General features: G+C 39.7%; 5 protein-coding genes and 3 long non-coding RNA genes across 10 annotated transcripts in view; 4 read left to right on the top strand and 4 right to left on the bottom strand.

Annotated features, from left to right (window-relative positions):
• creb3l2 (cAMP responsive element binding protein 3-like 2) overlaps positions 1-39,281 on the bottom strand; it is a 40,432-nt gene extending 1,151 nt beyond the window's left edge. Inside the window, exons 1-12 of one of the 2 annotated variants that reach the window (XM_067582199.1) lie at positions 38,682-39,281; positions 11,395-11,641; positions 9,718-9,929; positions 9,524-9,602; positions 9,006-9,208; positions 8,435-8,581; positions 7,948-8,006; positions 7,472-7,540; positions 4,750-4,849; positions 4,379-4,508; positions 3,262-3,496; positions 1-1,740 (exon numbers count right to left, since the gene is read on the bottom strand). The exon at positions 1-1,740 is cut by the window's left edge and continues 1,151 nt beyond it. In XM_067582199.1, coding sequence (XP_067438300.1) covers positions 1,665-1,740; positions 3,262-3,496; positions 4,379-4,508; positions 4,750-4,849; positions 7,472-7,540; positions 7,948-8,006; positions 8,435-8,581; positions 9,006-9,208; positions 9,524-9,602; positions 9,718-9,929; positions 11,395-11,641; positions 38,682-38,780 — 1,656 coding nt within the window. In that variant the 5' untranslated portion in view covers positions 38,781-39,281 and the 3' untranslated portion in view covers positions 1-1,664. The remainder of the gene's footprint in view (positions 1,741-3,261; positions 3,497-4,378; positions 4,509-4,749; positions 4,850-7,471; positions 7,541-7,947; positions 8,007-8,434; positions 8,582-9,005; positions 9,209-9,523; positions 9,603-9,717; positions 9,930-11,394; positions 11,642-38,681) is intronic. The other variant, XM_067582200.1, reaches the window with a different exon arrangement.
• A 2,105-nt stretch (positions 39,282-41,386) lies between these two features.
• ssbp1 (single-stranded DNA binding protein 1) lies at positions 41,387-51,893 on the bottom strand. Its single transcript, XM_067582204.1, has 7 exons — positions 51,749-51,893; positions 50,735-50,815; positions 49,326-49,383; positions 49,075-49,215; positions 43,987-44,074; positions 43,315-43,403; positions 41,387-43,214 (listed from the first exon to the last, which is right to left on the bottom strand). The coding sequence occupies exons 2-7, from the start codon at positions 50,756-50,758 to the stop codon at positions 43,171-43,173; spliced, it is 444 nt and encodes a 147-aa protein (XP_067438305.1). The 5' UTR covers positions 50,759-50,815; positions 51,749-51,893; the 3' UTR covers positions 41,387-43,170.
• Positions 51,894-73,429: 21,536 nt separating this feature from the next.
• On the top strand, positions 73,430-105,573 carry LOC137176129 (uncharacterized). 2 transcript variants are annotated; one of them, XM_067582201.1, is made up of 9 exons: positions 73,432-73,520; positions 73,909-74,064; positions 74,285-74,340; positions 74,508-74,867; positions 75,143-75,261; positions 75,638-75,801; positions 76,871-76,926; positions 82,420-82,776; positions 104,115-105,573. In XM_067582201.1, exons 5-9 carry the CDS (start codon positions 75,253-75,255, stop codon positions 104,279-104,281), a joined length of 753 nt encoding a protein of 250 aa, XP_067438302.1. In that variant the 5' UTR covers positions 73,432-73,520; positions 73,909-74,064; positions 74,285-74,340; positions 74,508-74,867; positions 75,143-75,252; the 3' UTR covers positions 104,282-105,573. The 2 variants fall into 2 exon arrangements, with proteins under 2 accessions (XP_067438303.1, XP_067438302.1); XM_067582202.1 differs by lacking the exon at positions 104,115-105,573 and adding an exon at positions 89,675-90,500 and having other exon boundaries at positions 73,430-74,064.
• LOC137176130 (butyrophilin-like protein 2) lies at positions 78,324-86,489 on the bottom strand. Its single transcript, XM_067582203.1, has 3 exons — positions 86,438-86,489; positions 79,463-79,831; positions 78,324-79,176 (listed from the first exon to the last, which is right to left on the bottom strand). Exons 1-3 carry the CDS (start codon positions 86,484-86,486, stop codon positions 79,031-79,033), a joined length of 564 nt encoding a protein of 187 aa, XP_067438304.1. The 5' UTR covers positions 86,487-86,489; the 3' UTR covers positions 78,324-79,030.
• Positions 93,194-95,349, top strand: LOC137175782 (uncharacterized). Its single transcript, XR_010925716.1, has 3 exons — positions 93,194-93,527; positions 94,412-94,472; positions 95,212-95,349. It is a non-coding gene; the product is annotated as an uncharacterized lncRNA (long non-coding RNA).
• LOC137176132 (uncharacterized) lies at positions 95,439-96,953 on the top strand. The gene is made up of 2 exons (XR_010925808.1): positions 95,439-95,792; positions 96,083-96,953. It is a non-coding gene; the product is annotated as an uncharacterized lncRNA (long non-coding RNA).
• Positions 105,574-108,774: 3,201 nt separating the features above from the next.
• lamb1b (laminin, beta 1b) lies at positions 108,775-142,774 on the top strand. The gene is made up of 33 exons (XM_067581542.1): positions 108,775-108,982; positions 109,468-109,640; positions 113,828-113,963; positions 117,299-117,372; positions 118,531-118,719; positions 118,854-118,917; positions 120,167-120,369; positions 121,494-121,614; positions 122,322-122,510; positions 123,709-123,885; positions 124,182-124,294; positions 124,419-124,498; positions 125,496-125,631; positions 125,713-125,871; positions 127,063-127,196; positions 127,290-127,410; positions 127,963-128,149; positions 129,058-129,201; positions 129,287-129,518; positions 130,628-130,791; positions 131,064-131,288; positions 132,463-132,680; positions 133,448-133,544; positions 137,159-137,528; positions 137,608-137,792; positions 138,381-138,622; positions 138,728-138,934; positions 139,028-139,172; positions 139,869-140,076; positions 140,415-140,556; positions 141,087-141,263; positions 141,413-141,572; positions 142,044-142,774. Exons 1-33 carry the CDS (start codon positions 108,817-108,819, stop codon positions 142,178-142,180), a joined length of 5,475 nt encoding a protein of 1,824 aa, XP_067437643.1. The 5' UTR covers positions 108,775-108,816; the 3' UTR covers positions 142,181-142,774.
• Positions 109,424-113,931, bottom strand: LOC137175716 (uncharacterized). Its single transcript, XR_010925699.1, has 2 exons — positions 113,794-113,931; positions 109,424-109,669 (listed from the first exon to the last, which is right to left on the bottom strand). It is a non-coding gene; the product is annotated as an uncharacterized lncRNA (long non-coding RNA).
• Positions 142,775-144,179: the final 1,405 nt, after the last annotated feature.

Genomic DNA, 144,179 nt, shown 5'->3' with positions numbered 1-144,179 from the left:
TCTGTCCAAATGTTGAAAAAACACCTACCAGCACATCTAAAGCTCTCAAATTAACACTTTTTATGTATCATTCATTTAATTCGTACAAAGACGGCACCTTGCGGTAACAACTGGGAAGTCGCCGCTTCAGGCTAAGAAATAGTCTCACACATAACCCCCCGTCAAACTTAGTGGTTTTACACTTTTTGTACAGATGAAACAAACAAGACACAAGGTGTTAATTTGTGAGCTTTAGACATACTGGTAGGTGTTTTTTCATCCTTTGGACAGAGCCAAGCTAGCTGTGTCAGCCTGTTTCCAGTTTTTATGCTAAGCTAAGCTATCAGCCTGCTGCCTGTGACTTCATATTTAGCATACATCTAGGCGAGAAGGCAAATAAGCATATTTCTTTAAATAAAGGCAACATTATGGGATGCATAATAGTCATTTTGTGGTGTAGTTTGCTGCACAACTGCGTGCACCAAACTGATAAGAGCAACCTCATAAATGTAGCCAATTAAGATGCTTTTGGTGAATAAAACTAACTAAAATCGTTTCTGTAGAAGACACCAAGTCTTAAATATTGACTCCTGACTTGCACACAGTGACCATCATGCAGACAGAACTAAGTCAAAAACGTCTGAAGCGTAGCTAACAGGGTCCCCGCATGTCAAATATGAATGTTTCAAATATGAAAATCCACACTTTGCTTTTTGCAGACACTCATTTTTGAGTATTTCAGTCAGTATTTACAGGCTTTTTTAGTGTAGCTGCAGCTGGAGATTGGTCAGAACATCTATAATATATATATATATATATATATATAAATAATATATATATAAAGTGTCCTGTGTGAAATGATATTCGCTCTTCAGCTACATGAAAACAATGGTCCTGCATTATTTGCATCAAGACTGTCGAGACACGTTTTTTTCTCATTCTTTTGCGGCCAATCTATGATTTTTTAAACATCTGCAAATATTCGTTTTTCATGGAAATATTCTTTTTTTCTCAGATTTTCCAAACAAGCGCAGGAACCCCGAGCTAAGCCCTCGATGCATGAAACATCGAGGCAGATGAAGAAAATATTAACAATATATAAAAAGGGTAACAATAAAATAAAATTAAAAAAAAAACGCAAAATACAGTATGAACACAAACAAGTATCAAAATGGGATGTATGCATTACTGGAATGGAATAAAAACATTTAATATTAAAAGAAATACAACTACAAAGAGCAATAATTTTTGAAAAACAAACAAAAAGTTCTATAAATATAGAGTTTCTTGTCAGTGTCCTGTAAAAAGCCTCACATGTCATATTTTAATATACTTTCCACTGGAATAAATGCCACGTTATATTATTCACTAGATCGATTTGATGGTGGGTCAATTAAGACAACAGATAACTAAAATGTTTAATTTGTAGAAAACTATTCAGTGCAACTTTACTTCAGAAATTAAGGCAACCAGTGCCCCGTTATCTTATTATTAATTCTTATTATTACAGTGTATCTGATTAGGCAAAGATGGAAGAAAGAAAATGACCTAAAACAATCAGCAGTGGGAAGTATGAGGTTTGCTCCAGGACACTGAACCATGCTCTAGAGAGGAGGGGGGAGGGAGAGGGGAGGTCAAAGGTCATCACAGGGTTTAGGGAAGGTAGGGTTGGGGTGACATGAACCTCAGGAGGTCTCGTTGACCGTTCGCTCCAGCTCTATCACTTTACTACTGCTCTCATTCGTCCTCTGCTCCAGAGACCTGAGAGACGGAGAGAGGGAAGGGACAAAAAACAGAGGTGGGTGAGACAATCGCCAACAATTATGTCACCTTTCTTTCATCTTTACTTACATAATGTGCTCTGTGAAGCTCATAACTGACACTTCCTGTGGTGTTTTTAAGATTTTGTCTTTTGTCTGCTAACTTTCTCGTTAGTAACCTTTATCCCTCTTTGCTAAAAGTAGTTCATCTGTGTTTGGGTTGTCATGATTTTTTTCCATATTGTTAGTGCCTTTGGTACCAGATGATGGGTTGCAGGATAAATATTACATGATTAACAGATTTTCCAGACTACTCTTTCTCCAGTCCCTCCTTTGTCTTTTTCATGGGTTATATGCAACCTGTGAAGAGCGATCGCAAGAGCATCATTTTCTCCCTGCAAGCTTTAAAGGGGACGTATCCTGCACATTTCCAGATATGTATTTTTATTCTGGGGTGCAACTGGAATATCTTTGCATGATTTGCAGTTTAAAAAACTCTTTATTTATCTTATACTGGTCCTTTATGCAGCCCCTCGGTTCAGCCTCTGTCTGAAACAGACATCCTGATGAGCCTACTCTGATCTGATTGGTTAGCTTCTGGCAGCTTCCTCCGACTCCAGAGGCTACGTAAACAAAAAAGTTTGTTGGATTTCACTTCTTTTTCTCACTATTTACTCAAAAAGGAAACTTCTCAGATGTATCTATACACATTCAAGCCCGAATCTGATCAGAAATATGCAGAAGAGAACAACCTGCAACCTTAGCAATAAAGACTACAGAATGGACGTGCACTAACAATCTGACGTCATCACGAGGAGGAAGAAGAGACAACTTAAAGCGTTCAGAGCAGGTTGAAGCCTTGGCTTTTGACTTGCAGGCAGCATTTTTACATATGCTCACCTCAAGTTTTGGTGCTTTGACCATATTTAACAGACATCCGACATCATAACACTATAAAAATTACAGAAAATCACGAAAATGCATGAAATTTCCAAATGCATGTCTATTTTATAAGGCTGTTCACATTATATTTTGAATGTCATCTCTAAAACTGATTTGCATGCACACAAAAAACCAGCCTTTATACCAAGCACACTCACATGAAAGAAAACAAATCAGATGGAGGTTTGAAATTACAGTCAATTCTACATTAAAATGCAGCAAAGGCTGCAAATTTGCATACAAAAAAATAAAAAATGAGGGCAAGGAGTCAAAAGAATTTTAATTGTGGGTTTTTATGGAAACTTTGGCAGCTGCTTGGCAGGCATTTGAATCCAAGATGACTTCTAGCTGAAGAGACTTTTTCACAGAAACATCCAGCATTTCAGCACATTGAAGGCTAATTTTAACTCCCTGTTTCAAGGTTTAAAGCTACATGAATTCTGTTGAAGTTACTATATTCGATTTAGGAAATATAAATATAAATGCAGCCCTAATCAATACTGAACATGATTTATTTTTTAACTGTCTCCCTCTGTTTATTCCAGATAACTGTAGTGTGTGTTGTTGTGTGTGTGTTTACCTGTGCAGGTCCAGCAGCAGGTTTTCTGATGTCTGCGTATCATTATTTTTACTCCTGAAAGGCGGGTGCGTCTCCGCCCTGCTGGGCTCCGTCCCGAGTTTCTGTTGCTCTGAGCGACGCCACGCCGCCATGACGAGAGCCGGCGTGTCCTCCCATTGCTCGGGATATTCTCCGCCCAGCCCGAGGAGGTGCGGTTGCTCGTCTTCGAAAGTTGATAACAGATTCCTCGATTTAACTGAGAGAAGGAAAAAAAAAAAAGTTAATTTGTATTTTTGTATTTACAGTTACAATAACAGTTTTGGATAAACGCTGTAACTTAAACAGGATAATAAAGTTGTTGTTTTTTTTTAACTATTCAGACTGCACACGCCCAGCGGCACCAGAGCATCCCACACACACACACACACACACTTCATCACATTGTAGCACCACATGTTATCCTCTGCCTGCTGAAAAACAGTTCAGCCTGGCTGTTTGTGTGTATATGTGTGTGTGTGTGTGTGTGTGTGTGTGTGTGTGTGTGTGCGTGTGTGTGTGTGTGTGTGGGCGGGATGAGACTGGAAACTGAATTTGATTGTTAAGAAAATTATATCTGGTCTGTATTACAAAAGTGCGTGGGTGGTAGCAGAGAGGATGAAGTGTAAAGGTCAACTCTTCTAATTAGTCTCTGATGCTGTTATTGCTGAGCTGTAGGTGGAATTTGATTATTGGAAATGTTATAATTGGCCTCCACACTTTTATACCCGGGAACTAATGATTCATTACAATAGAACAGCGGGACAGGTCAGGTTTAGCTGAAAAAGTGACTCATGTATGTGTATAAGTGTTTGCCTACTTCCAATAATTCAGAGTAGAGAACAAAAGTTTTTTTAGTATCATTCAAAATATCAACTGAATTGTGATATCAATGCTATGAGTTACAAAAATGACACCAAACTGATGCTAAAGTTGCCCAAATCCAATTTTTTTTTGCTTCTGAGCCAGCTTTAATCACTGAATGAAGACTGTGATATACAGTTGAAAGCTCCGCTGATAGTAAGTGGCACCTTTTGTGATGCTAATAAGTATTTAAATAAAGTTTTTTTTATGTGTGAATGTGTTTTGTGAGTGTAACTACCTGTGGTTGTGTAGGACTCTTTGACGGCCAGCTGTTTGGAAGTGTGGCCAGTTTCAGTGATGGTGGAGCAAGGAGTCAGACTGCTGGGGTAGAAACTCCCCAAAAACAGAGAGAAACACAATACAACCACCTACAGAGAGACAGAGAGGAAGAGGAAGAGGAAGAGAGGAAGGGTGGAGACAGAAAGAGAGAAAGAGGAATAAGTAAATTATGAATCACACAAAATGCTAAGCTGCTAATGAATGTTGTAAGCAGATGCTACCAATTCAATATTTTTAATCAATGTTTCATCACCACAATCTCCATCACACACACACACACACACACACACACACACACACACACACACACACAGAAACACACAATGGTACCATTAAGCATGATGATGTCTGGGTGCCAGCCACCCTGCAGGATTTGGGGACTTTTCCTGCCACCACCGCCTGCAGGGACTGCAGCTGCTGCAGCAGAGACCTGGGGAGGAGCAACACACACACACACACACACAGGTTAGACACACACGTTTAACATAACACGCATACACAGCTGACACACTCAACAGATGAGCAGAACAAGCATAAATGATTTGACAACAGAATAATAAAAGCATGTAAACATTGATGTATTTGAAATATGCAGTGATACTTTTGTGATGTGAACATTAACTTTTAGAATATTTAGTGTTTAAGCTTTGTAATACTTCATGTACTGTATATCTGTATACTAAGAAAATACACAGTATCAAGTGTAAATCATGTATCTATGATATGTATATTGTCTCTTTTTAATGTGAACATAAACCTGCTCACAATAAAGCGATACTTTTGACGTTTGAGCACAATTAGCTGATAATATTTCTGTGTTTTTATTAAATACTTAATGCAGGACTTGTAATAGTAGTCAGTAAAGGTCCTAAAGACATTTTTCCTCATTAAACGACATCATCTTTCATATCAGAAGTGTATCAGAACGCCGAAGGAAGAAATTAAATGCCTTAAATTCAACGTTATATAATCATAACATAAGAAAAAGTTCAACAAAAAAGTTTAAGGTCTTTCCACAGACTACCAGCAACATATTGATCGCTTCTGATGTAAATTTGTGATCAACTTAAGTCTCATGGTGACTAATTTATTGATATTTGTTGAAGTGTTTATGTCTTATTTTTAACATCCCTCAGTTCTTTGACTCAAGCTGTTTTCTGCTGCTTGCTTCATTAAATAAAAGGCAGCTGAGCTCTCAAAACAACACAAACACATTGTCCAGGTGCACCAGCGTCAACACACACACACACACACACACACACACTGAACCATAACCACTGACCCAAAAATCAATGTTTTACCAATTGGAGACACATCTTTTGTCCCCATTTGGAAAAGCTGCCCCCAAATAACTGGTCTTAAGTCTTGAATTTGACCCTGAAAGTAGCCTATGACTGACAGACACACACACACACACACACAAACACACACACACACACACACACATGCAACTGGTTCATTTAACTTTCAGACAGTGACGATAAAGCCTACTCTTTACCAGAGTGCAAAACAGCTGTGTTCCAGCCAGCTATATTTAACACACTGCACTCACTGGGTGCACCACACACACACACACACAAACACACACACAAACACACCCAGAGTTCATCCATGCATAACGAGAGCAAACAACACAGTCTTTTTGAAGCAGCTCAAGCATTTTACATTAAAATAGCCTCATGATTATGCATGGATGCTAAATTGCAGCTGAGCAGATCGACGGGAAGCTTTTGATTCAGCTTTATTTGCAAGTAACAAAATTCAGTCAGTGTTTCCCGACACATCATCCTCGCACCTCTCCGCTACACTGTACAACAAACACACATGCCTCTGAATGTAAAAAAAAAAAAAAAGGAAGGGAAATAAAGGCAGGAGTTTAAAGGAGGAATCTCAGAGGAGGTTTGGAGGTTGCAAGGCAGAGAAATTTTTAGATCTGAATCCTCCCCCTCCTCCCTTTTTCCTGGTGCTTTGATTGTCACCATTGTTGAGTATTTGTGACTGACATGAGTCAAACTTGTCAGCAATCCTGAAGCTCCCTCGTCAAAGTCAAATCTCTGAACTCTGCTGCTGTCTTTCCCCAAAAACTGTAAAAGCCTTTGATCAGTTCAAGAGTCAGTTGAATCTGTTCCTAAGACTGGGTGTCAGTATGTGGCCGAGAAAGAGAGGAATAGTCAAAAATAATACCAGTACCCAACATTAATCTCAAAGAACTGACACATAGTGGTGATGCCTGAGGACGTCTTCTGCTTAAAAACAAGCTTTATGAGGGTAGATTCAATTTTATGCACTATTTCTTGATAACTGTATTTCTAGTTTGATACAGCTGTGCAGGGAAAACAAGACACGACACGATAAGACGAGATAAAGATAAAATAAGATAAGATGAGATAAGTTGTCTTGGGCTCAAGTGTTGCATATAGAAAAATACGAGGTCCATACAGTATAAGTGTATAATCTCCATATGTACAAGACAAAATACACTATTGTACCCGTAGTACAAAAAATAATATAACACAATGACCTGTGTAAGTGTCAGATCATATTTAAAAGAGTTAAAACAATAAAAAAGGTAAAAAAAAAGTCCATAAATTAGACATCCAACTGAATAAAACCAGTTTTGCTCTTACTACCCATCAGTACTGCATATTGCACTGGGTATAGTACACCCTAGTATACACAAGTAAACATCAATAGATTAAAAGTCACACAGGTTCTTTGTTCAGCAGTCTTATGGAGGTAGAGACAAAGGAGACCTTGAGACGGTCGGTTTTGAATTTATTGGCTCTATAACGTCTACCAGTTCATACCAGTATAAAATATATGATGGGTCCTTCAGTATTCTGTGTGCTTGTCTGATTACAGTTTCCTCACAGATAGAAAAGAGGGATGGGTATCAGTAGGAAGATTTTAACTGGGTGTAGTGAAGGTGCTGTAGAGGAAGAAGTATTGGATCTAAAATAAATCTTTCTGCTAATTAAGGAACTTTACAGTATATCAAATCAATCACATAATAAGTCAGCGTATGTCTGTCTGTCTCTTTGTACATTCTTACTTGTTTGTGCACTCCAGAGTTTCCACTTTCCTGCGTAGTTCGCTGTTTTCGTTGGAGCAGGTCTCCACCCTGTGGTCAGACAGGAGAACTGCAGGTCAGTGACTGAACAGCTGCTCTCACACAACATAAATAACACGACTGGATGATTTATACACTGTCTCTGTTTTTGTTTATTCAGCGTATTCTAGATTTTTTTTTCAGAACATCTTATATTTATTTACTTCTTCCAGCACATTAATATATTTGTTCCTCTGCTGCTTTCATTCAGTTTGATCGTATCTATGTCAGCTCACATAAAGAGACTGTTTAAATCAGAAGATTACTTCATTTGAGCAGAAACAGGTCAAATGAAATAGATAATGATGTAGAAGTAAATTCAAATGAGACAAAACAAACTGTGGTTGTTTGTTCTTCAGAGTGATTCAGTCATTTTTATGTCCCAGTCGCTCTCATACAGTATGAGGAAGAGGACTTACTTCTTCTCCAGAGCGTCCATGTACTCTTTCTTCTTCCTGCGACTCTCTTGAGCTGAGATCTGAGAGAGAAGGAGAGAAAGCAAAAACATTTAAAAAAGACAAATACTAATATCTCAGACTGAAACTGCTGCTGGGCCAAAAGCTGAGAGGTTCATATTCATTTAAGTTTTATTTACTCATTCTGCACACTGTCAATACTTACAATCTTCTAAGTATTTCATACTTTCTCAATAATGGATACTTGCTACTACTAATGAGTATTTGGTGAATTTCATATACGATACATATTTCATTGTGAATATTGACACTTTGTTGACAAAGTTATTCCAGAGGGTATAATGCTCTGAAAAAAGGACATTTACACTGAAAATTTGTGCATCTGATTAATTCTATTCAAGTAAGGAGATTCTAATAAACAACTTGAGTGGTACTGACCTTGATATTTTTAGTAAATAATATTAATCTCAATATATTCATGTGACAGTACCTTATTTTTGATCTTCCTGCGGATCTTTTTCAGCGCCTTCTCCTCGGCTTTGGTGAGCGGCAGTTTGGTGGGAACTGGGTAACCTTCGGCCACCAGTGTGCGACGCTCCTCCTCGGTCAGGATCAGCGGGCCCGACCCCTGCAGTTTCTACGTACACACAAAAAGAGAAATATAAAGTGTTTTTGACACTCAAAAAAGTTATAAAAATGTGAAATCTATCTTTCACAATGCTTTCAATATTGGTTGAGATTGTTTTTGGTGTATTAGGAGGGTGCAGTATTTGTATGAAACTCAAAAAGGTGTAAAATATAGTAGTTTGTATGTTTAATGGTCATAAGTTGTAGAGCAAAAACAGCAGAAAATCACCCCAAATTTTTGTCATATGAACTTTGTAACATGACTTATTATTTTTAATTTGATTAGTAATCGAGGAGTAATTTCAAAGCCTTAGATCGCAGGTGGTCAGAAAGTCGCTCCCCCATTTTTTTGTGGAAAATCCAAGCGTCAGTGTGTGAGATATTGTGTTCAGATGATGAACGCTGTGTCAGTGTTTTTTTTGTTCTGCACTCACATGAGGAGCAGTGAGCAGAGGGGAGTTGGACAGGGAGGAAGGACCGCGAGGAGACACCTTCAGGCTGGCCTGGGATGGAGCGGGGCTGGTGGGGGAGGTGGGGCAGGACAGGCTGGGCGGGGCGTGGACGGGGCTCTGGCTGCCCTCCGAGTCACTACCGTGGGAACTGGGAGGAGTGGGAGGCATCTGCAGAGACTCCAGACCTGAAACGTGATGCTTGATTGGTTAGCTATGTTGTTTTGTCTCAGCAGGGCAGAAGCAAAAGAGAGGCAGAAATTTAAAATCCTTGGAGTAAAACAAAAATATTTTTAAGTAAATAAAGTTATTTTTAGAAGATCCTGATTTAAAGTCCTCCATGCATACTAGCATTAAAAATCAGTTATGGCATCTACTGCTGTTATGCAGTCTGAGATGTTTTCACAGCAGGAACTTTCATGAAGTGACCAGCAGGCGTCATTGTAGCATCAGATAACTGACAAGAAGGAGGAGAGGACAGAGAGGAAAATTTGAATCCTGACCTTTGGGTGACAGATTGAGAAACTGGTCCACTTCATGAGGCTCCAGTTTAATCTGAGGGATGATGTTCTCCTCTTTTATCTGTAAAGAGACAAACAGGACAGACGCATATATAAAAAGAAAGTTTAAAAGCAGCGAAAAAATGATTAAGAATGTAAATTTGGCTAGTTTTCATCTGTATTTACTGAGCTCTCACCTTGACGCCTTTACCCTGGTTGTGACTGCTGACTGTAGTCTGAGCTGGGGCGGCTGCGGGGGTCACCGCAGGGCCCTCGGGTGCTTGGGACCCCTCACTGGAGGCCAGAGAGAGGGAGAGGGTGGGGAGGAGTGAAGGAGTCTCACACAGGAGGCTGTCGATGGCCTCGTCCTGCTCCATGGGCCACTCGGCTGAATCCCCGTCGGACTCTGCTACGGAAAAGGAAACATGGACTCTTGTTGGTGTCTTGTTTTGACAGATTTTAAATAGCCTGTTTTTTTAAACCAACAAATATTTCTTCTCTATAAGCTTTAGACTGAGAATGAACCTGTAATAATTATAATAATAATACACTTTATTTATATATAGCACCTTTAAAAACACAGTTACAAAGTGCTTTACAATAAAAACAGAACACATTTAAAGCACAAAGAGGTTAAGATGACACAGTTGGCAGCCCTGATCTCCTCAGGCAGGTCGTTCCAAAGTCTAGCAGCCCTGACTGCAAAGGCTCTATCACATTTGTGTATCAGTCTGGACCTTGGAACAACAACGATGCATTCGAGGATCTACAGGGAGCAGGAAGGGACATTGGGCAATAAGAGATTTGATAGATAAATTGGGGCGGGGCCTCTCTGGGTTTTGTAAGTCATCAATAATGTCTTGAAATCAATTCTGAAAGCAACAGGTAGCCTGTGAAGGGAAGCCAGGATCAGTGAAATGTGATGATGTTCCTTAGTCTGAGTTAAAATCCTGGCAGCAGATGAGCCGGAGGCGGGAGAGCAGAGATTTACAGTCAACTGGATATGAAGGCGTGAACAGTTTTGGTAGAAAGGAAAGGTTTACTCCTTGAAATGTTTCTGAGATGATGAAAGCAGGATTGAAACATTGATTTAATACGTTTGTCTAAACTGAGGTTTTGATCAAAAATGGCACCAAGATTTCTGCAATTCTGAGTTATTGAATGAGACAATGAACCAAGACTGTAGCTGCACTATTAGTACTGTACAAATACTGAAGTACTTACTGTATTTATTTATGATATTTCCTTATAAAGAACCTCATCTGGTCAGATTTACTTTATCAGCTCTCCTCCCTGTTTATTGAACTTTTGGTCCAACCCACTTATCAGTAAGACTTTGTGGTGAACTTTATTGACTCTTTATCATTTTAAATCTGGAGCTAATGGTTAATAAGTAATTTAACTATACTTTAACGATCAGTAATAATCCACTAACAAAAAAAACTTCGGGGTTGTAAGTCAGTTGTAAATTTTATTAATGTGATCACAAATGTCATTAGGTCATATATGAGAAAGGGCCCTTTCACTACAATAGCCAGTCAGGTCTGTAGGTATAAATGTTAATACGTTGTTGATAACTTGGGAGTTTCAGAAGTTAGAAGTTTCCGCTTCTCAAATGTAAGGATTTCAAGCTTTTCTGTGTCATTCATGTTCATAAACTGAATATCTTTAAATTTTGAACTGTTGATGAGATAAAACAAAACATTTGATGACATCACCATAAGCTCCAAGAAGGGTCATTTTTCATTATTTTCTTGTCTTTTTACTTGTTTTTTATTGCTTATAAAGTCAACTTTTCATGTGTAAAAAGAAGATTGGGTTCATCTTTCAAAAGAATACTTATGCACACTCTCAGGTGATAATCTGCGTCTCACCTGCTTCGCTGCCTTGCTCTCCAGTCAGGTGCGACAGGGGCGACTGTGGTCGGCTGTCGCCGCACAGCGAGTAGCTGTGCTCGGCGGTGATGTGCGGGGGCAGAGGGGAAGACGGGGACAGGTCGCCTCCGTCCTCCCCCTCCATGGCCTCCTCCACGCCGCCTCTCACTCCAGACAGGAAGGGGTCGCTGAGCAGCTGGCCGAGCAAAGCATCCTGGGAGAGGTCGTCCAGAAGCTCGGAGAAGTGCTGCACAAAAGAGAAAGAAAACGCCGTAAATATCATTCAGACAAAAGCACAAAATATCAATTTGAAGCCATCAGACACATTCAAAAGGAGACAGGTAATTATATAAAACCACATTGTGAGGAGTCTCTCTGTAATTACTATCTGTTTTTTTTTTGATTGGCACCTTTCCTTGAATGTGTCCCCTCAGTTCTCCCCCGGGGGCAAAAAGCAAGGAGCCGATCTTGTAAAACTGTCTTTAACTGAAGACAAACTGGGCTGAAAAAATCTCACCCACTAATCAGTGTTTCCCTGTGTGTATGTGTATGTGTGTGTGTGTGATTCTCAGTGCGGTGACACATTTACAAAACACACGAAGAAGAAGTTAACAGACAAGCCTTTCTCCTCCCTGTTACACTTAATCCCTTCTTTCATTCCCCCCCCCTTCATCCCTCGTCCTCCTTCACGACATTCCTGTTGCTGCATTCCTGCCCTCCATCTATCCTGCTCTCTTATCTTTCTCCCCCATCAGTGTATGCATCCTCCTCCTCTGCGCTCAGGTGTTATGACTGACATAAACAAAAGGAAGCCAAAGCAAATTCCGGCTGGAGATGTGTTGATAACATACTGACATAATTTCTCCTGTGTTTTGTCAGCTACTCGCAGCTGGATTTCTGTATTTCTTTGAACATTTTCAAACATGAAATTTGTGGATAAAACCTGTAATTAGTGTCCAAACACTCATTACACCCTCATATTATGCATCAAAAACAAAAATGTGTAGTTTCTATGAATGAATGCTGGTATCAAGGAAATCATGAAAATGCATCTTGGTGTTTGGGAAATAGTAATCAACATTTTCCACCATTTATGACATTTAAACAACTATCTAAATAATCGACAGATTAAATGATAATGAAAATAATGCAGCAAATTATTATATTATATTATAGATTTTTGGTAAGTACAGTTTTTGATTCATTTCTGTGCCTCATTATGGGCTTGGACTGTTAGTTTTTGCACAAAACTCATCTTCATTTATTAGTTCATATGTTATATATCTTAAAATGCCACCAGTTCATTTCCATACAATGAAAAATTGAACATATTCACAGTATAAAGTCATAAGAATATGAGTAAGTACACATGAAAACAGTAAATAATAAACTTAAACCCTAGCCTTCACTTTATAATGTTTTTGTCTTGTTTGGACAACAGCGGCGTATTTTTCCCCACATAGATCGATAAAGATTAATTTAATGTTACAAATGTGCGACATTCACATAAAAAACTGCAAGATGAAGACTTGTGTGTTTCCAGTTCTGTCCTGACTTGAACTCAACTCAGTGCTCCAAAAAAATGTCTGATGTAACTTCTGTTACCGGGCAGAATAAGCAGAACTAGTCCAATGGCAATATTAAACATTTCGGGACAGTTTGGTCTCAGCCAATGAGACTGAAATAAACAATTTAAACCAAACATATAAAGCTGTGGCTTAAGAAAAGAAAAGAAACAATCTACAGCCAAAATTTTTAGTTATGTAACTTCAGACAGAAGATGGATGACAGATGATGTGCGGATGGATGGAAGGATGGATGGAAAAGCGAGAGTGAAATCAAGATGGAGGAAACAGGAGGAGGGTGGAAGGCCGAACGCCAAGCATGTGGCTTCAATTACAGGGTGAGAGAGGAAGAGAGAGAAGGAGAGAAGGAGAGAGAGAGAGAGAGGGAGAGAGGGAGGCTGGGACTTTACTTCTCGCATTTTCTCTCTCTCTCTCTCAGACACACACACATAAAGTGAAATGACCTCTTCACTGCACACTCCTGCCACTGTCTGCTGCCCTATATGGCCCGGATTCAGGCCTGTGTGTGTGTGTGTGTGTGTGTGTGTGTGTAATGCAAACACCGACAGCATACCGTGAATCTATTCAGGAGGGGGGGAAGACAAATATTTACACATTTATCTAACAGTGGGTCCATTTCCAACTCACCATCAGTGTGTGTCACCGTGACATAAACAAGCCACGATATGAGTGTATAGGATGGTGTGTGTGTGTGTGTGTGTGTGTGCGTGACCCATTGCACTGTGGGAAAACATTTACGGTAGTTTATAACCTTTTACTTCCCCTCTCAAATGTCTCCTGGCAACCACATCTCCGTGGTTACTGAGACTAATCTTACTGTTGCTGATGTTGCTGCTTCAGATCTTATAACACACTGACAGTGATGGGTTTCGCTGTGATGATGATGATGATGATGATAGTCATTATAATGTCTGCGTTTGCAAAAATCTTATATTTATATATATTTGCTGCATATCTACAAAAATAACTCCATGAAAAGTTTATTAAAAGTTTGAAGAAAAAAGGTTTGAAAATATCTCATCAGAAGCAAAATTAAGGACATATATCTTTATTTTTATATAAAGATATAGAGTTTATCTTTACTTGCACAGTTGGCAGATTCAAAAATATTCAAGTTTTACAGTCTTGCGCTGCACACAACACAGTTTACAATGATAACAGAGATTCTTAATCATTTCCTCCTAAAGCTTCTGGAAACGTGGCTTGAAATCATAAAAATGCATTTATGATATCAAAGTTGAGTGTCTCATTAAGCTTCCACAAAAATCTGAATGAAAATAAACATTCATAACATTCATTAGAAAACCTGGCTCAAAAACAGCTCATTTGGCAGATCACAAATTACATGATTAATAGCCAATCATGGATTTGCCTTTCCAGGGGATTTAATAATTAAATAGCTAAACTGATTCAGACAGATGAAGACAAAAGCTTCTCATTTCTAGCTGAGAAATGACAACTGTCTCTGTGAGTTTATCAGCTGTAGAAAGTCAGCAAATGAAATAAATGTTATGAATTGATCAAAACGTTGCCTCCTGCTGACTTTCTAATGCTTCCAACTGACTCATTTTACAACAAGAATCCTGTAATAGGGTCTTAAATATGAACTTCACAGTTACATGGTTCTTGCATTGCAACGTAGAGCTCAGACTGTTATATATGTGCCCTGTTTATCTTATATAATGGGATTAGCAAGACAGAGGTTTGACTATTTATGGTATTTTCAAACAAACTGGATAATTTAAGTAGCATTTATCCTATTATACATGTTGAGTCAGTGTTTGACAGTGAAATTCACCTTAAATACTGTAGATTTCCTTCACTTTTTGTAGTCTTATCCTGTATCTAGCTTCTATAAATTTGCTGTGCATGTAGTTTTTTGTATATGTTATTCTTAACTGTTGTGTAGTATTTGCTGGTTCCTGTAAGAAATATTATAAGGATTTTTTTGTTGTTGTTGTTGTTGATCAGAGATTCAGGTTTGGTTTCAGCTCAAAAAGATGTGATGTGAACAGAAAATGCAGGGTGTAGTTTTTAAAGGAGGCGTAATTATAGTGCGAAACCCATCCTTAGAAATCTAAACCACACAAGTGATTCTGTGGGTTTTCAAATCTTCTTCTAGGATTTTCAACCTTTTCTCTTTTTACTTCCTGCTTTACAAAACACCAGGAAAAGCCCTAAAAAAAAAAAAATCCTCCTTTAAAATCCTCTTAAAACGTGAAAACATGAGAAATAAATGATCAACTCCGACCAAATGAAGAAATAAATCCCGGTCTTGTTTAAGTCTACAGGAAATGGGAGCGGTCCAACTACGCCTGCATGAAAACAGAACCGCACCAAAGACACATAGCGAGGCTTTATATGCTCCCTGTCATTTCTGCAGTCACAGTGTGTGGTTGTGGTTGTGTGTGAAAAAAAAAAAAAAAGCGATGTAGGGCAGTGGATCGGGCTGCAGGATCAGTCACTGAGTCGGGTGTAACTCATCACACACACACAACAGTAACCTCTTTGTCTTTGCAGCCCAACAGAGAGGTGTTATTTAGGGCCGACTGTAACTTGACTCCCTCCAGCTGGGAGCCAGAACCTCAAGAGGTTCAAGCCTTAATGGGAAAAGTGGGAGTTAAACTGGAACTAGGACGAGAATCTGTAGGTCAGTAACTATTCTGAGGGAGAAGTGGTGATAACAAAGAGGCTATTCTCATATTTTTATGAATAACATTACCGAGAGGCAGAGAACAACGCTGAAAGTGCAGATCATAATCTTTTAATTGAGGCCACAATGAAGGCTGTAGATGGAAGAGTGATTATCCCTCGACGTTTCTGGTAAAACATCAGTGTTGTGCACAGAAATCGTGAGTCAAGCAAGCAGAAATATCCTTTTTTTTATAAGCTTAGCTATACTTTTTAATATGTATGACCTTAATCATCAGCTAAAAACACCGAAGGGCAAACTCCAAACAAGGTCGGAAAACTGTGTCGAACAATCAGCAGAAGAGTTATGTGTCAAAGAAAATGATTAGCTAAAGTTTGAGACATCATTCTGTACATTATGGGTAAAGAAAAAATGATTCAGGAGCAATTTTAGCACTAAAATGAGCTTTACAACGTTTACGGTTCTTTTATAGTTAAAAAAAGAAAAACAGTCTATTGGGAAATGTTGTCACTGACTAACAGTATAACTACATCCTGTCCAGATGGAAAACAAACTTTTAGTTCATATGGAGGGGTGACATGTTTTTGCTCTTAACTGCAGTCAACAAAATAATTTATCATCATCATCATCATCATCGCACCATGAGTAAGACCTCAGAGTTCACTGTCGGGAGGGAACATGACAGTGGCCTCAAGTTGACAACATATTTACCCCAGACGGAGATCATTTTGAACTGTTTTTCACTTTCTCTTTTACTAGAAATGTATCTCAAGATAAGCTGCAACTTGATCTGTGTCACTGTTTATTGATTCAGATCATTACAATTACAATTTGTTTAAAGTTCAGTGCTGTATCCAAAACATCTCTTAAAGGTCCAGTGTCCTTCGCTTCCAAGCGTGTAGGAGAACCTTAAGGTCCTCTCTAGAGCCAGTGTTTGGTTTGTCCTTTCTGGGCTACTGTAGCTACTGTAAACATGGCGGTGCAACATGGCGGCCTCCATGGAAGAGGACCCGCTCCCTACGTAGATATAAAGGGCTCATTCTAAACTAACAAACACACAACGATTCTTATGTTCAGGTGATTAAACACTAATGAAAACATACTTATGAAGTCCGTTCTGCTAGATGCAACTAAATTCTACATATCTTTTAAATCCAGTGCTGGCATAATTTTAAAATCTTGTTTTTAAATTGATCAATTGAAATATGAAAAGAAGAATATCTGACAGGAACGAGGGCTGAGGACTGAACATCAATCAAATAGTGTCTGTAACACCAAATATCTAAAACTATTTAAGAAAAAAATAATATTAAGTCAGTTCTTTTTCACCTTTAGTTACTCTTTAATCACACATTGCCTAATTTAAATCAAAATAGTTGACGTTATTTTACATTGTACTTTGTTTAGGGAACATTTCTGAACAGTTTAAACACTGATGAAGTTGAAATATTTGACGTAACTTGCTGAATTAAAAAAGTTTTTGAAGATGCTCAGCGAATAAAGATATTTAAAAAGTATTCTTTTGCGCTAGCTCCAAAAATCAGGTTTCATTTAAACGTCAAAACATTTCAAATATTTCGGAACGCAAATACACCCCCCCGTACTAAAAAACCTCCATCATGCTATTTGCTAAAGCGCTTAATTGTTCACATGAAGCAGCAAAAGTCGAGCTGCAATAATGAGTTGATAATTCGATTAGTTGATCAACAGAAAAACTACTTTGATACTATTTTACACTTTTTACTTTTATACAACTATCTTGATAATTGAATAATTGTTTTAGTAATTTTATAAACAGAAATGCTAAATGTTTGACAGTTTCACCTTCTCATATTGGAGGATTTGTTGTAAACTGAATATCTTTCAGACAAGTTAGAACATTTGAAGATGTCGCCTTTGACTCTGGGAAATTATGACCATCACATTTCACTCATTTCAACATTTTATAGACAAAATAATGAATCCTTTAATGAAGAAAATAACTGGCAGATGAATCAATAAAGAAAATAATCATTAATTGCAGCCTTAAGCAGAGCAATTTGTGTCCATGTTCTCATCAGCTGGAAAGTAACAAACCAGTTGTCTTGTCTCCCAGACAAGCTGGTGAAATCCTAAGAGGCTACGAGGCAGAGAGGCGAGTGATAAGTGATAATAAAACCCGGACAGCTGTGTCGGTCACTATTTATCGGCTAAATTAGCGGTCTGAGAGCGAAGGGGAGAGGAAGGAATGTCTTTCCTGGTCTGTAATTGTTCTGCATGTGTGTCTGTTTTTAACCCTTAATGACCAGAGGTTTAAGTTTCAGAGCTAAGACAGGAAGCGGAAAGTTTGATGATGTAACACCTTCCTCCCCCGGAGAGGCAAAAACCAGATGTGTGAGAGTAAACCGTAAAAAATGCCTCAAAATACCTAAGACACACACACACACACACACACACACACACACACACACACACACACAAAGCCACACAGGGTCATCTCCCTCCACTGTGTTTCCATTGAGTGTGTCTAGTAGTGCATGTGTGTATGTGTGTGTGTACCTTTGCCCTTGACTCATCTCTGTGTACTTTTGCTGATGACACAGCTTCACTACACACAGCCTGCAAACACACCAATAAAAAGGGCAAACACACACACACACACATACATACACTAAAACACACACACACTAAAACACACACAAATTAATGTCAAGATAAACTGAATGACTCATTACTTAACTTTGGATCCAGGTTCTAGGTTTAAAACAAACACTGATTACCGACACGTGTGCCATCATAACCTGATAACCAGTATTAAAGGTAAAGAGATATTGAAACCAGTTACACAGACCAGTACTGCAAGAGCTCCGTCTGCTCTCTGCAATCAATTACTGAGAGAAAAGTGAAAAAAATCTTTAATTATTTAAACTTTGAGTACAATTTTCTAATAAGTCACCTTTTATAAAAGGTTTATAAGCTGCAACTAGCTTTGTTAATGGTTAAAATATAATATTATGTATATTTTTTATAATAAAATATAATAAATTAATGGCTAATACATTATTTACTATACTTTACATATTAGTTATAAGCTTTTAAAATAATAACTTTTGTGTAGCTGGGTGAAAATTTTTGGTGACTGTTGAGTCATTAATGGTCAAGTCATTGATTAAAAGGTTTCTCACTTTCTAATAAGCCGACAAGTCTGAAGTTATTAAGTCGTTAATAAAGACTAATAAACATCAATTCTGCAGTTATTTATTTTAATAAGTCATAATAAAAAGTCTCAAGTTGCCCAGTGGCAAAAGTTAGTGAGTCATCTGCTATTATAAAAGCCAATAAGTCATTAATAACTGTTTCTTTCAATAACCTAAATCTGCAGTTGAACATTTTAATAAATTGTTAATAAGCAAACTTTGGTCAAGATGCTCTGCAGCAGTTTTCCAGAAGGTCAAAGGTCAAACTCTCTACTAGAGGAAACCTCGTCATGAATTAACAAGACAAAGCCACTATATATGCAGCCATAACCTGGAAACCCAAACATCTTTGTTATTAATTTATAATAGATCAATAAAGCATCAGTAAAAGATTTATTAACTATTAATAAACCAATTATTTATGCTAGGTAAACTCTCTACAAAGGGTGTCTTATCAGAAAACACTTGTATCAGAATCAGATTTAGTCCAAATATTTGTGCACGGTATAAAATGTCACACAAATGGAGGCGCTGGGACGATGAATCTACATATAATACATCCTCACAGATGTTTACAGACATTAACGTAGTGGAAACAAAAAGCGGAGAAAAAGAAGCAAGTTTCTAAAACACAAATCCAGTTTCAGTTTCAGGCGTCTCACAGGTTTTTGAATATGAGGCTGAAAGTGTGACAGTCCCCAAAGTATCTCTATGAAAAAAACATTCAGCATCTTCTTGAACTTTGTAGATAATATCGGGGAGTTTCATTTTTAATTTTAAACCTTGTTATCCTAGTTGGTGGTTCAGTGCTTTCCTCATTTGCATCTTGAAGGACAGAATAGTTTTCATTCTTCTCAGTTTCCCAGCTGGTCTTAAATTCTCCTGAAATCCTGTTTCTCTACTTTTTTTTTTTTAGATATTTCCCCGCTTTCTGGCCCTCTGGTCAAATTCCTAAAACACTCTGAGATAATAAAAAAAGCACAATATTTGCATATTTGAACCTCAGTTGCTGTAGTGACGCTGTTTTAGCATTGTTAGCATTCATGACTGAAGCCGGCAGATCTCAGTGCTGCAGCTGTAAGCCAAGGTACAGCAAGTACCCGCTGGAATGCTAACAATGTGTGCAAGCTGTTTCAACACTTAGCTGAAGTACATGTGTAGAAACTTGATCTGCACAGCAGCAGTAGCAACAGCAGCGGCAGGGATTCCTTCATTCAGTGGCTCTAAATAATATCTTTGATAACTTGTCAATGAATTCACCCGCACAGAAATAACAGGATTTGAGCGTAGGATTTCAGTGTAGACAGCTAATAACAACAACGTTTTAGCCTTTATTTTGACCTATTATTAAAATCTTTTTAACGCCAAAATGGTTCAAAAAATTACAAGGATTTTGTTTTTTTTCCTACTGTCAATTGTTTGTTGCCATGCTAGCAACTCAAAGACGCTGTGATGCTCATTACAGACCAAAAAAAAAAAACTTGTTTGATGGAAAAATTATGATCAACTTTTTAGATTTTTAACACTCGTAGGACAAAGGTGTCAGTTAAAAGGGTTTATCTTCTGTATGGTGGCCATTTTAGGACATCTCAGACTCAGCCTGTCAGGCTCAGCTCTACATTGTCAGACGTGGCTCAGTTTTTCATACGTGTATTGATGATTGCTAACATTAGCATGTTAGCACAGCATGCTTAAGCTTAGCATATTAGCGTGCTATGTTGGTATTAAATGTAAACTACAGCTGAGGCTTGTTAATTTTCTCTGCATTGCCGGACATGTGGAAACGGTTACCATATGGTGGCGCAAAATAAAAAGATAATAGCCTCTAAATTCTTGTATTTTTCCAGCACGTATAATGTTATATATGGGCAGCATGTGCCCATGGCGCATGCTCACTAGAGACTTCCACCTGCTGAGACAGCTAACTTCCGACTTAGCTCTCTGGCTAGCTTGAATGGGGATAAAACAATTCAATCATGCAGATCTTCTAGACTTTTGAAATGTGATTGGACTGAATGGATCCGATTCTGATAGTGAAACGAGTCATTTAGTGGGGGTTGTGACGCTCAAAAAAATGTATCCGCTGATCTACAGATGTCTCTTTCACAAATTAAGTCTGTGGGAAAAGGCTTTATGGACTAGTGTGCATCACGTGACTTTGTAATTACACGGTTTGGCCAGTGTGTAAAATTTGCTTCAAAGCCCGGCACGCTTCCATTATCCAGTTCTCTTTATACATCCATGACGACGGCGGTATGTGTGTAATATGTTCGGCTTTTCCTGGTGGCCCCTGATTGGTTGACAACACAAGCCAATTGGATCTGGGGTGGAACATTTTATTGTGCGATTATCTGCCCAATTGCTGCTTCCATATTAGATAACATTTACCCCCTGAAGGCAGGCAAAACATTGTGGTACTGTGGTCACAACTGTAAAGTGAAAGCAATTGCTAAGTGGCCATTAGCCTAGCCGCTAGCCACCAGCACCTGGCTCTCTGCTACATTGTGCAGTGCATGCTCACGGCCAAAATAAGCAGAGCTACCTGGACCGTAGCCCCATCTAGTGGAAAAGTCATCCCACGCCACTGATAGCTGCTAGTGTGGATAAAAACTGTTAATGTTCATTCAGTGATAACTACGATAGGAACGATAAACCCAACAAACGTTGTGCTGTGAGACGCCAATAAAAATCTTTTTAAAACAACGAAAGCTGAGACCGTGAGATGTTAGCCAGGCCTTAGCGGAGCCAAAACCGTGCATGAGATAATAATGATAGTTAACAGGACATTATATCACTGTGGAGGCACTTATCACCCACCGTAACAGCATTGAGGCTTGAGGCTGGTACGCTGTCTTAGCTGTGGCACTGATATTGCTTGTGTCAGGAAAACAAGACAAATCACAAGCCTTGGAGGGTTTCTGCTATCTGGGTCTTATCTGGGGGGAAAACCAGCCCAGCGCTAAGGCTACATGTCTGGATTGTGTTGGAGTGCTTACAGAACGCAGCTTTAGTGTGACAACATGTTTTTTTTCTAACAAATATCTTACAGTCGCTGGCAATAAACAAGCAAGAAAGTTCATGGAGCGCCACATGCTTAGGTTTCCCTTCTCTCTCCCAACATACAGACACACAAACACACATCTGTCTTATTGGCATAATTTGTTCCATAATGTGTGATCTCACACATTGACTCTCCCTTGAAGAACTGAGGCTCGGCCTAAATGACCTCGCTTCACAAAAATGTCTTCAGTCTGAGAGAGACTCTGACTGGTTCTCACAAGGATGAGACTACAACACACACACACACACACACACACACACACACACACACACACACACACACTGACCCACAATCTGGATCCGCTGACGAAGGATGTGATGATTCACCAAGGAAAAGCTGGACAATAATGGAAAGAAGAGAAACAGCAAAGGATCTCCTGCATGTTTTCAGCTACCAAAGAAAACCTGAAACGATTAAGGCTGCAACAAATGAGTATTTTCGTAGATTAATTGATTAATTGTCTTTGTAAAGAAGTCAATTTTAATCTGTTTTACTTTTATATTGTTTTTATGTTTATTTTTATGTTGTTTTTATTGATACATTTTGGTAATCAGCCTAGTTTAATTAGGACAGGAGGATTGTAATTTCCAAACTCTGATGGATGAATAAATTGAACCTTTGGCTATAAAATGGTGAAAAGTGCCATTGACAAATTTCTTAAAGCCCAAGACGAGCTCTTCAAATTACAAACAGTCCAAAACGCCAAAACAGTGAATACTGTGCAAAATGCAAAAGACAATCTGAAGCACTGACCTAAGCACCTTTTGGTTTTATTTACTTATTCTTTGATCAGATAGTAGTTTATCTGGATTTGGACTCCATTTTATTTAGACTAAGTTCAGGCACAGCTGTATAAACTCCATGTTTGAGTCTCATGAAAAGAGGATTTCTATTAAATGCTTATACTTTGCAAAGTAAGACATTGAAAAGGGAATTGTTTTGGTATTGGCACGGAAATTTGGTTAAATTAGTCACTCAAGAGATCTTTGCATTTTGGAGAGTTAATTGGCCATAATAAACAATCGACAACATCCCATTGGGTTCTGGGAAATTCTGATAAGCACTTTTCACTATTTTCTGACATTTTATGGAACAATCAATCGACTTATCTAAGAGATAATCCATAGATCAATCAATAATGAGAATGATTGTTAGTTGCAGCACTTAACCAAACCTATTCCTGGTGAGCATTAAGGTGGAGACTTCACCCTCCCAACCCTCAGGGCAGACTTCTTTTCTCTGAGACGGGTCAAAGGACACAAAGACTAATCAGATACTTTGGTTGGAGGTGTAACTCAGGAGGGAATTTCTCCAAAAGAAGCCACATCTGTCTTGGATGCAAGTTGTTTGATTACTGGGCTTCAACAGTACTTCGTTAGCCATGGAGGATATTAAGAATGGTGTTAAAATTGTCACGTTTAAACCTCCTGTATGAACAAAAATATCAGCATCTGCTTTGATATTATAGCATCTTTTAAATCTTTTCTCAAACAAAAACTGTGTCAGGGGTGGAGCGATGGTTAACAGATGTAAACAACAGGATGTGAGAGAGGAAAACAGTAGGCGTGACATCCAGCGGGGCCGCTAGTGTTTACTCTCCACCCACAGGCGAGGACAGGAATCATCATGCATAAACACACAAAGTCTGAGTGTTACCAAAGGAGGATGAAAGAAAATCAAAGCAGATAGATTACAAAACCCTGTTTCCAAACATAAATGTCCACTTCCTGTTTAACACTGCAGCCCTAAATCTCTTTCCGCTCTCTTTAATGTTTCATGTTTGAAGAGAAAAAGGCCTAAATGTGAGAATTTATGCTCAGGCACGACAGGAAAATGTTTTTATAATAGGAGACATATTGAGAACGGAAAACATCCCGAGTCAAAGTTCAAAACTATGAGTCAGTTGTTATCTGAGAGCTGCTATGATATGTGAGTGCACATGTGTATGTGTGTGCACGTGTGTGTGTGTGTGAATTAGTAATATGGAGGCGGGTGAACAGAAAGATATAGAGGAAAAAAGACGACCAGACCCACAAGATGACAAATGGAAAAAACGTCTCTTTGTCTCCCTCGGGGTCCCCCTTTATGTAAAAATCTCCCTCCCCGCTGTCTCCCAAAGCTTCCCAAAAGTTCCAAATTCTACCTCCAACACACACACAGACGGTAACACATACTTTCCAGTCTTGCTCTGTCATATTGACCAATCGTGGAGTACAACCCCCACTCTCTTCCCCCACACACACAAACACACTGACCCTCCAGATGTTACTCAATGACTTCAGCAGAGTTACACTCATAGAGGCGACAACAATATAACAGCTTGCTGGTTGATATTATTAAATAAAGATCATTGTAGGTCCATTATTCAGGGATGTGTTTGCATTTTTTATTATTTCCCCTTATTTCCCTTAAATAGATTCATTTAATAGTAGTTAAGTGTTACATGTACCTTGATAACAATAAATGGTTGTGATTATAACCTTTTTTATACATCAATACATCATAACTCCTTACTTGTGCTGCTAGCTTCTCATGTTTAATAGAGTTGTGAAGTAGATCCAGAAGTCAAACTACGATACATTTTTCTTTCAGACAGTGTTGCGTGACTCACACTTCGGCATGAAACGCTCCCGGTTAAATCATCAGTACAAAAGTGTGTTAAACACAGCTTGTCTTCATGTCTCTAATCATCTGTGTACGCTCGTTAGAAACTGGGTCAAAACACACGCGTGCATAACTTTTTCCATCAATCCACCGTAACACTGACCAGTGATCGAGTACCACTCTACACGCACACACACACACACATAGAGAGCCAGCTGTTTCTCAACTACTGAACTCCCTCACCCATCTCCAGTTTTGCCAACTCTCCTTTTGTATTTCTAAGATTTTCTGCTTCCAACATAAAGTTCTCCTCTTCTTCTTTTCCTCTGAACTCTCTCGTGTTTAAATCACTTCAATTCGAGTGTCTGTAAATCACTTCAGGGCAGTTCCGTCTGAAAGTGAGAAGATTTGGAGATTTATTGGAAGCTAAGCTCGTTTATCAGTCTGCTCATTTGTGTTTTATTGTGTTTGTCTGGCTGTTTGTTGTAGGATTATCCCCAAAATCATTTGTCTGCTAAGACTTAGATCTCAGTTTCAGCTAACGAGTCCTCCCTCCACCTCCTGCTAGATGCTGGTAAAATCTGGGTCAGTGCCTCTCTGGCTGGGCACCTCCAGTGAGCTTTTTAATCTTCGGAAAAGGCAAACACTCCAGGAAACTTGTTTGGGCGCGCCGCTGATCTTAATTCCTCTGTTAAAGCGCAGCTTTCTGAGACTGATGCTTGCCAAGTACAAGCACGCTTGAATGTCAAGACACACACACACACACACGTTGAACTTGGCACGGGTGAATGGGTTTGCTTCATTTCTCTCCAAATGAAAAGGTTCATGCAAGAGGAAGGTGTGATAGATGGTTGGCCTTTTAGAGGAATCCAAAGAGACAAGTGCAGCTGATGTAGTTTTGTAGGTCGACACCATTACTGATATGTCATTTGATATTTATATGACATTTTAAAGCTGCTACTTGAGGCAATGTTTTTGTATCTTCAACACCTGGCTGCTCCTGGAAGCCGTCGTTACTCACTGTTACCGGCTCGCTGATACAGAAAATAGCCCAGACATCAGATTTCCCTCGTCTGTTTTACTAACACAGTATTCCCACATTTCAGTTTGCTTGTGATAGATTCAACATCAACACCATCAATCACCGATACGGTCCTGTCACTACTCGATGATGTCAGAGTTTAGCCTGCAGTAAATAACGCCAACAGTGATGTTTGCGATCCAACCTAAACAACGATACAGTATCCCGAGCAGCCAACGAAGCTCGGCAGCCAGCGGTTGGCCACATCGTGCACGTCTGGTCTGGTAGACACAGGAGTTTCATCCATGTTGGAACGAGCAATACCTCAAGATTTATGTCCAGTGTCACCACAGGAAGTAGAGCCACCCTTATGGATCGAAGTGGAAATAAGGGTATGAAGGCGGAAGACTGCAGTTCACGTTCCATCACAGACTTGCAACTAACGTGATGATCTTTCCCGAACTTTGATCAAGTGTTTTAGTTGCAAGAGTTTTGCAGAATCAAGCAATATTGACGTTCTTGTCTGGCGAAATGATCACAGCCAGACTTGTCATGAATAATATATCACAAACTACACTTTCAACTCCAATTCCAACGGTTGAGACTTGCTCAAAGCTGTGCTGTGTGTTGCTAAGCGTAGCTGATTCTCATCCCGAACTGGCCCATGTTTGCACCCTAAAATCCCTGCAACATCTGGCTGCTACATACGGGCCAGAGACGGCTCAAGTTCTCACATTCAGCCTCAATCAACCCAACTTATCTGGTTACTTGGAGTAACAGCCTGTGTTATCACCAGCTGCTAGAGCTCTAAAATTTATCAACGCTGAATATATCTGTGGTAAAAAGAAAAGGACAGGATATGGGAATTCCTCAATGTCAAGGGAAAAGAAGCAGCTGGAGACTCCGTGTGTATACAAGAAGGAGTTTACATTTTCCGAAGTCTAACAAATGATGAGTCAAGTGGGGCACAGATGGGATTAGAAATGACTAAAGTGGGTGGAAAACAGACGAACACATAAAAAAAGAAAAGATTTTAATATGAGGTGAAGACTTATAATTTGGGCTGCAACTAACAATTATTTTCATTATCAATTAATCTACCAATTATTTTCTCAATTAATCGTTTGGTCGATAAAATGTCAGAAAAATGTGGAAAACGCCCACCACAAGTACCAAGAGTCCAAAGTTACATTTTAAAATATCTTCTTGTGTCCAAATCCCACAAATATTCATTTTACGATCAAAGAAGACTAAAGAAACCAGAAAGTATACACATTTAAGAACATGAAACGCTTTGCTTTTTGCCATATTTACTTGAAAAATGACAATTGATCAATTATCACAATGATTCTTGTTGGCGACACCATTTAATTTACATAATTTAATACAAAAAGGACCAGACGAATATAGACTGTGTTGAACATACAATAATTTAAGGCTTTAGGAGGACACCTACATGTTCTGTTTGTGCTGTCACCATGACAACCTAGACAACCACGTCAACCACATCAACCACGACAACATTCCCCTGAAAGTCACCAGTTAAGGCGATCAGTGGTTAAACTGAAATCGGTGTTTCGGGTTAACCAGTGACTGTGTTAACTGGAAACTTTCAGCTGAAGGCTCCTAAAAGCCTTATCAATTTTACTTTAATCAATCAAATCAATGTGTTTATTGTCTACGCCAAACATTTACGTGAGTTAAACAGTGCTCAGCAAGAAGCATTCACCTCGTAACGTTTCTTATAATGTGTGAAACAACAAAAACTCTGAATAACATAATAACTACTGCAAACTTAAGTTCAGAAGTTTGAACAAACTTCTTAGAAACAGAAAGAAACGACAGGATACTTTAAAAAGAGTGAAACTAAAAGTGTTCAAACACCGCACTGCTGGTTTCCACTGAGGAGCAGCAGAGATACTAAACACTAGTTGATGTCTCACTTCTACATCTGGACACCACAAACTGACAAAAAACGTACAAACGAGGAAGGAGTTTTTATTTCCTCCCTGTGAATTTTATTTCATTTTTTTCCCGAGCCTTGTGGTCCCTTTCACGTCGTTGGGCCCGGGGCTTGAGCATTAAAACAGCGTTGATGCTGATTTCTCCTGGGAGGGACAAATTCCTGGATGGGTGGGCCTGGCCCCCCAGAGTCCCACCATAATGCCGGATCACAAGTGGATGCGTTGTGATCTGATAACTCAAACCACTTGCTGAGGTGGTTTGGGACACATTTGACCACATATCTTTTGCAGTGTAAACACTAATGCGTCCTGATGCGTCCCCGACAAGGACGTAACAGGAAAATACGTCATCAATGCAGGACATGGTGGTTGTTTTGTTGCCAACGCACCAACGCCAAACGCCTTTGTCCTGCCAATCTCAACAGTTGGAATAACCCGTACGTGTATATTAGTTCTTGAAACATTTTTGTTTTCTTAGCTAGCCTGTGCAAAACAAATCTGGCGCTAGACAGTAATGAAATCTGAGCTGGACTCATTGGAGACACATGATAAACAAAGGTGTGAACGGTGAAGTGTCTCGGATCACTGAAACGCATTTTAAAACCAAGTGTAAACAGTCTCTTGACGTGTTGTATTGTTGGAAAAAAGTTAAATTAAGACACCTAGTGGGATTCTATGTAAGAACATCTAAAAAAAAGTAAGGAGGTTAAATAAAAAATAGAGCAGGAAAGTGGAAAATGGAAGAAAAAGGAGTCGGTTTGGAGAGCAAAAGAAAGACGGATTAAGCCACATTTCACACAAATAGAAGAGTACAGTAGAGCGACAGTTTAGCAGGAGGAACAGAGGAGTTTCTGGCATTTTGGACAGGAGCTGACTCGTCCTCTCTCAGCTCACCCTGGCGCAGTGACAGACGACGAGGAGGAGGAGGAAGATGAGGAGGAGGAAGGCTGGAAGGAGGGGTGAAAGGTTAACCAGACAGCGGATGAAGAGGTTCTGTCCTCAGCAGGTCTTGATCGTACTACTCCGAGCAGCAACACAGGATATGAGCTGCAGATCCATAAAGGGAACATCAAAGTTGAGTCTGTCTCGCAGCTTATGCACCTTACTGTTTAATAAGCAGTTTAAAGGCTTTAAACACTTTGATGTTTAATACCCGAAACACTGGAGCTCATGCAGAAAGTCTGACAAAAACTACAAACTAAGTAGAATTCTGCTGATTCTACAACTTTTAAGTCTATAACACGGATTTTATTTAGATTTCCTCTCCAAAAAACAAGCCAAACTTTAAACAGAAGCTCGAAAATTCAACCTTAGTATCTTTTGAAATTGCAAATATATTGAAAGAAAAGCAGTGAGAGGGCAGAAAGTAGTGGTAAAAGGTCATGCAGAAGAAAGAAAGAGCAGTAATTTAGCAGCAATCCTACAACATAAAACTGCTTCTAGGCTCATTTTAGGACTGAGAGGGATATTAAACCCACACCCTGCTAACCACACACACACTAACATTTAAAACCTTTTATGGTGCCTTTAAGCAAAACAGAGGGGGCAGATGAGGGACAGACAAATAAAGAATGAAAGAGGAGAAAAGAGAGAAGGGTAAAGGAAGAGACAGACAGACAGAAATACAGACAGACGGGTAAATTTAGCTTCTCCTCAGAGAACGAAGGCTCCTGTGGATTTTCCATAATGATCCCTCACACACTGATTACTACCTTCGCCTCGCTCTCAAATGGCTGCCTGCAGAAAACTGAGAAGTCTCAGTCCACTTTCAAAGTCAGGGGAGAAGTTGCATCAGATTCGAAATGCAGAAAGAAAAAAGAAAAAACGTGTCCTTCACGTCCATGTGCGCACCAGCTGTAGTCTACTGTCACTTTTTAAAGCCAAAGGATTTAAAGTCCGCAAGGTGGCTCCGATTAAGACGACACTGACACAATGAGGTACATGAGCTGCCAAATATTAAACATTTCTATCAGGATCTTATTTGCATCAGGGTGGAAAACTTTCAGTAGAAGCCTTTGCTTTGAGCCCCATATGTAAAATTTGATCAAAATGCCACATTGGATTAAATTTAGTTTAAAGCGGACATGTTTTTTTAATGATTTTCTGTTATTTTTATACCGTTATGATGTTGGATGTCTATGTTAAACATGGTGAAACTTCCAAAACTTGTAAAAATCCTCCCTTTAAGTCAAAACCCAGGGCTTCAGCTTGCTCTGAATGCTTTGTTTAGTTACCTCTACTTCCTCCTCGTGATGACGTCAGATTGTCTTTGTTGCTAAGGTTGTGTCACAGGTTTTTCACGTTGCATGTTTTGGATCGGATTCAAGCTCGAACATGTATGGATATATTTAAGAAGTTTCCATTTTGAGAAGTAAAATCCAACAAACTATTGTTTGTTTACGTAGCTTCCAGGAAGCTACCGGAAGCTGACCAATCAGAACAGAGTGGGCTCATTTAGAGGGGCGTCTTAAAGAGACAGGAACTAAAACGGCCTGTTTCAGACAGAGGCTTAACTGAGGGGCTGCATAAAGGGCCTGAATAAGATGAATAAGTGGTTTTTTGAACTGTAAATCATGCAAAGATATTCCAGTAGAGCCCAAAAATAAAAATATAGACTTGGAAATGTGCACGATACGTCTTCTTTAAGGTCTCTTTACAGTAGCTGCATATCAGGCAAATTTTAGCCAGTAACCAGAATTCAGAAACACAATTTGGTGTTAGACAGACACAAGTCCATGTGAATTGTGCTGTGCAGCTGCTGCCACATGAAAACTGTACTACTCTTACTCTTACTCTTACATTTTACTGTAGTTTTTGCATATCACGACTCTAAATTTAACTGGGAATTTGCATGGTCCACTAGGAGGCAATTACACGACTCCCATTCATAGCACAGTGCAAGATTTTCCTAGAGAAGCCTTTGCTGTCCAGTTGAAGCAAAGTTTTTCTCTTAATTTCTGACTAAAAATTCTCTTTAACAGTTTTCTACAAGCAGCAACACTATCAAAGAAGCTTTTTATGAACTCTCTGTATGATATGTCTATCTTAAAGAGTAAAACGTGACAGTCAACTCCTCCTGAAGGTAAACACACAACAACCTGAAGATCCGGCACCACACCTGCAGTAATAACACTGATTGTCTTTAGCGAACGCTCCAGCTGAGTTACAGATACGGAGGCTGGTCAGGTTGTAATGAGCAAAACTGGAACTTGTGCCACACTGTAAAATATACACACACGAAGGAGACGTTTGACCTTTGATTGGCAATAAAATGTGACTGGTTGTGAAATCATGTCGTCATTTATTCAATCTTAATCTCCTGATGTCCTGAATGACCCGTCTCTCTCCTTGCAGACTGACACTCATGTTACACAGCAGACACACGGACCATTCAGAGAGAGAGAGAGAGACAGAGACAGAGCGAGGCCTCCAGCGAGCAGGATGCCCTGCCTGGACGGAGAACAGGCGCTGCACTGTGAGCACATGGAGCAAGCTGTTTACTCTTGACTCTGTGTGGTGTGTGTCTGTGTGTGTGTGTGTGTGTGTTTGCTCACGCATCTCTATCCTGAGTGTGTTTTGAGATGTCAAAGCCGTCATTTATATTCATAAAAGTGCAAGATTACAGCTGGTGTTAAGATTTATAGACAGAGGTGACTCTTTTATCTGCAGGTAAGCTGTGTGTTATGTAAGCAGGCACACAGTTGGAAATTCCTGGACCATGTGCAGAGCAAATATACTCCTTTCCTCCACATGTCTGTCTCTTCTTCTCACCGCAAGTGCAGCCAGTACACCATGTGCTGAGCACCACGCCAGTTTTAAAAAGCTATGTGCAAGTATGAACTAGAGTTAAGAATGAACTTAAGTTTAAAGCCCCTCTCTCTGAACTGTCTGACATGATCTCAGTGTCATTTTTTCCCCCTCTCTCTCTGTCAGCAACCGAGCTTTGTCTTTTGTTGACCGCTAACATTTCACCCCCTGTGTGATTCTTATATGCTGCTATAACAGCCTCCGCTCTTCTACTTTCAGGCTTTCCACCAGATTTTGGAACCTGGCTGCAGGGATTTGCTCCCCATTCATGTCACAAGAGCGTTAGTGAGGTCGGTCACTGATGTTGGGCGATAAGGTCTGGCTCACAGTTGCTGTTCCACCTCATCGCAAATGTGTTGAATGGGGTTGAGGTCAGTGCTCTGTGCGGGCCAGTCGAGCTCTTCCACGCCAAACTGGGAAACTCATTTCTTTTATGAACCTCGCTTTGGGGACAGTGAGTCTACACTTATGGTTCCTCTAACTAACCGGGTTACTTAAGTGTAGGTAAACAAACCTAATATCATGTTGAAAGAGGAAACTGTTGCAACAAAATTGGAAGGAAACTACTGTTTAAAATATTACTGTATGCTGTAGCATTAAAGGGGACATAACATGCTTTTTGTGATGTTCTGACATTTTTATACTGTTATGATGTCAGATGTTTATGTTAAACATAGTCAAAGTTTGAAAACTTGAGGGCTTCAGCCTGGTTGCTGGACACTGAGGCGAGCAGGCAGGATCATGGCTGACCCCTCCCACCCCAGACATAAACTTTTTCCAACACTCTCCCCCTCCCGGCAAGAGGCTGAGGTCTATCTTGACCAAAACCTCAGGCCACGAGAGCAGTTTCTTCCCAGCTTGATCAACAAGGCCCGGGACCCCCCGGGGACACGGACTCTATCTCACTCAGAGTCACTACCCACCTCTATAAGCAGATAATCTGCATATGATGGAGGATCTGTAGGCAGCGGGACAAGATTTCGGTTCATGTCAACAAACAGCGTTCTGTAGTCTTGGTTGCTAAGGTTGTTCAATAGTTTGTCCACTCGCATATTTCGGGTCGTATTTTGGGCTCGAACATATACGGATGTATTTGACAAGTTTATATTTCTAGTAAAGTACGAGAAAAAGATATCTGACTGCTATTGTTTGTTTACGTAGCCTTCTGAGCCACTAGAAACTGACCAATCAGAACAGAGTGGGCTCATCAGGAGGGGGGGTCTTAAAGAGACAGGAGCTAAAACGGCCTGTTTGAGACAGAGGCTGAACTGAGGGGCTGCATAAAGGACCAGTAGAAGATAAATAAGGAGTTTTTATCTGTAAATCATGCAAAGATATTCCGGTAGAGCCCCAGAATATAAATATAGAGCTGGCTTTTGATTTGCAGGAAGCATTTTTACATACATTCAACTCAAGTTTTGGAACTTTGACCATGTTAAACACAGACGTCCGACATTATAACAGTATATCAATAACAAAAAATCACATAAAAGCATGTTATGCCTTTAAGATTGATGGATTATCTATCTACAATAGATGCAGATAATAACAACAAGGCAATCCAAGTTTCCTTTCTCAACTGTACATCTATCACACCTATAACCACATCCTGGTGTGAACATCAAGAATTTATAAGAACACAGCTGGGTTAAATCATTATCATATCAGCATGAGAGCAAAACACTTCAACCTTCCCACATAAACTCAACAAACAACTGAGTGTAATAATGAATATTCAAGATTTTAACTCCATAAGAAACACTGCTGTCCATGTTTTGACACAATTTGAATTCCTGCTACTAATATTTACTAAACCGAAATTATGAAAATCATTACCAATCTGTATTTAACTGTTAACCTTTTAACATTCACTGGGTCACCGGCAACCTGCTTAAGCCAGTTGTAAGCAGCTTAGCATCACACGGTAATGAGTAAAAGCAACTGGCACAATTTGGCCACTTGAAGATGTTTTGAAGAGGTTTGGTGACACCAGTGACACCACAGACTAAAAACTCCGTAGATCTGATAAGGTTTGGTCTAGAGGTCTGGAATTTTATACAGGTGTGGTTGACAAGCCGTAACAGATATGTGGTGATTTGCATAGTTCTGGCATAAAGTGTGTCCTAGTTATTGTTATTTAAATATGACTCATTATAGACGAGGACCAAAAAAACTTTTTTGAACTGATGTAGTTTGGGTTGTGTTTTAGCCACATGCTAAACCAGCACATTTCCAGAAAGTAGGAGATGTTACCTTTCAAATGAAGCTTAATATCTGCATTTTGGGCTCACAGTTCTTCTGTTTTCCAAGCTTTTCCATTTGGGTATGCCAAATAGGCAAAAATTCCCCAAAAATAGTGGATGTTAAGAGGCTAATTATTTACATTTGATAAACTTTATTATAGTCTGTTTGGTTCTTAAAGGAAAATTGCAGAAGAGACAAAAATATTTTTGATTTTGACTTGATTGAAGTCCCCACACCCCACCAAATATCACACAGACGAGACCAAAATATGACATCACAGCGACGTCAATACAGATCTTTTTTTGTCATGGGCGAGCAGAGAAGAAAGAAAGAAAGCAGGGCTCCACCTTCATACATGCAATGTTATTATTATAAACCTGAGAAACTTGATTATGATCAAAGCTTTTACACAACAGAGACACAGAAAGAAAGACAGAAAGAAAGAGAGACAGAGAGATGGGAGGAGTGACCTCTCACTGATGAGCGAAGCAGACTCTGCGTTGAGGATCCCACACATGCTTCCAGCTGAGAGGGTTTACATTGTTGTGAGGAATCCCATGTCAACAAACCCACAGGGGGGGGAGAAAGAGACCCGACCCAGAGGGGGCACAGCCGGGGACAAAGACTCCAGTCTGTTTCTGATGCTGCCAGAGATTCAAACACTACGGTCTTGTTGGTTTTTACATTCATGCATACCCCACCCTCACACACACACACACACACACACACACACACACACGCACACACACATACTATTCATGCTTTACTATATATAGAATATTCACTGAACTGACAAAAGCATCTTCTACTAAACACAACCTGGCCTTTATGTGTTGAGTGTGTGTGGGAGGCCAGTGGCTTTACATTTGACACAGATCAACTTTTCTACCATAGCACCCCCCCTTCCTCCTCCTGCAAAAAAAAAGTCTGAAATAAAGTTTCTTTCAGTAGGAACTGAACAGAAAAATGTCCAAGCAATCAAAATACTGCAGTATAAGTCTCCATAATGATACATGCAAAGCTGCAACGATTAGTGCATCATCACAAAACAACTATTTTGATAACAGACTAATCATTTTGGTCATTTTTTAAGCAGAAACATTTGCTGGTTGCAGCTTCTCAGATATGAAGATTTGAGCTTTTCTGCATCACACATGATAGAAGACGTCACCATGACCCCTTAAACATTATAGCATTTAGCATTTCACTATTTTCTTATATTTTATAGACAAAAAAAATCAACAACATTTAAATAATTGTTAGTTGCAGCCCTCCTTCCATTTATTAGTATACTTAAGTTTTAACCAAATGCAACAAAAAAATAAACAACTTTTCAGGACATTTTCCCACCAGACGACTTTACAGTTATTTGGTTTGCTGTTGTTCTAATATATTAGAGCATAAAACCTAACTGGTTAGATTTAGTGGAAAATTAAATAATAAAAAGGTCTGCTGTCTGGTACTAAAGCTGCTGTGTCAGCATTTTATATTAAGGCTGTAACTAACCATTGTCAGTTATCCAAACGTTGAGTCTATGAAAAGTCCACAATTAATGAAAAATGTCTGTCAAATGTTGTGAGAACCAAAGAGTTTTGTTTTTCAGCTTCAAATGAAATGCAGATCTGGATTTACTGAGAATATTTTTACTTGTTTAAACAACTGAAATGAATCAAATATCAAAACTGTAGCTGGTTCATTGGTATCAAACGTTGCCATTTCAATCACTAAAGCAGAATAATCCAGTTCTATACAGTCTTATATGGAGGAGACGGAGCTGACTGGCAACAGATCATGTTTGAAAGTATTTCAGGTGATAAAACACCGGCTTAAAAGTTGAAAACTCAGTTTCTACTTTAAGATTTTAGTTTGGAAAACTTCCACTGAGAATCAAATAAACCCAGGAGCTTGAAGAAGGACCAATCAGCAACAAGGATGCACACAAATCCCCCACAAATCCACAAACCAGTTCACTATAGATGTTTTTGACCTCAGCTGTGACCTCTGTTCAATGTAGAGATGTTGTAGTTATGAAATGAAGCATGATTTATTCACTTGTGTGGGTTTTTTTGTGCATTTTATGGATGTTTTTCTGTCTTTATTCTCCTCACTTAACATACAAAAGTTGACCAACAGGTCTATCTCCGTAAAACTTCCTGTAATTCTTCCAGTAACCCAAAAGTCTCCCGTGCCAGACGACGGCAGAGCAGCAGCTGGAGCTCACTGGTCTGGCCATGTCTGCTGGTATTTGACAGGAATTGTAGCCTCAGGACTTGTTTAAAGGTCCTAGATTCGCAGCTTTAAAGCCCTCTGAAGCTTTAACAACACAAGTCTTTACCTGTCCGCAGGTTTCCCTCAAAGAGCCAAATGCCAAAGTGCGTGTATGTGTGTGTGTGTGTGTGTGTGTGTGTGTGTTTTGTCTCAGGCTCAGAAGGCCTCTACGGTGTCTGATTCCCATCCTGCGAGGCAGCTGGATTTTTCCCTGTAAACCCAGTCGCTCCTCCCATCGTCTAGTCTCACAAACACACACACACACACACACACACAGGAGATATGCACACACAGTCTCTGTCTCACACACTCTCTTCTTGGCCTGCTGTGTTACCCAGAAAACCATATGGCTGGAGTGCACACTTCCAAGTTACATAACTGAAGGCGAGAGGCCATTTGAAAGCAGGGTTCGTCTTACTGAGAGGAGATGCTGCGTGTGTGCAAAAGAGAAACGTTTCCTCATGACTGGAAGCTAATATTTGACACTTGGAATTTAAATTTTCAGACTTCAAAACTTCCCCAGTGTTAAACAATATCTAAGGTCTTATCTGGTAAAACTTTGTCCCATTAACATCAGATTCTGATGTAGAATTTTGCTGCATAATTGTGCTGTAAAATAATAGTGAGACCGAAGGAGTCACATCATCAAAATTTTAAGTTAGGACGCTCCTAATTTAGCCGCAAGATTCCCACTTTCTCAGGAATCAGTAAAAACAAACCTAACTTCTATGCATTGAAATAATTTTATCTGAAAGGTGAGATGCACTTTTTGCCATAAATCTACTTTTCTACATGGAAAAGTAGAAAAGTCTTTCTTCGATTTGAGCTCCAGAGCTCAACCACCGTCCACCAAGTTGAGCTTTTAGTGAGCTAAAAAAAAGGTTTTCTGTTTTGGCCACAGAGATCGGCCTCATGAAGTGTTTTCATACGCCATATCCCAGATTTTGATTGGAATAAAATTAAATATTAAATAACTTTAATTTTGTGTGTAACCCACCAGTTGCTATTGGCTCATTACCCGATGCTGGTTACTCATCAGTTCGGTATCAACAGCATCATTACTAATGTTTTAATTGTTATTCAAAGCTGCCATCTTTCTCTGGGTTTCCTGGTCTTCAACAGAAAAGTTGAATATTTTAATTTGAGCTGTCATACGGGTCAATTTGTCAGATTCAAGATGGAAATCACAGCTGTGCAAAGTGAGATATCCTCCAAAGAAACACTGTCTGTAAGTGCATATTACAACAAGGTTGCTTTTCTCTGTATTTGATGTGCATCTTGTCCTGTGCATGCTTTACAAACGTGCACATTTGACAGAAAGGGTGACATAATCAAATTGATGTTGGGGGGGGTGAGAGTGGGAGAAACCCCTGAGGGACCCTGAACCACTCCCAGGATTACAGATAAATGTGTGTTTTAAGGGCCCAAAATGAGCTTTTGTCAGGTGGAAACTGAATATCGAGCACCATTACTAATCAATAAAAGGATATTTGGAAGAGAAGCTCTGTTACTACTCGTGAAAAAGTTTCCTTCATGCAGAGTCATTGTTCTCAAACTTGGCTTTTGTGATTGAGAAACTGTCAATGAAGAAAGGATCAAATAAGGATAAAATATACTTCCTCATGTACAATGAGATAGCTGAGTTACAACCACAACTATGACCACCACAGGGGAAATAATCAACATGAGAAACATGTGTAAATGTCGTCTAACCTCATGAAAATACTTCCTGTAAAGTTGTTTTCTTTTGGCCTTAAAGATAAACAAACTACTGTTGAAACAATCAGCCAAATAATCAATTAACACACAAGTAATTGACAACCATTTGGGCCATTTATCCAGCAAAAATGCCAAATATTCTCTGTCCCCAGCTCAGCAAATGTACTTTTATGCGCCTTTATAAGACCAAAAAATGTAATTAAGTTGAATGTAAGGTTATTTAAAGCAATCAGCTTGAGCCTTTTCACTTTTTTCTGATATTTTATAGCCTAAATGATGGAAAAATGTATCTTTAATTACTTAGTTACTGTATGTGCTCATATCCTTAAATATTGTTTGTATTATGAGCCATTTTTGCTTTAAATAAATAGCAGAAGAGGACAGAAGAGAAGAGAAATAGTCTCTAACTTGCAGCTCATACCTGCTGCATCCTGGACCCCAAGGTTCAACTAGTGAATGGAGAGCAGGGCACACACACATTTAACAGATTATAGATTCCCCCCCCCCCCCCCCCCTCTTCTGTCTCTTAATGCCTCATCAAACTCAGATAAAATGTGATTATTTCCACCTGAGAAGCTGCAGAGCCAATCACCTGGCGCTTATCGATCAGTCGCACATTCTGGCACTCTTCACCCCTCCATCCCTCCCTCCTGCAACATCACTGTCTTTTCATATATACATATATTTATAAAGCCATCCTAAATAAGCTACCATTGCACTCATCATCACTTTTAAGAAATATGGGTTACTGTACTGTGCTCACAAGAATGCATTACCTCAAATGTCCCATTTATGAATACAGAACTAGGAAAAACTGCATATGCTTCTCATAGGTGGAAGAAGCTACAAAGCTCACAAATATTTCACCCTAAAACATTTAAAGTTGCTGTTAAACAATGTTTTATATAATAAATACTCCTATTTTTCTTATTATGTTTGTTTTATCACTGTGTAATATATGTTTTTATGCATTAGATTGTTGATTTTTACACTTTTTGTTGCCGTATCTTTGGGTTTTCCACTGTTGGTTGGACTAAACAACACATTTGAAGACTCTAAAAGTACCTTAAATTGTACTTAAGTTGAGTAAATGTAGGCGACTTACTTTCCACCAATGGTAATGCTATCTATCTATCTATCTATCTATCTATCTATCTATCTATAATCGCTGATCGATAACTTACATTAGTGTAGAGCACACAGTCGATCTCTCCGGCCTCAGACAGCTCGCTGAGGTTCCTGTCCCAGTGTAAAAACGGTTCACTACTATCCAGGATCTCCATGTTTTCCTCCACACCGGACTCACTGAGGGTTTTTCTTCTTCTCCTCCAGCTGAAGCAGCGAAACACAGCAGGAGTTTTGTTGCAATGCAGACAGACTGGAAACCAAACTCAAGCTCCAACTCCGAGGAGGGGTTGGGGGGTGGGGACGAAGAAAAAGTTCAACTTGTTGTTGTGTGTGAAGGGAAATAAATAAAAGACAGACACACACACACACTGAGGGATGGATGTGTGTTAAATGTGAGAGCTGCAGCAGTCGGATTCAGACTGAGCGCTGCTGCTGCTGCTGCTGCTGCTGTTGTTGTTGATCATCTCCTCTTCGGCTCAGGCTCCGCAAGCACTTTTCACCAGCCTCTCTTTGCTCTTCTTTCCTCCTCCTCCTCCTCCTCCTCCTCCTCCTCTTCCTCGCAGCCCAGACACAGAGGAATGTGTGGGCGGAGTCACAGACCTAGAAATAGAGGAGTAATATTGAAAACTAATTAAAGAAATCGAAGAAATTAATGAAAACACAAGATAACTTTAAGTAAAATGTAGCTTAAGACACTGTAAATGAGATGTCAGTTGTAAACTATGGAGTGATTCATAACTTCCAGCTGTTTTTGACATTAATGTCAATGCACTTTAAGTGACTAGTTTCCGGTCATGACTTTCAAAATAAAGCTCTCCTTTCTCACTGCTTCTCAAAGTTTTTCACATCAAAGACCCCAAACTGACACAGATTAGACCACAGACCCTCTTCTGATAAGATTTCAGCTTTTAGATGTTTTATTACAGAAAGAAAGCCATGACCAAGATACTCATACAGTCTGTCATTGTGTTATTTATTGAAGGAATTATAGTGAAAATAAATTCCCCTTTTTTGACGGAGACCAGCATGAACAAGTCCTTCAAGTGTTGAGAAAAGTTAAAATTTGAACATCTGTAATTCAGTGACAACCAGGTTAAATTCAGGTGATATGATAAAAAGCTCCAGAACAGCCACTCAATGGACCTTGTGGTAGGATTGTTTTGTCAGTCGTAAAATTGATAAATTAAGTAAAAATCTAAAAATTGTAACCATCTTTATAATTAATCATAAAATGTATTTTACATCAGTAAGTAAATATGCAGGGTCAAAAGATGAGTGTTGTTGTGAGTTAATTATTTTTAACTTTCTGTTGTCTTTTAATAATTTGATGTAATTTAATGAATAAAATCTAGTTTCTAGGGTGCATATTTAAATATGAAACTTTCTTTACAACAGAAGAACTTTTAATAATTGTTCAGTCATCATAATTGTGTTATTTTGTGTGTTTGTTCCTTACTACTGTTAAGACCCTCTCTGCCCAGTCTGCCTGTGGTTTGATTTTGTGTGGCTGCTATCTGTGTTGTTTCTGCAGTGTCATCAGCAATACTGGCAACACCTGAGGCTCTGTGTGCCGGTGCTCTCCTCCTTGACACACCTTTTGGCTTTTGGGTCGACATTTGACTTGCTTTTTGTACATCATACAACACTACATCCATATACTGTTCCACTCATCTACACTACTGATTTCACTGACTACACGTGTCATTGTTAGGTTAGGTTTTTCCTCCTTGAATCTGATTTGTTTGGGGCCCTTCTGATGCAAGGTTTGGTTTGGTAGATGCATTTTGGAGAGGAAAACTGGTTTGGTTGTTGTTTCAGTAAGGGGAGTTTGGTCCTGCAGTTACTCATGTGTTGTGAGTGGGCAGGTGTGAGCTATCAGCAGTGATTGCATGGTCCTCTAGTGTGGTAAGTTTGACTTTTGTGGAGTTTCCCCTGTGTAGGTATTGCAACGTGGTCCATTTGGGCTCGTTGGTTTGATTTTTTTTTAGTTTATTTTTGTGTGGTGTGCGGTCAGAGTAGTTGTCTCAGGGACACATCCAGAGCTGTCAGGTGAGTAACCAGCTTGCTGGGGACTTAACCGGGCTACTGGGTTGATTGTTTAAATGGCCCACCGCTAATCTGCATGAAGACTAGGGGCAGTGAGATAAGTTTGGGATAGACAGTCTAGATAGAGGGGGACTTCCACATTGGTTTGGGGACATTGTTGTTGTCCCTTTTTGTGCACTAGATGACCTTGGCAACACTGTCTGTTGGTTCAGTTGTTTGTTTTGGGGTTTTTTTTGTTCTGTGGGCCTTTTTATATTATTTTATCAATTTTCCCATTAATTGACAAACACCAACAATATGAAACTGTGTCATTGTATGATTACATGTATCAAACTACCAAAAGGTGGGTAGTTTTTAAAAACAGGAAATAAAGAAGCGTTATGTATTTTGCAGCTGTAGTTTCCTTCACCATGTGGGTTGATGATTAAATTTAGTGTGTTGATGCCAATTAAATTAAAAATATACAGACTCTGAAGCCCTTTAACAAACATTTGTAATTTCAGGGCGTATATAAATACAACTTACTTGACTAATACACACTTTCTGGTTTTCTTCTGACTTAATATTTAGTAAACATTGGATTTTGAAGTTCCATAAATTGTGTTTAAGAACAAGCCAATTTCAGGTAAAACAGTAAAAAACTGTTAAAATTTCTTACTTTAAAAGCCTTCTTTTAAGGGAAATTAAATTTACTTTCAGCACAATTACATTAAAAAAAAAAAATCTATTTTTTACTCCATTTCACCCATTTCCGGTCTCTGCCTGTTTAATTCTGCGAGCTTGACGCAGCTTCTTCACACTGAATCTACAAGTTTACGCCACAACCTAAAGCCCGCCCACATCCAGCTGACTGACCAATCAGATCGCTCCTCTGTTTAAAGCCAGATGAATTGTGCAGCTCTGCCTTTTCACTGAGAAGTGAAACAGCCAATCAGGAAAAGGCTTCAACACTTCCTGTAACCAATCAATTTAGGCCAAGAATACCTTTGACTAAGGCCCGCCTCCATTACACAGACACAACCAATCAACACCCACTAGTGAAAAGCATAAAAACAGACTTATAAACATTGGAAAAATGAAGTAGTTTGTATGCAAATATGTCTCAATTATTTACTTGAACTTCCATTTGGGATTTATTCTATGATTTTCAACTTTGCTTTAATTGCTTTAGATGCATTTTTCTCCTTTTTCTCCTCTGTAAAATACATTGTAAGTGAAATGAGGAAACACTGGAAAGTTAAATCATAGAAATGAACACAAAGATACTTTGGAAAATGTCTATAATAGCAACTATTACAGAGAAACTGACCAACAGCAGCGAGCTGAAAGCAACCAGAAACCGTTTAGGAAGGAAATGAATTAACAGATAATGTGATAACAACCGACCAGATTGTGACAAAGCAGAAACCGAGAAGAAATGGAACAGATAAAAAGGCGCCAAAGTGTCAACACGCATCAAAATGTTCTGTTATAATTATGCACAATTCAGGGATAGAAGCAAGAAAACAGACAGAAGGAGAAAAACCACATTCAAGTTGCTTTCTCTTAATTTGCATGCTGAACTTTTTTTTTTTTTTTGGTTTACCCTCAAGTGTTTTAAGGATCAGCACTTTTCACTCCAGTTAAACAACCCTTCGTGCGTGAAGGATTTGCATGAAGAAGAAATGCAAGAAGAGTCGAGTCACGCAGGGCAGAACACGAGAAGCTGAAAAAAAAAAACACTGTTCGTCTTTTGAAAATCAAGAACAAACTTGTATCATTTCAAGAACAGGTTTCATGAATTTTAAGGTCAAAAATGCAAAGACTGATGACAAAGAGAGCTTATCTTAGTGATTAATCTACCTCTGAAACCACCACCCAAGCAGCCAGTTAAAACATGAAAACAATAACTTCATTTATGAAGTGAATTTTCTTTTATCTTCTTCGTGAAGAAACAATCTCTGAATTCTTGAGCTAACAGAAAAAAGAGGTTATTATAGTTATGAGGAAAAACTGACAGTTTTGACGATGATCTTCTGTACCTAACCGTCGAAACGGAGTGTCAACATCTTAAAGTGAGTCCAAAAACTTCACAGCCAGGATCGATGAGAGGCATTCTGAAGTAAACCGGATGGATTAACATTTTCTTATGCTGTATTTTCATCTATAAATGTTTCCAAACGAGTCCAATTCTGCCCCTCAAGCTTCCAAAATTATTCTCACACAAAGAAAAACTTAAGTACGAGAAAAAGAGGGGTTTATGCACATGATGTACAATCAAAATCATAATCTGTAAGTGTATATTTGTATATATACACTATAAGAGCAGGTTGTTTCTGCATCTCTTGATGCTTGGAGGTCATTTTTTCCAACCAGCAGAGGGCACCACCAGTCAAACTCCACACCAGTTTTTCAGAGTATTTCCGGGTCTTGGATGGAAAAACGGTTCCTTTACTTTGCAGCACTCGGCTCTTCAGTCTTATTTCTATACAAAAAGAAGAAGTGTGTTGGGAAGATCCTTCAGGTTCGGTCTCGGACGTTGTCGCTCAGGAACACGATGTTGTCTGGAGAGAGAGAGAGAGAGAGAAGAGGTGGGTTTTTAAAGAGATCAAGCTGAAAGAAGTTGTGTCTGAATGTTAGTGCGTTTTTTTTTTTTTATCTGACCTGCAATGATGGTGGTGGCCTGGCGTCTCACTTGGTTCTTGTCTACATACTCTCCATAGTCCAGTTTTCCCTCCACTAGAATCCTAGACCTGCAAGGTAAGACTCAGGGTTTAGTCACATTGCACAAACAACACATTCAGGATTTCTCTGTTATGATTTGAACTGATTTGGATTGTGATACTGAAAAAAATGTCCTTTCTTTCATTCTTTCCCAAAAGGTAGTTGTTGGTTCTATAAAATATCTGAAAAATATCAATCACTGTTTCCAAAATCCCAAGTTAACGTCCTCAAACGTCCAAAGATATTTAAATTTACTATGACAGAAGATTAAATAAGCCAGAAAATATTCACATTTGAGAAGCTGGAATTAAAATAGTTGATTAATTTCCTGTTGATTGCTGTTGTTCTCTATGAAAGATCAAACTGAAACAGATTTACAGTCACTTTAAAGCCTACGGGGATGTGTGGGTGTTGAAAGTACAACCTTTGCATAGAGTATCACTTTCAGAGGCATCAAAGAGACCTTGTGGTCTATACAACAGTGGTCTGTATATACAGTACTGCATGTCACCCCCTCTCCTACAACACTTCCTGTCAACTGAATACTGCAGGGAAAAAATATTAATTTGTTTTCAAAGTACTCAGGCTGTACAGGGAACAAGCGGTTCGTACCCTTTCTTGACGTACTGGTAGGCCACGTCCCTCAGACCAGGTTTGAACACCGACACGCGATGCCACGTCGTCTTCTGACTGATGTCACCTGCAGTCGGAATACAGCGGCACACAAATTTAACTTCAGTCATTCAACCAATTAACCTTCACAGTCTGCAGGCCACATTACAGTTACATGAATATCATTGTGGCTCAACGATGAATATTAACGTCACCATTAACATTTCTAGGAACTACATTGTAAAAACAGAGATGATAAAACAAAAATCGTCTTCTCTAAGTAGATGTGTGGACCAGCCATGAAATATTCTGAAGGCTGCATCTAATTACCTGATGGTATTCTTCATATTACAGCCCATTAGTTGGATTCATAATTTTGGTGGTGAATAACCCATTAAGGCTGGAACACTAAGTGAATACTTCAGGGACAGAAAGTATTACTGTGCCGATTTTGTCTCATTTTAAAGGGGACATAACATGCTTTTTGTGATTTTCTGTTATTTTTTTTTACTGTTATAACATCGGATGTGTATGTTAAATATCCAACTGCAGTCATCTACAGTTTGAGTTCATGTTCATTGAGAGACAAGTTAAGGTGCACTAATGACCTCTAGTGGCAAAAGCAGACACTTGCAACCGATGTGGGGCAGTTAGTAATCAAGGCTGAAACTGTTAAATCAGAAAATTAATGACAGAAAATTAATCTGCAACTATCTTAATAATTGATTAATTGTTAGAGCAATTTTTTAAGCAAATATGTCAATCTTTTGCTGGACCCTCGGTTGAGAATTTGATGTTTTTCATCAGTTTTTATATCTTTATGAACTGTCTAACAAACTAACAATATTTTTGCTGGAGCTCAAATAGACACGTTTGACTCTAGTAAACTGTGACGGGTGTTTTTCTTTATTTTCTGTCACTTAACAGACCAAACAGCTTATTCATTAAATTAAGAAAATTATCGTCAGGTTAACTGAGTTGTTGCAGCAATACTACTAATGTCAACACAATCGATATTTCATACCCCGTCTAAACTTCAGCTCCATGGCTAATTATTTCCTTCATGCAAATCAAAACCATGATAATATTACTTTTTTATCCATTTACCACTAAACTAAACTTTACCTTAGAAACAAACCAAAGCCAGTTTGACTTGTTTTCTCATCCATGAAGGAAACCATTAAAGCATGTTTATTTATCTTTTCATCTTCATCAAGAATTGAGGATCATAAATCTGAATACCATGCAAAAAACGTCAACTTTCAACTTTTCATTGGCAAAAAAAACCCCAGCCTTGTTTTCAGCTTTATGACAACGCATTTACAGGTGAACCAATTGTTTTTAAATGGTTTATGTAGCAAGTGACCAATAAAACAATAAATCTTTAAGACTATCTGAAAAATTCAAAATCACCATATTTAGAGGTTTTTGCCTACAGGACCTGCAGGAAACTCCGACACTGAAACGTTTAAGTATATTTCAGGAAAGAATGAAAGAAACCAAACAGGCTGTTTCACTTTGCAACTGAAGGACAAGAGTTGAATATTCCCCCCGTACAGTGATAGAAATATAAAAAAATATTTGAAGGGCAACTTTTGCCACTACTGTCAAAAAAATTGGGGCATTTACAAAATTTTGAGGGCAAAAAAAAAAGTAGTGCATGAAGTTGCTGTTTTTAAATGTAAAATGAGCCTGATTCAAGTGTATACAGTATTCAAAACCTCAGTAAACAGCATCTCATTTGTGATAATTATCTACATTTTCTAACTACAATAATAAACACATGAAAAGTAAAACAATACAGGCCGATTCCCTTTCAACAACTAAGACTTTATTTAACCACTAGATGGCAGCATAACATAATGATCATGACGATGATTTCATGGGCTTGATCTACTTAGATTCAGCAGAAGTTCTGGTTGGGTAAAAATCAGTCTGCCTTTGATGATGTCATCATTGTGGGTCTGATGCATTGAATGCCACATTCTCAGGTGTTTCACAAAACTACAGACTAGTAGGTACAAATACTGTCAAAAGAGCCAAAATGAGAGTAATATTCCTTCTTTAGCTTGTTTTACTTGTATTCCTGCTGAGGTTTTAAACATGAATGAAATAACCACTGACTCTTCTCATGAAATAAATAATAATAAATAATCTTGCTTTTAATTTGACAATCTTATATTATTAATTTCTAGTTGACATTGTGGGTGTATGTGATGTGTATTTTGTATTATGTGTCCTGTGTGTTTTTTGCTTTTGTACTTACTAATTGTGACCTGCCAGAAGTTAACTCTGGTACAGCACATCAAATGGTAACATTTATGTTTAACACTGTACATGGTCCCAATAAATAAATAAGACAAAAATGACTCAACTATCCAGCACTGCATCACTGGTTAGTAGACTGAAAAAAATACGTTGTAGATTTGGGACTCAAAAGTTTACTTGGACTGAGCTCAGTAACGTTAGTCAACAGCAATGATCACCTCAACCAGTCGGCAAGACCCACATGTAGGCTGTGACATTAACGTTATCTAGCCAACTTGCTAAGACTAATGTTAGCTAACGCGCCAGATAGAAGGCATTTTAAAGTCTCTAGCGTTAGCATTAATGTTACTAACAATAAGCAGATGCTTGCTTGTTTGGTGACAATGATCTGAATACTTTTTAACCTGTTTGCTTCCATTAATTAAGTCATGATTAGCTTTTAGCTGTCTAAAGCTATGTTTGGATGGGTGATGTTTTACAGAAGAGGAGTGTCGTCTTATTCACCTCTTCAACTCTAAGCCAGTCTATTTTCCATTTTTCCAATTGTAGAAGCAGCAACTTTCTTTGCTGTCTTATTTGCTGGGGTTGGTGTTGGTGACGTACCCAGGATCTGGGTTGCTTTCTTTAGTAACAGTTGGAGCTATTTTAATGAGGTGGCGGTCCATCACAGCAACTAACTTTACTGCAGGTGCAGGGTTGCATGGCCTCTTCCAGATATCCCACTTGGTGTGAGAGCATTACTCAGCAGCTCAGTCGGGGTCAGTGAGACCACTCTGATTTAAATACATTTCACTCCTCTGGGTTTTGGTGGGAAGTTGTAGTGCACTATGATTGCCCTGAATGTTTGTTTTAGAGGCCTTCCTGCATGAACCTTTGTCTTCAAATATCAAGGTCAGCCAAGTTTTTTTTGTCTCATTCGTTTAATTGGGTTCACTTTATCTAGTTTTAGGACTTGTGTAAATATCTGATCACGTTTTAGGTCATATTTATGCAGAAATACAGAAAATTCTAAAGGGTTCACAAACTTTCAAGCAGCACTGTACATTTACTGCCAGATTGAAAACATATTGCTAACCTTTCTGTCTGCTCTGTTCACATTCACCGTCACTTTCCTGCCGCTGGCATGACACAGAGGTTAACTCATGCTTCGGAGCAGTGCTGCACAGAGGCTCCTAAAGGCTATTGATTTCCAAATAAATGGATATTTGGCGTTATTATTGGAATTGAAATTTTTTTTTTTTTGGCCTGCCAGGGGTTCTCATTGGCCTGTCGGTCCGCCAGGCCTGTACAATAATAGGGGAAAAACTCTGAGTCTGATCCTGATGGAACGTCAAGCTAACTAAAGATATCTTCTCAGGTAACAAAGTGATGGTTTTCTAACTGTACTTTGAATTAATATCTGAAATAATGAGAGTGTTTTTCTACATTTCTATCAGTGAGTTTCAGAGTTTCCTCTATATCCAGGAAGTTGTCGATCTGGCAGTAAATGTACAGTACAGACTACAGTTTGTCAGTTAATAAATGCTGCAGCTCCTCAAGACAAAGAAAATACTCATCTATCGAAGGGGGTTAGCCCCGAAGTTAGCAACAACGCGTTAGCTTAACTTGACCAGGCTCACTTAAGGTGGACCAGCAATTCTCATTTTAGTGTCAATCTCAGGCGCTCTTTAACAAAGAAAGGGAGAAATGTCTCATCGGTGTATGTATATGTCAGACAGAGAAAACCCTGGCGCCGCTCCATGTGAGTCAACCCTCTCTCCTGAGGATTTCTTAAACTGCTGACACAGCTGGGGCATTCAGCGCGGGCCAAAAAAAACTATAAAAGAAAGATGGGCGCTTGTCTTCCTGTCTTCTCCAGTTTATCCCAGCCTTGCAAACTGTTGGCTAGTTGGTTCGTTTACATTGTGCAGATGTAATGGCAAACACACAAGAGGCTGGGCGTCACATTCACATTCCATTCTAATGAAGACATATATTCCTAATGTGATCCATACATGTCCAAAGAATGCTGTTTACATGACCCATATCAAATTGAGAATATTGCCATATTTGGAATAACAGTGGAATATGAGTGTGCATTGTGACGACGCTCTCTGAACAGACTCTGAGTCCTCTACCTGCAGGAGCCCAGTGAGCGGAGTTGGGTCGTCAGGAGGATTCAGCTCACCTGGACTGGCCAGCTTCCATATAAGCTGGAGGCAGTCAGTCAGTCATTTGCCCTCTCCCCTCTGGCTTCCACTATGTTCATTTTGGTTGTGTTTAGTTTCATTTATGTATTTACGTACAATAAATTTATTTTTAGCTATAACTCTTGTGTGGTCTCTCCTCCTTTGTCCAGCCTTGAGCCGGGTTGTGACAGCATGTGAACATGCCCACCTGCTTTCCCAAACCACAGTGGTCTGGGTGGAGTTGCTTTCCTCTTCTGACACTGGTGTCATCACACAGGAAAAAGAGAAACAGCAGCTGTTTGGGTCTGTGAGAGCAGCCTCACTCTGACTAAAAAGACATTTAATTCATCTGGGTTTGGGTGGAAAGTTTTAGTGCACTATGATTGTCAACAGGTTTGTTTTAGAGACATTTCAGTATGCATCAAGGTCAGTCTGATCCTGATGGAGTTCCTTGTTCTGAAATTAAATGGTAATGCTGAAAAACCAGCGTGATAACAGGAGAGCTGGTTCTGTAGAGACTGCAAAACGTCAAGATGACTAAAGATCTTCTCAGGTAACGAGGTGATGGTTTTCTAACTGTACTTTGAATTAATATCCAGAACTACTGAGAGTGGTTTTCTTTTCTATCAGTGAGTTTCCTCTGACGTCGTACCTGTTGAGGTCATCTCTCCGTCTCCAGAGCGCCACATCTCGTTGGTTGCTACTGAGAAGATGGTAACAGGGTTGCGACCCTCCACTTGTCTCATCACGGGGTCCTGACCAACTCGTCCTAACAGCTGTACGCGGTTTATCGCTGGAATAAAGACACATACATTATTACACCAACTTCATGGGTACTTTGGATGTGTACTTTAAAGAATGGATAACTTCTTTTTTCTTCTTTTATAAACAAAGTTTACTTACATCTCTCCAAGATGAGGCTGGTGTCTGTACTCCTGTATCTCACCATCTGTCTGAAGATCTGGAGGTGCGACGGCACATAAACAGAAATATTAAAAGTTATAAGCATGTAGAGCTGGTCTGAATGGTTTTATTCCTTCTTTCTCATTAATAGCTCAAATGATTCATCCAGTTCTTGTTGACATGCTGTCTTCGCAATTAATAAAAACTCCCCCCAAATCAACTTTGAGCGTTGCTAACAGGTGAGTAATTCAAGTCAAACACATAAAAAGTGTTTCACAGAATTTTAATATAAGAGTAAAGTTGTTCTCTTCCAGTCTGAGAGACTCAAACTCAAATATCTCTCATTATATCTCATTAATTGATTAATCGCTTAGTCCATATAGTATCAGAAAACAGCAAAAAAATGTCCATCACAGCTTCCCAGAGTCCAAGGTGACATCTTCATGTTTGACATTTTGTCCGAATAGCCCGAAACCCAAATAATTAGGGCCCTATGAAATCTGTCTGAATTTTTTCCAGATTCTGTTTTATTTTTTCCCAAATTCCTTGTTTTCTGTTTTAATTTTCTTGAATTCTGTAAGCACATTTTGTCACGTGGTGGATGAATAAAATTTCAACAATTCAATAAGACAGTATTCAAAATGTAAAATACATTGAATTAAATTAATATATATCAATGTAATGATGCAACACAAGATTGCACCTTTTTTTATAATAATTATAAAATAGAAAGAAAATAGCTCTGTTACACTAACAAAAACAATAAAGCAAATAGCAAGTGGCAATGAAATATACGTCACCAAAAACCGATACAACTCAGTTCAGTTTTCAATAGGTGTATTCAATAAACATTCGTCAGTGTGTGTGTAACTCGTCACACAGTCTCAGAGTTCAATCCACTTGGTAAAAAGTCCGTTTTGTTTTCCCCCACAACCCCAAATCAGTTTGTTTCAACCCAGTTTCACAAACAGAACAGAAAGACAAGTCAAAAGTGTGATCCAGGTTTTACCGTGGTTCCCTCGGTGAGACAGAGATGCAAACATTCACATACTTTCCAGTTTTCCGCAATTCCCTCAGTAAGACACAGGAGACAGGTCATTTAGTTTAGATGCTATGAAAAAATGCTTAGGCGTTGCAGGGAAACGCCTACGCATTTTTCCATAGCATTTTTTTAAACTGCTCCAACGTTTTGTTTTCTCTAATTTTAGAAGCTGAAGAGACACCCTGTTTGAGTCACTACATGTGGGTTGTAACCCAGCTCTATTTGATTAAGTGACTAATTGTTGAAGCTCTACTAACAGCCAAAGCCAGGTGTGATCAGTTTAACTACAAGTGTAGCTGCATGCAAAACACTTACAACAACATCCAGTACAATATATGTGACCCATTGATATTGGTTTCCTCCTCACCTGTGTTGAGGCACTTCTCAACATCTTCTCTGTGAAGCAGCGGACCAGCAGACAGCAGCTTTGAATTTTTAGAGCAAAGATCTGTACAAGATGAAAAGAAAGAGGAAAAAAAACAGCAGTGAATGGAGTTTGTGATATCTGAAAATGTCATTAAAACCTCTATAACACACAAGATATAAAATGTAAAATCTGACTTCTGAGTTCTAAAATCTTTGCTTTATTTTGTGGGGTTACAAGTCAAAAAAGGTTGGAAACAGAGCTGGATGATTGGAAATGATGTTAAATAGTTTTATTTAGTTATTGTTAGGGCTGAACTAACGAAAGATCATTTTTTCATTATTATTCTCATTTTCACTGAAAAACATTCAAATGAATATAGTGTGATTTTTATGTGGATCTGAACCAAAGAAAGATATTTTCTTAAGTGTTTCTTAAATGTCTTAAATATTGCACCTCCTGCAATTTGAATTGTTCAGTAGGCCATATTGCGATTGTGATTAAATCTCGATTAATTGTTCAGCCTTGGCTGCTGTAACACTTCAATTTTCCCTTTAGGAATTAATAAAGTATCAATCAATCAAGTATCTATCTATCGATATATCTACTTAATACTACTAATTGAACTACTGGATGTTTTATGTCCTATTTCCCACACTAGTAAGGTACGTGTGTGTTCACAATTAGGAAACAAAGCAACAAAACTAAGTGACTTTATGAGGGGGTTTGGTGAGATTTCTGCTGTTAGGTTGCGATTATATTAGACACGTCTTTACAGTAAGTCAAACATGGACTCACAAGGACAAACACCACCTTGCTTATAGCCACAATGTGGCTTCTGTAGCCTCCCGCTGTTGAAATTATACATTATATAAACGACCTAAATGATCGTTTTTCTCGACGTGTTTTGGGTTTATATGTTTTAGCAGCTGAGCAGCAGATAAGCCTCAGTTAAATGTAATGAAATGGTGTTAAACTGTACCATTAAAAAGACGCGAAAAGCGTGCCAAGACTCACCAGGACAATTCAGTAAGACCGTTCACCAACACTTCCGGTTGGATTTTGTACGACCAACAACCTCTGTCGCAGAGTACAAACTGCCTTTACTAGAACGCCTCGTCTCGTGATGTGTGTTGCGCATGTGCAAGCGGTAAAATGTGACGTTTGTGAGTTTCCCCCCTTCTTTATCAAACATCAAATAGGCACCATCATTGTTAAATACACTTAACAATAATTCCAAACAGCATATTTAACATAAAGGAAACAAAAATAAAACAAAACAAAAAAGAAATACCTAAATATAAATTATATTAACTTTAAGGGGCGTTAGTCAATACATAGAATCGAAAATTTCCAAGTCATTTTTAAACTAATATTTAGTAAAAAAGTGCGGTGTGCAGTGCGCACAGCTCCAAGTGTTAAACAGAGAATCGGATGAACGGTTGTAGCAAAGAAAAAAGAAACAAGCTGATCGGCTCCGAGCCCCATTCCTGCGTCTGTACCTGATGTGACTTCCTAATGTACTGTGAAAGGGGAAAACATACCCATGCAAAGGGAAAAATGGTCATGGCTCAAATACAACACATTCGTGATCTGAGATAACTGGGTATGAGTCACCTCCCTTCCCTCTAAATGAGCGAGCTTTGTTGTCGCACTTTAGTGCAGCTCACTGTTCGCTGTGAAAGGGTCCGCACCATTAATCACACAGGGACAGCTTAGGGCTGTGCGATATGACGATAGCTTATATATATTGTGTGACGACAGAAAAATGTCTATCGTTTCCTATTTTACTCTATCGTTTGTATACTGCGGTCAAGTCAGCCGCCACTCTGGAATTTACAGGCAAACTAGCCGCCACGTACTTTCCTAATGTACGCGTTAACTTCCGTTATTGCGGTAATGAGGCTTTTCTGCTGGGAGTTACATGAGTGATCGGTCAAATAAACGTGGTTTGACGTCGCTTTCATTTACTTTACATTCGACCAATAATATTAAAGTTTGATTGAAACAGTAAATTGAAAAAAATGCTGTTTTCTGTTTCATTTGTTCACCGAGAAGGTTATGGCCCGGGAGAATTCACTGTAGAATTAGAATCTACAGAGTCTTGACTTCACTTATATAGATTAACAATTTCTCATATTCAGCATATTATGAAAATGAAACTGTCTGTTTCCAATCAGTGATTCCACTTCTCACACATCCTACAGGACCACAGCTAGATGCACAACAACTTCCAGAACATCTCACTGTGAAATTAAACAATAAAGGCTAATTGAAAATATTATACACCAAAATATGTTCAAATAATTATTTAAAAAAAATTCTCCGTTTGCAAGCAATGATTCCACTTCTCACACATCCTACAGGACCTCAGCTAGCTGCACAACAACTTCCAGAGCATTTCACTGGCAAATTTCACAATAAAGGCATTTTCAAAACATTATACACATATTTTGGTGTATAATTTAATAATATGCATATGCATTATATGCATAATATAATGTACGTGATGCCTTCAGTATTTGAAGAGCCAGATTTTTTTTTTATCTCATGTGCCATTTCCGTTTTTTTCAATCATTTTTTGAGTATATTTTGTTGTATATTTTCAATGGTCCAATGAAATTCGCCAGTGAAATGTTCTTGAATTCTTTGTGCAGCTAGCTGGGGTCCTGTAGGATGTGTGAGAAGTGGAATCATTGATTGGAAACAGAGAGGTTTTTTAAAATGACTTTTTGAATATATTTTGGTGTCAAATATTGTGAAAGGGCCTTTATTGTGAAATTCGACAGTGGAATGTTCTGGTATTTTTTGTGCAGCTAGCTGGGGTCCTGTAGGATGTGTGAGAAGTGGAATCACTGATTGCAAACAGGAAGTTTCTTCTTTTTTTTTTTAAAATTTTGAATATATTTTTGTGTATAATATTTTCAATGGGTTTTTATTGTTTAATTCCACAGAGAAATGTTCTGGAAGTTGTTGTGCAGCTAGGGGTCCTGTAGGATGTGTGAGAAGTGGAATCATTGATTGGAAACAGAGAGTTTTTTTTACTGATTTTTTAAAATATATTTTGGTTACCGCTGTTCCGGTGCTGGACCGACAATTCCCCCATGGGCTCTTGCTGCATATGGGCCGTGTTGGACCAGTGCCACAAGCCTAGACCCTGGGGGAGGGTCTCGTTTGACTGGACAGTTTAGTGGTCATTTTAAATATGGACATTTTAAGTGTTTTTGTGTTTAGTTTGTCTGTTACTGTCCTGGTTTATTCTATGGTGATTTGTGACTTTTTTATAGATCTTAAAAGCAGCAGCAGCAGTACATTGGTGGCAACCGGGGCAAACTGGGGGAAAGATAGCTGATAGGTATGGGGGGGATACATGACTGTCTTGGCTAGTTTAGTCTGCACGCCCCATAGTAGTGTGAGATCAAGTGTGCCAATTTAGGGTGGAATCGTGTGGTTTTCACTGCGTTAAGTCTAATGTGTTTGCTTAAATGCTTCTTGCAACAGGACATGTGGGTGTGTGTGTACCCAACTGTCAGCTGTTGGTGTGTTACTTGTGTAGGGTGGTTTTGTGTGCAGTGACACTCAGGGTGGCTGGTTAGCTGGGGGACAGACTGTCTGAGGGGGGGTATGTTATAGCTTGGCCAGTACCATCCTCGGTCCATGAAAATGCTGTTGTCTGAACTCATTTCTGTAAAATAAAGTCTCTATATTTTTTGCATATTGTTGTCAGTGTGTAACTTTCTTAGATCTCTGACACCGGACCATACCGGGAAAAAAGGTGGTGGCAGCAGTAACTTTTCAGCCAGTCCAGTATTAAATATTCATACCTACAGCAAGGTTTATTACAATATTTTCAATGGGCCCTTATTGTTTAGTTCGCCAGTGAAATGTTCTGTAAGTTGTTGTGCAGCTAGCTGTGGTCCTGTAGGATATAGAGAAGTGGAATCACTGATTGGAAACAGTTTCCTTTTCATAATATGCTGAATATGAGACATTGTTAATCTGTATAAGTGAAGTCAAGACTCTGTAGATTCTAATTCCACAGTGAATTCTCCCGAGTCATAACCTTCTTGGTGAACAAGTGAAATAAATAGTGCATTTTTTCAATTCATTGTTTCAATCAAACTGTAATATTATCGGTCGACTGTACAGGAAATGAAAACGATGTCAAACCACATTTAGTCGAGGACCATCCGTGTCTTTTAAACAGAAAATACTTATTACCGTAATAATGGAAGTGTACGCGCAGTAGGAAATTGCGTGGCGGCTGGCTTGACCGCGGTGTTTAACATCGTTGTGACGCAAATTACACTTTTTACGGCAATATTGAGACTCCAGAGAATCAATAAAACAGTTTAAGAAAAGGTTTCACAAATCAGAAACCGTGTTATAGGCACTTTAGCCTCTCCATGATAATCTAGTCAAGATTTGACAGGTCTAAGTATAGTGGTTTTTGATGTGGAACTGGTCTAATGTGGTCTGGATGAGAGAAAATCAATTTTTTTTTGCATTTTCACAAATAGAGTAAAGGGTTTGAGATCATTAAGAGAAAATACTACAGTAAAAATGAATAAAACTCAGGATTATGATACCCTTTGACATCTTCTGTCATACTGGAGTATTAGTTTGCGCTCCCTCCCCCCTGCAGGCTGGGCTCATACACACGTTACACACACAAACACACTTTAAACCAATAGGAAACTGGACGCACATTCACATACTCCTATATTTAAAGTCTGCAGCCGCACACACCTCATGTGGTCATGGCTCCTCTCCTCTGTCTCCTCTCACAGGGAGAAGATGATCTGCAGGATCCTTCTGCTCATTAGCCTGACCTCCTGTGTCTGAAATGAAATGAATGGTATACATATGTCACCACGGTATCCATGGAGACATATAATTCCTGTTTAAAGTGGAGAGATGTGCACAGTAATACTATTCTGCCCTTTGTTTGAGTGCAAGTAGTTTTTTGTGTGTTCTGCAGTGCCCCCTCCTGATCATTCAACAGAAGTAGATACAAAACAGGAAGTTTCCTCCAGAGCTAACCAGACAGAGTAGAGAGCTCATGTGTCGGCATCTGCTGCAGCTATTTATTTTCAACATTGTTGCCTTGGACACTATTTGTCCGTGAGTATTATGTGTTAGCAATTCTTTACACTATATGCATCATATATTTGCTGTGTATTTGTTTTGAGGTGACTAAATTGATGACTAGCATAGCTGCAACCTGTTAGCTGACCTGTTTTGCTTAGTGACACAGCATTTTTATTTCTTACATAGTTATGTCAGTGTAATGAATATTGTTCAGATTCTGATTTCTGTTTGCATTTGTGCTTTGTCGCAGTTTTACAGTAAATGTGGATCTTCATTAAACGTGCAAGAAAAGTTAAGCCTTGTGTTTATTGGAGGACTGCAGACTGTTGGCTAACTGTCTAGCTTTGGATAAAGACTACTCATTGCGAGGACAGTATAGTAAAAGGACAAGAGCACAGCAGGCACAATTAAACAAGATAACACAGTATGCAGCAACAATGAGTCTACGGTCAGGCAAACAGTATCAGCCAGCCCCTCAGCAACAGGAAGAGGGAAGGGAAAAGCAGCAAGAATCTTATCAAAGTGCTGATGCCCACTCAAAGTCAGCACATTCACAGTCGTCAAGGCGGTCAAGTCGAGCCTCCTCAGCCAGTTCTTCAGCATTAAAAGCTCGTGCCAAAGCGGAGGCTGCCCGTGCTCAGCTTACTTATGTACAAAAGGAGGCTAGCATCATGAAACAGAAAGCCGACCTTGAAGCAAGTCTTCATATTTTACAAAGCCAAAGAGCTGTCGCTGCCGCTACAGCAGAAGCTGCTGCCTATGAAGAAGCTGGTAAATCTGTAATGAGTGAACTCAGTCAAGATTTACTAGAATTACCTATCAGTTCAGCCCAGCGCACCTCTGACTATGTCCAGCAACATTCAAAGGCATACTCTGGGGAAATCCCATTCAAGGTTGATCCTCTAGGCTGCCACAAGATGGCGCTTGAGCAATGTAAAATGGGCTTAAATGAAGCAGCCACCCAACATGATGAGAAAAACAGAGATGCTGATAAAGGACAAACTAATGTCAAACAAAAACAACAAAGGGAGGAATTAGGAGTTAAAATGTACTCCCCACGACCAACAGGACAGTCTTTTTACCCTCAAAGGGAGGCCACATCCGAGCCTCAGGGTGTGCAAGAAATAACAAAGTATCTAATCCGTCGCGAAATGATGAGTGCAGGTTTTCTCAAATTCGATGACTGTCCTGAGAATTATTGGTCATGGAAGGCATCATTTCAAAGTGCTACAAATGACCTACACCTTTCAGCCAGAGAAGAAATAGATTTATTAGTAAAATGGCTTGGTTTAGAGTCTTCAGAGCAGGCTAAGAGAATTCGCTCTGTGCATGTGTTCAACCCTGCAGCAGCCCTCCACTTAGTCTGGCAATGACTAGAAGAAAGTTATGGGTCACCAGAAGTAGTTGAACATGCACTGCTAAAAAAGATTGAAGATTTTCCTAAACTTACCAACAAAGATAATGTCAAGCTAAGAGAGTTGGGTGACATTCTTCAGGAGATAGAGTGTGCAAAAGAAGGTGGATATCTGCCAGGCTTGTCTTATATGGACACGACTCGTGGAGTAAATCCCATTGTGGACAAGCTACCTCACAGCTTACAAGAGAAATGGATTGCCACGGGTTCTAGATATAAGGAGGAACACAGAGTCGCATTTCCCCCTTTCAGTTTTTTCTCCAGCTTTATAAGACAACAGGCAAAAATAAGAAACGACCCTAGTTTTGCCTTTACACCACCCAGCAACCAGAGTTCAAAAACTGAGAAATACATGAAAAGTGGCAGCAGAGCTAGTGTAAATGTACACAAAACTGACATTCCACAAGAGTCCTCAACTATCCAGAGTAGCTCTGTTGAGAAGAAAATGGAAAGTCCTGACAAGCAATGCCCCATACATAAAAAACCCCACCCTCTCAGAAAATGTAGGAGTTTCAGAGCTAAGTCTTTGGAAGAGCGGAAATCATTCCTGAAGGAAAAGCACATTTGTTTCAAGTGTTGTGGGTCAACGCAGCATCTGGCAAAAAACTGCAGAGAGACAATTAAATGTATGGAGTGTGGTAGTGAAAGACACATTTCAGCGCTACATCCTGGCCCTCCTCCCACTGCAAAGGAAACCATCGAAGCCGAAACATGTGATGGCGGGGAGGTGAATGAAAATGTAGTCACTCCAGTCACATCCAAATGCACAGAGATTTATGGTAATGTAGATATTCAATGCTCATGCTCCAAAATCAGCCCTGTGATAGTGTATCCTGCTGGAAAAAGAGAGGATGCAGGGAAAATGTACGCAGTGCTTGATGAGCAGAGTAATAAGTCACTTGCCAAATCTGAGTTTTTCCATCTTTTTAACATCACAACCTCATCAGACCCATACACACTGAAAACCTGCTCTGGCGTAATCACAGCTATGGGCAGAAGAGCTAAAAACTTCATGATTGAATCACAGGATGGAAAAATACGACTCCCCCTCCCAAAATTAATTGAATGTGATATGATTCCTGATGACCGCAGAGAGATTCCATCCCCTGAGGTAGCACGTCATCACTCACACCTACAGCGAGTTGCAGACAAGATTCCGCCTGTGGATCCAGATGGTCCCATCCTTCTGCTCCTGGGTCGAGATATACTGCAGTTGCACAAGGTGAGGGAGCAGATCAATGGACCTAACAGTACACCTTATGCGCAGCGGCTAGACCTTGGGTGGGTCATAGTGGGTGAAGTCTGTCTGGGGGCAACCTGATCAGTTGAGAGTGGTGTTTGACTCAAGTGCTGAACATGATGGAGTGTCTTTAAACAAAGTGCTTCTTAGCAGACCTGATTTGAACAACACCCTCTTGGGCGTTCTCCTCCGCTTCAGAAAAGAGTCTGTAGCATTCATAGCTGATGTGCAACAAATGTTCTATTGTTTCGTGGTACATGAAGACCACAGAGACTACCTCAGATTTCTATGGTACGAAGATAACGACCTCAGCAAAAATGTGAGAGACTATAGAATGAAAGTTCACGTGTTTGGAAACAGCCCCTTACCAGCTGTGGCCATCTATGGCATGAGGAGGGCTGCATTTGAGGGTGAGAGAGAACACGGCCTTGATGCCAAGCAGTTTGTAGTGAGACATTTTTATGTCGATGATGGTCTTGCATCTGCACCTACCCACGAAGAAGCTATCGACATCTTGACAAATACTCAAAAGATGTTAGCAGAGTCCAATCTGGCATTACATAAGATAGCATCCAACAGCCACAAGGTCATGGAAGCTTTCCCAGCACATGAGCGAGCCACAGATTTGAAGGATTTGGACGTCAGATTGGATGATCTCCCTTTACAGCGTAGTTTGGGAGTCCTGTGGAGCCTGAAAACAGACAGTTTCACATTCCAAGTTTCCAAAGAGGAAAGACCATACACTCGGAGAGGTGTTCTAGCCACGATCAACAGTTTGTATGACCCTTTAGGGTTTGTGGCTCCTGTGACAATGCAAGGAAAAGCCCTACTCCGTGAACTCTCAGCTGAGCAAAATGGCTGGGATGAACCACTGCCTTCGGAAAAGGAGGAAGAATGGAACAGATGGAAAGAATCTCTAAAAGATCTCCAATGTCTTCAGATAGCAAGGTGCTATGTTCCTTTTTCACAGTCCTCCGCCCAAAGAAGAGAACTGTGCATCTTTTCAGATGCATCTACAATGGCTATCGGAGCTGTAGCTTACTTAAGAGCCATTAACAATGAAGGTCAGTGCCATGTAGGTTTTATCATGGGCAAATCTAAACTAGCCCCACGGCCTGCTCACACTGTACCACGGCTGGAGTTATGTGCAGCTGTTCTGGCTGTGGAACTGTATGACCTACTAAGAGATGAGATTGACACTGACATGGATGCTGTCAAATTCTTCACTGACAGTAAGATAGTCCTCGGCTACATATATAACAACACCAAGAGGTTTTACACATATGTTGCCAATAGAGTGAATCGCATCCGAAAATCTACACATCCTGAGCAATGGCACTATGTCTCTTCAGAGAACAATCCAGCAGATCACGCAACAAGGCCTGTTCATGCTTCCCAACTTCAACACACAAACTGGTTTTCTGGACCATCATTCTGTTGAAGAAATTTCACTCAAGTCCTTGTTCAAAGTTTGCTGTGGTGGAAGTGGTTTAATAGCATTCCGGAAATGCGGTGAGCATACTGACACAGAGCTGGTCTGATACAGTAGACTGACCCAGAGCAGAAGAAGTGGAGAGACTTTATACAGTAAAGATCAAAGCACCAAATGGTGAACAAAAGCTACAGTATGGATCAAAGTAGTGACCAACAATTGGTGAACCAAAGATAGGAGGTGAGGGCATTTACATACAAGATCAAGGTTTGCCAGGGGCAAGTCGGGAGGGGTCAGATCAGTAGAGGTCAGGAGGGTGACTAACAAATGGTAAACAAAGAGGTAGAAGGGGAGGGCATTTACATACAAGATCAAGAGGCAAATCCAGGGGCAATACAGGAGAGGTCACATCAGCAGGGGTCAGGAGGTGGAAAGGACACAAAATTGGCATATGTTTAATCAAAGAGTTGTCTCAGACGTCATTTGATTATCAGGTCTCCAAACTAAATGTGTGTTCTCCTTTGATGATTAAGTCTGCTCCCAAAAGGTATTCTTCTTCAATCCACTTTTTTTTTTTAATGTGGCTATAGTCTACTTAGTCTAAATCTACTTCAATTTTAAACAAAAAAATCTGAATTTTCCAACTCTATTGGTAGGATAGGTAGAGTTGCAGTGGTGTACATGATTTTAGTGGTTGTCTGAGTGATAAATGCGTTGCAGATAGATTTAAGACAGGTGATCAAAAGGCTTATAACAATTAAGATTCCAAAACCAAACAAGACAAATTCAAGGACTACATAACCTAATGCTCCTAATTTCTGTTTAAACCAATCGAACAGACCAGTGGTGACAGGGTTATGTAATGTTTTGGCAATATTATTCAAATGGTTAGTTATTTCTTGTATGGTGGCATTGTGGTCAGGTATGAAAGTACAACATTCAGCTCCAATTACTGTACAGGTTCCTCCTTGAGAGGCCAGTAAATAATCCAGTGCAGCACGATTTTGTAAAGTCATCATTCTCACCGCAGTCATTTCTTGTGAGAACATGGACATGCCTCTTGCGGTAGTGTTTGCAAGATCTTCAACCGCATGAGAAAGGTCCCTTATTTGATCTAAAGCTGCCATGGCTCTGTAACTTGGAATGAGAGCACTGAAAAATCTTGTCCATGGTGTTTGTGTGTGTGTGTATAAGTCTCTTTTAACAATATGTGCTTTAGGTGGCACGGTAAGGACTCTCATGGCTGGTATCGCATGACCCAAGCCGCGTCTTCCAGAACATCCAATGGGTAAAATTCATACGCTTTCATGCCACAAATCCAATATACACCCTTTGGTAGTGGTATAGAATAATGTCCGATCATTGTAGCCAGGTGATCATAATCATCAATAGGGTCTGATGGTGGTTGTTGTTTTAGAAGTTCATTCCTTTTTGTCTCATCATTGAGTTTTCTGTTGGGGTGTAAATTGTGTCACTTTTGGATGTTCTTATGTGAATGGTTCCTTTACCTTCAACACACCATGTTAATGTCTTTGGGACCATTGTGAGGGTGAGAGGGTCAGGAGTGTTGCAAGAGTGACAGTTAGTATATAGTTGGTGGCAGTTTAATTGTCTGATTGGAGGTGGGTTGGGACAGGCACAGTGTTGGTAGGTTGAGATAAAGTGTATTATGTGGCAGGTGTCACAGGAAGTGATGGGCAAGGCCATCAATGGGAGTCCGTCTGTTGTGCTGTGTGGGATGAATCCACATACATAACAGTTTTTGGGGTTGGGGCTGTTATCAGCTACCATTTTCACCAGTTGGAGGTATGTGTTTGTTGAGGGCTGTGGTTCATATATTTTGATTTGCTCCTTTGATCGTTGTGAGCGTGTTGGGGTTTGTTGTGTATCTTTTCCTGGGTCTGTGGTGCCTGTTATGACTCTCGGTGGGTGTTGTACATGTTTTTCTGGGGCTCTGGGCCCTGCGGTGTTCCTCTTCTCCTCCGACAGCTGCGGGCGCTGTACCTCTTCTTCTGGGACTCTGGGCCCTGCGGTGCTCCTCTTCTCCTCCGGTGGTTGCGGGCGTTGTACCTCTTCTTCTGGGGCTCTGGGCCCTGCGGTGCTCCTCTTGTCCTCTGGTGGCTGCGGGTGCTGTACCTCTTCTTCTGGGGCTCTGGGCCCTGTGGTGCTCCTCTTCTCCTCCGGTGGCTGCGGGTGCTGTACCTCTTCTTCTGGGGCTGTCAGCCCTGCATTGTCCTTCGGGGGAGGAGTTTCTTCCCAGAGCTGCAGCCACCCCTCTACGGGCCCACAGGTGATGAAGAAGAAAGCCCACAGTATGAAGATGGATCCTGCCGTTTTCAGGTGCATGGTGGGGGAGGCGTCTTCTTACAGTGGGATGCGTGGACCCACGTGGGGCGACCCTCACACTTGATTGCTGTGATGGTGGTAAGCAGGACATGTTGTGGTTTGGACCAGCGGGGTTTCAGGGCGTTTTTTCCGTCGGAAATCTCTGATGCAGACCCAGTCCCCTGGTTGGATGTTATGGCACGGCTGGTCACTAGGAGGAGACTGGACAGCTTTTACTTGCCTGGGAATTGACTGAACAGCAGAGGTTAGAGCAGAGCAGAATGATATCATTGATTCATCCGTAGCATGAAGATCCATCTTCTTCATGCATAGCATTGAATTACTTGGTACCGTTATTGGTCTACCCGTAATGATTTCATGAGGTGTAAGTTTGTGTTTCCTGATGGGTGTGGACCTCATTGACATTAGGGCCAACAGCAATAGTGTTGTCCATTTTAAACCTGTTTCAGCACACAGTTTGGCTAGTTTGTTCTTCAGAACACCATTTTGTCGTTCAACTAGCCCTGCAGACTGAGGATGGTATGGACAATGTAGTCTTTGTTTAATTCCCAGTGAGTTACAGAGTTCAGTCATTATTTGTCCAGTGAAATGAGTTCCTCTGTCTGAGTTGATGCTCTGTGGGATGCCGAATCTTGGGACAATGTCTTTCAGCAAGCATTTCACTACAGAAGCAGAGTCAGCCTTTTTGCAAGGCCAGGCTTCAGGCCAGTTTGAAAACATATCTATACATACAAGAACATTATCATATCCATCACACTTCGGCATATGAATAAAATCTAGCTGTAGAGCTTCAAAGGGTCCCTGAGGGGGAGGATGTGTCGACATTGTTGTCTGTACTGTTTTCCCAGGGTTGTGCTGTTCACAAATCAAACATTTCTCACAGTACTTTTGGGCATAGGATGTAAATCCTGGAGCATACCAGTCTTTCAACACTGTCAGACACATTCCTCCTTTACTTACATGCGATAAGCCATGTGACATGCGTGCAAGCCATGGGTACAGGGACGTAGGTGCCACAATGCGGCCGTCATTGTGGACCCACAAGTTATTTACATATTTACATCCATGGGAAAACCACAACCTTTGCTCCTCCACATCAGCAGTCTCCTGTAAGAGGGCTACATCATTAAGAGAAGCAAGGTCGTTAGCAGGTATGGAAGGACAGAGCTTTACATGGACAGGATTGCCAATTTTGGCAGCTGTTTTGGCCGCATGGTCAGCCAAAGCATTGCCTTTTGAAACAGGATCCCAAAAATGTTTTCATTTGTGACATAGTAGTGGGTTTGGGTACTTTGGCTACTCTATATGGCTTTTATTCTGGAGGCAATTATGACTCTTGTTGAACCAAATAGTGTGTGTCTAGATTTTGATCTATCAGGGCTGCAAGCACAGCTATTATGTTATGTTGGTTAGTCTAAAACGATGCCATCTGGTGTGTAATAGATGGTGCAGTTTAGTTTCCATAACAAATCTCTCCCTAATAGATTTACGGGTGTGGTGTCTGACAGAAGAAAGGAGTGTGAAGTTGTGAAACTTCACATGCTTTCAGTGAAAGGACCTTCAGATACAGGTCTTCTGCTGGAGGTGCCATAAACAGGGTTGATGTGGATTGGGTTGCTACAAATGAGCAATTTCTCACCCCAAATGAAGGAATTCTCAATGCGTCTTTTCCAGGAGGTCGACTTTGTCCAAATTGTGAAGTCCTACAGGGATTCTCTGCCATTTTCTCTGCTCCGCCTGTGTAGTGAGATACTTAGAAAAACTGTTATAATTTGATCTACAAACAATTTTGTTTAGTCTCAGATCACCATATCATTCCTACAACAGTCATTTTCTAAGATTTGGAAAAGGAAAATAAAACATAAAACGCGTTCCTCAACAGTTACAGACAAAGACACACGTGAAGTGACAAACATCAACAAAAACTTGCAGTATGAGATTAAATCTTTTGATTTAATCATTCATATTTGTTTTGGTGCTTCCGGAAGACTTATCCAATTTTTTTTTAAGTGTTATTTTGTTTTAGAATTTGTGTTGGTCATTTGGTTCTAGTTTTTTTTTCTTTCTCTAGTTATACTGCATTGTTTTATGCTTTGAGTTGTATTATTTCTTTCTAGCTGTGGCACTAGTTTCATTAGTTTTAACTCTGCGTTGTGTTATTTCTTTCTAGTCGTTACACTAGTTGCACTAGTTTAAACTCTGCGTTGTGTTATTTCTTTCTAGACTCTTAGTTGCGTAGGATTTTACATTTGTGGCTAATTTCTTTCTTTACCACATTTTTCTCTTATTTGTTGTAAATGTTGTTCCTTCAACATTTATTTTCTCTTATTTGTTGTAAATGTTGTTCCTTCAACATTTATTTTCTCTTATTTGTTGTAAATGTTGTTCCTTCAACATTTATTTTCTCTTATTTGTTGTAAATGTTTTTCCTTCAACATTTATTTCCCGTACTTCAATTTTTATTTTCTTTATATCACGTTTTCCTATTTCTTTATTTTATTTTTATGTTGCAACAAATTTTAAGCTTTTGGTACCATTTATCATACATGTATTTAACAGGACCAGTCAACACTTTCCCAAACCTTCTGCTAAAATAACTTCCATTTTCCTTCTGTAAAATCCCTTCAAAAAACAACTTTCATATACACCTACTTTTTCCCACAATTCACTTACCAAATCTTTCAAATGAACATTCTACTCAGAAGATACAAATCATTTTTTTGTGTAAGGAGAGCGAGTCAGATTCTTACAAATGAAATATACCTGTTTCTGAGTATTGGGAGAACTAGTCAATCCCTGGGAGAACAAAACACCCTACTTCTTCACTGGAACCTGCGTAGGCCTTCTCACTAGTCCCCTTTTGGACTATTTCTCAGTGTTTCCCAAACACTGTGGACCAACCCTTGGTCTTATCCTCATCAGGATCTATTTATCTGTCACTGGATGTTACTGGAGATATAAAACCTTAAGAAGAGCGAGTCAGATTCTAAGGCAAGGAAGAAGCAAGTAACCTCACAACAAAGTCAAGATTCCTAGGTTATGAAACTACAAGCGTTTCCTAAACATCTACAGAAACATCTCCACAGACTATCTCTCAGTGTTTCCCAAACACTGGAGACCAACCCTTGGTCCTATCCTCGTCAGGATCTAGTTCATAATGGCCATTTTATCTGTAACTGGATATTACTGGAGATATAAAACCTTAAGAAGAGCGAGTCAGATTCTAAGGCAAGGAAGAAGCAAGTAACCTCAGTTATGAAACTACAAGCGTTCCTAAACATCTACAGAAACATCTTACAGAGAACACATCTCATTAACCCCCATACACAACCACACAGCAAACTTACTTAAAATCAGGATGGCGTCACCCTTCTCCGGGACTCCAATTCCACAGACCTCCAACAATACACAGCAACAGTAATTAGGTTTTCAAAAGGACCTTACCTCTGAAATTTGGATTTGGTCACTGGTGTGTTTTTGGTCTGGGAAAGGAGTCTCCGTTGAAGGTCTCTTGCCATCCGGGTCACGGCACCATTTGTTGAAGAAATTTCACTCAAGTCCTTGTTCAAAGTTTGCTGTGGTGGAAGTGGTTTAATAGCATTCCGGAAATGCGGTGAGCATACTGACACAGAGCTGGTCTGATACAGTAGACTGACCCAGAGCAGAAGAAGTGGAGAGACTTTATACAGTAAAGATCAAAGCACCAAATGGTGAACAAAAGCTACAGTATGGATCAAAGTAGTGACCAACAATTGGTGAACCAAAGATAGGAGGTGAGGGCATTTACATACAAGATCAAGGTTTGCCAGGGGCAAGTCGGGAGGGGTCAGATCAGTAGAGGTCAGGAGGGTGACTAACAAATGGTAAACAAAGAGGTAGAAGGGGAGGGCATTTACATCAAATCCAGGGGCAATACAGGAGAGGTCACATCAACAGGGGTCAGGAGGTGGAAAGGACACAAAATTGGCATATGTTTGATCAAAGAGTTGTCTCAGACGTCATTTTATTATCAAGTCTCCAAACCAAATGTGTGTTCTCCTTTAATTATTAAGTCTGCTCCCAAAAGGGTATTCTTCTTCACCAATCAATGATTCCACTTCTCACACATCCTACAGGACCCCAGCTAGCTACACAACAACTTCCAGAGCATTTCACTATGGAATTAAGCAATAAAGGCTCATTGAAATTATCATACACAAAAATATATTCAAAATTAAAAAAAAAAAAAAAAAAAGAAACTCCCTGTTTCCAATCAGTGATTCCACTTCTCACACATCCTACAGGACCCCAGCTAGCTACACAAAAATTTCCAGATCATTTCACTGTCGAATTTCACAATAAGGGCCCTTTCAAAAGTCATAAGTCATGTATTCAAGTTTGAAGCCGATTCCATTAATGCCCTCGGAGGAGATAGCGTTTCTTGGGGGTCCAAAAGTCATACTTTGATGGGCATATTGCGGACTTCCTGTTGGATTTAGGTCAGGGGTGTCAGCATATTATTTGTAGGTCTTGATGCGACGAATAATTAAGTTTTGGTTCGATCTCTCTACGACATTCCTACAGGCCGTGGCAGCCATATTAGATACATAGGTGGCACTATAGAGCACATTTTGGCACTTTGGGGGATAATTTTTACATTTTATCAAATTTTTCACCAGTCCTGATGTCTGTGCCAAATTTGGTGAGTTTTTGAGCATGTTTAGAGGGTCGACTTAAGGGTTGAAGTGGCGTAATAATAAAGAAAGAAGAAGTGGAAAAAGAAGAAAGAAACAAACACGCAAAATATAATAGGGTCTTCGCCCCTTTGAGGCTCAGGCCCTAATAAAGTTATAGCAACTTCCTCTGTCATGGCGAAGCATTAAATCTCAATGGTGCGATGATGAGAATTTTCTGGAGGGTGAGACAGGTCAGTCTTGCTCACACCTGTGGCATCGAAATTATGCAAGTTTTAGGCCCATTCACTTGAATTTCAATTAGTAAACAAAACTCTTGATGAGTTTGTTGTGTGTAAATCAAATTAATTTCCCAATTTTTATCAAGTTTATTTTTAGAAAAGTAAAGACTTTTAACCCACATGACCTGGTCAAAGTTTGATTGAAATGTGTACTGTCAGGTGTGTAGAGAAAATAAGTAACTGCAGCTGGATACAGAAAAGTACTCATATATTTGAATGGAGAGTGTGAGCCAACCGCTAGGTGCTTGGGCCCTAATAAAGGAAAAACTGCAGTACAGAGCTACAAATTTTAGTTTTGATTTTATTTTTTTCTGCAGCACTTTATCACTGAACTGTGACTCTCACTCAATGAGCTCCATTCAACCCCCACACCCATCCCCCACATCCTATTCTCTCTCTCTCCCTCTCAGTTAGAGTGGAGAATGTCACTCTTCTTGTGAAATATCCTCATTAATCCCATGACTTTGGCCAAATCCTACATTAAAATCACATTTTTTGTAGGAAATATTGTCGCAAATCCATTGATACAGGTTTCAAAGTGGTCAGACTTATAGTTTAGACATCAGAACCATTTGTTTGACACAAAATCCATGCCTAGAGATTGCCCCCTGCATTGGTTTACATTGTAAGGTGTGATGTGGCACTACAAGTTTCAGGGCTTACAATATCTAAACTTTGCAAGTTATTACAAAGTTTTTAACAACTTTTGTTTAGCACAGTGTCATAAGTCATGTATTCAAGTTTGAAGCCGATACCATTAACACCCTAGGCAGAGATAGCATTTCTTGGGGGTCCAAAATTGGCGCAAAGTCGTACTTTGATGGGCATATTGCGGACTTCCTGTTGGATTTAGGTCAGGGGTGTCAGCATATGATTCGTCGATCTTGATGAGACGAATAATTGAGTTTTGGTTCAATCTCTCTACGACATTCCTACGGACCGTGGCAGCCATATTAGATACATAGGTGGCGCTATGGAGCACATTTTGGCACTTTGGGATACAATTTTTACATTTTAGCAAATATTTTACGAGACCCGATGTGTGTGGCAAATTTGTTGAGTTTAAGTGGCGTAATAATAAAGAAAGAAGAAGAAGAAAGAAACAAACACACGAAATACAATAGGGTCTTCGCCGCTTTGGGGCTCAGGCCCTAAATAATAAGAAGAAAGAAACAAATACACGAAATACAACACGGTCTTCGCACCTTTGTGGCTCAGGCCCTAAATAATAAGAAGAAAGAAACCAACACACGAAATACAATAGGGTCTTCGCCACTTTGGGGCTCAGGCCCTAATAAGAAAGAAACAAACACACGAAATGCAATAGGGTCTTCACCCTTTGGGCTCAGGCCCTAATAAGAAGAGGAAAAAGAAGAAAGAAACAAACACACGAAATACAATAGGGTCTTCACCCTTTGGGCTCAGGCCCTAATAAGAAAGAAACAAACACACGAAATATTTTTCACGAGACCTGATGTGTGTGCCAAATTTGGTGAGTTTAAATGGCGTAATAATAAAGAAAGAAGAAGAGGAAGAAGAAGAAGAGGAAATAAACAAATACACGAAATACAATAGGGTCTTCACCCTTTGGGCTCAGGCCCTAATAAGAAAGAAACAAACACACGAAATATTTTTCACAAGACCTGATGTGTGTGCCAAATTTGGTGAGTTTAAATGGCGTAATAATAAAGAAAGAAGAAAGGAAGAAGACGAGGAAAGAAACAAATACACGAAATACAATAGGGTCTTTGCCGCTTTGGGGCTCAGGCCCTAATAAGAAAGAAACAAACACACAAAATACAATAGGGTCTTCGCCCTTTGGGCTCAGGCCCTAATATGAAAGAAACCAACACACAAAATGCAATAGGGTCTTCACCCTTTGGGCTCAGGCCCTAATAATAATAAGAAGAAGAAAGAAACAAACAAACACACGAAATACAATAGGGTCTTTGCCACTTTGGGGCTCAGGCCCTAATAGGAAAGAAACAAACACATGAAATGCAATATGGTCTTCGCCCTTTGGGCTCAGCCCTAATATGAAAGAAACAAACACACGAAATACAACACGGTCTTCGCATCTTTGTGGCTCAGGCCCTAAATAATAAGAAGAAAGAAACCAACACACGAAATACAATAGGGTCTTCGCCACTTTGGGGCTCAGGCCCTAATAAGAAAGAAACAAACACACGAAATGCAATAGGGTCTTCACCCTTTGGGCTCAGGCCCTAATAAGAAAGAAACAAACACACGAAATATTTTTCACGAGACCTGATGTGTGTGCCAAATTTGGTAAGTTTAAATGGCGTAATAATAAAGAAAGAATAATAACAGAAGAAGAACGAAACAAACACACGAAATACAACAGGGTCTTCGCCCCTTTGGGACTCAGGCCCTAAATAATAAAAAGAAAGAAACAAACACACGAAATACAATAGGGTCTTCACCCTTTGGGCTCAGGCCCTAATAAGAAAGAAACAAACACACGAAATATTTTTCACAAGACCTGATGTGTGTGCCAAATTTGGTGAGTTTAAATGGCGTAATAATAAAGAAAGAAGAAGAGGAAGAAGAAGAGGAAAGAAACAAATACACGAAATACAATAGGGTCTTCGCCGCTTTGGGGCTCAGGCCCTAATAAGAAAGAAACAAACACACGAAATACAATAGGGTCTTCGCCGCTTTGGGGCTCAGGCCCTAATAAGAAAGAAACAAACACACGAAATATTTTTCATGAGACCTGATGTGTGTGCCAAATTTGGTGAGTTTAAGTGGCGTAATAATAAAGAAAGAAGAAGAGGAAGAAGAAGAAGAGGAAAGAAACAAACACACGAAATACAATAGGGTCTTCGCCGCTTTGGGGCTCAGGCCCTAAATAATAATAAGAAAGAAACAAACACATGAAATACAACAAGGTCTTCGCCCCTTTGGGGCTCAGGCCCTAAATAATAAGAAGAAAGAAACCAAAACACAAAATACAATAGGGTCTTCGCCACTTTGGGGCTCAGGCCCTAATAAGAAGAAACAAACACACGAAATGCAATAGGGTCTTCGCCCTTTGGTCTCAGGCCCTAATAAGAAGAAGAAGAAGAAGAAAGAAACAAACACACGAAATACAATAGGGTCTTTGCGCCTTTGAGGCTCAGGCCCTAATAAAGTTATAGCAACTTTCTCTGTCATGGCGAAGCATTAAATCTCAATGGTGCGAGGATGAGAATTTTCTGCAGGGTGAGACAGGTCTGTCTTGCTCACACCTGTGGCATCAAAATTATGCAAGTTTTGGGCCCATTCACTTGAATTTCAATTAGTAAACAAAACTCTTGATGAGTTTGTGTGTAATACAAATTAATTTCCTAATTTTTATCAAGTTTATTTTTAGAAAAGTAAAGACTTTTAACCCACATGACCTGGTCAAAGTTTGATTGAAATGTGTACTGTCAGGTGTGTAGAGCTGTGACGGCCATCTTAGTGACATAGATGGCGCTATAGAGCACATTTTGGCACTTTGGGGTATAATTTTTACATTTTATAAATTTTTCACCAGACCTGATGTGTGTGCCAAATGTGGTGAGTTTAAGTGGCGTAATAATAAAGAGAGAATAATAACAGAAGAAGAAGAAGAACGAAACAAACACACGAAATACAACAGGGTCTTCGCCCCTTTGGGACTCAGGCCCTAAATAATAAAAAGAAAGAAACAAACACACGAAATACAATAGGGTCTTCGCCGCTTTGGGCTCAGGCCCTAATAAGAAAGAAACAAACACAAGAAATACAATAGGGTCTTAGCCCTTTGCGCTCAGGCCCTAATAAGAAAGAAACACACACATGAAATACAATAGGGTCTTCGCCCTTTGGGCTCAGGCCCTAATAAGAAGAAGAAGAAGAAAGAAACAAACACAGGAAATACAATAGGGTCTTCACCCCTTTGGGGCTCAGGCCCTAAAAAACTCTCTGTTTCCAATCAATGATTCCACTTCTCACATATCCCACAGGACCCCAGCTCACTGCACAAAAACTTCCAGAGCATTTCACTGGCAAATTTCACAATAAAGGTATTTTCAAAACATTATACACATACTTTGGTGTATAATTTAATAATTCAAAAAATTCTGGCACATTTAGGCGCAGTTATTTTCTGCTTCAAACACTGGAAAGGAAAATAACACATTTAAAACACATACTGCAAAAGGTGCTATAAAATCTACATATTATGCATATGCATTGTATGCATAATATAATGTACGTGATGCCTTCAGTATTTGAAGAGCCAGATTTTTTTATCTCATGTGCCATAGGATGTGTGAGAAGTGGAATCACTGATTGCAAACAGGAAGTTTCTCTTTTTTAAAAAAAAAATTTGAATATATTTTTGTGTATAATATTTTCAATGGGTCTTTATTGTTTAATTCCACAGAGAAATGTTCTGGAAGTTGTTGTGCAGCTAGGGGTCCTGTAGGATGTGTGAGAAGTGGAATCATTGATTGGAAACAGAGAGTTTTTTTACTGATTTTTTAAAATATATTTTGGTTACCGCTGTTCCGGTGCTGGATTGGTGCATGGGCTCTTGCTGCATATGGGCCGTGTTGGACCAGTGCCACAAGCCTAGACCCTGGGGGAGGGTCTCGTTTGACTGGACAGTTTAGTGGTCATTTTAAATATGGACATTTTAAGTGTTTTTGTGTTTAGTTTGTCTGTTACTGTCCTGGTTTATTCTATGGTTATTTGTTACTTTTTTATAGATCTTAAAAGCAGCAGCAGCAGTACATTGGTGGCAACCGGGGCAAACTGGGGGAAAGATAGCTGATAGGTATGGGGGGGATACATGACTGTCTTGGCTAGTTTAGTCTGCACGCCCCATAGTAGTGTGAGATCAAGTGTGCCAATTTAGGGTGGAATCGTGTGGTTTTCACTGCGTTAAGTCTAATGTGTTTGCTTAAATGCTTCTTGCAACAGGACATGTGGGTGTGTGTGTACCCAACTGTCAGCTGTTGGTGTGTTACTTGTGTAGGGTGGTTTTGTGTGCAGTGAAACTCAGGGTGGCTGGTTAGCTGGGGGACAGACTGTCTGAGGGGGGTATGTTATAGCTTGGCCAGTACCATCCTCGGTCCATGAAAATGCTGTTGTCTGAACTCATTTCTGTAAAATAAAGTCTCTATATTTTTTGCATATTGTTGTCAGTGTGTAACTTTCTTAGATCTCTGACACCGGACCATACCGGGAAAAAAGGTGGTGGCAGCAGTAACTTTTCAGCCAGTCCAGTATTAAATATTCATACCTACAGCAACGTTTATTACAATATTTTCAATGGGCCCTTATTGTTGAGCTCGCCAGTGAAATGTTCTGTAAGTTGGTGTGCAGCTAGCTGTGGTCCTGTACGATATAGAGAAGTGGAATCACTGATTGGAAACAGTTTCCTTTTCATAATATGCTGAACATGAGACATTGTTAATCTGTATAAGTGAAGTCAAGACTCTGTAGATTCTAATTCCACAGTGAATTCTCCCAAGTCATAACCTTCTTGGTGAACAACTGAAATAAATAGTGCATTCTTTCAGTTCACTGTTTCAATCAAACTATAATATTATCGGTCGACTGTACAGGAAATGAAAACGATGTCAAACCACATTTAGTCGAGGACCATCTGTGTCTTTTAAACAGAAAATACTTATTACCGTAATAATGGAAGTGTACGTGCAGTAGGAAAATGCGTGGCGGCTCGCTTGTGACTGTGATTTCCGTAGTGGCGGCTAGCTTGACCACAGTGTTTAACATCGTTGTGACGCAAATTACACTTTTTACGGCAATATTGAGACTCCGGAGAATCAATAAAACACAGTTTAAGAAAAGGTTTCACAAATCAGAAACCGTGTTATAGGCACTTTAGCCTCTCCATGATAATCTAGTCAAGATTTGACAGGTCTAAGTATAGTGGTTTTTGATGTGGAACTGGTCTAATGTGGTCTGGATGAGAGAAAATCAGTGAAATCGCCCTTTTTTTGCATTTTCACAAATAGAGTAAAGGGTTTGAGATCATTAAGAGAAAATACTACAGTAAAAATGAATAAAAGCGGAGAGAGATAGCAATAAGACTGAAAAGCAGTTTACCATGAGTAAGGATAAAAAGAAAAATATGCTACAGTCAAAATTTAGGACAATTTCAGTCTACTACTCATCCTCATTTCATTTCCCCACTAGGCCTATTTGTTTCTTATTCACTTCATGAATTAGCTTGAAAATGACAACGCCATCTACAGGCGTTATGCCAATTTTAAGGTGGACTGGAAAATTTGAATCGGAGGCTGTGAATCTTACGTATGTATCCATTTTGTTCTGGGATTTTGTCAGTTCTGTCCAGTAATCTGTATTTTTCTTTTTCTTTCATCATCATTTGATTTGGTCTCACTTTCTGAGTGCATGTGTCCTGAATCTGAGGTGTTGCTGGTGTAGAGACCTGAGTGGTTGATGGTTCGCTCAGCCACAGGACAAGTAGGCAGAGGGGACTACTTCCTGGTTCTCGCTCCCTCCCTCACTGTTCAGGCAGCGGCGCTTTCCCTGCGCTCCCTCCCCCCTGCAGGCTGGGCTCAAACACACTTTAAACCAATAGGAAACTGGACGCACATTCACATACTCCTATATTGAAAGTCTGCAGCCACACACACCTCATGTGTTCATGGCTCCTCTCCTGTGTCTCCTCTCACAGGGAGAAGATGATCTACAGGATCCTTCTGCTCATCAGCCTGACCTCCTGTGTCTGAAATGAAATGAATGGTATACATATGTCACCATGGTATCCATGGAGACATATAATTCCTGTTTAAAGTGGAGAGATGTGCACAGTAATACTCCAGTAGCACAGGTATTGAAGGGCACTCAAATATTTCCTCTGTCTTCTTCTTTGGGGCCATCTTGTGACAGAAATACATGACTACAGCTGTGAAAGAGAAGATTTTTTAAATGTATTCAGAGATAAACTCTGGTTTCCTGTAATTGATGCTGTAGGTTTTCCTTCTCACACCTGTGATGATGAACTTTGACCTCATGTGTTCATGACTCCTCTCCTCTGACTCCTCTCACAGGGAGAAGATGATCTGCAGGATCTTTTTGTTCATCAGCCTGACCTCCTGTGTCTGTGGTTAGTTTACAACTTTACTTTAATATCCATAAATATAATAAACAAAATATATTTTCAGCCTCACTGACATTTTATGACCTTCATCTTTAAATCTGTGAGTGATAACATTGGCAAAATGCCTTCTCAGTTTGTCTGGTCCTCACTTTCGCTCTCTGTCTCCTCAACAGAAACATGTGTATTGGATGTGACAAAGACCTCCTATCAGGCAGAGGAGAACAACAACATCACACTGGAATAGATGTTTTCAACCAAACCCAACAGTTCCTCCACCTCACTTAACATCTCCTGTAAACTGATAAGTGATGTTAAAATCAGAGTCCTGTATCATCTACGTGATGGTGTTGAGGTCTCAGAGTCTCAGGATGGAAAGCTTTCAGGACGAGTTCAGTGTGACAAAGACGCCCTGAGAGAAGGACGAATCAGACTTCATGTTTCCAGACTCAGGACTGATGACTCGGGTCTGTACCAGTGTACAGTGAGAACAGATGACAAGAAGAGCTCTGGCAGATGCTGACTCAGTGTCACTAGTAAGATGATTCAGTAGAACTCAGGAAGCCTTTTTTTAATGCAAGTTATCAGTGATGTACTGACTGGACTGCTAAACTTTATGAGTGTAGCTGTATTGTTAAGATTTATAAATACATCATAAAATATGCTGTATGTGAACACAAACATCACCAGGTTCAAGCACAAACGGTTCAGATTTTCAAGTGTGAGGTGTCACAAGTAGGAGAGATGAATGTTGAGATAACAGAATTTGTGAAACAGAAGTACAATTATTATTATTTTATGTGCTTTACAGCAGCTGTTGATCAGCCCAAACTTCAGAAACCTATTGAGAGACCACAACCTCGCTGTCTGTGCTGGACTCTACTTTGCCTTCAGACTTCTTTCTAAACCTGGTGAGAGAAGATGAACACAGTTATGTTTTGGGGGACATAAACCATTACATTTGCTATTTTAAACTATTTAAGTATCTATTTACCAATACATACATGTAGGTACAAGATATGAAGTTATGGAATAAGGGGGCAACAATTTATGTACTTATAAAGAACTTATACTGTACTTTATACTTTAACTGCCAGGTACTTATTCTATTATTACAGAGTATGTACAATTTACTGAGCAATAATCTGGAAATTTGGAAAGAATTAAGAGAGAATTAACATTCTAGTTATTGTTTAACTACTAGGTACCTATTCTGTTATTACAGGGTACAGTATGATCATACTGTATTTGTATATTTGTGGTGAACGTGGAAACTGTCACGTAAGCTTTGAATGAACTTTCACAGAGTCCAGTAACTAGGCAGATTCAAGAGCCAAGAGCCAAGGGCCAGAGTCAGAGTCAGAGCCAAGGAGCCGCGTCTGGCTCTCATGTGGTGATGTTCATTTCACAAATGACCAAACTGCCATATCTGTTGCAGATTAGACACAGAAGGCAGAGGAATTATTGCTGGTGAGTCAGACACTTCTGTGCTCTGTGGGATGAGTTATTGGCACTGTCAGATTCAAGAGTGAATTTAAAGGCTTTTGTGCATTTTAAAAGATGGATTAAGGATATTTCAACAGTGCAGTATGAGGAAAAGTTCAGAAGTAACGTGGGAAACTTGAGAGGCTGAAACTTATGTGTGTTTGAAAAATGATTTATTGCATTGTTTGTCTTACCTTTTTTTATTTACCCCATTGTAACACTTAAATTTCCCTTTGGGGATTAAAAATATCAATCAATTAAGTATCTATCTATCTGTCTAACTATCTATCTAATGCTGCTAATTGAATTATTGGATGTTTTATGTCATATTTTCCACATGATTACGCCCACATGCTTTTTTTTCAACGATGTTTCTGCAGCCTCCTGCCGCTGAGGATGTTTTTGCAGCTGTTGAGAAGGTCTTATTGCGGTCTTGCTCTAGTCCTGTTGTCATGCTGGTTTTTAATGCATGGCGGTTAGCCGCAGGGCTCACTCCTTCGTGTGGTGTGGGAGGGGGTGTGCTTCTTTTACTTCTCCAGTATTTCACATCTGTAACAATCTACTGAAATGTCAAATGTCAAAATACAGCTATTAATGTGACTCAGGCAGGTCTTTTAGATTAATATCTGAATTTTACATTAATGTCGTTCAGGTGTCACTGAATGTATCGGGGATTTCAAAGAAACATCAGTACTGAAGTTCTGTTTGAGTCTTACAGCTGTTGTGTGTCAGATTCTTTCCTTTGACTTTATTGAATATCTGCAGAAGCAACAGAAAATGTAAGTACGTCTAATAAAGGGTCTGTTTTGTTTTCCTAACAACCCCTAATCAGTTCAGTTCAATATAGGTTTGTGACAGTGGGAATATAACTTGTGTAATTTCTCTCTTTCTATGACTTTCTCTCTCTCTCTCTCTCTCTCTCTCTCTTTAAATGTATTCAGAGATAAACTCTGGTTTCCTGTAATTGATGCTGTAGATTTTCCTTCTCACATCTGTGATGACTGAACTTTGACCTCATGTATTCATGACTCCTCTCCTCTGTCTCCTCTCACAGGGAGAAGATGATCTGCAGGATCCTTCTGTTCATCAGCCTGACCTCCTGTGTCTGTGGTTAGTTTACAACTTTACTTTAATATCCATCCATAACATCCTCTGTAAACAGCAGCGTACTACTCGCTGTCTGTGCTGGACTCTACTTTGCCTTCAGACTTCTTTCTAACCCTGATGAGGGAAGATGAATGAGTTATATTTTGGGGGACATAAACCTGTAGGACTCTGTGGTGCTGGTGGCTGCTTTACCTTTGTTTTTTTCATGGATTCGGCGAGTCCTCCCCCTGGCCAAAAGACAGCACCAGTAAAGATGGCCTCTTATACTGTGTCAGGCAGGAAGTGAAAGAGGCCAACTGGCGGTGCCAGAGGGGAGTCTGCCTTTAGGGATCCAGTTAACTTTAATTACTTTGGGACTTTAAGTTTTGTTATTTTTCTTGCTTTGACAATTAGTTTGGTTGTAAATAGTTTCTTGATATAAATCTTTGTCGATTTTAAGGTTAATTTGTGATATAGACTTAATTGCTTATTCCTGCCTTATTTTGCACATGTTAAATCTTATTTTGCACATGTTAAATCTTATTTTGCACATGTTATTTGCCAATATTAAATTGTCTTTCCAAGCTTTCTTTAAATATTTTGCTCAGTGTTAACACCAACAGATATTACAAGGTATTTAATGTTTTTTTTTTGTAAGTGCTTGTGATTTGATTGACTTGATGAAGCTACTAAGTGTGCAATGGAATTAAAATTATTATCACTCATGCCAAGGTCAGGAATTAACTCTTTTGTGCGAGGCCTAAAATACCAAACCATTGGGTATAACGACTATTGTGGTTGGTACCAACAATTACAATTAAGAAGAGTATTAAATTTATTTACTGTATGTACATTGTACCTGCGATTGACACAACAGTTTCTGTAGTGGCAGGTTAATTAAACATTGGGTATTTAACAAAAAATGACCTTCAATAAACTTGGTGATATCTTCACTCTTGTGCCCTAAATAATCCCACCTCAAGTGCACCCAGCTGTCAGCAGCACACCTTGGTGCACTTCAAGAAACGAGAGAGAGGGAAAGAGGAGGAGGAGGAGGAGGAGGAGGAAGGAAAAGTGTGGAGAAACAGAAATAGCGATGACAAGCATGAATGGAGGAAACATAGATAAGGAAGAAAGCAGGTAAATAAGAGAGAGAGAAATGTAATGACTGTAACAAGAGGGGGACTCACAGTGCTTTAGATTACAGCCCAAATACCCTGAAGTTACTCTGTAAACACATGTAACAAGGTGGGAACAACCAACATAACTTACTCTGTAACTACAGAGGACAATGTGAGAACAGTTTGTTTCAATCTTACTTGCCTCAAAACTAAATTAACTACACAGTTTTCAATCAGAAGAGCATATGAACCATATATATGCGTCTGGTTCGTTCATACCTCATGTTTTATCTTTAGCTATATTTATATTAGCTTTAGCTACATATTTATTTCCTGGGATGAAAGGAGGCTGTGCACAGAGCTGAAAAAGCTAATACCTTGAGGAGCCGTAATGCCGGATGAAAAGAAATGCCAGAGAGAAGACTTTCAACATTTTAATGACTTCAGAATTGTTAACATGTCTTTACATCAAAACACAAGTGAGTGACATCTTTGGTTGGTAATAACAGAATAGGTAAGTACAAGTTCTTTACAAGTATGTAAATTGTTGCCCACTTATTCCATAACTTCACATCTTGTACCTACATGTATGTATTGGTACGTACTGTACTGGTACACCTTTAATACAAAATATTACACTGTAACTACGGAGTAATTACACTGTACGTTGATGACCGTAATCTAATCGTTACCAAAAATTGATATCAAAATTGACAAGGAATTTGCCTGAATGTTGTGGTGCATAACAGTTCACAAAACTATATTGTAAGTGAGAAGCCACGGCTTTAAACTGTAAACTAAAGAGAATTAAATGAAATGTGCAAAATAATGACCTGGAATGTGTAAATGTTCATAGTGTTAACAGTAAATGCAGTGTGTAATTAATAAGTTATACTAATGTAACGAGCCACATTAGTTCAAAGCAAATAGATACTTAAAGAGCTTAAAATAGCAAATGTAATGGTTTTGAGTCCTACAGGTTTATGTCCCCCAAAATATAACTGTGTTCATCTTCTCTCATCAGGGTTAGAACGAAGTGTGAAGGCAAAGTAGAGTCCAGCACAGACAGCGAGTAGTACAGCTGCTGTCAGTCCAACGTAGAGGCCGATCCTTCCACGACTCTCTGGTTGTGGTTTGGACTGTTCAACAGCTGCTGTAAAGGACATAAAATAATAATAATTGTACTTCTGTTTCACAAATTCTGTTATCTCAACATTCAACTCTCCTACTTGTGACATTTCACACTTGCTCGAGTCCAAAATGAAAATCTGAACTGCTTGTGCTTGAACCTGGTGATGTTTGTGTTCACATACAGCATTTATGTTGTATTTATAAATCTTTACAATACTGCTACACTCATAAAGTTTAGCAGTCCAGTCAGTACATCACTGATAACTTGCATTAAAAAAGGCTTCTTGAGTTCTACTGAATCATTTTACCAGTGACACTGAGTCGGCATCTGCCAGAGCTCTTCTCGTCATCTGTTCCCACTGTACACATGTACAGACCCGAGTCATCAGTCCTGAGTCTGGACACATGAAGTCTGATTCGTCCTTTACTGAGGGCGTCTTTGTCACACTGAACTCGTCCTGCAAACTTTACATCCTGAGACTCTGAGACCTCAACACCATCACTTAGATGATACAGGACTGGGGGGGTTGGGATTTTAACATCAGGCAACAGTTTACAGGTGATGTTAAGTGAGGTGGAGGAACTGTTGGGTTTGGTTGAAAATATCCATTCCAGTGTGATGTTGTTGTTCTCCTCTGCTGGATAGGGGGTCTTTGTCACATCCAATACACATGTTGCTGTTTAGGAGACAGAGAGGGAAAGTGAGGACCAGACAAACTGAGAAGGCATTTTGCCAATTTTATCACTCACAGATTTAAAGATGAAGGTCATAAAATCTGTTAATTATTATTATTATTGTGTACAAACAAACAGGCAAACTACATTGCTCCTTTTTCATTTTGGGGTACTTAAAATAACTACGGGGTACATCTGTGTGTTTACTTCGGAACAAAGGTCCAGGGGAAGGTCTGTTGTCACGGATGCTGTCGGCCTCTGAAGACTGTCTCAGTTGTCATTCACCAGCAAACTTCATTGCTTGACACTCGTTTACAGCCTGGTGGCTCCGCCTGCCATCGGCAGACATAATTCACCAACCAAAGATGTGACTCACTTGTGTTTTGATGGAAAGACATGTTAACAATTCTGAAGTCATTAAAATGTTGGAGGTCTTCTCTCTGGCATTTGTTTTCATCCGGCATTACAGCTCCTCAAGTTGTTTACTTTGTCTTTGTCTCTGTGCACAGCCTCCATAAATATGATTTGTGGTGAACATGGAAACTCTCACATAGACTTTGAATGAACTGTCACAGATTTCATTAATCAGGCAAATTCAAGAGCCAAGAGCCAAGAGCCAGAGTCAGAGCCAGAGCCAGAGTCAGAGTCAGAGCCAAGGAGTTGCGCCCAGCTCTCATGTGATGATGTTCATTTCACAAATGACTTAACTGCCAAATCTGTTGCAGATTAGACACAGAAGGCAGAGGAATTACTGCAGGTGAGTAAGACACTTCTGTGCTCTGTGGGATGAGTTATTGGCACTGTCAGATTCAAGAGTGAATTTAAAGGCTTTTGTGCATTTTAAAAGATGGATTAAGGATATTTTGTTTTTGGTGTTGTTTTGGAGCCTAATGTGTTTTTAAAATAGGATAGGTAGGATAATATAATGAAGGTCCATTTTAGACATTATACTGGGCAATTGATGTTTAAATCAAATGTTTCATGTTCCCTGTATGCCAGCATTCAGCCTCTGTTCAACAGTGCAGTATTAGGAATAGTTCAGAAGTAACGTGGGAAACTTGAGAGGCTGAAACTTATGTGTGTTTGAAAAATGATTTATTGCATTGTTTGTCTTACCTTTTTTTTATTTACACCATTGTAACACTTAAATTTTCCTTTGGGGTTAAAAATATCAATCAATTAAATATCTATCTGTCTAACTATCTATCTAATGCTGCTAACTGAATCATTGGATGTTTTACGTCATATTTTCTACATAATTACGCCCACACCCTTTTTTTTTCAACGATGTTTCTGCAGCCTCCTGCCGCTGAGAAGGTTTTTGCGGCTGTTGAGAAGGTCTTATTGCGGTCTTGCCCTAATCCTGTTGTCATGCGGGTTTTTAATGCATAGCGGTTAGCCGCAGGGCTCACTCCTTCGTGTGGTGTGGGAGGGGGTGTGCTTCTTTTACTTCTCCAGTATTTCACATCTGTAACTATTCTCTGTAACTATTGTCTATTAATGTGACTCAGGCAGGTCAGATTAATATCTGAATTTTACATTAATGTCGTTCAGGTGTCACTGAATGTATCAGGGATTTCAAAGAAACATCAGTACTGAAGTTCTGTTTGTGTCTTACAGCTGTTGTGTGTCAGATTCTTTCCTTTGACTTTATTGAATATCTGCAGAAGCAACAGAAAATGTAAGTACGTCTTTAAGTAAAGGGTCTGTGTTGTTTTTCTAACAACCCCTAATCAGTTCAGTTCAATGTAGGTTTGTGACAGTGGGAATATAACTTGTGTAATTTCTCTCTTTCTATGACTTTCTCTCTCTCTCTCTCTCTCTTCCTGTACGTGTGTACAAGACCTTGCCAGAAGCCACTTTGTTGTTAAAAGTGTTTTGTGGAGCCATGCAAGGAACCATGACGTGTTAAAAAAAACACATCAGTAGCAAGAGCAAGTATTGTAGTTTTCCTGGTATGTGGCCTATCTATTGAGGTAGTTAGTGCCCCACCAATTTTTTACATATAAAAACACCATTAGGTATATTTATTTCACCATGGTATCCATGGTAACTATTGTTTCCTGCTTGAGGTGGAGAGGGATGTGTGTGCCCCCTACGGTTCATTTTTTCCTCTTACACCCTCCCCTTAATGCAAAGTAGTACAAGTATTGACAAGCACTCAAATATTTCCTCTTTCCTCCTCTTTGGCGCCATCTTGTGACAGAAATACATGACTGCACCTGAGAAAATGAAGATTTTTAAATGTTTTCAGAGATAAACTCTGGTGTTCTGTAATTGATGCTGTAGATTTTTCTTCTCACACCTGTGATGACTGAACTTAGACCTCATGTGTTCATGACTCCTCTCCTCTGTCTCCTCTCACAGGGAGAAGATGATCTGCAGGATCCTTCTGTTCATCAGCCTGACCTCATGTGTCTGTGGTTAGTTTACAACTTTACTTTAATATCCATAAATATAATAAACAAAATATATTTTCAGCCTCACTGACATTTTATGACCTTCATCTTTAAATCTGTGAGTGATAAAATTGGCAAAATGCCTTCTCAGTTTGTTTGGTCCTCACTTTCCCTCTCTGTCTCCTCAACAGCAACATGTGTAGTGGATGTGACAAAGACCTCCTATCAGGCAGAGGAGAACAAAAACATCACACTGGAATGGATGTTTTCAACCACACCCAACAGTTCCTCCACCTCACTTAACATCACCTGTAATCTGATAGATGTTAAATACCCAGTCCTGTATCATCTACGTGATGGTGTTGAGGTCTCAGAGTCTCAGGATGTAAAGTTTGCAGGACGAGTTCAGTGTGACAAAGATGCCCTCAGAGAAGGACATATCAAACTCCATGTGTTCAGACTCAGGACTGATGACTCGGGTCTGTACCGGTGTACAGTGGGACCAGATGACAAGAAGAACACTACCAGATGCCGACTCAATGTCACTGGTAAGATGATCCAGTAGAACTCAGGAAGCCTTTTTTTAATGCAAGTTATCAGTGATGTAGTGACTGGACTGCTAAACTTTATGAGTGTAGCTGTATTGTTAAGATTTATAAATACAACATAAATGCTGTATGTGAACACAAACATCACCAGGTTCAAGCACAAGCGGTTCAGATTTTCATTTTGGACTCGAGCAAGTGTGAAATGTCACAAGTAGGAGAATTGAATGTTGAGATAACAGAATTTGTGAAACAGAAGTACAATTATTATTATTTTATGTCCTTTACAGCAGCTGTTGAACAGTCCAAACCACAACCAGAGAGTCGTGGAAGGATCGGCCTCTACGTTGGACTGACAGCAGCTGTACTACTCGCTGTCTGTGCTGGACTCTACTTTGCCTTCAGACTTCGTTCTAACCCTGATGAGAGAAGATGAACACAGTTATATTTTGGGGGACATAAACCTGTAGGACTCAAAACCATTACATTTGCTATTTTAAGCTCTTTAAGTATCTATTTGCTTTGAACTAATGTGGCTCGTTACATTAGTATAACTTATTAATTACACACTGCATTTACTGTTAACACTATGAACATTTACACATTCCAGGTCATTATTTTGTACATTTCATTTAATTCTCTTTAGGTTACAGTTTAAAGCCGTGGCTTCTCACTTACAATATAGTTTTGTGAACTGTTATGCACCGAAACATTCAGGCAAATTCCTTGTCAATTTTGATATCAATTGTTGGTAATGCTTAGATTTATGGTCATCAACGTACAGTGTAATTACTCCGTAGTTACAGTGTAATCTTTTGTATTAAAGGTGTACCAGTACAGTACGTACCAATACATACATGTAGGTACAAGATGTGAAGTTATGGAATAAGTGGGCAACAATTTACGTACTTATAAAGAACTTATACTGTACTTTATACTTTAACTGACGGGTACTTATGTAGTGTACGTATGTACAATTATGTACAATTAGTAGTATGTACAATTTACTGAGCAATAATCTGGAAATTTGGAAAGAATTGTGTTTTGATGTAAAGACATGTTAACAATTCTGAAGTCATTAAAATGTTGAAAGTCTTCTCTCTGGCATTTGTTTTCATCCGGCATTACGGCTCCTCAAGGTATTAGCTTTTTCAGCTCTGTGCACAGCCTCCTTTCATCCCAGGAAATAAATATGTAGCTAAAGCTAATATAAATATAGCTAAAGATAGAACATGAGGTATGAACGAACCAGGACGCATATATATGGTTCATATGCTCTTCTGATTGAAAACTGTGTAGTTAATTTAGTTTTGAAATAAACTAAAATTGAAATAAACTGTTCTGACATTGTCCTCTGTAGTTACAAAGTAAGTTATGTTGGTTGTTCCCACCTTGTTACATGTGTTTACAGAGTAACTTCAGGGTATTTGGGGCTGTAATCTAAAGCACTGCGAGTCCCCCTCTTGTTACAGTCATTAAATTTACTCCCTCTTATTAACTTGCTTTCTTCCTTATCTATGTTTCCTCCATTCATGCTGCTCATCGCCATTTCTGTTTTCTCCACACTTTTCCTCCTTCCCCTCCTCATCCTCTTCATTTTCCCTCTCTCCTCTCTTCCACAGCCTTCATGCACTTGTTTCTTGAAGCTCACCAAAGTGTGCTGCTGACAGCTGGGTGCCACTTGAGGTGGGGGATTATTTAGGGCACAAGAGTGAAGATATCACTGAGTTTATTGAAGGTCATTTTTTGTTAAATACCCAATGTTTAATTAACCTGCCACTACAGAAACTGTTGTGTCAATCACAAGTACAATGTACATACAGTAAATAAATTTAATACTCTTCTTAATTGTAATTGTTGGTACCACCACAGCAGTCGTTATACCCAATGGTTTGGTATTTTAGGCCTCGCACAAAAGAGTGAATTCCTGACCTTGGCATGAGTGATAATAATTTTAATTCCATTGCACACTTAGTAGCTTCATCAAGTCAATCAAATCACAAGCACTTACAAAAAAAAACATTCAATACCTTGTAATATCTGTTGGTGTTAACGCTGAGCAAAATATTTAAAGAAAGCTTGGAAAGACAATTTAATATTGGCAAAACATGTGCAAAATAAGATTTAACATGTGCAAAATAAGGCAGGAATAAACAATTAAGTCTATATCACAAATTAACCTTAATATCAACAAAGATTTAAATCAAGAAACTATTTACAACAAAACTAATTGTCAAAGCATGAAAAATAACAAAACTTAAAGTCCCAAAGTAATTAAAGCTAACTGGATCCTGAAAGGCAGACTCCCCTCTGGCACGCCCAGTTGGCCTCTTTCACTTCCTGCCTGACACAGTATAAGAGGCCATCTTTACTGGCGCTTTCTTTTGGCCAGGGGGAGGACTCGCCGGATCCATGAAAAAAACAAAGGTAAAGCATAATTTAATGCAAGCAAGAAATATTAATGACAGAATGTTATCAAAAGTACGTGAACTTAAATTAGCAAACAAACTCAATAATAAAGTGTGCACTGTATGAAAACAAAAGACTATGTGTACTGTCATTATTTGAAATGTTTGTATGTTAACAGTGTTAAAAAGGAAACAACTAATACTCTGTGTTCACATGTGATGCAGCCACCAGCACCACAAATCCTACAGGTTTATGTCCCCCAAAATATAACTGTGTTCATCTTCTCTCATCAGGGTTAGAAAGAAGTCTGAAAGCAGAGCAGAGTCCAGCACAGACAGCGAGTAGTACAGCTGTTGTCAGTCCAACGTAGAGGCCGATCCTTCCCCGACACTCTGGTTGTGGTCTCTCAGTAGGTTTTTGAGGTTTGGGCTGATCAACAGCTGCTGTAAAGGACATAAAATAATAATAACTGTACTTGTATTACACAAATTCTGTCATCTCAACATTCAACTCTCCTACTTGTGACACCTCACACTTGAAAATCTGAACCATTTGTGCTTGAACCTGGTGATGTTTGTGTTCACATACAGCATATTTTATGATGTATTTATAAATCTTAACAATACAGCTACACTCATAAAGTTTAGCAGTCCAGTCAGTACATCACTGATAACTTGCATTAAAAAAAGGCTTCCTGAGTTCTACTGGATCATCTTACCAGTGACATTGAGTCTGCATCTCTTAGAGCTCTTCTCGTAACCTGTTCCCACCATACAAATGTACACACCCGAGTCATCAGTCCTGAGTCTGGACACATGAAGTCTGATTCGTCCTTCACTGAGGGCGTCTTTGTCACACTGAACTCGTCCTGCAAACTTTACATTCTGAGACTCTGAGACCTCAACACCATCACTTAGATGATACAGGACTGGGGGGGTTGGGATTTTAACATCAGGCAACAGTTTACAGGTGATGTTAAGTGAGGTGGAGGAACTGTTGGGTTTGGTTGAAAATATCCATTCCAGTGTGATGTTGTTGTTCTCCTCTGCCGGATAGGGGGTCTTTGTCACATCCAATACACATCTTATTGCTGAAGAGACAGAGAGGGAAAGTGAGGACCAGACAAACTGAGAAGGCATTTTGCCAATGTTATCACTCAAATTTAAAGATGATGGTCATAAAATCTATTAGTGAGGCTGAAAATGTATTTTGTTTATTTATATTTATGGATATTAAAGTAAAGTTGTAAACTAACCACAGACACAGGAGGTCAGGCTGATGAACAGAAGGATCCTGCAGATCATCTTCTCCCTGTGAGAGGAGACAGAGGGGAGGAAAACTTGTGTTTTGATGGAAACACGTTAAATTTGATTTGTGGTGAACGTGGAAACTCCCACATAAGCTTTAAATTAACTGTCACAGAGTGTTTTCCTAACAACCCCTACCCCCTAAGCTTTAAAGCTTAAATCAAATTTTGGTAACGCTTAGATTACAGTCATCAACGTACAGTGTAATTACTCCGTAGTTACAGTGTAATCTTTTGTATTAAAGGTGTACCAGTACAGTACGTACCAATACATACATGTAGGTACAAGATATGAAGTTATGGAATAAGTGGGCAACAATTTACGTACTCATAAAGAACTTATACTGTACTTTATACTTTAACTGCCGGGTACTTATTCTATTATTACAGAGTATGTACAATTTACTGAGCAAAAATCTGGAAATTTGGAAAGAATTAAGAGAGAATTAACATTCTAGTTATTGTTTAACTACTAGGTACCTATTCTGTTATTACAGGGTACAGTATGATCGTAGAACTGAGCAAAAATCTGGATGTTTCAGAGAAGATGGAGTGTTGACTTCTGCAGCACTTAATAACTGTGACGTGATTTTATTTCAGAATGACCATATTACCAACAAACAGGCAAACCACATTGCTCCTTTTTCATTTTGGGGTACTTAAAATAACTACGGGGTACATCAGTGCGTTTACCTCGGAACAAAGGTCCAGGGGAAGGTCTGTTGTCACGGATGCTGTCGGCCTCTGAAGACTGTCTCAGTTGTCATTCACCAGCAAACTTCATTACTTGACATTCGTTTACAGCCTGTTGGCTCCGCCTGCCATCGGCGGACATAATTCACCAACCAAAGGTGTGGCTCACATGTGTTTTGATGGAAAGACATGTTAACAATTCTGAGGTCATTCAAATGTTGAAAGTCTTCTCTCTGGCATTTGTTTTCATCCAGCATTACGGCTCCTCAAGTTATTTGCTTTTTCAGCTCTGTGCACAGCCTCCACAAATTTGATTTGTGGTGAACGTGGAAACTCCCACGTAAGCTTTAAATTAACTGTCACAGAATCCAGTAACCAGGCAGAGCCAAGAGCCAGAGTCAGAGTCAGAGTCAGAACCAAGGAGGTGCGCCCAGCTCTCATGTGATGATGTTCATTTCACAAATGACCAAACTGCCAGATCTGTTGCAGATTAGACACAGAAGGCAGAGGAATTATTGCAGGTGAGTAAGACACTTCTGTGCTCTGTGGGATGAGTGATTGGCACTGTCAGATTCAAGAGTGAATTTAAAAGCTTTTTTTTCAACAATGTTTCTGCAGCCTCCTGCCGCTGAGAAGGTTTGTGCGGCTGTTGAGAAGGTCTTATTGCGGTCTTGCCCTAGTCCTGTTGTCATGCGGGTTTTTAATGCATAGCGGTTAGCCGCAGGGCTCATTCCTTCATGTGGTGTGGGAGGGGGTGTGTTTCTTTTACTTCTCCAGTATTTCACATCTGTAACTATTCTCTGTAACTATTGTCTATTAATGTGACTCAGGCAGGTCTTTTAGATTAATATCTGAATTTTACATTAATGTCGTTCAGGTGTCACTGAACGTATCGGGGATTTCAAAGAAACATCAGTACTGAAGTTCTGTTTGTGTCTTACAGCTGTTGTGTGTCAGATTCTTTCCTTTGACTTTATTGAATATCTGCAGAAGCAACAGAAAATGTAAGTACGTCTTTAAATAAAGGGTCTGTTTTGTTTTCCTAACAACCCCTAATCAGTTCAGTTCAATGTAGGTTTGTGACAGTGGGAATATAACTTGTGTAATTTCTCTCTTTCTATGACTTTCTCTCTCTCTCTCTCTCTCTCTCTTCCTCTGTACGTGTGTACAAGACCTTGCTAGAAGCCACTTTGTTGTTAAAAGTGTTTTGTGGAGCCATGCAAGGAACCATGACGTGTTAAAAAAAACACATCAGTAGCAAGAGCAAGTATTGTAGTTTTCCTGGTATGTGGCCTATCTATTGAGGTAGTTGGTGCCCCACCAATTTTTTACATATAAAAACACCATTAGGTATATGTATTTCACCATGGTATCCATGGTAACTATTGTTTCCTGCTTGAGGTGGAGAGGGGTGTGTGTGCCCCCTACGGTTCATTTTTTCCTTTTACACCCTCCCCTTAATGCAAAGTAGCACAAGTATTGACAAGCACTCAAATATTTCCTCTTTCCTCCTCTTTGGCGCCATCTTGTGACAGAAATACATGACTGCACCTGAGAAAATGAAGATTTTTAAATGTTCTCAGAGATAAACTCTGGTTTTCTGTAATTGATGCTGTAGGTTTTCCTTCTCACACCTGTGATGACTGAACTTTGACCTCATGTGTTCATGACTCCTCTCCTCTGTCTCCTCTCACAGGGAGAAGATGATCTGCAGGATCCTTCTGTTCATCAGCCTGACCTCCTGTGTCTGTGGTTAGTTTACAACTTTACTTTAATATCCATAAATATAAATAAACAAAATACATTTTCAGCCACACTAATAGATTTTATGACCATCATCTTTAAATTTGAGTGATAACATTGGCAAAATGCCTTCTCAGTTTGTCTGGTCCTCACTTTCCCTCTCTGTCTCTTCAGCAATAAGATGTGTATTGGATGTGACAAAGACCCCCTATCCAGCAGAGGAGAACAACAACATCACACTGGAATGGATATTTTCAACCAAACCCAACAGTTCCTCCACCTCACTTAACATCACCTGTAAACTGTTGCCTGATGTTAAAATCCCAACCCCCCCAGTCCTGTATCATCTAAGTGATGGTGTTGAGGTCTCAGAGTCTCAGGATGTAAAGTTTGCAGGACGAGTTCAGTGTGACAAAGACGCCCTCAGTAAAGGACGAATCAGACTTCATGTGTCCAGACTCAGGACTGATGACTCAGGTCTGTACCAGTGTACAGTGGGACCAGATGACGAGAAGAGCTCTACTGACTGGACTGCTAAACTTTATGAGTGTAGCTGTATTGTTAAGATTTATAAATACAATATAAATGCTGTATGTGAACACAAACATCACCAGGTTCAAGCACAAATGGTTCAGATTTTCATTTTGGACTCGAGCAAGTGTGAAATGTCACAAGTAGGAGAGTCGAATGTTGAGATAACAGAATTTGTGAAACAGAAATACAATTATTATTATTTTATGTCCTTTACAGCAGCTTTTGATCAGCCCAAACCACAACCAGAGAGTCAGGGAAGGATCGGCCTCTACGTTGGACTGACAGCAGCTGTACTACTCGCTGTCTGTGCTGGACTCTACTTTGCCTTCAGACTTCGTTCTAACCCTGATGAGAGAAGATGAACAGTTATATTTTGGGGGACATAAACCTGTAGGACTCAAAACCATTACATTTGCTATTTTAAGCTCTTTAAGTATCTATTTGCTTTGAACTAATGTGGCTCGTTACATTAGTACAACTTATCAATTACACACTGCATTTACTGTTAACACTATGAACATTTACACATTCCAGGTCATTATTTTGCACATTTCATTTAATTCTCTTTAGTTTACAGTTTAAAGCTGTGGCTTCTCACTTACAATATAATTTTGTGAACTGTTATGCACCACAACATTCAGGCAAATTCCTTGTCAATTTTGATATCAATTTTTGGTAACGCTTAGATTACGGTCATCAACGTACAGTGTAATTACTCCATAGTTACAGTGTAATCTTTTGTATTAAGGGTGTACCAGTACAGTACGTACCAATACATACATGTAGGTACAAGATGTGAAGTTATGGAATAAGGGGGCAACAATTTACGTACTTATAAAGAACTTATACTGTACTTTATACTTTAACTGACGGGTACTTATTCTATTATTACAGAGTATGTACAACTTACTGAGCAATAATCTGGAAATTTGGAAAGAATTAAGAGAGAATTAACATTCTAGTTATTGTTTAACTACTAGGTACCTATTCTGTTATTACCAACCAAAGATGTCACTCACTTGTATTTTGATGTAAAGACATGTTAACAATGAAGTCATTAAAATGTTGAAAGTCTTCTCTCTGGCATTTGTTTTCACCCGGCATTACGGCTCCTCAAGGTATTAGCTTTTTCAGCTCTGTGCACAGCCTCCTTTCATCCCAGGAAATAAATATGTAGCTAAAGCTAATATAAATATAGCTAAAGATAAAACATGAGGTATGAACGAACCAGGACGCATATATATGGTTCATATGCTCTTCTGATTGAAAACTGTGTAGTTAATTTAGTTTTGAAATAAACTAAAATTGAAATAAACTGTTCTCACATTGTCCTCTGTAGTTACAGAGTAAGTTATGTTGGTTGTTCCCACCTTGTTACATGTGTTTATAGAGTAACTTCAGGGTATTTGGGCTGTAATCTAAAGCACTGTGAGTCCCCCTCTTGTTACAGCCATTACATTTGTCTCCCTCTTATTAACCTGCTTTCTTCCTTATCTATGTTTCCTCCATTCATGCTGCTCATCGCCATTTCTGTTTTCTTCACACTTTTCCTCCTTCCCCTCCTCATCCTCTTCATTTTCCCTCTCTCCTCTCTTCCACAGCCTTCATGCACTTGTTTCTTGAAGCTCACCAAAGTGTGCTGCTGACAGCTGGGTGCCACTTGAGGTGGGGGATTATTTAGGGCACAAGAGTGAAGATATCACTGAGTTTATTGAAGGTCATTTTTTGTTAAATACCCAATGTTTAATTAACCTGCCACTACAGAAACTGTTGTGTCAATCGCAAGTACAATGTACATACAGTAAATAAATTTAATACTCTTCTTAATTGTAATTGTTGGTACCACCACAGCAGTCGTTATACCCAATGGTTTGGTATTTTAGGCCTCGCACAAAAGAGTTAATTCCTGACCTTGGCACGAGTGATAATAATTTTAATTCCATTGCACGCTTAGTAGCTTCATCAAGTCAATCAAATCACAAGCACTTACAAAAAAAACATTCAATACCTTGTAATATCTGTTGGTGTTAACGCTGAGCAAAATATTTAAAGAAAGCTTGGAAAGACAATTTAATATTGGCAAAACATGTGCAAAATAAGATTTAACATGTGCAAAATAAGGCAGGAATAAACAATTAAGTCTATATCACAAATTAACCTTAATATCAACAAAGATTTAAATCAAGAAACTATTTACAACCAAACTAATTGTCAAAGCAAGAAAAATAACAAAACTTAAAGTCCCAAAGTAATTAAAGCTAACTGGATCCCTAAAGGCAGACTCCCCTCTGGCACGCCCAGTTGGCCTCTTTCACTTCCTGCCTGACACAGTATAAGAGGCCATCTTTACTGGTGCTGTCTTTTGGCCAGGGGGAGGACTCGCCGGATCCATGAAAAAAACAAAGGTAAAGCATAATTTAATGCAAGCAAGAAATATTAATGACAGAATGTTATCAAAAGTACGTGAACTTAAATTAGCAAACAAACTCAATAATAAAGTGTGTACTGTATGAAAACAAAAGACTATGTGTACTGTCATTATTTGAAATGTTTGTATGTTAACAGTGTTAAAAAGGAAACAACTAATACTCTGTGTTCACATGTGATGCAGCCACCAGCACCACAAATCCTACAGGTTTATGTCCCCCAAAATATAACTGTGTTCATCTTCTCTCATCAGGGTTAGAAAGAAGTCTGAAAGCAGAGCAGAGTCCAGCACAGACAGCGAGTAGTACAGCTGTTGTCAGTCCAACGTAGAGGCCGATCCTTCCCCGACACTCTGGTTGTGGTCTCTCAGTAGGTTTTTGAGGTTTGGGCTGATCAACAGCTGCTGTAAAGCACATAAAATAATAATAACTGTACTTGTATTTCACAAATTCTGTCATCTCAACATTCAACTCTCCTACTTGTGACACCTCACACTTGAAAATCTGAACCATTTGTGCTTGAACCTGGTGATGTTTGTGTTCACATACAGCATATTTTATGATGTATTTATAAATCTTAGCAAATAATACAGTGGCTGCTGAGTGCAGCTACACTCATAAAGTTTAGCAGTCCAGTCACTACATCACTGATAACTTGCATTAAAAAAAGGCTTCCTGAGTTCTACTGGATCATCTTACCAGTGACATTGAGTCTGCATCTCTTAGAGCTCTTCTCGTCACCTGTTCCCACCGTACAAATGTACACACCCGAGTCATCAGTCCTGAGTCTGGACACATGAAGTCTGATTCGTCCTTCACTGAGGGCGTCTTTGTCACACTGAACTCGTCCTACATTCTGAGACTCTGAGACCTCAACACCATCACGTAGCTGATACAGGACTGGGATTTTAACATCACTTATCGGTTTACAGAGGATGTTAAGTGAGGTAGAGGAACTGTTGGGTTTGGTTGAAAACATCCATTCCAGTGTGATGTTGTTGTTCTCCTCTGCCTGATAGGAGGTCTTTGTCACATCCACTACACATGTTTCTGTTGAGTAGACAGAGAGGGAAAATGAGGACCAGACAAACTGAGAAGGCATTTTGCCAATTTTATCACTCACAGATTTAAAGATGAAGGTCATAAAATCTGTTAGTGAGGCTGAAAATGTATTTTATTTATTTATATTTATGGATATTAAAGTAAAGTTGTAAACTAACCACAGACACAGGAAGTCAGGCTGATGAACAGAAGGATCCTGCAGATCATCTTCTCCCTGTGAGAGGAGACAGAGGAGAGGAAAACTTGTGAGTTGATGGAAAGACATGTTAACAATTCTGAGGTCATTCAAATGTTGAAAGTCTTCTGTTTGGCATTTGTTTTCATCCGGCATTTCGGCTCCTCACGTTATTTACTTTTTCAGCCCTGTGCACAGCCTCCACAAATTTGATTCGTGGTGAACGTGGAAACTCCCACGTAAACTTTGAATGAACTGCTAGAGTCCAGTTCATTAAAAGTTCAGAAAGTTCTCAGCAGAGCCAAGGAGTTGCGCCTGGCTCTGATGTGGCGATGTTCATTTCACAAATGACCAAACTGCCAAATCTGTTGCAGATTACACACAGAAGGCAGAGGAATTATTGCAGGTGAGTAAGACACTTCTGTGCTCTGTGGGATAAGTGATTGGCACTGTCAGATTCAAGAGTGAATTTAAAGGCTTTTGTGCATTTTAAAAGATGGATTAAGGATATTTTGTTTTTGGTGTTGTTTTGGAGCCTAATGTGTTTTTAAAATAGGATAGGTAGGATAATATAATGAAGGTCCATTTTGGACATTATACTGGGCAATTGATGTTTAAATCAAATGTTTCATGTTCCCTGTATGCCAGCATTCAGCTTCTGTTCAACAGTGCAGTATTAGGAATAGTTCAGAAGTAACGTGGGAAACTTGAGAGGCTGAAACTTATGTGTGTTTGAAAAATGATTTATTGCATTGTTTGTCTTACCTTTTTTTTATTTACACCATTGTAACACTTAAATTTCCCTTTGGGGATTAAAAATATCAATCAATTAAGTATCTATCTATCTGTCTAACTATCTATCTAATGCTGCTAACTGAATCATTGGATGTTTTACGTCATATTTTCTACATAATTACGCCCACACGCTTTTTTTTCAACGATGTTTCTGCAGCCTCCTGCCGCTGAGAAGGTTTGTGCGGCTGTTGAGAAGGTCTTATTGCAGTCTTGCCCTGGTCCTGTTGTCATGCGGGTTTTTAATGCATAGCGGTTAGCCGCAAGACTCACTCCTTCGTGTGGTGTGGGAGGGGGTGTGTTTCTTTTACTTCTCCAGTATTTCACATCTGTAACAATCTACTGAAATGTCAAATGTCAAAATACAGCTATTAATGTGACTCAGGCATGTCTTTTAGATTAATATCTGAATTTTACATTAATGTCGTTCAGGTGTCACTGAATGTATCGGGGATTACAAAGAAACATCAGTACTGAAGTTCTGTTTGTGTCTTACAGCTGTTGTGTGTCAGATTCTTTCCTTTGACTTTATTGAATATCTGCAGAAGCAACAGAAAATGTAAGTACGTCTTTAAATAAAGGGTCTGTTTTGTTTTCCTAACAACCCTTAATCAGTTCAGTTCAATGTAGGTTTGTGACAGTGGGAATATAACTTGTGTAATTTCTCTCTTTCTATGACTTTATCTCTCTCTCTCTCTCTCTCTCTCTCTCTCTCTCTCTCTCTCTCTCTCTCTCTCTGTCTCTCTCTCTCTTCCTCTGTACGTGTGTACAAGACCTTGCTAGAAGCCACTTTGTTGTTAAAAGTGTTTTGTGAAGCCATGCAAGGAACCATGACGTGTTTAAAAAAACACATCAGTAGCAAGAGCAAGTATTGTAGTTTTCCTGGTATGTAGCCTATCTATTGAGGTAGTTGGTGCCCCACCATTTTTTTTACATATAAAAACGCCATTAGGTATATGTATTTCACCATGGTATCCATGGTAACTATTGTTTCCTGCTTGAGGTGGAGAGGGATGTGTGTGCCCCCTACGGTTCATTTTTTCCTTTTACACCCTCCCCTTAATGCACAGTAGTACAAGTTTTGACAAACACTCAAATATTTCCTCTTTCCTCCTCTTTGGCGCCATCTTGTCACAGAAATACATGACTGCACCCGAGAAACTGAAGATTTTTAAATGTTCTCAGAGATAAACTCTGGTTTTCTGTAATTGATGCTGTAGGTTTTCCTTCTCACACCTGTGATGACTGAACTTTGACCTCATGTGTTCATGACTCCTCTCCTCTGTCTCCTCTCACAGGGAGAAGATGATCTGCAGGATCCTTCTGTTCATCAGCCTGACCTCCTGTGTCTGTGGTTAGTTTACAACTTTACTTTAATATCCATAAATATAAATAAACAAAATACATTTTCAGCCTCACTAATAGATTTTATGACCATCATCTTTAAATTTGAGTGATAACATTGGCAAAATGCCTTCTCAGTTTGTTCGGTCCTCACTTTCCCTCTCTGTCTCTTCAGCAATAAGATGTGTATTGGATGTGACAAAGACCACCTATCTGGCAGAGGAGAACAACAACACCATACTGGAATGGATATTTTCAACCAAACCCAACAGTTCCTCCACCTCACTTAACATCACCTGTAATCTGATAGATGATAAATACCCAGTCCTGTATCATCTACGTGATGGTGTTGAGGTCTCAGAGTCTCAGGATGTAAAGTTTGCAGGACGAGTTCAGTGTGACAAAGACGCCCTCAGTAAAGGACGAATCAGACTTCATGTGTCCAGACTCAGGATTGATGACTCGGGTCTGTACCAGTGTACAGTGGGAACAGATGACAAGAAGAGCTCTAACAGATGCCGACTCAATGTCACTGGTAAGATGATCCAGTAGAACTCAGGAAGCCTTTTTTCAATGCAAGTTATCAGTGATGTACTGACTGGACTGCTAAACTTTATGAGTGTAGCTGTATTGTTAAGATTTATAAATACAATATAAAATATGCTGTATGTGAACACAAACATCACCAGGTTCAAGCACAAATGGTTCAGATTTTCATTTTGGACTCAAGCAAGTGTGAAATGTCACAAGTAGGAGAGTTGAATGTTGAGATAACAGAATTTGTGAAACAGAAATACAATTATTATTATTTTATGTCCTTTACAGCAGCTGTTGAACAGCCCAAACCACAACCAGAGAGTCAGGGAAGGATCGGCCTCTACGTTGGACTGACAGCAGCTGTACTACTCGCTGTCTGTGCTGGACTCTACTTTGCCTTCAGACTTCGTTCTAACCCTGATGAGAGAAGATGAACACAGTTATGTTTTGGGGGACATAAACCTGTAGGACTCAAAACCATTACATTTGCTATTTTAAGCTCTTTAAGTATCTATGTGCTTTGAACTAATGTGGCTCGTTACATTAGTACAACTTATTAATTACACACTGCATTTACTGTTAACACTATGAACATTTACACATTCCAGGTCATTATTTTGCACATTTCATTTAATTCTCTTTAGTTTACAGTTTAAAGCCGTGGCTTCTCACTTACAATATAGTTTTGTGTATATTTGAACTGTTATGCACCACAACATTCAGGCAAATTCCTTGTCAATTTTGATATCAATTTTTGGTAACGCTTAGATTACAGTCATCAACGTACAGTGTAATTACTCCGTAGTTACAGTGTAATCTTTTGTATTAAAGGTGTACCAGTGCAGTACGTACCAATACATACATGTAGGTACAAGATGTGAAGTTATGGAATAAGGGGGCAACAATTTACGTACTTATAAAGAATTTATACTGTACTTTATACTTTAACTGCCGGGTACTTATTCTATTATTACAGAGTATGTACAACTTACTGAGCAATAATCTGGAAATTTGGAAAGAATTAAGAGAGAATTAACACTCTAGTTATTGTTTAACTACTAGGTACCTATTCTGTTATTACCAACCAAAGATGTCACTCACTTGTGTTTTGATGTTAAGACATGTTAACAATTCTGAAGTCATTAAAATGTTGAAAGTCTTCTCTCTGGCATTTGTTTTCACCCAGCATTACAGCTCCTCAAGTTATACGCTTTTTCAGCTCTGTGCACACCCTCCACAAATTTGATTTGTGGTGAACGTGGAAACTGTCATGTAAGCTTTGAATAAACTGTCAGAGTCCAGTAACCAGACAGATTCAGCTCGCAAGGACAGGAAGTGTGGAAAGATGATCCGTCTCAGCAGAGCCAAGGAGCTGCGCCCAGCTCTCATGTGATGGTGTTCATTTCACAAATGACCAAACTGCCAAATCTGTTGCAGATTAGACACAGAAGGCAGAGGTATTATTGCTGGTGAGAAAGACACTTCTGTGCTCTGTGGGATAAGTGATTGGCACTGTCAGATTCAAGAGTGAATTTAAAGGCTTTTGTCCATTTTAAAAGATGGATTAAGGATATTTTGTTTTTGGTGTTGTTTTGGAGCCTAATGTGTTTTTAAAATAGGATAGGTAGGATAATATAATGAAGGTCCATTTTGGACATTATACTGGGCAATTGATGTTTAAATCAAATGTTTCATGTTCCCTGTATGCCAGCATTCAGCTTCTGTTCAACAGTGCAGTATTGGGAATAGTTCAGAAGTAACGTGGGAAACTTGAGATTCTGAAACTTATGTGTGTTTGAAAAATGATTTATTGCATTGTATGTCTTACCTTTTTTTATTTACCCCATTGTAACACTTAAATTTCCCTTTGGGGATTAAAAATATCAATCAATTAAGTATCTATCTATCTGTCTAACTATCTATCTAATGCTGCTAACTGAATCATTGGATGTTTTACGTCATATTTTCTACATAATTACGCCCACACGCTTTTTTTTCAACGATGTTTCTGCAGCCTCCTGCCGCTGAGAAGGTTTTTGCGGCTGTTGAGAAGGTCTTATTGCAGTCTTGCACTAGTCCTGTTGTCATGCGGGTTTTTAATGCATGGCGGTTAGCCGCAGGGCTCACTCCTTCGTGTGGTGTGGGAGGGGGTGTGCTTCTTTTACTTCTCCAGTATTTCACATCTGTAACTATTCTCTGTAACTATTGTCTATTAATGTGACTCAGGCAGGTCTTTTAGATTAATATCTGAATTTTACATTAATGTCGTTCAGGTGTCACTGAATGTATCGGGGATTTCAAAGAAACATCAGTACTGAAGTTCTGTTTGTGTCTTACAGCTGTTGTGTGTCAGATTCTTTCCTTTGACTTTATTGAATACCTGCAGAAGCAACAGAAAATGTAAGTACGTCTTTAAGTAAAGGGTGTGTGTCGTTTTCCTAACAACCCCTAATCAGTTCAGTTCAATATAGGTTTGTGACAGTGGGAATGTAACTTGTGTAATTTCTCTCTTTCTGTGATTTACTCTCTCTCTCTCTCTCTTCCTCTGTACGTGTGTACAAGACCTTGCTAGAAGCCACTTTGTTGTCACTGTCAAAGTCAGTGACAGAGTGTCCATCCTCTCAACCAGAGGAAAGGTTCCACTCTGACTGTGAAAATGAGACCTCTGAGAACTTAGAGAGTGGATATTCTTTCATTAGAGTACAAAAGTTCTTACAGGACACAAAGGGGCTGAGACAAGTCAAGGTGGACAATTATTTTCCAGACTTGCAACTTTTTCTGGACTCAGTAAAAGTTTACATGAAAAACACAGAAGAGTTTGGGCAGCCTGTTTTCTCTGATCAAGAGATCTACAGACTGAAAAAAATAGTTCTTTATCCCACGTTTGGCCATTTTTGCACATGTGCACTTTAAGTATTGGCACTTTAAATCTGAATGGAGCGAGGGATATCACCAAGAGAGCCTCTCTGTTTAGTCTGATTGGTATGAAACATTTGAATGTTACTTTTGTTCAGGAAACTCACAGTACTGAAGAAATTGCTGCTGAATGGAGGAGAGAGTGGGCGGGGGAGGTTTTTCTCAGTCATAAGAGCAGCATGAGTGGTGGGGTTGGAATTTTATTTAACCAAAATTTTAATTCCATTACCATTGATGTTGAGGAAGTTGTGGCAGGAAGAATTTTATAAGTAAGAGCTGATTTTGGAAAAGTTAAAATGGTATTTATCAACCTTTACGCACCAACTGTAGGGTCTGAAAGACTTGACTTTTATAACGTTTTAAGTGATGTAATTAAACATCCTGATGAGTTTCTGTTCCTTGGAGGGGATTTTAACTGTACGGAAAACCCAAAAATGGACAGGAACCATCCAGAGCCACACGTGGCTTCTAAAAATTGAATTTTAAAGTTAAGTGAAGCTCATGAGCTGAGTGACGTGTGGAGAGCTTTTCATAAAAGCCACCGTCAGTACACCTGGGTCCACACTAAGGACAACCTTTTGTCCATGGCCAGGCTCGATAGGTTTTATTGCTTTAAACATCAGTTAAATGTTTTTAGAAGTTCTTTTATAAGTCCAGTTGGTTTTTCCGACCACTCTTTGGTTCAGTGTTCTGTTTTTATCAAGCAGATACAATCTGGCAGTGCTTATTGGCATTTTAACACATCGCTTTAATCAGATGGAAATTTTAAAGATGTTTTTAATTTCTTTTGGAAAAATTTTAGTGAAACAAAATCCCTCTACAGCTCCTTGCAACAATGGTGGGATAATGGGAAAAGTCAGATCCAAAAACTATGTCTATAGTACACTTTCAATGTCTCCAAAAACTTGGCCAGGTCTATAAGAGCTCTGGAGAGAGAAGTGGTGGAGTTGCAGGCTTTTGCAGATTCCACATGAGAAAGAGGACACATTGAGAACCTCAAGACTAAAAGGTCTGTCTTGGCTGACTTGCTGGGTACCTCTGCAAGGGGCGCTGTGGTGCGCAGTAGGTTTCAAAATGTGGCTTTGATGGACGCTCCCTCTCACTTTTTCTTTGGGTTGGAGCGGAAAAATGGGCAGAGGAGGCAGATGATGTCACTACGCTCACATACTGGGCAGCTGCTGCAGGAGTCGGCTGACATTTGCAGGTTTGCAGCGAGTTTTTATGGTGACTTGTTCAGGTCGGAGTACACCGAGAATCCGGAGGTGTCTCATTTCTTCTATGCAGATCTGCCAAAGGTCTCGGAGGACGCCAACGCAGAGCTGGGGAATGAGATATCGTCTGAAGACTGTATGCTGCACTGCAGGGCTTGCGGGGTGGAACTTCCCCAGGCATTGATGGTCTGCCTGCCGACTTCTATAAGACTTTCTGGTCGGTGCTTGGTGGGGACCTCCTGATGGTCCTCAATGACAGTGTGAAGAAGGGCCGGTTGCCTCAAAGTTGCAGAAGAGCAGTCCTGACTCTCCTCCCTAAAAAAGGAGAGTTACAGGATATTAAAAACTGGCGTCCTGTTTCTCTCCTCTGCACCGACTATAAGCTTCTGTCCAAGGTTCTGGCCAACAGGATGAGGAAGGTGATGGAGCAGGTCATTCATGTGGATCAGACCTACTGTGTACCTGGCAGGTTGGTAACAGACAACATAGCGTTACTTAGAGATGTTGTGGACCTCTCCAGTTCTTTGGGGTTAGATCTTGGACTGATATCCATAGATCAACAAAAGGCTTTTGACCGGGTTGAACATATGTACCTGTGGCAAACACTCAGAGCTTTTGGTTTCAATCCAGGTCTGATAGCCCAGATCCAGGCTTTGTATGGAGACATTGAAAGTGTACTTAAAATAAATGGTGGTTTAAGTGCTCCTTTTAAGGTGGGGAGGGGGGTTAGACAAGGTTGCCCCCTCTCAGGCATGTTGTACTCATTGGCCTTAGAGCCTTTTTTACACAAACTAAGAACACGACTCTCTGGTTTTAATCTCCCTGGTTCCAACTCTGTTGTTAAGCTTTCTGCCTATGCTGATGATGTCATAGTGCTGGTCCAAAAACAGAGTGACATTGACTCTTTAGTTGACAGTGTGGAAAACTTTGGTCCGATCTCTTCTTCAAAAGTTAAATGGGAAAAAAGTGAAGCTCTGATGGTAGGTGATGGTTTAAAGCAGCTCAGCTTACCTGGGAGGCTCACCTGGAAAAAAGGAGGCATAAAATACCTCGGGGTATACCTCGGAGATCCCACCACTGTCTCTAAGAACTGGGAAAATGTTTTAGAGAAAGCTGAAGGAAAACTGAAAAAATGGAAGTGGATTTTACCAAAGTTGTCTTTTAGAGGCTGTGTTCTGGTTATTAATAATCTGATTGCTTCTATGTTGTGGCACCGTTTGTACTGTGTTGATCCTCCAGCTAACCTTCTGTCAAACATCCAGAGGGTAATCGTGGACTTTTTCTGGGATCATCTCCACTGGATCCCACAGAGTGTCTTGTTCTTATCTAAAGACGATGGAGGACAAGGACTGATTCACCTGGCCAGTAGGGGCGCTGTTTTCCGCCTCCAGCACATTCAGAGACTGCTGACCGGCCCTGCTGATCTGGTGTGGAGGCCTGTGGCTCGGGCGATCCTGGGCCAAGGTGGAGGTCAAGGGTTGACTGAGAATTTGTTTTTAATGGATCTACAGAACCGCAGACTGAGTGGGCTTTCTGATTTTTATCAGGGGCGTGGGGCATGTTTAAGAAGCACAGGCCGCTGAGTGAAAGCTCATTGTACTGGATTTTAAAGGAACCTGTCGTTTATGGACTACGTTTTAAAACACTCTGTGGACTGGGAACCTCAATGATGGAGAGGTTTGTCTCCTCCAGAGTCTTCACACTGGGTCAGCTGGTGAGACTGTGTGGACCTAAGCTAGAGATGGTTTCTGCTCTGGCTTCTCAGCTGGGAGTATTTTCAGAGAGACTCCTAACCAACCAGCTCAGAGTGTGGAGAGACCAGCTCTCACAGACTGAACAGAACCTCCTGGTCTCATACTGCCAGGGCTCTGTTTTACCCACCGACTCTGATCCTTTTCCAGCAATCACACTGACTCCTGATTTTAAAGACTGTTCTGGTGTTTTGTTGAACTGTGCTGTACCTGGAGGTGTAAATTTGAATGGTTTAACTGGAAAAATGATGTACCAGCTGTTGGTAAAGATCGTGAACAAAGCCAAGTTGAGGGGGCGTGCTGGCACTACATGGAGGTCTCACCTGGGTCTGAGTGCTGAGGTGAGGCCTCAATGGAGAGCACTTTATAAAACCCTGTTAACCAGGAAGGTGGGAGACTTACAGTGGAGGGTTTTACATGGTGTCCTGCCTGTAAATGCTTTTATTTCTGTTTTAAATCCAAGTGTTTCTGAGTGTTGTCCTTTCTGTCCTCAGAGAGAAACTGTTTTTCACTGTTTTTTGGAATGTGTGAGGTTAACTCCTCTGTTTCTGTTCTTGGAGAAGCTCTTTGGTGAGTTTGGGGAATTTTTCTCCAAAGAGGTTTTCATCCTGGGGCATAAATTCTCGAGGAGGACTCGTGATAAGTTCCAGTTGTTCAACTTTCTGTTGGGCCAAGCTAAGATGGCCATTTATATCAGCAGAAAGAACAAGATAAATGATTCTTTGGATTTGATGTTATCACCATACTGATCAGAATGATAACAAGCAGACTGAAAATTCATCACAACTATTACAAGTTGATGAATGATCTGGACTGTTTTGTCTCTGTGTGGTGTTATAAAAATGTTCTGTGCTCCATTGATAAGGAGGAGCTCTGCTTTGGACGCATGCTGGGCTGAATCTGGTGTTGTTTTTTTTTTAATGCTTTGTTGATCTGATGACTAGATAAATAAAGGTGTTTTAAAAATTCAAAAACTCTCTCTCTCTCTCTCTCTCTCTCTCTCTCTCTCTCTCTCTCTCTCTCTCTCTCTCTCTCTCTCTGTCTCTCTCTCTCTCTGTACGTGTGTACAAGACCTAGAAGCCACTTTGTTGTTAAAAGTGTTTTGTGGAGCCATGCAAGGAACCATGAAGTGTTAAAAAAATCAGTAGCAAGAGCAAGTATTGTAGTTTTCCTGGTATGTGGCTTATCTATTGAGGTAGTTGGTGCCCCACCAATTTTTTACATATAAAAACGCCATTAGGTATATGTATTTCACCATGGTATCCATGGTAACTGTTGTTTCCTGCTTGAGGTGGAGAGGGATGTGTCTGCCCCCTACGGTTCATTTTTTCCTTTCACACCCTCCCCTTAATGCACAGTAGCACAAGTATTGACAAGCACTCAAATATTTCCTCTTTCCTCCTCTTTGGCGCCATCTTGTGACGCTGAAGATTTTTAAATGTATTCAGAGATAAACTCTGGTTTTCTGTAATTGATGCTGTAGATTTTTCTTCTCACACCTGTGATGACTGAACTTTGACCTCATGTGTTCATGACTCCTCTCCTCTGTCTCCTCTCACAGGAAGAAGATGATCTGCAGGATCCTTCTGTTCATCAGCCTGACCTCCTGTGTCTGTGGTTAGTTTACAACTTTACTTTAATATCCATAAATATAATAAACAAAATACATTTTCAGCCTCACTAACAGATTTTATGACTATCATCTTTAAATCTGAGTGATAACATTGGCAAAATGCCTTCTCAGTTTGTCTGGTCCTCACTTTCCCTCTCTGTCTCTTCAGCAATAAGATGTGTATTGGATGTGACAAAGACCCCCTATCAGGCAGAGGAGAACAAAAACATCACACTGGAATGGATGTTTTCAACCAAACCCAACAGTTCCTCCACCTCACGCAACATCTTCTGTAAACTGATAGATGTTAAATACCCAACCCCCCCAGTCCTGTATCATCTACGTGATGGTGTTGAGGTCTCAGAGTCTCAGGATGGAAAGTTTGCAGGAAGAGTTCAGTGTGACAAAGACGCCCTCAGTGAAGACGAATCCGAATCAAACTTCATGTGTCCAGAGTCAGGACTGATGACTCGGGTCTGTACATGTGTACAGTGGGAAAAAGTGACAAGAAGAGCTCTGGCAGATGCCGACTCAATGTCACTGGTAAGATGATCCAGTAGAACTCAGGAAGCCTTTTTTTAATGCAAGTTATCAGTGATGTAGTGACTGGACTGCTAAACTTTATGAGTGTAGCTGTATTGTTAAGATTTATAAATACAACATAAAATATGCTGTATGTGAACACAAACATCACCAGGTTCAAGCACAAATGGTTCAGATTTTCATTTTGGACTCGAGCAAGTGTGAAATGTCACAAGTAGGAGAGTCGAATGTTGAGATAACAGAATTTGTGAAACAGTACAATTATTATTATTTTATGTCCTTTACAGCAGCTGTTGATCAGCCCAAACCTCAGAAACCTTCTGAGAGACCACAACCAGAGAGTCGGGGAAGGATCGGCCTCCACGTTGGACTGACAGCAGCTGTACTACTCGCTGTCTGTGCTGGACTCTACTTTGCCTTCAGACTTCGTTCTAACCCTGATGAGAGAAGATGAACACAGTTATATTTTTGGGGACATAAACCTGTAGGACTCAAAACCATTACATTTGCTATTTTAAGCTCTTTAAGTATCTATTTGCTTTGAACTAATGTGGCTCGTTACATTAGTACAACATATTAATTACACACTGCATTTACTGTTAACACTATGAACATTTACACATTCCAGGTCATTATTTTGCACATTTCATTTAATTCTCTTTAGTTTACAGTTTAAAGCCGTGGCTTCTCACTTACAATATAGTTTTGTGACCTGTTATGCACCACAACATTCAGGCAAATTCCTTGTCAATTTTGATATCAATTTTTGGTAACGCTTAGATTACGGTCATCAACGTACAGTGTAATTACTCCGTAGTTACAGTGTAATCTTTTGTATTAAAGGTGTACCAGTACAGTACGTACCAATACATACATGTAGGTACAAGATGTGAAGTTATGGAATAAGTGGGCAACAATTTACGTACTTATAAAGAACTTATACTGTACTTTATACTTTAACTGACGGGTACTTATTCTGTTATTACAGAGTATGTACAATTTACTGAGCAATAATCCAGAAATTTGGAAGGAATTAAGAGAGAATTAACACTCTAGTTATTGTTTAACTACTAGGTATCTATTCTGTTATTACCAACCAAAGATGTCACTCACTTGTGTTTTGATGTTAAGACATGTTAACAATTCTGAAGTCATTAAAATGTTGAAAGTCTTCTCTCTGGCATTTGTTTTCATCCGGCATTACGGCTCCTCAAGGTATTAGCTTTTTCAGCTCTGTGCACAGCCTCTTTTACATTCTTTGTCAACCAGTGGTTCTTTTTTGTTGTTTTTCTTTTGTTTGTTTATATTTTGGACAGCCTCACATATGCCTTCAGTAGTGGGAGGGTATTCTATAAGCTCTTCTAATAATAATGTAATCTCCTCACTATTGCTTGCCTCTTGGTATTGCTCAGTGCTGTCTGGGGCCCATCTGTATGTCCTGGGTATGTTAAACAGCTTGCTGGGTTTTATGTGTGTGTGATATTGTTGTGTTTGAGGAAGAGGGTGATTTGGTTGTGGTCTGATAAAGGGGTTTAGAGGCTTGACTGTGAATGCACTGAAAGAGAAGGGATCCATGTCTGTGAACATGTTATCTACAGTGCTGTAGCCACAAGTTGAACAATAAGTGAACCTTTCCAAAGAGTCCCCTCTTACCCAAACAGTGATAATATACAGACTGAGGCTTCTGCAGAATTGTTACAGCTCCCTCCCATTACTGTTAATCACAGTGTCAAAGTTGTTTCTAGGAGGCAGATGTAAGTGAATAGTAGGAGCTTGCTGGGTGATAAAGCTGTCCCCTTGACTACTAGTGACTTCAGGTTGTATACCAATCTGGGCATTAAAATCATCACAGATTATTATATTTCCTGCCCCTGGTAATATGTCATCAGAGAAGTAAGGGGACTCAGATGGGGGGATGTAAACAACACATAGATATATATCTTTCAGTGTAGGGATAAGATCTCTTTTTATTTTCAGCCAAATATAGTTTTTTCCGATTTTGAAAAATTGTACTGAATTGTGTAAATTCGATCATTATTATTTATGCTATTTACAAAATCAGAGGTTTTACTCTTCAGGCCAAAGACTGAGTGTGTGTGTGTGTGAGTTAGAGTTTAAGGGACTTTGGTCCTGTAAAAAAAAAAAAATCTCTTTTTAGAGTTTTTTTTTTAGAAGATTGTTTATTAATTGTTTTATTTATTATGTATTTATGTCTTATTTATGTGTTTTTACTATTTAATAGTTATTCAACTGCATTCCTAATATGAATTGTTGGTTGAATTGGTTGAAGTCTTTTATTATGGGATTTCCTTCTAACATCTGATCTGTTTGATCAGGTGCTTGTTTATGCTTGAGAGGGTTTCTATTTCTTTCATTGCTTGATAGGTTGTGTAAGGACACCTGTCTTCCCAGGGTCTGAGACAAAAAGTTACTGTAGCCGACATGGTTACGGCCTGTCAGCAATAAAGTATTAAAAGTATCACACCTCCCCTGTACTTCACAGTTTATTAGCTAGGCCATAGATAAGGGTATTAGAAATGAACAGCCAGCGCGCCTAGAACTGTTATCAACCTCTTGCCTATAAAACAATTAATACAGGCACAGAACAACTCTTGGCTGGGATTCACAGGATACGTGAGCAGCGTGTGTGCATCGCGGCGCCATGGAAACAGGAGGAGAGCAGCATCTTTTTCCATGTTTTTCCCATGGAAACAGGAGGAGAGCAGCATGTTTTTCCATGGGCGCCGCGACGTTCTCGTGCTCACGTATCCTGTGTGAGCAGCGCCTGTGAACTTTGACATTCTCAGATGGAAGAAAAGCTGATACTTTTTTGTGTTTCTGAATTTCCTGAATTATATGATACAAGTTTGTGTTCGTATGGAGACCTCGGGAGGAAAGCCCTGTCTTGGAAACAGGTTTCCACTCAAGTAGGCTGTCAGGTGTGTTTTAATAGTCACGTAGCTTGTTGTACATGGACAATATGTGTAAATATAGCTTAGGTTTGTTACGTGTTCCCCGTCAATGGCTCTAACGTTACATACCTATAAAAGTTTCTTAATGGAAGTAATGATATATAATTTTCATACAGAATATTTTGTTGTCACAGAAAACTTATCACATTTTCTCCACTTGTTTAGAGGATGAGTGTAAAAGGAGATGGAAGAATCTCAGGGACACATTTATTAAGGAGAGAAAGACAATGAGAGAAAAGAAGAGTGGTGCAGGGGCAGAACAAAAGACAATGTGGAGGTATTTCTCAATCATGAGTTTTCTAGACCCTCATGTCAGAGAGAGGCCCACTTCCTCCAACATGTCCCAGTCCCTACAAGAGAGACCCTCTACTCCCCCGGTTACCTCAGCACCCCTGGCTACTCAGTCATCATCATCTGGTACCCCATCTGACACAGAAACATCGTGCTACCCCAGGTGTTGAAAGTGCTAAACCAGTCTCCAGATGAGGATGAGCTCTTTCTTTTGAGTCTGGCCCCATGCCTCAGAAAGCTGTCAAGTGAAAAGGGGAGTGAATTAAAAATCGAACCACCAGAGGAGCCCCAGGCACACTCGGGCACAAATCAGCATCGAAGTCCTGCAGCAATGCAGGGGTCACTGGTCCAGGATTTAGCTGAACCTCTCCGGAGAGCAGGATCAGCTTGAAGAGGAGACCTGCTATTCTTGGAAATGGGGTGGCAGATGACCGGTCCACTGGAGGAGTGTCAACTGGCAATAAACCATCCTTTATCTCAATTTCAATCACTTGTCCTGTTTTCCACATATTGAATTCTCTGGCCAGACAGTCACTTACAGGCAATAGGCTACAGCAATGAGTGCCAACTGAGGTCCAAAGAGCACTCCGAGAAACACAGCCCAGGTATTTTTGCTGATGAACTTTGCTTTGCACTTGACACAGGTTTTGACAGGCATGCTCTGTGGTACAATAAACAGCCTCGGAAGACAGTCCTATGTAGCAATCCCATCCAGGATCCCGGTGGCCAGAGGGTAGAAGCTCCTCTTAAGCCCCTCAGCACCGGCCCGGTGCACCTGGAACCTCCTCTTGACCTCAGCGGGGAGAAGAGGTCGCCATCCGATCCATGTGGCCAAGACCGTTTCCTTCGATGTTGAGATGGGTGTACAGATGGTCTTACTTGATGTTTAATCTGATGTTTATGTTTGAAAGACTGGTAGCAGAGTCGGCAGGGGGATGAGCTGAGCTGTGGATATCAGAAATGTTCATTTTGACTTGGAAGAATTCTGCAATAAATATCCAGTCTAGCTATTAAATGTTAAAACGGCTTGCCATAGATGCCAGCAAACTACGAGCGAGCCAAACTAACGTGAGCTATTTAAATGAACTGGTAAAAAGGCGGCTCACACAGATAGATTGGTCTCAAGATTAACAGTCTGAATAACACATGAAACAGGTGCAAACAATTAAGATAGTTTGGCACCGAAAATGTAGTTTAGCAAGTCTCTAAAATATCATTTCATATGACATATCATATGATGAAAATATAAAGTATGAACATTTGAAACATCATAAAATTATTAATTATCCCAGACCATGCAGATGGACACACTTTAAGACAGTGAAATCCTCATCAATCTGTGTTGTTCCCACGCCACCCGCTACGCCACTAGATGGCAGTGTTGCACTATTTTTGCCATAATTTAACCAGGATTATTCTACTCTGTTACACATATATGGTGTGTAGCATATTCTTAATTAAATAAGTTAGTTAAATCAATTGACTTCACTGCTACACTGCACTTCCTCTGACAGTAAAGACAGGCTGCTCACCTGGACTTTTTATTTCCATTTTATCTATCTATCTATCTATCTATCTATCTATCTATCTATCTATCTATCTATCTATCTATCTATCTATCTATCTATCTATCTATCTATCTAACCAACCAGCAGAGGGTGCGCTCGTTTCCTGAAGCGCACCAAGGCGCGCTGCTGACAGCTGGGTGGAGTTGGTTGGTGATGGGATGCGGACTTGTACAAGAAAAGTCCCCCTGCTTCGGATTTTACACTTCATACACACACACACGCTCTCTCTCTCTCTCAGCTGCAGGACCCATCAACACAATCAACAAGCTGTCAATGCTCCGGACTTGGAGATGTCGCTCATAATCCACATTTTAACAACTTTGGGTGAGTTGAAGTTTCTTCTTTACACATTTGTTTATGTTAGAAAAAAACTGCTGAGGTGCTGTAAGCTCTCTGGGTGGATTTTCATCCTCTGTTGCTACCAAAATGTTCGCTCTCACGTCTAACTAATGAAAGCCATATGCAAACCATTATTCACTGTTTCTCACTGTTTTCCCAGAAATTACACTGTTTCAGAAGGTGAGACGAGGAAAGTTTAAGAGCTAAATAAAAACCTCTCTACTCTTAGTTTTCCACGAGCTGCACACAACCTCAATCTTTGTATCTGTAGAGTGAATCCATGTGATTTTGATTTAAAATGAACAGACCACAAGTCTGCTCTGCTTCTGGGTGTTATGACTGAAAGCAAAAGAAAGACACTGTACTGTTTTGTGAGAGCGTTCCCCCGTTTAAACTGTTTTTTTTTTTTTTTTTTTGCACTTCCCCTGAGTTTGCTATCATCTCACTGACAGCATTTTCCCTCCCTGCAGCACTGTTGTGTCCCGTCTGGGCGCAGCTGCCGGAGTTCGGGGATGTTTGCACGGAAGGCAGCTGCTATCCCGCCACAGGTGACCTGCTGATCGGCCGGGCGCATAAACTCGTCGCCTCCTCCACCTGCGGCCTGGAGAAGCCGGAGCGTTTCTGCATCGTCGGACATCTGGAGGTAAGAAAAGAGCTGCTGCTGCTGTAAACCTGCAGAACCAAGCAGGAAATAAACTCTCTGAGCTTGTGACCGGTAAAATAACTCTTATAATAATCTAATAATAAAAAGGGCCTCATGGGTGAGGTATGTCAGCTATTTTTCCAGGAAAATTTCAACCAAAATACAGCAGATATATCAGGATTTTTTTGTCAATGGTGTTTGGGAAATAAAGTTAAAGAAAACAGCTTCCTATCTTTTCAAATATGTATCTCAAACCTTTATTTAAAAGTCACGATAAAGCTTGAAACTCAGTCAATGAATGACTTAGTTCTGGTGAGGAAATGCTGATCTTGAACTCTGATGAAGAAGTATAAATAGGTTATTTTAAGACACTTAATGTGCGTTTTTTGATGTGCTGCAAGGAGCTGAATGAGCGCTATTGTCCATGAACTTGGAAGGATAATCTTGTTCGATACAGTGGCTACTGTTGAATAGAGTAAGGAGATTTTTCCTCTGGATGTTCTTCAGTTTTTGCTTCTGTCTCTTTTGTGGCTGAAAAGTTACAAAGTAGGAAGCAGAAAATGGACAGATTGAGATAGACGAAACAGAGATGATAACGTGTAGAACAAGGAATAAATAAATAACCCCTAAAATGAAAGTTTTAAATAAAGAAAAAGGCAAAGAGAACAAAGTATCGCATGTATTATTGTCTGCATTTCCCAAGTGGACTGTAAAGAGATATTACTGAGTACTGGACTCAAATTCCTTGTGCGGACACAGTAAAACGCTTAAATCTGGTTCAGTTTATAAAGATAAGTTTCCCTGCTGCCTTAAAAATGTGAATTTAAGTTGTTCAAAGTTTTTTAATGAGTTGTGAAAGTGTAAAACAACCATTTTAAGTAATTATAAGAAACATCCATGACTTATCTGTACATGTACTAAAGACACACAGCAAGTTCCCATCATATGTTTTTTGTAGTGTGAAGAAAATACACAGATATAAACTTGCTGTGTGTCTTTAATACATGTTAAGAGAAGTCATAGTTATGAAAACAATGCAAACCATGCTGAAGATTAGTATCAAATTCTGTCCTTGCCCCTGTACATTCATAATTTAACAAGGTCACTGAGAAAGTTGTCACGTGACGTCTTTGTACTGACTTGGATACAAACTTCAGCAGCAGGAGCAGCCACAGTTGTAACATCTTGGCGATAAATAAAGATTTTGACTCTTAAAACATAGAAAATGGAAACAGAAAGCACATCTGACTGACGTTTGTCACCTTCACTGAACAGTTATTGATTCAACTTAATACTTTAAGTTAATTGAACTTGTTATCTGTAGTTGAGTTAACTTGACTCGGTGAGTTTCACATTTTCACAACTCATGAGACGACTTTGAACTTTATCTGAAGTTCAGTTGACTCAAGTTTTTAAGGAAGAAGCAAGCAAAACCAGCTTAAAATGTATCATAGTGTACCAGAGTCGGACTGGCTATCAGGAGCGCTGTGAGAAATCCTGGTGGGCTGGTCACCATGTGGGCCGCTTGAGCACTACGTGGGCTACTTGAGCACCATGTGGGCCGCTTGAGCACTACGTGGGCCGCTTGAGCACCATGTGGGCGGCTTGAGCACCTTGTGGGCAGCTTGAGCACCATGTGGGCGGCTTGAGCACCATGTGGGCTGCTTGAGCACCACGTGGGCAGCTTGAGCACCTTGTGGGCAGCTTGAGCAGCAGCCCATTATACAAAAACAAGAGCTAGATAGATGTGTTGGCGGCCCAGCAGCACCAGCAGTAGAAACGCAGTAGAACATGATCATTACTGCAACTTTATTTAGAATAAATAAATCATGCTAGACATTAGGTTTGATTAAAAAAAATAGGTAATAATTCATGATTTGTTGTCTTTCCTGTAAATTGTTGAGGAATTTCCAGGCCTCTGCAGATAACAGAAAGTTGGTGAAAATTCATTAAAGTGATATAAAATGTACCAGCTCGCTCTCGGCCTTGAACATGGCGTTTTTATGACTGTGACTTATTGCATATGGATTCTTGCAAGAGAAAAGGGCCAGTTGATGTCAGTGTTGAAGGGTGAGACCATGATTGTGATGAAAACGGATTATAAATATGATTTTAAAATAATTAATTAAACCTTTTAAACCAGCTTGAGTTCAGTTGTTTCTGCAACTATCGTAGCGATAAAATCAGAGACGGACCAGATGACAGTGTGTCTGTGTATGTGGGAACATATACAGTATCTGCTTGCTGTCTTGTCGAGTGGGAGTGCAGACATTTCCCGTCCACAATGAAAGCGCTGTGTGCCTCACAATCCCCTCCCTGTGTGCATGTGAACTTGGGGGCGAGGTAGGGGATATTCTCCTTTTTATCAAACACCCTTTGGCGACTTCAGCTGTGTGAATGGCGTCCTTATGAAATCACGGACATAGTGTGGGGCCTTTCTGACCCCGAGGATGAGCACAGTCCTCAAGTATGAGCTGCAGATGAGGAGGTGGAGGGGCGGGAAGTGAGCCTCAAGTAGTAATAGACGTTTTTTTTTTTTTTTTTAACCAAACGCTGCTAAGTGGAGCCACTTAGCCAGACTCCGCTCACATTTCAACACGGACATAGTTGGCAGGGCCTCGGTGAAATTGAGAAACTCGTCTTGTTTATTCGCAGGCTGCAATATTGTGAGATTTAAGAGAGTGTGTGAACCAGAGTATGGTTTGTATACATGCCAAACCATCTGGTATGCAGGCGAGGCCCCTGCTGTTGACAAAAGCAGTGAATACATTATTAAACAGACACAGTACAGACAGACACACTGGAAACATGATATATACTGTACATCATCAATGTGAATTCACTTCTCCTGGATCATTCTTTGTTTTTCCTCAAGGGCCGGTTCATTATTGAACATGTCATTCAAAAACCACGAGCATTAATCTGCTGTTTTAACAGCCTCCACTCTTCCTCGAAGGCTTTCCACCAGAAAAAACCTTTTACGGACCTGGCTTTGTCATTTTGAAACAGGAAAGGGTTTTCTCCAAAGTGTCACAAAACTGGAAGCAGACTACTGTCTAGATTATAATGTTGTTGTTGTTGTTGTTGATTGTTGACGCGGCGTCCCTTTCACTCGTCATCATTGTCCTGTATTGAATTGTTTTTTAATGCTGTGTGGTGAAACCAAAGATTATTGTCCACAACATGGACAATAAAGTTCTTAAATAACTTATAATTCTGTGCTGTAGCATTAAGATTTCCCTTAACTGGAACTAAAAGGCCTCATAAAACTTTACAGTTGGCACTGGAGTTGAGTTAATTAGTCAACCAATTTGTAGATCAACAGAAAGTTAATTGGCTACAATTCTGATAATCAGTTAATTGATTTTTCAAGCAATCTTCTCCAATGTGAATATTTGCTGCTTTTCTCTGTCTTCTATTATAGTAAATTGAATATCTTTGGGATTTGGGCTGTTTTTTGGACAAAATAAACAACCTTCAAGACATTACTTTAACAAAAAACATATATACCAAATCATATTTACACCATTTATACATATATAAAGCGTTATGTTTAACATACATAGAAGAAAACGTTCAATGCGTAATTTCTTATAATAATTAATTCAAGAAACTCTCTAAATACTGGAGAGGTACATGTAGTGTATGAAGAACAGAACACAGTGATCATAATCATAACACACGATTTAAATAGTATTTCTGTTTCACATTATTTCTTTGTAATTATCAACAATGAATGTTTTTATACATTTTTTTAAACTTTGTGATTGTATAAAACAGTTTTATTTGCAGTTTTGTTTCATATATTAACTCCTTTTATCATAATGTATCATTTTCTGATGTTCTAAACAAAATGATTAATTAGTTGCTCAAGAAAATAATGTGCAGATGATTAAATAATAGAAATAATCATTAGCTGCAATAAAGCAACTTTCATTCTGCTCCATCAGACTGCCAGACAGTGAAGCGTGATCCATGAAATATTCCTAGCCCTGTTTAAAGTTTACTTTGGATCTACTTTCTACTGAAGAAATAATCCAATTGAAAACAGTTGATATCCTGTTTCATAGATTAACCAGAATAATAACAGAGACTGTTTTATGTTTTCCTGTCGTTTTTTTTTTTTTTTTTTGGTGTGTGTGAGTGAACTGACCCCTTTAACTCTCTGTGTGCTCTCTGTCCATCAGGAAGAGAAGAAATGTTTCGTGTGCGACTCCAGGCGGATGTACGACGAGGACAGCAACACCGTCAGCCACACCATCGAGAACGTGGTCACCACCTTCGGCCCCAACCGCCTCAAGACCTGGTGGCAGTCGGAGAGCGGTGAGAGACAGAAAACACACACGTGACAAAAGAATAGAAGAGTGCGTTTGTTCTTGAATACAGAAGGGCAGAAGGAGAGAGCAGCGTAGCGTGTGAGCGCTCATTGAGGGTGTTCTCATGGGAACTGGGCTCAGTAATGACTAGACAGGAGATCACAGAGGCACTCGCTGCAACCAATCACAGCAAAGCTAGGGGGCGGGGCTTACAGGTGTGCTGAGTAGAACAGGTGTGCGGATAAGAAACAGATGTGTGTCATCACTTGAACACACATGAGACCTTTAAAGTGGGGGAAAAAGGAAGTTTGTAATGAGGCAGCAGGAGTTCAGAGGAGAATGAGAAACAGTTTGAAATGATTGTAATTTAAAAAATATTCCAGTTTGACAATCTTTAAGAGTTTGTAATCACAGGTTTTATTCTCACTACTGTTAGTGGAAATTCACCTTGAATCCAGGTGTACTGTATAAGCACAGAACTCTTCACATGTGAGAGTCACTGAAACAAACGTCCTGTGAAATGTCTTATTCTATTCTATGTCTGTCTTCTTGTTTTTTACTTATTTATTCATGAGACACATAAAAGACAAATCTCAATCACATCACATTTTTCTAAATCTGAGTTCATAGTCGCAGTGGCCCATTTGAGACTCACTCTTCTATCGAATTCGGATGTTCTCCTTCGATTCCTCTTTTCATTCACTGGTGCTTTTTCACTTTTTTAAGGCCCCTTTACACTTGTGTGATTTTGGGGCCTGAGACGAAAGATGACAACCGTGAGAGAAAGGTGGTCGTCAATCCAAAACAGTGCTCCGAGAAGACACTGTGAGACACACGACTACAAACCAACCAATCAGAATATGACATGAAATGACACAGAATAAACTGGCCAGCACAACATTTTATAAGTGCAGTTTTTTTGAATAAAGTTTAGGGAGAAAACACACTCATTCTCCTTAATACGTCCATGGCACCTTGGCGCCTTTACACCAAGACAATAACCGTGTGGAAGGTGCTACATCAAGTTCAAAATTAATTTAAATAATATAGCGCTTTATAAAGAAATCAGGCTTGTGTAAAAGTGCATTATTAACACCTTAACATACTATTCCCCCTTTTTTCCCTGAAGTAGCTTTGAGGTTGTTAACATCACCTTATTTCACACTGTCTGATGTATCTATGTAAATATATGAAGTATCAGCTGTTTCATCAAATGTAAATATTCTAGATGTCCTGTGCATCATTTTATACATAATTTCCCAGAATTCAGCCTTATTTGACAAACATATTTTATCTTAGGAAACTCTGGTACATGGTTTTGAACAATGTTTGGTTGCACACCAGTTTGTAATGACTGACTCATCGGCTTGTTAAGGGTTTAAAGGGACAGCACATCAATCACACATGTGCCTTAAATGTATCCTGATACACCTCACACATGAATATAAAGTTAGAGCAGATAAAATAAGCTAGTTTTCCCAACAAAATAGGCTAGATTCAGATGTAAGGAAACTGCAAATTAATTGTGGCAAACAGATGAAATAGATCTGCAAAAATCCGCCTCAAAACATAACAACATATCATCGTAAAATTATCAATTGTTTCAGTCAATCTGATGTTTTCCGGCAAACTGTCCCAGAGTCTGTGTGCAAAAAGCAAAAAAGGCCCAGATGTGAGTTTGCTTGTTCCAGCGCTCAGTTGAACTCAGTTGAAGATTCTTGTTTTGCCATGATGGATGCTAGAATTAGTCTACCACTGACATTTGAATGTACAGCATGTGTATGTTTGTGGAGTAGGTGTTGTACTTACCCAACTAAGTGTATTTGGCGCTCCCAGACATGCAAACTAAGAATCTCCATCACAACATCCTTAATTTGAGCCCCTGAAAGAAATCACATTACAGCTGGTTCTTATACTGAATCCTTCCCACATTCGTGCCGCACACACTGTTCCTTCACAGCGGTGGGAATCTGTCAGAGGTGTGAGTCATAGAGGGAGCAGCAGCCAGCAGTGGCAGATGGCTTTGAAACAGCAGGAAGCGACACAATGGCTTTGCTTGGGATTTCCTAATTCCCTCGCAGTAGTCCTGCAGTTCATCTTGGCTTCTGAGCCGGCTGCATCAGCAGATTAAGATATATCATAAGTGCAGCGGTGGGAAGTAGATTTACTTAAGTACAGTTTTGAGGTACTTGTACTTCACTTGAGTATTTCCATTTGATGCTACTTTATACTTCCACTTCACTACATTTCAGAGGGAAATATTGTACTTTCTACTCCACTACATTTATTTGACAGCTTTAGTTACTTTTCAGATGAAGATTTGACACAATGGATAATATAACAAGCTTTTAAAATACAACACATTGTTAAAGATGAAACCAGTGGTTTCCAACCTTTTTTGGCTTTTGACGTCTTATAAAAAGCAGTGTGTAGTCGGGGTCATATTTCACATGTCTGAGTTGTTAACAGCTCCACCAAATAGTGATTTTTCTCTCTAAACTTCTCACATGCTTTCATTTCAAAAAATGTTCAAATGATCCAATATTTCACCAACTTTGTTTTTTCTTCTTCCCTCCCCCGTTAATCATCTCACGACCCCTCACATTTATCTGGTGACCCGATGATGGGTTGAAATGTTTGAGTTGTTCCACCAAATAAATAATTGTTTAAGGCCCAAAACCTTCCAATATTTCACAAAAAGTTTAGAGAAGAGTCTTAAAAATTGACAAACTTTGTGTAGCAGAACTTTGTTTTTTCTTATTTCCTGTAACCATCTGATTTTATATATTTGTTACAGGGCTGATTTTCTGCAAAATGAGTACTTTTAATTTTAATACTTTAAGTAAAATTAGCTGATAATACTTCTATACGTTTACTTAAGTAGGATCTTAAATGCAGGAATTGTACTTGTAATGAAATAGTTTTATATTGTGGTATTGCTACTTTTACTTAAGTAAAGGATCTGAGTACTTCTTCCATCACTGGATTTTTAATGACGTAACCCGATTTAGTAAGTAACTCATTTAAAAGCTATTAGCTTGGACTTTACAGACAAATGTAGTGAGGGATTTACGCATAGTTGGTGCAACCCAATCCAGAGCCGGAGCTTAGATTGATTAGATTCATATGTAGGCATGACTAGGAAAGCCAGCTGACTCAGCTGCATAAACATGTGCAGAAAGAGTCTGTAAATATTTGAAAGAAAGCATGTTTAAGTGTGTGTGAAAGTCTGCTTGCTGCGGCTGTGTTGGCAGTTTTAATAGTGATTTTTTTTTTTTTTTTTTATGAATGGAAATCAGTAAATTTCATGTGTGACCGCCGTGTTTCCTTTTCACCCCGCAGGTGTGGAGAATGTGACCATCCAGCTGGACCTGGAGGCTGAGTTTCATTTCACACACCTTATCATGACCTTCAAGGTGCCTGTTCTCTCTCTCTCTCACACACACACACACACACACACACATATCATACAAATCCTCCCATACCCTCAGCCCGGAGACAAACACAGCTTCGGACAGCTGTAGCGGAGGAATGTGGGAAATTGTTCTGGTCTCAGGAGAGTGGTGGGAAGAGAAGAAGGAGGGAGAGGATGCAGTAAAAAAACGCTGCTTGCTTCTCATCACTGTCATATGGTCAGCTGTGATAACGGACAGCTGGTTTGTGCCTATCATTGACATTTGTAATTACATCATAGTCAAGACACACATTCAAAGACACACCTCACATCCTGTGTCATCCTGTTTTTTGAGACGAGACTGCAGAAAAGATCAACACCTCTTACAGCCGCCGCCCTTTTATTGCTTTATATTCAAGTTATGTTTATTATTAACTTACCCAAATCTAGATGAAAAACTGCAGGAAGTTCTAATAACTTAGATTTTTATTGAAACTTGAGTATTTGATACCTCTGTAGCTTTGTTTTTCTCATCATTTACACAGAAATTTGCATGTAAAATTATATAAAATCTGATGGTGACAAAAACTGTTGAAAATCTAACTTTATCCACAATTAAGTGTTTATACAACTTTGATTTTATCAAAATTGCTGAATTTGATACCACTGTAATGTGGTTTCTTTGATCATACACACAGAAAAGGGCCATGTTGGTGAATATGCTAAGAAATAAGTGATTACTTGAAAGAAATTGAGTGAAAAATGAAGTGAAAAAGCATCAAATATATTTGGTTTTCAGGAACAATCACAGGAAAAGGGAGCTTGTTATCCTGACATTTGAGGAGGAAGATATGCAGAATAGATGCAAATGACATGAAAAGGCATCAATAATATTTGGTTTTCAGGTTCAATCAAAGAAAAAATAAATTGACATCTGAGGGTCATTTAAGAGAAGATGCAGAAAAAGTTACCACAATTCAATCTGATACCACTGGAATTTGTTTTTGCATAATCATTAACACATATTTTGGAAGTAAGAGAGGTTTTACAGCATGAAATCAATATAATTTAGTGTAATGAATGAAGAAGCGATAACATTACTGATAACATATCAGATTCCTTCAATAAACATCTAACAAGTTGTTGAATTTTAATTTATTGTGTTTGTCTTTGCTTACAGACGTTTCGACCGGCTGCCATGGCGATCGAGCGGTCCATGGACTTTGGGAAGACGTGGCAGGTTTACCGTTACTTCGCCTACGACTGCGAGGCCTCCTTCCCCGGCGTGTCGTCGGGACCGATCGTCAAAGTGGACGACATCATGTGCGACTCGCGTTACTCGGACATCGAACCATCCACAGAGGGAGAGGTGTGGAAGCTTATTTGACTGATAAGAGAGTCTGGACTATAATTTAAGATAAAATATACATATATTATGCATAAATATACATTTTTAGATTTTTTTTTTGAAGAAACATGTTTTTCACCTTGTGTCTCTCTCAGGTGATATTTCGGGTGCTGGACCCCGCCTTTGAGATTGAGGACCCGTACAGCCTGAGGATACAGAGTAAGCTTTTTTTAGCAGCTTTAATATCTACAGTGTAAAAGCTGTGAACAAGTTAGAGAAAAGAGTCATTTTTCCCTCTCAGATTAGTTTATTTTAATAGTTTTTAGAGATCTGAACATATAAAATCTTCCAGTAATTCCCAGGAGCAGGCGGTTGGGAACTAACAAAGCTATCACAGATTTAATGCAACAACAGAAAAGCTTGCATTTAATAAGAGCGACGTTTGTGCTAAATCATTAATTATTTAAAAGAAAGCGTATAGTGGCTGAGAAAATCATGAGGCAATAAAAACTAAATCTGGCACATTTTAAAGGGAGATAAACACAACTGTCATGCATTGTGGTGTAGTGCAGAATATAGTTTAACATCCAATAATTAATCCAAAATGAATAGAATAATATTTACAGAATAACAACTTTGTTGGAGGGGAGAAAAGCATTGAAAATAATAGTAATGCTTTATTTTATGGGTCTGTAATTTCCCAATAATTTTCAAGAAATTACCCGGATCAAACAGTGTAATTTGGTGCTAATTATTGGGAAAATGATGTATGTTTAACTGTATGCTTACCTGTAGACATATTTTACATTTCTGCATGTTGTGCACTGAATAAAGACTCTGTAGTGATAAATTAAAATAAATTGATCTCCATTTTCCCCACAATTAGTACCAAATTACGCAGTTATGGAAACAGACAGTTGTAGACAAAAAGCCTAAAAGATGAAAAAGCAACACTGCAATACATTTTAGTGTTTCATTTTACCTGAACGTGACCTTGTGTTGTCATGAACACCTCATAACATTGAGATGATTTTCTTTAACTTTTATTCATCTATAGTTGAGGTAACAGTGGACTGTAGCAGAGCCGCAGGGGTCAAAGGTCAGACAGAAAGAGCGCTGGACTGGATGGAATTTCACATGTGGAAGCTACTCGGCCTTTGTACACTCATATCCGTCCAGGCTCTCACTTCTTCACTCACACACACATGTCGAGGCGTCATTTGAAGTAAATGGTGAATGCTGTGGGTGTGTGAGCGTCTGTGAAGGACGGCCGCCACCTCCTCGAGGACTGAAGCTCGGGCCAGAAACTTGAAAAAGAGACAATAATCTGCTGGATCTTGTTTAGCTTTATAGCCCTTTGATAATGGGTTGCTCAGATGATCATTAAAGTTGTAAAAAGGTGTGTGTGTGATAAATCTTATCTGAACTCTCTAATCGCCTGTGTGTGCGTGTGTGTGTGCGCGTGCAGACATGCTGAAGATCACAAACCTCCGAGTCAACTTCGTAAAGCTCCACACGTTGGGCGACAATCTGCTCGACTCCCGCGACGAGGTGACGGAGAAGTACTACTACGCCCTCTTCGACATGGTCGTCCGCGGCAACTGCTTCTGCTACGGCCACGCCTCCGAGTGCGCCCCGATGGATGGAGCCCCTATAGGAGCCGAGGGAATGGTACATCCAACGCATGTTCACATTCATTTACATACAGAGATGAAAGAGATGAGAGATTTAAATTCGTCTGTCATTTTAAATTTGTTAATTGTCAAATATGATTTGATACTGATTTAATTTATTTTAATCGGTAACAAAAAACAAGATATAGATATTTTCAAACTATTGAAGTTTCAGAATATTGGGCCGTTGGACCAATGGCATGGCACCAAGGAGTTAGACGCACAGGTCGATACGTTAAGCATAAAGTTAGTTAGTGAGTCAATTAGCTTAGCTTAGCATAAAGCCTGGAAACAAGGGGAAACTGTTATCCTGGCCAAAACCACAACATGCTGTTTTTATAGCTCAAACAAACATGATATATCGTGGGATTACTAAATGTTTTGGTGTTAGTAGGCAGGTGTTGAGCTTTAAGACAGAGCCATGCTAGCTGTTTCCCCCTGCTTCCAGTGTTTTTGCTAAGCTAAGGTAATCGCCTCCTGCTTCCAGCGCCATTGTGAACACATAGACACGAGATTAATACAGATGAAATGGCATTTCGAGAGTAACTAACTTCCGTATTGTGATGTATTTCTGAGTGAAACAGGATAGACAGGTGGTACATAGTGTCCGAAGGAATTTGATTTGAACGTTAAAAAGCGGGCGTGTCATAATGAATCTCAGCTCTGTGCCGCTAAAAGTTGAAGATTGATTGATGGGTGGATGTCATGATATTATTGGTTGAAATTGGTTGGTTCAAGCCTACGTAAGCACACGTCATATTTTGTTTTACAGGAAGAAAACACAATTGGATTTTGATACAAAGAAATTGATTTTTTTGTATATTTTGGCAATTTTTTTTGCATTGTTAAATAGGTGCACAGTATGATTGGGGATGTGAAAAAGGCATTTTCCATTTCATAATGACTTTAATTTGGATTTTGCCATCTCTCCCTTGGCAAGAAAGCAAATAAGTGTATTTCCTATACAAAAATATGCATATTTGGAACTAAATCCAAATTAGAACCAGCTATTGTTGCCAACCTCATTTATGCTGTATGGTACTTGAGTCAGTATTAATTTATTTCTGTGTGTGTGTATGTGTGTGTGTGTGTGTGTGTGTTTGTGTGTGTGTGTGTGTGTAGGTCCATGGCCGCTGTGTGTGTAATCACAACACCAAGGGACTGAACTGTGAACGCTGTCAAGACTTCTACCACGATTTGCCTTGGAGACCTGCAGAGGGACGAAACACCCACGCCTGCAAGAGTGAGATCACACACACTCACTCATAAATGCAGATCTTGTTCTTATCTTTTAAGGCTCACCAGTTCACCCTTAAAAGGAATAGTTTCATGTTCTGGGAATTTGCTTTCTTGCTGAGAGTTTGATGAGAAGATTGCACGCTCATGTCTGTATGCCAAATATGAAACTGCAACCTGCAGGTGATTAGCTTAGCTTAGCATAAAGAGTGGAAACAGGGGGAAACTGCTAGCCTGGTTCTGTCCAAAGTAAAAAAATAAAATAGAATTTATCTACTAACATCTTTACAGCTCAGTAATTAACACAATATATCCTGTGTGTACAAAAATCGAAGTGTAAAAATGATTTGCAGTTAAACAAACGAGTTACCTTTGGATAGAGACATGCTAGCTGTTTCCCTTTGTTTCCAGTCTTTATGCTAAGCTAAGCTAATCATTTACTGGCTCCAGCTTCATATTTAGCTTACAAACATGAGAGTGGTATCGATCTTCTCATCTAAGTCTCAGCACGAGACTTAGATGAGTGAATAAGTGAATAAGTGAATAAGTGCATTTATTAAAATTTCTATAAACTCTTCCTTTAATAACTTTCTTTTTTTTATTTACAGATATAAACAAATACTTACAAAAACATGTAAAATACATGATTAATATATAGTTAACGAGAGTAAATCATATGCATATATGTATATATTTTGTCCTCTTCTTTCTCAGAGTGCGAGTGTAACCATCACTCCACCTCGTGTCACTTCGACCTCGCCATGTACATGACGACCGGGAACGTGAGCGGTGGCGTGTGCGACGACTGCCAGCACAACACGATCGGCCGACAGTGCGAGCAGTGCGCACCCTTCTTCTACCAGCACCCCAATCGAGACCTGAGGGACCCCAACGTATGCGAACGTACGTCACCCTTACGTCACCTCTGACCCCTGAGCGTCCCGATGCTCGTTACGTACCATTGTCCTCCTCCAGGACATGTTTCTGCTTTAGACAAGCACCATCTGGAGCTGCACTCACCAGTTGTGTCGAAACTTTTGAAGTGAAAAGCAGAAAGTAGCCGTTGTTACAGAGTGTAATTACCCACTAAGTACTAGGTAGAAGTGGAAATAGTGCTTTAAAATGAAATACACCCTCCCCCTCTTTCTTCCTCTTTACAGGACTTGTCTTTTAAATTACACACTTCTTTTGCAGCTCTTTGCTCTTCATTATCTTGTCCTTTCTCACTCACAGATAACTTCATGGAGCTGTAATGGTATTTTAAGATAAGATAATGTATTTTAACCATGCTAGAAAATAAGTATCTCCAGTTTAGATGGAAACTGTGGAGGCAGATGCTGATTTTTCTGGACTGAAAGTGAACTGATTACAGGACTATCTGGTGATATCTTTCAACGTGTTTCCCGACATTTGTTATCTTTCTGTTCCCCTTGTCCATCATTTTGTTCCAGAGCGAGATATTTTGATATTTCCTGACCGTATTGACTCTGTATATTCATGATCCCTAGTGGATGGATGTTTTCTGGTGACCTCCCCTGACCTTTTTTCTAGCTTCACCATCATTTGCCTTCTTTTACACATCAAATATATGAATCTACTTGGTAGATTTGCATGAAATTTTGCGAGCATGTTCCTCTGTTTTTCACACTTTTTGAGTTTTTCCTCCAGTGCCATTCTCAGGCCACAGCTCACAATATATTTCATAAGCTAAGTGATAGATTTCAGAGCACTCTACTTTTGACGCCTTGTCACAGCCAACAAAAGAGTGATATCACCTTCTCAGATTGTTTAATTTAATAGTTTCTAGAGTCTAAAAAGGGAAAAATTCCCAGTATTTCACAGTAAAAAGCAAAAGTCAGACAGTAAAAAAACCAAAAAAACATTTTGTCTAATAAAAATATTTTTCTTCTTCTCTCTAATCTATCTTGGGAACAGCCCCAGAATATGAGCCAAATACATTTTGATGATCTCATGTTTTTTTTTCTTGCATTCTTGTATCAAAATCATCGGTACATTTGTAGTTTTGTAGATATCACTGAGCAGATTTTCTTATTTAAGTAACAAAATAATCGTATCTAATACAATTTTCATGTCTCCACAGCGTGTAACTGTGACCCATCCGGGTCTCTGCAGGGGGGAATATGTGACGCAAGGACGGACGTGGCAGCCGGGCTGATCTCAGGCCAGTGTCGGTGCAAAGGCAACGTGGAGGGAGAGCGCTGCGACCACTGCAGACAGGGACACTATGGACTGGGACAGGGACCGCATGGCTGCCTGCGTAGGTCACAATTAATAAGACTACACTTGAGGCCTGTGTTACACCTGAATATCTTCATTTCTTCAACTATTACAAAAATCATTTTGCACAAGAAAACCAAACAATCTATACATCTCTGAAAGGTCAATGACTAAAACTGGTTAATTTCAATGGTCATACTGGAAAAGATCAAATAAAAAACTTCATAGAATACAGACATGAATATACATAGTATAGTTATACAAACATACACTACAGTCAGACACGCTGACACAGTTCAATCTGTTGCTTCATCTTATTCTTGTGTGTTTTGGCAGCTTGTACCTGTAACCCGCTGGGCACGCTGCCTGGAGGAAACCCTTGTGATTCAAACACAGGAAGGTGCTTCTGCAAACGCCTCGTCGACGGACATAACTGCGATCAGTGTCAGGTACGGATCCAAACACAACTCAGGATGTATACTCCTCCTTCAGTATGTCAGCATCTATTTCTGAGTGACTTATAATGTACGTAACTTTCTATGTTACTCTGTTATTTCATTGTTTTCCCTGCAGCCGCAGCACTGGGGTCTGTCCAATGACATGGATGGCTGCAGACCATGTGACTGTGACCAGGGCGGGGCTGTCAACAACAAGTATGTATAGAGATTACTGTATGTGATGTACAGTAGTTTTATGTTAATCATAGGAAGCTTTAAGCCCATAGTGCATATTTCACTGCAACACATATCAGCTCATATTCATTAATTATGAGTCATTGATGCTTTTTGATAACATGAACAGCTAAATAAGAACGTGGGCTCTGCTTTAACAGCATCAGATTAATATGACTCACTTACAACCCGGCAGACATCAAACAGGCAAATTCTGCATATTTGGAATTCCTTAAAGAAAGAAGTGGGTGAGAGTTGCACTGTTGCAATCCTTTTATGGCTCATTTAACCATTTAACCATTTAACTTAGGGTGAAAGGAGTTATTGCAACATCAAACTGGTAATTAGAAACAGTGCTAAGTTTTTACTTAACCTTGAAAAGCACTTTGTAACCTCCTTAAGAAAACTGCCATACACATAAAGTTGTTTATTTGTTATGATGATGAAAAAATACATAAAGACAAATAAATATACTGTACCTAAACCAAAAAGTGTAGCTACAGAAGCTGAGAGCAGCTTTGGTCACAATTAGTTTTTAGAAAATCTCGTTATCTGAAGATTTCAAGTTAATTATCTCATTATATTGGAATAGCAAAGTTGTTATTTCTCATGATAACAGGTTAATCATCTTAAAAAAGAAGTTGTTGTCTCAAGGAAAAGAGATAATTATCTCTAAAATAATGAGATAATAGACGTTTTTCACAACACAACATTTAGTCATGTCATAGCAGAAAAAACACAGGTGTAATTAATAACATTAATTAAAGGCTGCATTCAATCTACAGTAGGTTTATCAGTTTAATGGTGCCAGTATTGTGCCTACGCTCACTCACAGACACATTTTAATAGAAAAGAGTGATCGTTAATGTTATTAATTACATTAAAGATCTTATGATAGCACATGGACATTTATAAAGAGAAGAAAAATAAAAATACATGATAAATATAAGTACTGAGCAGCATCTCTCTGTGTCCACAGCTGCGACCCTCATTCAGGACAGTGTGTGTGCAGGGAGCACATGTTCGGACGACGCTGCAACAAGGTCGAGTCCGGCTTCTACTTCATCACTCTGGACCACTACACGTACGAGGCTGAGGACGCCAAGCACGGACCTGTGAGTGTGTCTCTTATTGGTGCTTTTACCCCGTTCTCAGGTATGTCAACTACATCACAGCTCTCTTAATGTTTACGTCAGGGTGTGACGGTGGTACCGAGGCCTTATCCTCTGGATCGTAGTCCGACGTGGACCGGTATGGGCTTTGTTAATGTGCCAGAAGGAGCCTACTTAGAGTTCACCATCAACAACATCCCAGAGTCCATGGACTATGACCTGCTTATTCGTTACGAGCCGCAGGTAACCCACGAACATACATATAATTTGTATTTTATGCTTTTAGCCAATGTTTGTATCCAGAAAATCCTAAAAGTAGAGCAACAGTAGAAGTGAGTTTACATCATAGATCAATGCTACAAACAGTCATTTACCAATTAATCATTCTAACAAAGAGCAGGTTTGAAACGTGTTCCTTTGAGATATAGCAGTGAACATACAGTAAGGTCAGCGCTGGAGGGATGAAAGGAGGGTCAAGGATGAGGTGATGAACTGGAGATTTAAATGGTTGAGTGATTTGAATTTAAAAGAGAGACGTTTTTTTTAAAAACAAGTATAAAAATCAATACAGAAGAACCAGAGACACTCTTTTCTTTTTTGTCTTTTTTATTCCACACATTCTTCTTTATTATCAAAACTTACCCATAATGCAACTTGACTTAATTCACTCAACTGTGCAGATTCGAGTGTGTTATGATAGCTAAAGAAGCTTCTGGCACCACAAAAGGCTTTATGTAACTTCTCTCACATGTGCAGTGGTGGAAACTCAGTGTGAAGGAGCAGAAATTAGAGCAGATTGCTGCCTGGTTTTTGCTTATTTTACTTTGGAAAAACTGAAAACCCTAAAATATTCATTAAAAGAAAAGGAGAAACAAGAAATGAATAGAAATTGTGTCTTAAAATCTAATTTGGCTGGAGTAGAAACACTTACTTGTGGATGTGAACTTAGCAATTAACCTCCATGTTCAAATATCTGTCAATAAATAAAGAAGATAAATAGATAAGACATCCTCAATAATTCACATTTAAACTCAATCAATCAATCAATTATTCTAAGTTAAATGAGTATCTGCTACTGTACAGCTGCTCTCTCATGGACAGATTATCATAGAAATGTTTGTGGATCTAGTTTAACTTGAATAATAGTGACATCTCTTATTTAAAGTTTTAAGTGTGAAAAACCAATCAATCAAACAATCTATAAATTACTTTATTTGTCTCTAAGGGGAAATTGGTTGTGCAGCAGTGTAACGCAGGATAAAAACACAAAGCACATGAACATTTACATATAAAAACATCAAATAAATACAAAAGAAAGCAAAGTACAGAAATAAAAACAATTAAAACAAACAGTTAAAGTATATATAATAACTGGACTCTAAAAAGAGAAGAAGAAGAAGAAGAAGTCATATATGTGTCTGTGTGTGTTGGCAGCTTCCAGAGCAGTGGGAGCAGGTGAACGTCCGAGTGCAGCGTCCCGTCTTGAACGATCCAAACTACTCCGGTCACTGCAGCAACTCCATCCAGAGCGGAGACGAGCAGTCCGTCTCTCTGCCACCTGGATCCAGGTAACACACACACACGAGTTCACTTCACCGTATCGCTCCACAGCAACACGTTCACCACACACACACACACACTGACTTCCTGCTGTGTTTCAGACACGTGCTGCTGTTGAGGCCGGTGTGTTTCGACAAAGGACTGAACTACACGGTCCGTCTCAGCCTGCCGCTCTACTCGTCAGTCAGCGACGTCCAGAGCCCGTACACGCTCATCGACTCTGTGAGTTTAAATCACATTAAATACATCATTCTTAAACTGCTAATTACATTAAAGCGCTGATAAAACAACATTAGAAGTAATCACCTTGGACTCTGGGAAACTGTGATATACATTAACGATTTCTGGCATTTTATAGACTAAATAATTAATCAATTTATTGAGAAAATAATCAGCAGATTGATCAGTAATAAAATATTGTTTCTTGCAGCCCTACTAGCAACTCATAAACAAGTGGAGCCTTTGATAACGAGTCCCAAGTAGACATTGATTTGCTTTCACATGTTAAAAAGCTGGAAACCACCGATATATGGTTTTATTATAGGTTCCAACTTTGTTGCTGAGAAACAAAGTTTTGTCAAAGTGGCCCAGAACACAAAGCAAAATCTTTAGTTTCAGCCCAAAATTAGCTTCACAGACCACAAGGCTCCTCAGGGCTTAAAGCTTTTTATATACAAAGTCTTGTCCTTCAAGCTTATGTTTTTATTATGGCTTCCATTCCCCCTCACCCCTCTTCCTCTTCTTCTTCTTCTTCTTCTTCTTCTCTCTGTATAGTTGGTGCTGATGCCCCGGGTCAGGGAGCTGGACATGTTCCATGGGATAGAAGGTGAAGGAGCGTGGGATACGTTCCAGCGCTACCGATGTCTGGAGACCAGCCAGAGCGTCGTTAAGAGCCCCATGACCGACATCTGTAACGACTACATCTTCAGCGTCTCCGCTCTGCTGCACAAAGGAGCCATGGGTACGTTTTTATATGCGTGTGGTGGTAATGACATATTAGGCTATGAGCACAATTTCATAAAATAGAAATATGATTTACAGATAGAAAAGATGTAAAAGTACATGTTTAGTTTTCTTCTCTTCCAGTGTCTTTATTGACAGAATCAAAGATGATGATGTGCGCTGATACACAAGCATTAATGGTTGGATAATAGTTGATGAAATTATAGTTACATAATTATTAATTATAATAAAATAAAAAAGGAAAGCCGACGTCACCAATTAGATATCAATGACATTTAGGAAGAATATAAATCTCACCACCAACTTGTGACAAAATGACACTTTTATAGGTCAAACTAAAAAAAACACAATCACAGGTCAAATCACATAGACGTATTTGTTATTAATTTACCTGAAGGAGGAGCGAATCTCTCTTCTGGGAAGACTTTTTGTATCTGTGTCATCCTTTTAAGGGAGATTTTATGTTTTTAAAAAGACACCACGGATGTCTGATGTCAGAATTTATTTTAACAAATTAATAAAACACTGATGCTTGATTGTGACGTACTTTATATATACTAACATCAATCAGTCTGATGATGACTTGTCACTATTTCTGACTGAAACACATGTTGGAAAGCGTGTTGCGTTACTATGTCAACTGGCAAATGTGAGCTGCCATGTCTGCATATTTAGCAGGTTATATATGATTAATATGGGGATTTTTTAAATATATTTTTCAGTTTAGAAATGTAATATAAGAATGAAGGTAATCTAGATGTTGCTTTGTTTTTTAATGCGCTAAAATGTGCAGCGAAAAAATGGACAATTTCCGCAAGAGACCCTAATAAACGTCTCAATCTGGACAAACTCAAGACAGCATGAACAGTTTGTTTCCACATTCTCATCGTTCTCTTCTTATCCCAGCGTGTCAGTGCGACCCTCAGGGTTCGCTCAGCACCGTATGTGAGTTCAGCGGAGGTCAGTGTCAGTGTCGACCCAACGTGGTCGGCAGGAACTGCGATCACTGCGCCCCGGCCACCTTCCTGTTCAGCCCCGCCGGCTGCAGACGTGAGTGTTGGGAGAGATTTCAGTGTGTTCGGTGTTTATTTATCTCATTTAAAGGAAGTAATGATTTTAAATTTCAACCTCCCAGCTTGCGACTGTGATCCTCGGGGATCTGTCACCGCCTTCTGCCACGAGGCGACCGGCCAGTGTGACTGCGTCCCCGGGGCCACAGGGCGCCAGTGTGCCCACTGCCTGCCGGGCTTCTGGGGCTTCCCTCAGTGCCGACCGTGTCACTGCAACGGCCACAGCGAGTACTGTCACCCTCAGACCGGAGAGTGTCAGGGCTGCCGAGACTTCACCACCGGACACCACTGTGAGAGGTACGACGTGATGATGATGATGATGATGATGATGGAGGAGACAGAGATCAGTAAAAAGAGACACATTTTTTATTTGTTTTTAGTGCAGAGGAGGCTCATTTACACTGGACGCATGTTGTATTGTTGCAGATTCAGCTGAGTTTTAGATAAAAGCAGAAAATTCTCAAGAAATACAAAGTCAAAGGCAACTGGATTAGCTTTTATAATCTGTTACGAGTACATTTTGAAGAGTGTTTCTAGGTTTAAAAGCCTTTAACTTTGTACTTCTAGATATCATTTGATCAGGATGACTGAGAAGCTTCATTCACACAGTGGCAGTTACTGGTCAGACTGGTCCACCATTCCTGGCCAGAATACCATTAAATTTGCTTCATTTTTCCTAAAAGATGATTCCTTATGATTTTGTAAACCGTCTGAACTTTTATCAAGTGTCATTATCAGGCCGAAACTTCCACTTGTACACAAAATGATCAATAATCAGAATGCCACACACACATATACACGCTTCCAATGGTGTAAACCAGAGCAAGTTTTGTCAAATAAAGTCTAAAATCAAGTCTTAAGTCAGGTCTTAAGTAGGCTACTTGAGGGCAGGTTCAAGGTGTTTTTTACAAAGTTGAAGATAAGTTCATTCATAGCAGAAGAGATGATGATAATTCAAGGAATTCGTTGAGAGAAATTTGACATTTAAGGTCTGCTTAACACTTGTTTATTTTTATTATTCTGGGATTAATCCTCATCTTGTGGTCATGTCAGATTCAGGTCTACTACTCTGGTATAATTTTTGATGTTGACACATGCCACCACTGTCCTTAACACAAATTAAAATTCTGATCCTAGTACAAAGACTCTGAAAACAGTATGATGTTTGTTCCTCCAACCAGGAAACTTCATGTTTTATCTTGTTCATTTTTAGCCGCTCATAAAAATGTTTTCCAGGCTTTCTATTGGTCCACACAGGAATTTGTCCAGTAAAAAGTAGAAACTTGAACACACCCGAACGCCGGTGTTTACGTGTCACTAGGAAATCAGTGACTTTTCTAAACTGAAAGGATTTAAGTCGATGTATCTGAGAGCCTCTCTGTTTTACCTTTTCCTTTGACTTCCAGGTGTCTGGATGGTTACCACGGAAACGCAGAGTTGGGTTCAGGTGGCCACTGTCGCCCCTGTATGTGCCCCGACGGGCCGCGCAGTGGACGCCAGTTTTCTGACAGCTGTTACCTTCCGGAGAACACTAACCAGCTGGTGTGTGTGTGCAGCCCTGGCTACAAAGGTATACACACACACACACACAGACACACACACACATACACGTCGTCTCATAATCATTAGTGATAACAGATTTGTTTTTATGTAAGCAGTTCTCAAGTGCTCAGAGCGTCACATGTTGCACTTTTTGTCAACACTTCACCTCACACACACGTCACATGTTACGAAACAAAACTTCAGCTCCCCTCTAATTAACTTTTAAACGTCTTCTGGCTACAACTAAAAACAATCTTGTATTTCCTGTTTCCTGTTTCCTGTTTTCTCTTCCGTTTCCAGGCGCCAGGTGTGACGAGTGCGCTCCGGGTTACTTCGGGAACCCTCTGGTACCCGGCGGGCGCTGCCTGCCCTGCCAGTGTAACAACAACATCGACATGCACGACCCGCATTCCTGCGACGCTCGGACGGGTGCGTGTCTCACATGCCTGTACCACACGGAGGGCTACGCGTGCCAGCACTGCAAACTGGGTTACTATGGCAACGCTGCCACACAGAGCTGCAGGAGTGAGTACAGCAGTTAATGTCTACAAAGAAAACAATACGATTCTGCGTTTAATGTACAGAGTGTATACAAGTATGCATAAAATGTCTTTGAGAGTTTGTTCTATATACATGTGCATAAATAGTGTAAAATATATCCTATACTGGTGGTTTCTGACCTTTTTGGTTTGTGAACCACTAAAATGAAGTAACGTCTATTTATGACCTGTTATCAGAGGTCACAGGTCATGAGTTGTCAGCTGTTCAACTAAGAGCTTCTTTTAAAGGGTTTTTAAAGGCCTGAAGAGGTGAAAGTATCCAGTATAGGAGGGAAAATTCAGTAAAAATAAACACAATATTGTGTAACTGAAATCTCTTTAACTGGCTTTCATACTAATGTTGTACGATTTTGCATCGCTGTACTAGAAGTAAATGTTGCAGGAAGTATGTGAGTAATATGTGACCTTAAAGGACAGAAAGAATAACTAGAAAATGCTCACTGATTATATAATATGATATATTATTGATATTTTTATTGATGATAGCATCACACCTGTTTGCTGTGTGGTAACTGTGTGACCCAGCTAAAACAATATACTAGCCAGTGTTTAAAGCTTATTTCTTCGTAAAAATCTGAGTGCTATGACTTAAGTGTATAGGTTGTATTTATAGATGCTTCCCTGGACTCATTTTTATTTACAGTTTCCAAACTTTACCTTGAACTTGATGAAATAGCTTTTAAATATATATAACCTTCTGCAATTAGTTTTAAAATAGCAAACGTTGATCACTTTAGGTTGATTCAAGGATGTAATCTTTTATATCTCCTTCATGGCAGTTTTATTATCCTTTTTTTTTCTCTTTTGCTGTTTTCAGTCTCATATTTCTAGTCTACAACTTCTTATTAGAACATATTTTGGCCAGAATACTGAAAGAGAATAGTTTATTTTCTAAGGAGGGTTGCCTTGAGATTAAATAAACGGAGCAATATTTGGATGAAAAATAGCAACACTGGACACACAGACGTTTGACGTAACTGTGGGTTTGACGGCAAACAAGCATATTTCCCAAAATGCAAGCTGTTCTTTGAGCTAAAGTGAGTATTAACACAAACCACTAACAGCTTGTAGGTATCCTCAAACCCTCAAAACACTAACACTACCTACCACAGTGTTAACGTCTTCCTCCCTCCCTGCAGAGTGCATGTGTTACTCAATGGGCACGGCGCCTCAGGCCTGCTCCTCCCCAGACGACTGTCAGTGCGACCGGTACAGCGGCCAGTGCTCCTGCCAGCCCAACGTGATCGGTCAGAACTGTGACCGATGCGCCCCGGATACGTGGAACATCGCCAGCGGGACGGGCTGCCAGCGCTGCGACTGCGACCTCATCCACTCCTTCGGACCTTCCTGCGATTTGGTGAGTCGACAAACAACCGCTCAGCGAAGCCAATATCTGTCTGCAGCAGCTGCTCCGGTTTACTCTCGCTGAGTGTGATGTATAGCTGCGCTGCACCACAAAATCTTGTGTCTCAATCAACTTTTCCTCATACATTACGGCGACTGGCGAGGAAACAAAACTGGAATTTTCCAAACAATTCTCATTGAGAGCCAAGCAGCAGCCGCGGGGGCCAACTGTGACCAACCCATCTAATCACCAACGCCTGTGTTTGTCTTATTTCTTTTTTTTTTTTTAATTTATGGACTCCAGCTGTTTGGGAGTCGCCTCTCTCTCTCTCTCTCTCTAGTTTCTCTGCAGCTCTCTCTGTTTCTACCCAGACACACACACACACCTGCATGCATAAACACAGACGCATTCACAGAAAGAACAGAAAAAGCGCGCACCCACTCAAACTCAGCCGCAAGCATTTTTGCACGCTCACACAAACATCAGGGTTTCTGTGTTTACTGGCTGCGCTCCATCAGAGGAAGGAAGTCTGAGAATACACTGAGGAATAACTGAATACACATTTCGTAAGAGAAACGAGTCATTAAACTACAAAGCTCCATTGTCTCTTCATGGGAAAGAAAAGTTTAAAAGCATATTGTATGTTTTTAGCCACAAAAGCCACAGTCTCCTTTCATTTTCTTCCTCTCCCAATCATGTAGTGTGTGATATCTTACTTATTATTATTATTTTATTTATATTTTGTTGACTTGATATTTGTGTTTTTTCTGTTTGTGTAGGTCACAGGACAGTGTACCTGCAAACCTGGTTTTGGTGGCAGGACGTGTCGGGAGTGTAAAGAGCTCTTCTGGGGAGATCCAGAGGTCCAATGTCACGGTAGGTCATCATCACTCATCACGTCATAAACAATAAACAATCAAACAAACAAAACATAGAAAGATCAGAGTCCATAATTTAACAGTTATGTTACTTATAAAGGCAATTAAAGAATTGTAAGAGAGTGACTCATACTAGTTTTTTTGCCTTTGTGCTCCACAACATTAGATTTGAAATGAAGTGATGATATAAAGGTCAACACTGTATTTGGTTAATTTGATCATTTCCTTACTTTGGTGCCATCAAGTGGTTTTTATCACAAAAGACACTGTGGCAGAGAGCAGTCCATGCTGATAACACTCACATCAGATGAACAGTGTAGCCCCCAATTTTAAGGGACAAAAAATTATTTGACAAGTTATAATAACTTAAAGTGATACTAAAGTTGCTGGAATCAATATTTTATAGCTCATTGTTTTGGTTTTCTGGCCTGCAACATTACTGTTGCTAATTTACTCTCACAAATGTTGTTTTCAGCAAAAAAAAACCTCTGATAAAACCTGATAAAACTACTGAATGCTACCTGCTTATCACCAAATGACAGAAAGATGAAGGCAAAGTTAGCGACTAGCTGGTGAACATGATGAAGCATTTAGCAGCCAAAGAGCCAGATATTTCCTTTAGAAGTTGGTAGAGAGCAAAAACAGACCTTAAAGGAGAGTGAATATTGGACTTACATTCACCAGGTGGACACAAACACAACTCCAAATAAATGCTAATGTTTCTCCATAACTGCCAGATGTGTAAATAAGCAACTAGCTAACAAGTTCGCCATATAAACTCAAACCGCTTCCAACGCCCCCAAGTGGCAAAAAAATATCAGGTTTAAATATTTGGTTACAAAAAATTTTTGCAGTCAGTTATTTATCTTCATCAGCACATCATCATCTATCAACTGGTGGCGCTGTAGGACGCAGCAGTCTCTCTGGAGCAAGATAGACTTTGGTTTATGTTATAGTTATTTCTGTTGTGATACGTGTTATCTAGACTCTAAACGCTTCGCTCAGAGAGACTGAGGTTTCGTTGTTAAAACTGGGTGGAAATCCAAAGTCTTTAGGGCGGCCCTTCAGTGTTGGGGCGGTGACATGCAGTTCACTACGGAGGAGAATGAGAGGGAGCATCATATCCAGTAAGGCGTGTCCTTGACAAAATGTGATGGGCGTAGGTTTGTTAGTAGCATTTAGAAATCATCTGAGATCTCTGATTGTCTGGAATTGTGAGACTTCTTTATCTTAAAAGTGTCCAAGTGATCAGAAAGTCTCCTACGACCACTGTGTGCTTTTGCTATGACTTTTTATATCGATGTGTCGTGTTTTTTCTTAATCCAAATGTCTATTTGTAGATTTTTTGAGTGAAATTAAATTTCGTCCTACAGTAAACCTTAAACTTGACTTGAACTTTACCGCAGCATCTTCACTTTATGCTTATTTGGGAGCTTTATTTTCCTTCAGTCTGGTTTTCAGTGGGTGAAACATATTATCATTAAGATTTAGGTCAAATTAAAGACTACACACTAATATGCTCCAAAAACTCCCCAGTTGTCTTGTTGTATGTTCAAAACGGATGTGAACACTTTCAAGCATCCTTAAACCTCAATGTCATTGTTTCCTTTCAAGTCCAATGTGTTGGAGCAGAGAGCCCAAGCAATAAAAACCATTACTATCCTAAAACTTCCTGACTGTCTTCTCATGTTTATATCTCCTCTTAATTTGATCCTTTTTTTTTCTCCCTGCGTGGGTGAAACTTGACCTTTAAATGGTTTTTCCGTGGTTTTTGTCTCTTTTTGGCGGTTTTGTCAGACATATCAGCCACACCGAATTTAGCGAGTTGGCGCTGAGCAGCACTGTCTGATCCCGAAACATTTATATTGTCTGCTGAACAAACTGCCGGAGAGACGATCCAATCCAAGAAATGTGCGCCTCTGCACTCACAGTAGCTGGCTCACCCTCAGAGGAAGAGAGAGCGAGGTAGGGAGGATAAAAAGGGGCGAGGAGAGGGGAGGAGAAGTAGCGGAGGAGCTGGGAACGACCTCTTGTTCCTCTCGCTCATGAGAACCAGATGTTCCCCCAGAACTCCCAGGCATCCCGGTTTTCGTCATGCACCAACACCCAGAGGACCCAGGAATCCTAAATTATTCCCGCTGTATTCCCCGAACGGTCTCTCAAGCTGTTAAAACAGCTGGACGTCTCTTCCGATCCGCACAGATGATGCACAAATGCGCCAGTTCACGGGCAATCTGAAGGCTCGGGCCACCTTACAGAGGAAATATGTGTGGGACTGTCGATAACTGAGCCTCCTAAAGATGCCTCCGCCGATCTAATGGACAGATTTAGATGTCAGAGGTTAAAATGTTTGTCTTTTCGGCGTCTTTGTATGCGCGCTGTGATTTAAGGGGACCAAACTGGGCTGTCGTGTGGCTCCATAAATGTCTCATAATCACCGTGTACGCTATGCTGTTAAACACAGCTGTAATATTTCACTGTGACAAAAACTAAACTTCAAACTCAACCTTCACCTCTTGCTCTATAAATCGTGCAAATAAATGCAGAAACCCTACCAAACGCTGCATTCCTTCTGTGTGACTCACACCAAGGAAGGGAGGGAGGTCGGCCCTGCGGAGTGTCCCGACACTCGGGGGGGGGTCAGCATGACCTTCAAGGTCATGTTCATGACTGTGTTTATTTACTGGAGGTAACGGAGGTTGAATAAACTTTGTTTTCAAATGGCTTCTTTCCTCCCGAGGAGACTCAACAACTGTAAAACTATCACATGTTGATTATGGAGTCCAAACAGGCTTCACACAACCTTTATCAAGGAAACAGAAACCATATTTTCCTTTTTTTTTAAATTATTATACCTCTCAAGTCATAGAACATCAGGTCAATCAGGGTAAAGACAAACACAGAATTATTTCTATCTCATCAGTCTGTCACCTTAAATGTAATATTAGTTCAAAATATTCTCTTAATGTCTTCATAAAAACAAAGAAATAAAGCAAAATATATTGCATGTACATTGTTTCATACGTTGTACTTAAGTTCACCTTATTTCTTTGTTGGGTATTATTTAAATTAGGCTGTAACGACCTTTGAGATCACTGTATTTCTTCTGTGAATATGTAGACTTGAGGGAAGTTTACATTTTATAATTCAAAGTTACACATTGTGGGTTTATTTTAAGGCACGTAACATTATTGTTTGTATGTAGTGTCTGGAGATTTGGTGATTTTTTAGGTCTAAAAACATTTAAGCTGCTATAATCAATGTTTTTATATTAACAATCAAACAAATAACTGCAGGTAATGTCAAAGGAATCGTTCATAGTGACAAATCCAGAGATTTACAACCAGACTCCCTTCAGCTCTACGGAGCATTTTAGCATCTTTCAGTTTATTGTTGAATCAGTTAAACATGAAAAATGATTCAGATTAGTGGAACATTTTACAGTATTTTCATTTCTACTCAAACTTTCCTGGCGGTGGATCATTATTTCTAACATCCTGGCCGCGGTCCTGGGGATAGTAATTCTATATGGCGGATGCGTATTGCAGGATTTATTTGGATTCCTTGACTTTCCTGTTTTCCTCCCTGACCTTCCTCTCTGCATATTCCCAGCTTGTGACTGCGATCCTCGGGGAATCTCCAGCGAGCAGTGCCATCGCGCCACAGGACAGTGTACCTGTGTGGAGGGCGCGTCCGGCCCGCGCTGCGACAAGTGCGCCCGAGGCTACCACGGGGAGTTCCCCGCCTGTGAACCTTGCCACGAGTGCTTCGCCATCTGGGACACTGTGGTCGGCGAGCTGACCAATCAAACGAAGCGTCTGGAGGCCCAAGTGAAAGAGCTCCAGACCAGCGGGGTGACGGCGCCGTATAGAGATCTAGTCAGCAGCCTGGAGAGAAACGCCAAAGCTCTGAGAGAAATAGTAGAGAGCAACCCGGTGGCGGTGAAGCTGGAGCAGACGCAGGAGCTGATGCATCAGATCACGTACGTACACAAACAAAAAAGAGATAAATACAGAAAAGCAGTAGACGCCGTTTTAATTTGAGTCTCCTTGTGTCCTCAGGGGTGTGATGTCATACCTGAATGGAAAGCTGAACACGACGGAGGAGAACCTGAACCTTCTCCACAGCGAGGCAAACGCCACCGACGCCAACTTGGACGAACTGACGGACGAGGCGAACCAGCTGGATCAGAACGTTAAGGAGCTGAGACAGCAGGTGTTTGACGCCAAGAACGCCAACATCCAGGGTGAGAAACTAGACTGTTGGGCAGAGACTGAGCGTTTTTTACCCAACGCTTTCACATTCCTACTGTTAGACTTCTTCATGCCTCACAGATGTCTCTTAGATTTTAGATTTCAGTGGAGCTCGGGTAGAAGTTAGGACGTGGGCGAAGGAACAACTGATTGGTGCAGATCCAGGAATATTTTTGCAATTTTTCATGGCCAAATGCATTTATTTCAATCAGAAAAATCTGACAAATGTGTCCAGTGCATGTCAGTATATGTTGCAGATCCTCATTTAGATGCAGATTAAACATTTCTGGACACTTTCTATCATTGAAATAACAAATTAAGAGAACCGTGCAGCCGTGATTGGGTGTTAAGTTTAGTTTGGGATTAACTTAACTTGATAAAAGAAGATCTGTAGGTTTTTTGATGAATTATAGGTGGGTTAAAAATTACAGAAGAGCTGAACAATCTGCACTGAAAAAAAATCACTATTTAAGGCAGTTGAAACGTGCAGGAAATTAGAAAATACATGCTACTGGATTCCTGTTAAGTCACCAGTTTGTAAATGGTGTAATGGTGCTGATATTCCCTATCACCCTATCCAGGTGCCATGGACACCATCACAGCGGCGCACACACAGTCCAGGATGGCAGAGCGCAGCGCCAACGCCTCTACCAGTGATCCCGACAACACGGTGGAGCAGTCGGCCGCGGTACGGAAAGCCACGGAGGACAAACTGAGCAGCAGTCAGAAGGAGTTTGACCGCAAGCACCAAAGAAACTCGCAGAAGTTGGACAAACTGGGCAATGAGCTGGATAAGTTTGACCTGTCGCCTCTTAGCGAGAAGGTGAGAGATGTTTTTTTTATCAAACTACAGCACAAAGGTTAAATTATAAAGACAAAAATCAAGCCTTAAATTGGTTAAATCTTTGTGTTCATTCATTCTCTCCAGACATGCGGCGCTGCAGCTGAAGGTGACGGCTGCTCCGGCTCCCCCTGCGGCGGGTTGGGCTGCGTCGGCGAGGACGGAGAGCATCACTGCGGAGGAGAAGGATGCGGAGGCCTCGTCACAACCTCCCAAACTGCTTTAAAATCAGCCAAAGATCTAGACCAGGAGATCCTTGCGGCGATGCAGGAGGTGGATAAGCTCTCCAGGATGGTGAGTGAGAGTGAACTTTTTTTTTGTTTTGTTTTAATTTGCAGCGTAGGATGAGTTCAGGAACGATGTGTGTGTGTGCGATCTCGTTTTCAGGTGTGGGAAGCCACTACCCGCGCAAACGAGGCCAAGGCGAACGCCCAGGAGGTGCTGATCAAATCCAACCGGAGCAAAGAGAGAGTGGAGCAGAGCAACGAGCAGCTCCGCAACCTCATCAAAGAGATACGAGACCTGCTCACCAGTGAGTACATCACAAACCCACACACACTGGATCTGTTCACACACTCTACCACAGGGACATATCTTTACTTTTCAGAGTCAATTCTAGTTTCACGGTAGCTCAGAAAATCATGGAAAAGGAGAAGAAATTTCAAAATCCCAATTTCTATTATACATAAAACATAGTTTCAACCTGCAGGGTCTTCATCAGGCAAAACTCTCCTGCAAATCTGAGACTATCTGAGCAATAACTACTATTTTTTTAAACATTTTTATGCTTGAAAGATTTATTAATGGAGGAGAATTTGACTCTTGGTGCAACATGAAGAGTGACGTTTACCCAATATGTCATTTTTAGGATAAAATTATGGAAAAAAAAGACAGACGCACACATTCAAATGTGAAATTTTAATAGATACATATGCAAGTTGTAGTTAAATTAATAATCTGGCATCCAATGCAGACTCTTACAAATGTAAAATGTATAAATGGGTCTTAAATAAAAAGGTCTTAAGCTCTGATTAACGCTCTCAACGTTCAACATAATTACTGTTTTATTTGAAAACTTAAAGTCAGGGGAAAAAAGGATTAATGTGCTGATGTTCTTCACTGACTTGAAGCCATAAACAAACTTTTCCTTCCTTTTAAAGTTCTGTTACCGTACTCTCACTGTTGTCGAAACAAGTGGATCATTTACGATGTGTTTCTGATCGTACAGATGACAAAGCCAACGTGTCCGTGATCGAGGCGGTGGCCAACGAGGTGTTGGCTCTGGAGATGCCGACCTCGTCAGAGAAGCTGCAGGAGCTGACGAAGGAGATCAAGGAGAAGGTCGGCACTCTGACCAGCGTGGAGACCATCCTCAGTCAGAGCGCTGATGACATCCACGCCGCAGAGACGCTGCTGAAGGAGGCGAAGGCTGCCAGGTATAATACGCACAGTTAGAGTCGTGTGTATTACAAAAAAAAAATGGGATGATGTCTTGATATTCAAAAAATGAGCCTGCAAATCTTAAAAGTTCATCCAAATCACAATAAAACATATTTCCCCATTTACTTGTGATCGTAAATTCAGATAATTGGTTGGTTTTATGTGCCAATATTTTGAGATATCCACGTCTGAGAGTTGTGAAAATAATTCAGATAATCTACAGATCTCACTGTGTCCCTTTAATAAATCATTGGCTGCTTTTTCAAGTTGAAGCTCCTGAGAGTCACAGAGTCGAACGTCTGACATTTTCCACATTTATCGTCTGTCGGGTCAGTGAGCAGGCGACCAACATGAAGGAGACAGCAGACGTAGTGATGGCGGCCCTGAAGGAGACTGAGCGCGCTCAGGCCATCGCCATGGACGCCATCCAACAGGCCGAGAACAACACTATAGGCACGAAGGAACTGCTGAACTCTGTGAGTTTGACCTCTGACCTCTGAGGTTACAGTACACAAAGTGGCTGTTTGTCAATTTGGGTTTGTTTGAGTCTGTTTCAGCCTCTGAAATGTTGAATATCATTAGATTGTTTTAACCACATGATGGTTTTTTGTCTGTAAAATGTCAGAAAACTTGAGGACAAGGACATGATTGGTATTTTTAAATAAATAATTTGCTTTAATGAGCTATCAAGATTATTAAAAAGGGATTTTTCTCATCTTTAAAACTACAAGAAACATATTTTCTAACAGAGGCATCAAGGTCACAACATTGTGGACTCAGCCAATAAAAGTTAGCGACTTTCAATATCTTTAATTTTACTAAAAAACTACCATTCTCATTTTTATGTAACATCTTTACATCTCTTATCTCTTCTTTATTCATTTTTAATTCTATACTGTAGCATCTGCTCACTTTTCCCAGTATGATCAGCTGATAAATGATACACCAGTGTAGTTTATTGTAATTTACGTGTGTGTGTGTGTGTTTGTGTGTGTGTGTGTTACAGGTGGAGTCGGAGACGGCCGAGTCGGAGCTGAAGCTGAGTAACACGACGGGTCGTCTGCTTCAGCTGGAGAGGGACGTCGGCCTGCTGAGGCAGAACGACCTGGAGGTGAACCGTATGGCGGACGCGGCCGATTGGATCACAGACCAGGCCAGACAGAACGCGGAGGAGGCTCAGCAGGTCTCACACACACACACACACACACACACACACACGTCATACACAGTCTTTCCTTTATTAAATAGCCCTCATTTGAATTCTGGGTAATAATTTTCCACAAGCCTAACAAGATATTTCATCTGCCGTTGCTCTCCTTCCTGTGTGTGAAGGAGTTTGACGCGGAGGTGAAAGATAAATTCGAGGAGATGGAGGACCTGGTCGGGGATAAAGGGGAGTCGGTGCTGCAGGCGAGGAGGAGAGCGGACGAACTGCAGCGGGAGGCCAGAGAGCTGCTGGCCCAGGGCAGCAGCAAGCTGCAGAGACTCGGAGGTAACCAGATGTTCCTTATTTTCAGTGTGTTTTTGAGCTCACACTGATAATTCTAGTTGTTTCATTCATGCATCTCAGTATTTAAAGTATTTAAAGTATAAATAACAAAGTCTCTCTGTATAGATGATAATAAACCTGCGTTCAGCTTTTCAACATCCTCTCTTTTTCTATTCTTTTCTTACCAGAGACAACCATGCTATACAAATAAATAAATAATCAATTAATCAGCTAATCGTTTCAGTTTAACCAGTCAAATAATCTCAATTCAGGTCACATTAGAAACAATAAAAGTACTTTATGGAGAACTTAAAAACACAAACAGATGATTAAAAGATAAAATGGAATTTAAGGCAATAATCCCATTAAACACCACACAGACACATCATTTAAAAGCCATTATTAGTAATTATTTTTCATTCTTAAGCCAGCACACACACTTATCTCTTATTTCTGTCTGTCTTGTGTTCTCAGAGTTGGAGAGCTCCTACGAGGAACACCAGCGCATCCTGGAGGCCAAAGCCGCGGAGCTGGCCGAGCTGGAGCAAACGGTCCGCCAGATCCTGGCAGAGATCAGCTACAAAGTGACGCTGTACAGCACCTGTCTGTGATGCTCCGACACACGTCACTGCACCTCCTCGCTGCCCTCAAGTGTACTGGCTGGGACCTTAATAGTGCCAAAATACTGCTCCCAGATGATCCCCACCTCCCCACCCCCGAGTGTTTTACAGCTAATAGAGCCAAACATCGTAATATGTTTGACACTTTTAGAGGCTCTGACAGTGTCAAACACATTATATATATCACTGACTCAGAGCCAAATGTTTTGACGGTGTGCGAGCCAGCTGTTTTACACCCAAGTGTACCGGACAGCTGTGCCAAGAAGGAGTTTTTAACAAATGGAAACAATTTCATAAGAGAGCATTAAAGCTGAAGTAACGAGTCCCAAAGGAAACCACTAAAAGCCAACGTGACCTCAGTGCTAGAAAACCAAGAATGTGTAGGAAATATAAAACGATTTAGCTGTATAAGCTACTGCCATATTTAACTCTATGACTGAACATATTAGATACAGATATGAAAGTTTTATATGTATTTCATAAGCCCAAAGATACTGTATGACAGACTGTCTGGACCAAAAAAGTGTTAAGTTTTAAATGGTGCTGCGACTACAAAGAAATAAAGTTTGATTACAAAAAAAAAAATACACAAACATCTCAGTTGGACTTTTTTATTTCTCTTTTGAGTGACTCATTTTTCCAAAGCTGTATGTAATATTTGACAAGGAGTTCAGGAAGTTAAAGCTGCTTAATCAATACTTTTGATGTTATAAATGAATCAAATGAATGTGAAAAGTGTCAATTATAGTGATAAAATCTAACATTTCTACACAGATTTTCATAAAACCTCCTATTTAGCATTTATAAGCAGCATATAAACACTTAAAATATTGTTTATAACACACTATAATGTAGCTACAAGCTGATATAAGGATATTTTACATTATTACAACTGTGTGTTTTACAATACTGTCATTCATTATCTGCTTATACTGCTTATAAATGCTACATACAGTGACCTGGTGGCTTTTAGCTGCCCGTTGGCTTGTTTTTGAAGGTTTTCTGCCCCCTGAAAATCAATAAATGCAGCACTGAATATAAAAATTTGAGGCCTCTGACTGCTGCTAGCTTAAACATGATTCAGGAGCAGTTACACAATTTTAAAGGTTCAAGGTTTCCCCTCAAGGAAATGTTTACCAGATGCATCTCATTTAGTCATTTAGTCATTTAGTTGGTGGTAGATGACGGACTATAAACCACAGGTGTCCAAACTTTTTGGCTCAAAATGTTTGTTTGCGGTCGTCTACAAGTTGTACACAGAGTAATATTTCCTCCTTAGAATTATTTATTGTGACATTTGAGTACAGGCCAAAAAAATAAATAAACATGATTCAGTCTGTGAGGAGAAACTTTTTTTTCCCAGCTGTCTTTTCCTGTTAATCATCCTGCATCGCCTGAATCTTAATCACAGAAAAAATCCTGAGATATGTTGGCAGCAGATTCAGAGGTCTGTAGCCAGGATGCATCCCACGGACTGGAAACCACTAGCTTAAATATTCTTTAGGTTAGTGGTTTCCAGTCTGTGAGATGTAGTCTGACTAAATATTTGGCTTTTATTGAGTGAAATTGTGCCTCTTCTCTGTTATTCTGGATGTTAATGTTTTGTTTAAGTCAGGAGGTTGTGATATGTAGCACAACAAGCTGGTGAAAAACACAGAACTACTCTCCAGAGACTGAAAACTTAAATCACTGTTACTGTTTTAGTCTTTGGAGTCGTTTCTTAAACAAACTATTGTGCTGAAAACTCTTCATAATGAAGGAACGTGTCACCCAGTGCAGCAGTGTGGCTCATTAATGTGTTTTTAGTAGTTTTTGGAAAACAATGGAGGTCACAGAGAAATAAGATATATCAGGCTTTATACACTTTTAAGTATACTGAACAAAAATATAAACACAACTGTAGCCCTACATATGTGGAATCAATAGTTTAGTGCCTAATAAATGTCTTTTTTCAAGATAAAACTGCACATTTTAGAGTTTCCCGAGTCAC

The sequence above is a fragment of the Thunnus thynnus genome, chromosome 23, assembly GCF_963924715.1.
Source record: "Thunnus thynnus chromosome 23, fThuThy2.1, whole genome shotgun sequence".
NCBI lineage: Eukaryota > Metazoa > Chordata > Actinopteri > Scombriformes > Scombridae > Thunnus > Thunnus thynnus.
The sequence above is the reverse complement of the archived record's forward strand: the minus strand, read 5'-3'. Positions and strand labels throughout refer to the sequence as shown.

Coding starts and splice junctions, on each gene's coding strand:
- LOC137176129 (XM_067582201.1), top strand. Junction 75,802..76,870: donor AGGCAGAGGAATTATTGCTG/GTGAGTCAGACA, acceptor CTCCTCTCACAG/GGAGAAGATGATCTGCAGGA. Junction 82,777..104,114: donor ATGCCGACTCAATGTCACTG/GTAAGATGATCC, acceptor TGTCCTTTACAG/CAGCTGTTGATCAGCCCAAA.
- LOC137176130 (XM_067582203.1), bottom strand. CDS start 86,486: ATGATCTGCAGGATCCTTCTGTTCATCAGCCTGACCTCCTGTGTCTGT. Junction 79,832..86,437: donor CCTGACCTCCTGTGTCTGTG/GTTAGTTTACAA, acceptor TCTCCTAAACAG/CAACATGTGTATTGGATGTG. Junction 79,177..79,462: donor ATGCCGACTCAGTGTCACTG/GTAAAATGATTC, acceptor TGTCCTTTACAG/CAGCTGTTGAACAGTCCAAA.
- lamb1b (XM_067581542.1), top strand. CDS start 108,817: ATGCGGACTTGTACAAGAAAAGTCCCCCTGCTTCGGATTTTACACTTC. Junction 113,964..117,298: donor CTGGTGGCAGTCGGAGAGCG/GTGAGAGACAGA, acceptor TTCACCCCGCAG/GTGTGGAGAATGTGACCATC. Junction 128,150..129,057: donor GCTGCACAAAGGAGCCATGG/GTACGTTTTTAT, acceptor TTCTTATCCCAG/CGTGTCAGTGCGACCCTCAG.
- ssbp1 (XM_067582204.1), bottom strand. CDS start 50,758: ATGTTGAGAAGTGCCTCAACACAG. Junction 49,216..49,325: donor CAGCCTCATCTTGGAGAGAT/GTAAGTAAACTT, acceptor TCTTTATTCCAG/CGATAAACCGCGTACAGCTG. Junction 43,404..43,986: donor TACCAGTACGTCAAGAAAGG/GTACGAACCGCT, acceptor CTTACCTTGCAG/GTCTAGGATTCTAGTGGAGG.